Raw genomic sequence first — 144179 nt, forward strand, 5'->3', positions numbered from 1 at the left:
CAAACGTGTTTTCCTCTGAGATGTACAAAATGTCAAGTTTGAGTTTGACCCGGACAAATTTAAATGTTAAATGTTTAAAAAGTTTCACTCGTAACTTTCTTGTGCGTTTTGCATTCGTGTCTCTTCACTGTATTTTGTTGTGCACATTCAAAAGAGGCACCTCTTGTAAGTACATCAGGCACTAATATTAAAACAATTTCAATGAATGGACATTAAAACATTGAGAATGAATTCCCCTTACATCTCGTAGGGCAAGACGGTTTAAACCACCGAGACATCTGGCATTGCGATTCTTTGTTTTATCCAAAAGCGTCAGAGCCATTGCATTGAATCAATCTGACACAATGACATTCCTCAAGTGCAATACATAAGCAATACATGCACATATACTCCTTGGTTATCCGATGGCTGCCCCATCGCAAGGAGGCAATGATATACCGTTTCAAATAAAACACTGTGCAACAAGAGGAGGGTTGATCCTCCGATTGGCACATGCTGATGCATTTCTTATCGTATGGCTGGGGGTGTTATTGGAGCGGAAACAGAGCGAAAGCCTTCCGACAGTGCAGAAGACACCATCCACCACCCACACCGTTTTATCTCCCTCGATTCAGGAAACACACTTAATCCTGTTCAGCATCACAACCGCACGCACACACACATGCACACACACACACGCACACGCACACGCACACACACACGCGCGCGCAGACGTCCAAACATCGTCAAACACACGAACCGTTTCACATATGCATACGTTTGTGCGCACATATGCTAATCTCGCGCCGCTCCTCTTCTGATGTGACCGACGACAAGACAAGCGCAGCCGAGCAAGGCGCTCAGACAATGCTAACGAGAACGCTTCCCGCCCCTGTTAGAAGCTAGCTCTTGATCTGAGGAACGCTGGCGAGCCACCAGTAGCACCACCGCACGAGCCAAACACAACCACACAGTAGACGGGCAGGCACAGCATCCAACCGCTATTATTAACACGCGGGTTGCTAAGCAGACATTTTCCCTCCCTCCGTGTCTTTCGACGGAGAGAGAGCTGTGCGGCGTCCTTGCCGTCGACGCCTCTATAACGACTGCCGGTCTTCACCGCTTCACCGTCGCCTCGAGAAGACCCTCGCTGTGGCTCCAGACCATTACCTACACTGAAAGAACCGTCGACACGGTAACCGCCACTCATTAGTTGTAATAAGCGTAATCAGATGCTGAATACAATCGCCCGACGATATAATAACACTCTGAATGTACTTAGCCACTATAACCGGGCTATATATATTATGCGCCATATACTGATGCTTATATTTATAATAGCCGATGTTGCCCATACGGTGGAGTGGACATGGTGGGGGGGGGGGGGAGAAATCTGTCGGGGCAGGTGTAAATAAATCCCATTCCTTGTATGCCACATATTCAAGTGTGAGCAGCCAGAACTCTGGGAGCACAGGAGTTGAGTCAGGCGAGATATCTGGCAGGTTTATCTGGCTTTGGAGGGGATAGAGATGGAACGGGGAGGAAGGAATAAGAGAGGAGAAGAGAGAGGGAAGGGAGGGGTAACAGTTAGAAGTGCCACAGCTATTTTAAGTGGTGTGAAACTTTGTGAAAAATAGCAGATGCAATGCCTCCTCGCTGCATATTCAAGCACACTTCTCCATACATTCCCCACCCCCCCACCCCACCCCCCCTAGAAAAGTTCTGACATCTACTTGACTGTTTGAATTTGTCTCTCTCTCTCTCTCTCTCTGTCCTTTCTTTTTTAACGGGAAAGGAGAAGCAGTCACTTTGTACACGCCACGAAACTTGGGGGCAATTCTTCTCCCCCCGCTGATGTGTTTATCAGTGATGCAAGTCTCTGAACTTGACAGAGCGTTAGGCCTACTTGAACGTGCACTATCTGGCGCAGGCAGCGCACGGATGGCGCACATCAGACACGCTCAGTTGATGGGCTCACACAACACGAGGCTCTGCACGGCGACATACCAGCAATGGACAAAACGACGCACGGCAGGCACAGGCGCACACGCACGCACGCACACACACACACACACACACACACACACATACATACATACATGCATACATACATTTCCATTTAGGGCATTTAGCAGAGGCTTTTATCCAAAGCGACTTACAATAAGTACATTTGTCATAAGAAGTGAAGCAATATATCGCCATCGGTACAGTAAAGATGTTCAAAGTGCAAGTACTAACAATCTCCAGGCTAACCCACTCCCCGTATACAGCAGTGATACCTAACTACTGCAGATGCTACACAATTAAGTACATGCTACACAACATGCATGCACAACACAATTAAGTACATGCTACACAATTAAGTACAATGAATGAATACAACCGGCATTAAGTGCGTTCATTAAGTGCCAGGACGTACAACAAACAATAGTGCAACAGACAAATAAGGGACTGAATGGCTATGAAGAGTCTAGGTGAACTCATACATACATACATGCATACAGACACACACACACACACACACACTGTACATACATACATACATACACACACACACGCACACATACATGGATACATACATGCATACACACACACACACACACACACACACACACACACACACACACACACACACACACATGCACGTTTGTACGTCTGTGTGTGTGTGTGTGTGTGTGTGTGTGTATGCATTCCGCGATGTATGCCTTTACATCGGCAAAGAGACCCTAGGGCACGTTGGGGACGAATAGGTGCCGGAACGTTGTCATGGAAACAGAGACGACCGATAAGCCGTATCCGGGCGCGTTAAAGCGCTTGCCTAGCCACATTTCTGTTTATGGAAACGCCACAGGATCAGCCAGCAGTCAGTGATCAAGCAGCGAACAGCTCTCCTGCCGAACAGAGCTCATTGTGTGAGAGGAGATGATATCTCAAGCTGTCTCGTGCGTCCACACTTTTAGAAGAGCAGGAATAAAGTCCAATTTAGACCTGCTCTCTCGACACTCTGACACGTGTCTCTCGACAGGATACATCCCAGTTCACTTGCGTATACGTGCTTAGGGTTTTTGCCATTTCTATATTTATGAGGCAAAGTATGACAAGTTATTGTCAATTCTGCAAATTTTCTCGTGGGCAGGTGGAAACAAAAATGGTTAAAAATGTGCAGAGTGCATTTCTGTCAGAATGATTTTTTCGGTCAAATCAGTGCAAATCATGCAACCAGTCCAATAACAACGATGAGACTGGATTACAAAGAGAGGGATGGCAATTAAAGCGGTTTTCTCAAAGATTTCCGCTTCGTTGTCTTTGGCGACACTGGACCTCGCTCACCAGAGATCCAAACAGTGTTGCCCATGAGTCAGTCAGTCAGTCAGTCAGTCAGTCAGTGGGCAGTTGGATGACCGGTGACGCTATAGCAGGTTGGTTCGTAACATACGTAATACAGCAAATGCATCATGGGCCATGGCTCAATCAGCATTGTGTTATTTGGTGATAGTGACTTAACAGGTATCTATTTACATGAAAATCGCATCAATTATTACTTTCTCAAATTGATGAAATTCATTGAGAACAAAGAAAATAAAACACAATCCTACAAAAACGTTACATCTCAGTAATTGCTTTTTTCAATAACCTTTTGATCACAATGAATTACGCAATCACAATATTGGGTCAAGGTATCGCAATTATCATCTTTTCCATAGTCGTGCAACCCTAAAGAGCAGTCTGTTCATTCATGAGCACAAGTTGGGCGGCATTTTCAATCCGCAGTCTGGTTTCATTGGAGTGACGCTGGAATGTGGCTAACACAGAAATAACCGTGATTATGTGAAGAAGAGGCGAGCAAAACATCTACATTTGCTCTTTGGAATGTGTCATTATAGGGGCGAGGTAACAAGAATTTATTGCATCTTATTGTTGTGTGTGTTAAATGTGTTAAAGTGTTAAATTATTCTCTGTCAACGTGTCTACATATTCTGCTTGTCAAAAATTAAGTCATTCAAGTCAAGTTTCTATAATGAAATACACTAGAAAGTTGTTCAATTTGAAAACATTTTTCACATTTTGTGAGAATAAAATGGGAGTCTCAAGTGGCTTTACCCTTTGATAAAAGGCACAGAATGATGAGTAGAATGGAAAAGTGACAAGTACCCATTCAGTCCTGCTCTTGATGATTGTAGAGTCCTTTGGTGTGATTACTAATTATTAAACCTGCACTATGTCACTTTTGGCACACCAGCTAACACTTTTGTTCAAAATGATTTGAAATGACGGTATAATATTAATAAAAATCCCATCCACTGCTCCCCCCTGGTTATTAAAATGGTAGCAGTTGATCACATTACTTTTGGCCATCTTTCCAGAGGCGGATAAATTAAATTGATTTAAATTTATTCTTTAAATGTTCATCATTCAAATACTTTTTATTATCCAGTGATGGCTGCAGTGAAGTGGTTCTAAAAGAGATGACATTGCATTGTTTTCATTGTCAAATCCCACCCCCCCCCCAAAAAAATCAAACTAACCGCTATATCACAGTAGCCTATAAGCAGCAGTCAGGTGTTCAATTTGAATTTATTTATTGTTACAGTACCAAATTAAAGGACATAGAACTACATTGATCATGAACATATCAGTTCCATATCCCCAGATCACATAAACTCCCCTAGTTAAATACTGACAATAGAAATTCTTTCACTAGGCAATTAATATTTTTTAAACATAATTCTTAGCAGAAAGGGCACAAAGAAAATGAACACATCGAAACTGGCTCCTTCTGCTTTGAGTGAAGCTACGTTGTTATTCTATTACATTTATACATTGTGTGTACAATATATGATATGTGTAATTGCACTTTTGACCAGGGGTTTCTACAAGGTTGGGGAAAATGAGGAATTACATTTACACCCATGTAAATGTAAACAAGCTTTGTTTACATTTGTCCACAATGCATTTTTATTTGTTTAGCTCAACCACAAATGCACAAGGAATACAGATGAGTATGTAAGCTGATGAGAGACAAATAGCACTGGAAGATATTAGCAGATAAACGGTGTCTCCCCATATTGTCAACTTGCCAAGTTGAACGCACGCCCTGACGAAACGAGTTGTACAGGAAAAGGTCATGATAAACACAAGATACCACTGTAAACATAAACAGCGTCATTATTTTGTCAGGTATGGTTAGATTGGTTTGCCAAAAACAAGTGATTGTTTCGCTATTTGGCAAACACCTTACGAGGGCGGGAGAATACAAGACAAGTCTTTAGTTGAAGAACTACAGAGTGGTTGTCCAATTTGTCAACCTCTGGATGAAAACAAACAGTTAGGTCTGTCTAACAAAGAGTGGTATGGTACTGTACACAGCGGTGAACAAAGACATTCCTGTCCTGTTTTTTTCCCAGAGCAAACCAACCAACACACGCCAACCTCACGTTGTCCGCTCAAGACTTTACAACACAACGCGAAACCAAGACGGACGTTTATTTGACTTAGAGGGAAACAGAGGGAGGGAATAAATACACTGACAGACATCTGTGGTGATCCACAATGATCGCAGTGTGGCATAACAATGCAACAACAACAATAATAACAATCAGATCAATAAAGCGCACTGCTTCCCTATATTCTTTATGGATGGACTGGTCAGGCCACCGCCTCAACCTCAAGTCGATATGACGATATATCTCAAAAAATAAAAGAACAGAATAAAGAATGCATGCTGTTCTTCCGGGGGGGGGGGGGGGGGGGTCCTCAGAAGAAGGAGGTGTCGGAGGAGAGGGCCCCCGCCAGCCTGAAGTCCTCCCTCATGAGCACGCAGAACAGCCGCTGGGGCAGGGCCTTGGAGTACGGCGCCGGCCGCGGCACGCACGTCCGCAGCAGGATCTCTCGGCCCGCGGGGGGCGGGAAGTCGGGCACGTTGAGGCCGCCGCCCATTGGCTTCCTGTCGTCAGCCCCGCCCCCTGGACGGACCAGGTCGTCGTCCATGGGTGCCAGTAGGGCTGCCTAGTTTCGGGGAGGCGGTGGGGGTGCAGAGACATTTTAAACTTGTTTTATGGGCCATGCACAGACACATAAAACGACGCTGTACACATAAACCAAAGGGTCCACCCGGTCGCCTGTCGAAATGGCTAGAGCAAATCCAGGCAATAAAACATAATCCTTCATTGATTTCTTCGATCGTGTTCATTCCGGTCATAAAGAGGAGAGGGAAATGAAGGTAAAAGACAGATTTGCCAGGTTTAAGACTAATGAGACATGGATTGCAGGGAACGGGTGACAATTCGACGCGGGGAGCCGTGCTCGCACACCAATGTGTACGCCACTAGCCTCACACCAGAGTCACGCCAGACAGCTCGGGTACAGAGCGGTGACATTCGTCCCTAAAACAGAGTGAGGCATGGTTAAAAAAGACTTTTTTGGGGGGTGGATAACATGGCCCCAGTAAAAGGGGAGCTGGCTCAGGTTTGTACCTGCAGTGTTATTTATGAAAAATGAATAACTAAAGACTAACGCATTGAAACAAAGCTTGAATCCATGATGATGCCAGGATTGGTGTTAGGGCAGGTGTTTTGTTACAAAACACAACGCACTGAAAGATGTTGTTCCAACACGCATCCTCTGGATCAATGGAAATACAATTGCATCGAGATAAACTTACATCATCCTAATCACACTCACGGCTGGTGGCATAACGTCACCTCTACCATCGGTGGTTTAAGCAGTTCTTAAAGGTTCAGGAACGAGAACTAGCACTACTACAAAACTAGCGCTGCAACACTATCGCTACAAGACTGGCGGCCGGTCGTAAGGACAACAAACCGCCTAGCATTCGCTATGTTGGACGGAACGTCACGCTACAGCTAGGTAACACGGTGAAGCTCTGCCATACAAACCTCCATGTCCCCCAGAAATCCCTGATCCCCCCCCCGAACCAAGGGTCCGACGAGAGCGAGGAGAGCGACAAAGAGCAGAGGGGTTAGCTTGGGGAGGGATCCAGCGCTCTGGAGCAGAACGAACAGCCTTGCTGGCACAGGGTCGACATACAACAGTCGACACCTGCATTCAAATGTCTGTTCACATTTCACACATGTATATGCTGCATGAGTTTATACATTAGTTATTACTATATTTTTTATTTCATTCTAATTATTCATGACCAGTATTGTAGTTTATTTATTTATTTTTGTTTATTTAGGTCTCAGCACTCTCACTTGTGTTTCTCTTCTACTTTTCTTTTCATATTGCACTGTGGACTCTTTCATTGCCAGCGGGTGCTTTTGTAATCGTTGTGTTTGGGACAATAAAGCATCTCCAGTCTCGTGAATCTCTGCAAAAGGGGGGGTTTGCTTGGGGAGGAACGGTGACGGTGGGTGGGGGTCAGGTCGGTGAATGGATGGTCCAAACTAGGAAGGACTTAGGGAACACACGCTGGTCTCCATTGTGCTCTCAGAGTCCGGCTCGTCTGAAAGGGACCGTTCCTCGCGCCGTAGAATGACACCGAGGGTGGCCCGCGGGGACCGCGGCCGTCTCTAGCAACGTGCTCGCAGGGATTGGGCTTGCGGAGTGGCCCATATGGACACGTCCGTGAACAGATTGGCTGCTGGGTAAACTTCCTGCAAACACACACGCCTGAATCGGTTCGCAACTTCCTATATTTGGTAGGGATTGAGAGCATGGATATGTTAACTTGACGCCGTGCCAAAAAGGCTTCCTAGTATTAATTTCAATGATACCCCGCCTCGGGGAGAAGGCCCTGGCTGCGGCGTGCTGGGCCTTCTCTAATCCTGGGATCAGCGCTCTGTGACTTCTATCGTCATCTCTCATTTGCAACGGCTGTCCCATTAGGAACACGCTGAAGGATCTGAAAGTAACAGATGTTAGACCGATCCATGTCGGTTTCTAGGTTCGACATTATTGGTGGGTATTAGGACAATAGTAGCTGCACCTTCCTTCCCTACACTACAGATGTGCTCCGAGTTAGGTCAACGGGCTGGGCTGCAGAAAGCTGCACTCAGAAGACCAGCACTGCAGGGTTCCTGTTTGATGCAGAGCACTTTGGCTCCTGCCTTACTTATTCTTGTACTGGATAATCGGTAGGGGTGTAGCGATACGCAGATTCGTACTGACATTTTTCGGTACGGGTCTAACGGTTCGATGCCCGGTTCATTTCGGTGCGTATCAATTTTTATTTTTATTTTTTAAAAACGGAGAAAAATGTTTTTATTGGTTTGCACACTGTGTTTTGTGTTGAGGACCACAATGGAAATAAGTCATTTATTGTGTTTTTATCCTCAATTGTATTTGATGTATTTTCATGTGTGAAAGGTTTATTTGATACAATTTAATAAATCAAATCAAATCAAAATAGAATAAAAAAAATGTTGCTTCATAAAAATAAAATAAAATGTATGTTTGGTTTCTTTTAACCCTGCTGTACCGAAAAACATACTGAACCGTGACTTAAAAACCAAGGTACGTACAGAATCGTGACTTTAGTGTATCGTTACACCCCTAATGATCAGCTCAACCGATTTAAACCTTGATATAATAAACGTACCACGCATTAATCTGGTGTTGAACTTTGATCCGCATACTTTTGTACCAGAGCTTGTTTTAGAAAGCTGTGTGTACAAATTGAAACATGATTGTTCTTGTGCATCATAACGTTATCTAAGAGCCACATGTTGGAAGCCAGTCCCCCTCCGAGGTTGAAAATGTGTCTTCTAAACACACGCAATGAGCCAGTGTGGACTTTTGCGCTGTGCCAATTATCTAGACTCGATAATTGTGCCAATTATAGTATCTAGTCTTTGGATGAGACTTCTGACCTGACTACAAACCTCAAGTCACCATCATTATGCAGACATTCTCTCTTGGCTTCATGCCCACAGCCGCTCCAGAGCCTTCCATTTTGCAGCAGACTGCTGCTTGTGTTTGAAGTACACTACAAGCTGCGCACTTGAGTCTGTGTGCCCGCATAATCCATTAGGAGTGGGTTTGGTTCCTGAGAGTGAGTGTATTAGTACAGCAATGGCCAGTGTATTTTCCCGGAGGAGGAGGAGGAGGAGGGGGGGCGGGTGGGGGGGGGGGGGTAGAGGGGGTCTAGTTGCTAATGGTTACCTCATCACTGGTGTAGTCAGTCAGCTTGACATGGGTGATAGGCAAGCAGCGTTAGGAGAGAAAAACGACACAAACACAAAACACATGTAACACAATGGCCAGACCCCCATGAACCAACCGCACACAGACACATCTCTACCACTGTAAGGAAAGGAAAAAAAGGGACGGCAGAAAGAGGAAAGGAATCGAGGATCAGTCACAAAACTGACCGACGCCGTTTCGTTTCCGTGACACACGTTGAACATACTAATGCGCGTGCAACCGAGCCATGCCAAAGACTAGCCAGAGTCCAGAAGAGAGGGAAGGAGCAAAGCCACGGCACAGAGTTATTCGTGTCTACTGTCCAAGCAATTTCACGGCTCAGGTGTGAGGAGGAGCCCTTGCCGTCTGTCTGTCTGATTGCCTGTCTGTCTGTGTGTCTGTCTACTGGGAGGAACTCACCTTTATGCTGTGTGCTCATTTCACCTGATTTCCATATGCTGGGGATAATTGCTAGCTTTCTATTTAGAGTGTGGCAACGCACAGCCTATAATTTAATGCTCAGACGTCTCACGCTGGAGGGAAGAAGCAAAGGGGTAGAAAAGTGATAGTGGAGGTGGAGAGGAAGAGAGATGGAGCGAGAAAGAAAGAGAGAGAGAGCGAGAGCGAGAGGGAGAGTGTAAGAAAATGGGAGGGTTCTCTTCTCACACCATTGTTTTAACTGCGAGGCGCATGCACGCACACACACACACACACACGCACACACACAACGGCACAGCAGAAGGTGTGGAGCCAAACATTCACTCCAAGATTTTTCTTCTTGTATTTCTCGCGCAAACAATAAGCGTGGCGAGGATCTGGAGCTGCAGGCGCCTCAATCACTAGTTGATGAGCTATCGGATACAAGGTTTCACCGGAAAGTACAACTCTCAACTAAAAAATATATAATCACGCAAGCATATGTATATATATATATATATATATATATATATATATGTATATTAACTCATCCCTTCAAATGTGCAGAAGACCAGCTCCTCTGCCGACACACATTATCCAAGTTCTCACCAGTCTGGACGGATGTGCATGAGGTGTTTATTTCCCACAATGCATGGCGGGTACGGTGGAGGTTATTCTCAGACAGCTTGATTTACATAACCAATAACACATGCTGGGCGTCCAGGAGCCAGGTGTGGACGAGGGGGGGGGGGGGTGGCTGTTGTTGTGATGTCTTTGCTGTCATTCCAAATCATGGTATATCAGGCACGTTGAAGCACATGCGCACGCACACACACACACACACACACACACACACACACGCACACACACGCACACACCTGTTCCCCGACCCTTCTGCTGATTGTAACAGAAAGGCGGAGGGGGGTAGAGAAAAAAAAAAATAGCTTCGCTTGTGTATTTTTTCTTGTAGTGTAGCCTCTTGAGCAAAGTCCCGTTCAGGAATAAAAAAAAAAAATGTTTTTGTTAAAGTTACGGTAAGCTCAGCAATGTGAGGCTACGTCACGACGACGATCGACGAGCCGTAACGAAACTGCTGACGACGCGGCAAACCGCCGAGTCCGACGCTAACAAAGTGAAGCCTCCCGAACCGACCGCCGACTGCAGCTTGCTCTTCACCAGCCAAGCCTCTAAATGGCAGAGGTTAAAGGTCTTCAATCAAACGGAGCCCGCCTGGGGCCGCCGCGAGAAGAGGGCCGCTCTGTGTCAACGTTTAGCTCTCAATGTGTTCTGAATCGCTTTATCGCTGTGTGTGTCTGTGTGTGCGTCCGTGTGTGCGTCTGTGTGTGCGTGTCTGTGTGTGCGTGTGTGCAGCATCCATCCCAGCATGCGTGGTAAGGGCGGGAACGGTTGCAATAAGGGATGTGTCCAATTAGTGGACTTGCTGTTGCTGGCGCCAAAAGTCCTCGTACAGTAGTCGTCGGCTGAACGCTGGGGTTTTTGGTGATGTACACAACTTAAATGATTGCCTTGTCAACCCTGATTAAATATTTATAGAACACGTGTTAGGCCTACAAACAGTATAAATGCGACATTATGCGGGACCACATTCGCTACATGTGGCATCTGGACATTTAACAAGGTGTTAACATCAAACGGAATCAGATTTTGTCATAAAGAATAAAAGATTAAGCATTTCAAACTGCTCTTATGATACACGCAATATTTTCGTCGGACCAGGATCAGCCTGTTAGACTGCAATGTGCTCAATTTGATCTGATTTCTAGGTCTATCTTTTCCCTTTGGTTGGAAGGAACTCCATTTCTGATGATCTAACCCTAACCCTGGACGGCAGCGCTCCTGCTGAGTGGGATCCTGCTCTGGGTGCCAGGGGAGGGCTGTGTGTGTGTGTGTGTGTGTGTGTGTGTGTGTGTGTCTTTACCCTCTGCGCGCTGACAAACAGCTTGTGGATGATGCTGCCAGCCGGCCCGCGTCCAGCGCCCAACACTGCCACCTCGGGCTCCTCCAGCAAGGAGCTGACGAACCTGAGCAGGCAGACAGACAGACAGGCAGACAGACAGACAGACAGACAGACAGACAGACAGACAGAGTGAGGGAAGGGAGGGAGAGAGAGAGAGAGAGAGAGATGGGAGATCGTGAGCGAGGAGAGATACAGAGAGCGACATATGAGAGAGAGAAAGAGATACACAGAGATGGGGGGGGGGAGAGAAAGGGAGATATACAGAGACATGAGAGAGAGACAGATAGAGAGGGACAGATAGAGAGGGACAGAGATAGAGAGAGACAGAGAAGGAGGGAGAGAGAGACAGAGTAGGAGAGTGAGAGAGCAGGTAAGAGATATATAGAAAGGGACAGGAGATGGAAAAGGAGAGAGAATAAAACACAGGTATGCGCAAGAATTTGGAGACGAGAGAAAGTGGAATATGACAAAGGAGAGAGACAGAAAGATGGTAGAAAATAATGAAATAAGTACAGAGGTGTTAACACAGAGAGGGGAGAGAGGAGAGGGGGAGTCAAAGGACAGAGAAGTATAGCGCAATTAGAAGGAATCTAGTTGACAGAATCTGTGCCAAAAAACCCCCATAAATGAACAAATTTCCAGTACCACAAATCAACCGACGACATTTGAACGCGCTCGTCTTGCCCACAGTCTGCTCATTTGTGTGAAACAGGAGGACTCCTGACGAACACCCACACCCTGCTCTACCAATAACAACAAATCACTGCAAGAGCAACCGACGCATCCCAACAGCACTTACCTTTACACGTTGAGCCTGCCTCGTCCAAATTCAAGGTGGCTTTTTTTTTTTCCCTCTCCTTCTCTTACTTGGCAAGTATTATCCTATCCCAATCCCATCCATCCATCTCCCTATATTAGAAAGTAGGGGAATCTGCAAGTGTTGCAGATTAAACCCAATATCCGTCACTGTCCAGGAGTGGGTAAGTAACGCTTAACGTCTTAAATTGCGCGGGGGGGGAAATGAGTTGTGGGACGTAGCCGGGACTCAGGGCTCTACTGACACAGCAGCTTATCCAGGACAAGGGCTCTGGAGACGGGGAGAGAGGACGGCGCTTGGGGCCTGCCCTGGGTGTCCTATTAATGAGTCCTAATGCTGTCTCTGTGTGTGTGTGTGTGTGTGTGTGTGTGTGTGTGTGTGTGTGTGTGTGTCTGTGTGTTTATACGTGTGTGTGTGTGTGTATCTGTGTGTGTGTGTTTATACGTGTGTGTGTGTGTGTGTGTGTGTGTGTGTGTGTGTGTGTGTGTGTGTGTGCGTGCGTGCGTGTGAGGGAGTTCCGTCCTGTTCTACGGGACATAAAGGTATTTGTCTGTATGTGTGTGCGTGTGCGTGTGTGTGTGTGTGTGTGTGTGTGTGTGTGTGTGTGTACCGGAGATGCAGACGTTGTTCATGTGCAAGTGTGTGTGGGTTCTGGGACTGATCCGTACGGTGTGTTTGAGTGTGTTTGAGTGTGTGTCATCTGAGTGTCAGTCATGATATCAATCATTATTTTCTCTTTAAATTAATCGAATGGAAATGTATGAAAAAAAGTAGCAGGGTAATAACTAATTCTGGTCCTATCGTAACTGAAAACTTTAAGAGATTACTTTAAGAGAGATTTAAACCTTAGAGTTATGATACGTTTAAAAACACCATTACACATGGCGAGAAGAATAAATTTAATGGTGGTTTAAGACTTTCCCTAAAATCTGAAGAAGGCCGAATATTGTCAGCCTCTGTCTAAATTGGAACACATTGCAAATATTTGGAACATGCCTTGGGTTTTGAATGCATTTGATATGTATGCACGCACACACACACACACACACACACACACACACACACACACACACACACACACACACACACACACACACACACACACACACACACACACACACACACAGAGACTTTGTTATTAAAGAAGGCTGACATGGGCTTCATGGTGACACTGGCCTCATGTTATATGGAGCTTTAATACTTTTAATAAAAACACAATGCTGGTTTTAACCGAGGCTCGAGGTGTTGAAGGGCGGGAGCCATACACTATTACCCTTCAGCCCCCCACCCCCCCCCACCCACATCTCCACCCGTGTCCATTCAAATGACTTTTCAATCTGCGTCTGTGTCGGCCAAAATATATTAGAGCTCCCTCAGGAAAAAGAGAGCGAGAAAGCGAGCGCAAGAGCAAGAAAGCGAGAGAGATAGAGCAAGAGAGCGAGAGACAGAGCAAGCGAGAGAGAGAAAGAGAGAGAGACAGAGCAAAAGAGAGAAAGAGAGCGAGAGCGAGAGTGCGAGAGAGAGAGAGAGAGACAGGATCAGGCGCTGGTGGTGAAATGAAAAAGCAGCTTGTGATATTAGTCAAGAGAGAGAAAGAGGGAGTGAGAGGCAAAAGACATGGAGGAGTTTGGATGGGGTTTGTGCTGTAAGGGGTGGGGTGGGATTTCTGCTGGGTTAAGACCAGTTCAGATGGTTGATCTCAAAGCCAAAAAAACCTGCATGGCCACAGAATGGACTTGGCACCCTACAAAGGGTCAGCTTGTAAAACCAGCAAAGTTTGGGAGTATTTTGATTTGCCGGACAATGAACAACACCGAGTTGTGTGTTGGCTGTGCAACAATAAAGTTGCATACAACGTTTCCACTGGCACGCTAAGGAACCACATTGGCTACAGGCATGTTGACATTAAACACAACCGAGAACAGACCTTCAGCTGCATCTAAAATAGAATTACTCTAATGAAGTATTAGATTAAGCATTTCAAATGGCTCCTTCCATTGAAACGTGTTCATTCTGAACAGACTTCTAGGTATTTCTCTTATTATAGAATGGTCTACAAAACCCGGAGGCTGGGAAGTGCGGTGCACACCAAGAGCTTTGGCTGCAGACTCTTCTGTTTGTTTGCCTCAGCCAGGCTCAGACTGAATAAGCGGCAGCCAGACTTCCATACACCACCATATACCACACAGAGTATGGCTGTAGCTACACCACATGTCCTCTATACCTGGTGGACAATACCGCTGGAGGTTCTCATTGCCACGTGTAGGGCATCCAACACAGACTAGGGATCGACCGATATGGATTTTTTAGGGCCGATACTGATACAGATTTTTTTTTCAAAAGCCTTAGCCCATGACCAATACACCGATACCGATTTTCTTGAGCCGATATTTGGAGCCGATACTGCTTTTACTCCCTCAATTTACATCATAAAAATGCCACAATGATGATAACAAATGTTACAAGTCTCAATTTAAAAAAGGAACATTTATTGAACTTTATTGAAACGCAAATATCGGTCGATCACTAACACAGACTGATGGATGGATGGATGGATGGGGTGTTGGAGGGGTGCGTGCGTGTATGTGTGGGACACTCACTTCTCCAGATCGTCGGAGTCCTCTCCTGCCTCAGCTTTGCCTACGCCAAACTTTGCCTTGAGGGAGCGGGCACGGGCAATAACGGTCTCCACCGCCACCAGCTGACTGATGACTTCCTGTCAGCAGGGGAGAGCCACGAGGAAGGGACACGGTGGTCAAGGTGAACAAAGATCCAACCAATCGGGAATTGGACGTTCATCACCCTCAACATGACTCAAGGAGCACCATCGACCAGGTTACGTTTCCGTTTTCCAGTTGAGGGTTTGCGTTGCCATTGAGGTAACCCAGGTACGGATGTTAGGTCAGTTGGAAACTGGACAGGCGTACTAAACCCAACGATAACGTTTGACGAGATTGATACGCGACGCCTCAACCGTTCTTGACTTATTATTGTGTTGTGTTGACTGGCGTCCTCGTGTTGATTTGCAGCGTTGAAGATACTGATGACTGACTTGATACAAAACAAGACGTCTGAGTATGTTCACATGCACAGCTCACTCGGATACTTTTTGAACTGCCCGTCAATGAGCTTATGCATGAATCGATTTCTCATACAGATGTCTCTGCTCCGAGAGTGAGTTGAACTGCGAGCCATTGTAGGTCCATAATGTGTAAAGACCCAGCATGCATCTTGTTTTTGTGTTTGTGCGTACTTCCGGGTGAGTGCACCACAGATAAATCGGAATATCTTACTTGGATCGGCTAAAACTAGGTGTCGGGAAGCGAGAACTGTTCCGGGGAGTAAAAGGGTCACGAAACAGTGCTGTAGCCTTTTTGACATTAGGGTTGGGGCGATGTGCATTTTCTTACACCGTTGAGACATATTGGGGTTTGCCGTCCAGCCGTCTGGTTGAATCACGCGAGAGCGCCTCTCATGACGTCCCCCGCCACGAGCCGCTACGCTCTCTTCTGCCACAGGGTGACACCAATCGTCTGCTAATCCGTTTTTTTTTTTTCTTGCTTCATACATTATAAACCCATTAACAAATCCAGAATAAGGCTACTAGGCATGTTTGATTAATAGACTAGGGATGAATTATGACCTTCATAAACTTGCCATTCGTAGCGTAGTGTAAGTGGGTTAGGCTAGGCATATAAGCCAAAAGGAATTGTTAAATCAGCGATATATCTGCCGATAGGATGCCTCAAACGGGGGGGGCTTTGAGAAGCAGCTCCACCAGGAGATGGAGCAACGCAGCCAGTCAGCTTGAGAACAGCATTAGCATCGTGTTTCATTATTTTGCTCCATACTCCGCATGAATGCCGATTTAGTTTGAGACCTCGTTCTACCTCACTCATTTGTGCTCGTCGGCTGCTGTTTAAGGTCTAAGAGTAAAAAAAAAATCAGCATACCAGCACTTTAAACCTAGCTTTCATCAAGATTTATAGATCCTAAGCTTTGCTCACATATCGACCCTAAAGCCATAAAGGTCGGCTTATTTTGGGGGAAACGGGGTATTGGATCTGGCGCTCATCATTTTACACAACCGTGATTTACTGCTCTATCGGAAAATCCCCCAACCCTTGTTGACAAGACTGTTAAGAAAGCTGGAGTAAGCAGGTTACAAACGGGTTGGTAGTGTGCGTGTAAAAGCACTGATTGCTTGCATCCAACTACTGACTAAAAAGCACCGACTCTGGATCGAAGCCTACGATACGATTGGTCGATACAAATAGATACATAACAGGGATAGAACAGACAGAAGAGACTGGACTGACTTCTAACTTCTTGTGGTCCGGGTTGGGGTGTCGTAGCTGCTTGCTGGCATGAGCGGTGGCCTGCTGGACAGCTTTCTTCACTGAAGGGATGTCCTCCAAGGACTCTGAAAGAGGGAAGAAATCTAAATGAGATCAAATAACAACAGAGAACAGAGATAGAAACAGAGAGAAACACAGAGAGAGTCTTCATGTTGGCCTTCTAAATATTCCTATGTAGGCAACTGGCCTTCATGGTTTTCCTCTCAACATTAAACTTTCATAGGTTCTCCGTCCATGGTGCTTAAATTGTGCTGCTCACTTACCTCGATGTGAGGTATTAAAATAAAAGGGCCCTTCTAGCATTACCAACCAACGCCTTTAACACACACACACACACACACACATCCAGCCACCAACACTCACCCACCCATCCCCTTTCTCCCCACACACACACACATACACACTAACGCCCCACACCCCACATACACGCACCTTGAAACACACACACCCTTTCTCCCCACAGACTCACTAACCCCCCGCACCAACACACACACACACACACACACACACACACACACACACACACACACACACACACACACACACACACACACACACACACACACACACACACACACACACACACACACACACACACACCCTCCTCCTTGAGCTTGAGTACGGCGGCGTGCAGGATGCATGGCAGGAGATGCCGGGTCAGGTCAGCTGGTTTCTGGACTGACAGGTAGTGCAGGACCTGAGCCAGAGAGAGGGAGGGAGGGAGGGAGGGAGGGGCGAGAGAGAGAGATAGTGTATGTTACACCTAAAGCATCATTTGAATTTTCTCCCTGCTGAAACGCTCCGACCCTTTGGGTCCCACCCCTCTCCCTCCCACCGCCCCTCTCCCTCCCACCCCTCCCCCCCTCTCCCTCCCCCCCTCTCCCTCCCACCGATGATGATTGCAGAAGCTGTCATGGACCCCAGCGAGGTACTTGACATTTCTAAAAGCCGTTGTTCTTTTGAGTAAGTGGCTCGTACGCTCACTTTTGCCTCCCCCGCCCCCACCCCCACCCCTTTTAAGTTCCACACCCCCAGACCCGCCGTAGCGGAGGACGGCGCTGCCTCCGTCCTAATGCACCGCCTTGTACCTCCGGACACCCAGCGCCAGGGTCATTTGTTCGCCCCGGACGTGTAGGAGCAGATGGGCTGGGGGGCGGGGGGGGCGGGGGTGGGGGGACGGAGGGGGGGGGAGTGTGGGCGATGAGGAGGATGCTTTTGGAGGGGAGGGGGGGGGGCGTGGTTCTGCTGTCCCCCTGATCACAGCCAAAGGCGGTTCTATTGGAGAGGAGCCAGGAGGAGCCCATAGGGAGGGAGGGTGGGCCTCCTCTCTCCAGGGGGGGTCTGGACCCAATCAGCGGCCAGAGCCTTTCCACCGCAGACCAGCCCTCACCGCCGGGGAAAGAGAATATTAATATACTGAAATATATATATATATATAAATAAACCAATATATATGAATGTAAATAAATAAATGAATATAAATATATACTTTTATATATTGGACAAGCAGAACCAGCAGAACCACCATATATATATATATATATAATTATAAATAAATATATACTGTATAAATATATATAATTATATCTATAATTATATAGGCCTATATACAGTACATAAGAGCAGTTCTGCCATCTCTTCAGAGGGCAGCTTATTAGAGCAAGGAAAGAAGGGAGGTCAGTCCAACACAGAGGGACAGAGGGGTGGGGGGGGGGGGGGTGGAAATAAAAGAGGAAAATATTCAAACCAGCAAATTAATTCCCAACTAAATCCTGCACCTGGAGTTTCCCCCCAAAGAGCTGCGGTGGCGTCGCCGGTTGGCAGACAGCTGAAGGACAAGCTAGAGCCGAGCCAACCCAGGGAGGCTGCTGACTTTCAAGGCTGGCCAAGGTCCCCCTGAACTCTGGGTAAACTCTCCAAGAGTGGAGGGAGTGGGGGGGGGGGGGGGGGAGGGTGGGGGGGGTATTGTAAGGGGGAGGGCGGGGAGCGGGACCCTTGTCACGGACATCTTGTGTTCTGACCCACTTAGGAGTGGGCTAGGCTTCGCTGGGAGGAGGGGGGGGGAAAAAAAAGGGAAAAGTATCTGGGCCGAGCAGGCAGATTGCGACGGCACCTGGAACGGTGGGACCGTATCAGCACTTTCACGGTCGTACTTTGAACCGAGCGCGCCGCATATGGCTGCTTTGCACGCCGCCGCCGCCGCCGCCGCCACGCCGCGCCCGCTCTGGAAGCCTGCGCCGCCACTCGGCAGAGCTTTGTTCCGCGGCCCTTTTAAAAACCCTGCCTTTTTCCACGCAGGATAAAATACAAGGGACTGAATGAGAAGTAAACCGAAAAAGAGGGGCAGTGCTTAATGGCACTTTGAAATACGGCGCTTTGAAGGCGCGGGAGCCCGTGCTGCCGTCGCTTCAGGGAGCCCGACTGGACACTGTTTAAAAGTTAAAGCGCTTTCCTGGCTTCTCCCCATGTGGAACGCAGCCACACTTTCTCAAACGGGCTGGTGAACAATTTCCGCCGGTATGTGGTCGGTGAGCACAACAGGCACGACAAGACTTATAAAGTGTTGCCCTCCTTAGATGAAATGCATGTGTTGTACAAGCCAACAAATACCCCAGGCTTCCCGCGGTGTCTATCAGACGTTTTCCAACTATTTCTGGAAGGCGCACGGGCCTAAAGGTCACTCCTTCCCCCCAGTAAAACAGTGGGAGCACGGACGGAATACTAAATGGCCACTACCTGAGCCCAAGATGAGGCCACTGCCTACAAGAAAGTGTTTGTAATACCCGCAGCTCGACAGGATCAGAAGGAGCGAAACGCGATGACAGTGCAGTGCAGTCTTTGATACTACGCGGTGATCGGACGCTGGGAAACGGAGCTCCAAGTCTTCCCAACGTCCAGATCCCGTGACGTCACGGACGACTCTTTCAAATGAGGACGTGTTATTTTAAAGCGTATCGGAATTCATGACACGCCACCCGTACAAGCCTTTCTATGACTGAGCTTATTAGCCGACGTTGAGACACTATTTGAAATGTTCCTTACACACTGGTAGGTCGGTGTGTAGTGGATACATCCTCTGTGATGCATTACGGTTATTTCACTTTTTAGACCCTGTTGTCCATCACTTTAAATGAGGACGGATTCTCTCGTAATAAAAGGCTACATTGGCCATTTCAACAGAGGGAGAGCAGGATGAATCACTTTAATGACATTGTAATGTAAAACCATGGAATGGATTATCTGCCGTTGGCTACAAAAGAAACAAACACTTTTGAGTCACAAGAAACACATTGTTGCTTTTGGCTGTTTCATACTCTGTCAATAAGAAAAACAGAGCAGGGCTACAGGGCTTGGCTTTCCTCCTAAAGAAGATGTGCAGGCTGGCACACCTGGTTAATTCAATTGTGGGGAAATACGGGGGGGGAAAACGTTGCATTACAAAAACAAGCTGTCACTGTAAAAGTAGGAAAGAAATGTTGTACATTATCTTTCCCCCCCCCCCCCCCACACCTTCAGCCATGACCGGTGGGGTGGGGTGTGCCAGCCTGCACCGTCCCTCTTAAAGGTGACATATTATACCACCAGGTGTGTGAGTGTGATCAGCCGTTACAAGGCGTTTGGAAAATCAGCCTCTTCTGACATCACAAGCGGGCGTGTACACCTATGACGGATAGATGAGCAACGTCTGCTACAGTCCGCTGGGTAGGCTGGTGGACTGATCGATCCGGCGCACATCTAGGTGGACACGGCCACTTGTGATGTCAGAAGAGGCCGATTTTCAGAACGGCTTGTAACGGCTGATCACACTCACACACCTGGTGGTACAACGTCACCTTTAAGGCCAGAGATCTGGGGGGGGGGGGGGGGGGGGGCGCTGCGGGGCGGAGCCCTACCTTCTCCGCCTCTTTGGTGTCGTCAAACAGCCGCTTCTGGCGGCGGGCGGGCACCGACCGGGCCGTGTCCCAGGCCTCGGCCCACATGTTCCCCGGGATCTTCATCCGGGCACTCAGCTCGCCCCGGAGCACGGCGGCGCCCGCCTCGTCCACCACCTCCTCCTCCACGTAGTCCCGGGGGGAGTACCAGCGCACAAAGTCCTCCAGGGAGCAGCCCGGGTTGGCCGCCTGCGGACAGCAGAGGGGGTGGGGGGGGGGGGGGCAACGTGTGGGCGTGTATTAGGGGGTGTGACGATACACAAAAGTCACACGTTTGTTTCCGGTACAGCAGGCTTAAAAGAAACCCGATCATACATTTTTTTAATTCATTTTTTTATTAAAGATTTCTTGGATTTGATTTTGATTCGATTTATTAAATTGTATCAAACAAATGCCTTACACACATGACAAGACATCAAATACAATTGAGGATAAAAACACATTCCATTGTGGTCCTCAACACAAAACGTCAAGACAAGTCTTTTCTTTAATAAAAAAATAAAAAAATAAATCGATACACACCAAAATGAAACGTGCATCGAACCGTTAAGACACGTAACGAAAAATGTCAGTACGAATACGCGTATCATTGCACACCTAGCTATCTTGACCCTAGACCCTATCTTGCACCCAGCACAATTGACTTTCTACACCGACGCATGCATCGTTGCTAGTTTGCACCCGGCGCAAAGCTGATTTTCCCCCGCAGCAGCCAGGCGCCACTACACTACAACAAGCAAATTATGTCAAAGATGGTTGTTGTTATTTTTTCCATAGGGCTGCATGAATGAACATGAATGAAGTATAGTAGGCTATGCCATGCGTTAAAATAATAATAAGAACAATAATAAACTCAAGCAAAGTATATTCCAGCCTTCTAAAACAAAATCTCGTTTTAGGGTAAATGGTTGGTTAAATGATTTGGGAAAGAACAGCTGATACAGTGGTAAGTTGTACTTTTAAATCAATGCATCTGCAAACACCATACAGCAACTACATATTTTCTTTACACAGACATCGTGTACAAGTCCATAACTTTTAGGATTGATGAGTATTTGATTGTGAGAAAACATAGTTTTACCACGAGTGAGTTTTTAAAAGAATGAATGAATGCGGGTGAGGTTTGGCGCGTGTGCGCGCACCCTTCTGTTTAAACACACGCAAACTAAACATGTAACGCATAATACAGTCCATGGCGATGTAGCCTATATAAACGGGGGAACACATGCATATTATGAACACACTGGTAACAAATGTGTTTGTTAATGTATTGCCGCATATCCTCAAATAGACCAACATTTGCGGCCACAGGACCGCGTCCGCATATCATATATGTGTTAAGTTGCCTTTGCTGCAATTTACATGATGACTCAAAAAAAAAAGAAAAAGCTAGAGTTGAAGGTAAGTTTTTTTCCCTTAAACACAGCGTGTTCTCAGCAGCCATGCCCCCCCCCCTGGACTACTATATTTCCTTTCTTTCACCCCAGGCATGCATACAAGGTTAATTGCAGAACACTAAGTGAGTGTTAGCCTAATGACAGAGGGTGTGTGGGTCTTGTCGTCCATGTGCTGGTAGTCTACCGTGTAATGTTAAGGACAATCCTTGCGCGCGGCGGTGTCACAGTACCATACGGCCCAAGCACACAGACTTTTTGTATTCCCTCTGACCTGTCCACTTAAAGAAACTGTCGACGGGGCTCAAGAACCACCGCACGGTGAAAGGGGTTCAGTGGCTTTGTAATGCTGCGGTCGACACTATGGAGCCCTCCCCCTCCTCCTAACCCCTTTACTCCGTGGCTGGCCGTGCTAACTGTGGCACAGGGTGCAGTCCTACTATGCTCCAGCAATTTCAATGCACAGCGGACACCGCCGGCCATTGTTCGGCCTGGCAGCCCGTTTGGAAAGCACTCGGCCACATTCAATTGTTCACACTGCACTCTTGGGCAGCAGTGCCTGCCTAGCATGCAGGAACAATCTTACAAAAAAACAGCAGAGCATGTAACCATGCTCTGCTGTTTTTTTTGTAAGATTCAATGTGAATGTTGTCTCCAAGTGCCGATTTTGTTCAACTCTGGAACTGTCAGTTTATATCAGTTAGGAGGTGTACAAAACAATATGAATTTCAAAGGCTACGCGTTGATGGGCTCGGGCATGCTGATGGTTCTGCTTGTCCAATATAAATAAATGAAGATGAGTTTGTGGACGTGTGCACGTGTGTGTGTGTGTGTGCGTGCGACGCGTGTGTGCCGTGCATGCAGGGAGCTCAGAGAGGATCATTGATACATTTTTTCAAATTTCGATACAACTGTATTAAACCATATATTTTATTTAAATGTTAATTTGAAAGTGGTCACAGCGCTAGCTCTACCAAAACACCCTCTTTTTTCCACAGCTATATGTCATATAGCAGCATAGAGGCAGAGAGACTGTCCTCCCCTCAGCATAGAGGAGGAGAGACCAGCAGCCCCTCCACTCAGCGTTAGGGCTGTGTACGAGGACCGAGTGGTACCGGGGGCAACATGGTCGCTTCTACCCGGACCGAATGACCACATTTCTTTCGGTGCCTCATTTCGGTGACGCAACGATCCTCTCGGCCTCTTGTGGTCGGAAAAATTGCAGAGCACTTTCCTCTCCTGCTGCAGCCATCATGTCCAAAGTAAAACGCTCTAAAGTATGGCTTTACTTTACTAAAACAAAACATGACAGCAGCACATGTAACAAGTGCAATACAACTATTTTGTGTAAGGGGGGGGGGGGGGGAAATAACTTCAATTTGATGAAACACTTGACGATGCACAACATAAATATAAAATAAATAAATAAATAAATATAAGGGCTGACAGGTGTACCGTCTTCAACTGCCTGAGAAACCCACAGCCGAGCCCTTCCTCCTCAGCCACCAGAGACCACGTCGAGGACAACAGTAGTGTCTCCTCCGCAGGTTAGTAAGTGTTGAGGTAACGCGGGCTTACTTCGCCGACGCAAGCTACAAATTACTGACTGTCTGGCTTTGTGCTGCTGAGAAATAACGTTGCGTAACGTAACGACAGCCTCCGGCCAAACTGAGGTTCTTGCTGCCGGACAAGACGGTGTGACACCGTTCACGTTAGCGGAGAGGGGTGAAATTGAATGGCTAAGCTAACCTAACTTTACATGTTGTCCTTGCTATTTCAGTTTCTTGCTCTGTAATTTAGCTGATGTAAATAGAAAATGTAGCTAGCGTGATGGGAGGGGGATTATGAATGAATGGGGATTTTGCAGCTGTGATGTGAAGACTACTTAAAGAGGAGAGCTATATTCTGCTGAAATAGGAACATTGTAGTGAAATAGAACAATTTAATTATTGTTTATGTACATAGTCAAATAGAATCTCCCAAAGACTAAATTACATTTTAAAATTGTTTTACAGAGAGATGACAAGTGCCTTGATTCCTCGCTGGTAGATGGTGGCAAATACCCTCATCCCTGCCTGGTATTCTGTTGAGAAACAGAACTTACTGAGTTAGCAGCACTAGTAAAAAAGGCTGCAATTACATGTGATGGGTGGACCAGCCTGGCCCAAGATCACTAAATCACAGTAACAGTACACTATGTTAGCCAAGGTACCTCTAAGCAGAAAGTGCTTCAGACCAAAGCAGTGTATGAAACTATAAACAAAGACTATTTTTTTATAACCTACAGTGACAATTTTATTTGTTTAAATAGGTCTATACCTTTTCGCAAAGCCTAAGTTGCTCATGTCTTACCAAATAAGTTACCATTAAAAATGGAAGAATTTCAACAATTGAATCAGTTGTTTGGTCTTTATTTTAAAGAAGGTGTCATATTGGTTCTGGCACTGTTAGGAACTGGTACCTTTTCAAAGAACCAGTGTTGGCATGGCATTTCTATAAAAAAAGAAAAGAAAAAAGTATAGATTTCGGAACCGTTTAGGAACCGGCATCGGTTTACAGGAATCGAAATCGAACCGGAATCGAAATATTTCAAACGATACCCAACCCTACTCAGCATAGAGGAGGAGAGACCAGCAGCCCCTCCCCTCAGCATAGAGGAGGAGAGAGCAGCAGCCCCTCCCCTCAGCATAGAGCCAGAGAGACCAGCAGCCCCTCCTCATAGCATAGAGGAGAAGAGACCAGCAGTCTCTCTCCTCAGCATAGAGGAGAGACCAACAGTCTCTCCCCTCAGCAGAGAGACCAGCAGCCCCTCCCCCTCAGCATAGAGCCAGAGAGACCAGCAGCCCCTCCCCCTCAGCATAGAGCCAGAGAGACCGCCAGTCCCTGAGAGACAGCCACTGTTTCCTAGGCACTGTCCATCTCATAACACAGCAATAAGCAGTTGGCCGATACACATCAAGGCTGACAGGTCCATTAAAAATAAGGCAGCCCACCCCCCGCCCCGCCCCCGTGAGTCTGCCTCTCAAATTATTCCCAGTTCGATCACGGCCACATCCACCCTCCAAATGAAAGAAGAAAACACATACACCCTAGTGCAACAGAGATGTTATTCTACTCACTCCTTTGACAAGTGCGCCAGTCTGTGTGTGCGTGGGTGCGTGCGTGCGTGCGTGCGTGCGTGCGTGCGTGCGTGCGTGCGTGCGTGCGTGTGTCTCAAGTACTATCAGGGCCGTCTCCCAGTCCCAGAGCAAGGGTCCACAAGTCTAGCTTTTGATTGTGTGTGTGTGTGTGTGCGTGTGTGTCTCTGTGTGTGTGCGCCTGTCTGCCTTCATTCAACAATCACAGCTTGACACATTGAGCTCATAACTGCACAGAAAGAAGCAGGTGGTTGCAAGTGTGTATGGATGACAATAAAGATCTTTGCCTGTATGTATGCTTGTATGAGTGCATGTCTGTGTGTGCATTTCTGCTTTGCGTGTGTCTGCGTGTGTCGTCCATTAGGGACTGCCCTAACATGGAGGTGCAGGTGGCTGCGATAACCTAACATGTATGTTGTATGACTGGGAAAGCGGTTGGCCTGGTTGGGAGAACTGGTTCAGTACCACCTGACTAATACACCCAGCCTGGAGTTTTTACTATTGTTTGACCTTTACATCAGGCGACACGATGCAGCGTGCGTCTATGTGTGTTTGCCGCGTGTGTTTGTGATTTCTGAGTTTTCTTGTGTTCCTTCCGCAGGGTGTAATTAAGCAGACGGCTCGTCAGCAGCACAGTGGAGGAGCGGTAAGAAGTGTGTAGGACGGTGTAGGGAGTTGGAGAGAGGTTGGGATTGATGACAGGGTCTAACCCAGTAAAGTGGAGACAAGGGGGGGGGGGGTGGGGGGGTGGCTGGTTGCTGTAGCCCCAGGGGGGGTGAGCTGCTACTGCTCATGTCCCCCTTCAGGGAAGGATACTGCCTGTGTGCAGTGGCGAGGGTGTGTGTGTGTGTGTGTGTGTGTGTGTGTGTGTGTGTGTGTGCGCGTGTGTGTGTGGGTGAGTGTAAACGTGAGCGTGTGTGTATGTGTGTGCGCTCATGCAGTCGTGGCAGCAGGGTACAAAAGAAGGAAACAAAAAAAACAGAAGAGGCCTTGGTGGATCATTCCGGATGCTAAGGCTGTCATATTCTGGAGTTGCACCATTCATCACAGCCATCCCAGTCGGCCTCACGCCCAGAGGGAGCTGGTAATTAAAGCCAAAATGCCAGATTATGCTTGGCTAAGCACAATTACAGGCCTGCACCCTGCTAAATTTAGAGGCCATTCTCCTTGCTTAGGGGGGGGGCCCCCATCTACCGCAGTACCTACCTAACGTGTATCCACAGCGTTCCCGCATCCTCGCTTAGAACCCGGGCCGCGGCTGAACTTGACGCTTCCCAGGTAGGACACGCCAGAGGAAAATGCTTCCAAAGTAGAGCGTTCAGCAGGGGCACTCTAAACAGGGCACCGTAATGCGGCAAAACGCACGCAGGAAGAATAATGGAACGCCGTGGCCCCGTTTGACGTCGCCGGGAAGGGCTATTTGTCAATGCTAGCTCGGGAAAAGTCACCAACAGGCATGTGTACCCCCCCGGGATCGCGGCAGATGCAGCGTGGTCAATGCTCATTTTGCCAAGTAAAGTTGGCTGAAGTTGATTAATCAGAGAGAAGGGGAACAGTCCAACCTGGTTAGCTCGGCGGCAGGTTGCTTAGCAAATCACTCCCGTGATTAATCAACCTGGCTTTGTATGTCACCGCTCTGAAGAAACACCCGTTTTCTCGAAACAGAAGTAGTCTTCAGGTTTAGTTCAACACTCACCAAGCCTATATAAAGACCTAATTGCTAATGCAAGACAAACAAATTCCGGTTCATCAACGCTTGACTTCAGAGTGGTATTTGTGGTAAAGGGGATACATATTTTAATGAGGAGACTTGTGAAAATATTTTTGTATTTGTTATTTGTTCCTGTACTCCTGTTGGGGACTCTTGGACCAGATCAACACTGAAAATAAGAAACTGTTCTTAATTGTTTTTATCTGGAAAAATAAAGGTTACAACAACAAAAGCCAATTTCAAACTGCATTAGCATTACAATTAAGCTTTTCATTCCCAGAGTTAGTATTAGCCTTAGCATGCCTCTATGAACATGATGTTAGATGACAAGAGCATGATTTACTGATAATACAAGTGTTGGTGTAGTACCCTGACACCTGGCGAGGTATAATGCTGACAGCCTTACACAGCTTAGAGTGTTGCAATCACAAAGACAGAAACTACTTTAGTCTGGGTGAGCATGAATCACTTTAACAACTAGGCAGCCGATACATTAAAACACTATGCCTAACAGAGCCGACTGCACGACATATTGTTGAAAACGTGTTTCGGAGCTTCTTTTTGTTATTCTGTTTTTAGAAATGTCTTAATTCTGGAACACGCGGCGGAAGCCCGTGCTGTGAAGCCTGTGCTGTGAAGCACGGGTGATTTGTAGATCTGTTGTCGCTTCACAGTTGACCAGTTAGACACATAGAGGTCATGAGATGCCTTTTGTCAGGTAGACAGGATGCGTTTTGGAATGTAGAACCTAGAGACTAATTAATACTAATTAATTCCTACCAAATGTCCAATTCTTTTTCAAATTGATTTTGTTAGATATGGATCGGTCGGGATCCCGCCAAGCGATGCAATCGAATCGTAAAACACTCAAATCGGGGCCCGATGCGCATCGGTGAATCTTAACATCCCTAATGTTAATGAGGACGCATTAGTAGATAAAAACCAATAAGGCGATTTATCTCTAGGACTCATCCCAATCAATTTGAACACATTTGCCACCTGTATAAACAATTACTCAGTCATCAAATGTCAATACCATATGTTTATTGGTAACATCTCTCTTCTTAAATGCAAAAGAAAAAACACACTGCCTATTTGAACCCGAATGCGTACCTGTCTCGTCTGTACACACAAAGAGTTAGCATTATAAAGATCCACTCTGGCATCAGACTAATGTTACTCCTGGAAAGCGTTGGCTGCTGGAATGCAGAAATTAACACGTGCATTCATCGATACGAATGCTGCAGGAACGACTGAAGATAATTGCCTTCGCCGTTAAACTGGAGGGAGGGAGGGGGGGAGGGGGGGGAGGGAGGGGAGGGAGGGGAGGGAGGGAGGGGGGGAAATGTCGCCTAACGTTCTCAAAGATTCCTTTAAAGCAACGGCCACTTTTTTCCTCTTTAAAAAACTTTTGTATTTATTGAATGCTGAGGTGGTGGCGAAACTTAAACAGGGGCTGAAATGAAAATGTATCGGCTTGAGGAGAAGGGAAGACGCTGAGGGATGATCCGAAACTTTCCTGGTGTGTTTTCCCCAGACCTCACCCGCCCGCCCCCCCCCCCCCTGCAGAGTTGGCGACGTCGTGATTTAGGCGCCGCCGGCCGGGCCGTGGGTGCATTGATGATGTCGTTAGCGGGACGGTGTGCCCTGTGTCCGTGTGAAGGGTGGTGGGCTGAATCTAATCTAAGGTCTACCGCTGTCACACCCTGACTGAGGGCCACAGCACAACATTAATGGGCTTCATGTCACTCGCCCTCGTGTGCAGTCTCTCTCGGTGTCGGGAAGTGTGTGTGTGTGTGTGTGTGTGTGTGTGTGTGTGTGTGTGTGCGTGTGCGTGCGCGCGTGCGAGTGTGTCTGCATTCATTCACCAATCACAGCCTGACACATGAGCTTATACCTGCTCAGGAAGAAGCAGGTGGCTGCAATGACAATAACGACCTGTTTGTGTTGTGGTGTGTTGGTGTGTGTGTGTGTGTGTGTGTGTGTGTGTGTGTGTGTGTGTGTGTGTGTGTGTGTGTCTTGATGCACCTTCGTCTGCCATGACATGCCCTAGCATGAGTCGCAGCAACAATAACGTTGTATCTAACTGGAACAAGGTCCTCATTCATTTGCCCCCACAAAATGTCAACGATACATTTGACATAGTTCCTTCATATCTAAACGTTTGTATTACCTTAATTATTGTGTACATATAAAAAGCATGCTAAATGCAATGGACTAAGAAACCCTGTTCACCATTTCGAGTATTTCGTCTAATTCATGTGTTTGACTGGTGACGTCACAAGAAGGCGCAACAGAAAGACCCTTCACTCGCCAGAATCTCTTTGAAAAAACAATATTTCAGCCTAATTCATCATTTTCATGCGTTTTTATGGCCTTTACTGGATTGAATTCCAGGTTGCACGTCAGGAATGGCACTTTTAGGGGTGTGTGTGTGTGTGAGTGTGTTAGTGTGTGTATGTGCATGTGTCTACGTGTGTGTGTGTGTGTGTGTGTGTGCGTGTGTCTAAGTGTGTGTGTGTGCGTGTCTCTACGTGCACGTGTGTGTGTGCACGTCTGTGTCTACATGTGTGTGTGCACATGTGTGTGTGTGTGTGTGTGTGTGTGTGTGTGTGTGTGCGTGCGTGCGCGTGTGTCTACGTGCGCGTGTGTGTGCACGTGTGTCTACGTGTGCACGCGTGTGTGTGTGCACGTGTGTCTACGTGTGTGTGTGTGTGTGTGTGTGTGTGTGTGTGTGTGTGTCTCACCTTGAAAGACTCCATGTCTGAGAGCAGGCAGGCGCTCTGCATGCGGGCGCGGAGGTGGGCGCCCTCGGCCGTGGTGCCCAGCTTGGCCAGCACCTCCGACTGCTCCTCCAGGAGGTCCTCCGTCATGGGGGCCGGCTCCTGTACGCGCACACGCACACACACACACACACACACACACACACACGCACAGGCGCGCGCACACACACGCACACACACACACACACGCACAGGCGCGCGCACACACACGCACACACACACACACACACACACACACACACACACACACACACACATCCACACGCGCAAGCAGATGCACACATGCATGCACACACACACACACACACACACACACACAGGCACATGTGTAGACACACACACACACACACACACACACACGTGTAGACACATGCACACACACACACACACACACACACAGTTGGTTTTCATTATCCCCTCCGGTCGTTGTTTGTTATAAAGTGATGTCACAGCGGGTAAAATCATTAATGTCTGAATGATCTTTGTTCGTGATTATGTTTCCAAGTGTGTGCGCCTTCTGCACTCAATCTCAAAATGAGGTCACTGTTGTAGCTTGTAGCTTATTGAGCTTACCATCAGCATCATTGGAAAAAATCAATTTCTTTACCAAAATGATTGTACATGCTACAAACACCCCTTGTGAACAGCATCAAGGGCTGTTATCAGGCTGGTAATAAACACCTCCCCGCCTCGTTTGCATCAAAGGTTCAAAAAACGTGATTCCAAAAAGGACAAAAAAAGAAAAAGAGAACTCTGATTTTGATTTGAAAAATAAGAACGAATAAAGGACGGAGACTGTGAGCTGACCCCTGTCACTCACTGGCCCCACATCGCCAGACAGCTCCATCGCTGGCGCTCCGGAGCCCAACCGAACTACGGGGAGCAGCTGTTCCCGTCAGGAGAAACAATCACAGCCTGCTAATCAATCCGCGTGGCCCGCGCTGACATCTGAAGTCCGGCTCCAACTAACTAGCGGGCACTAACAAGACTCGCCTCTGATGGCCCGTTGTGCAGGGTTCAAACCCGGGAGCCCCCCGCGGTAGCAGAACACGCATGGGCGCCACGGCGGGTCTAAGCTCAGGTTTGGGGGTCCAGATCGAGAGCGAAGAGAGGGACATTGTTGTCCGCAGACAGCGGCCATCAATTGGCTCTCTGGCCGCGAGATTGCAAAGTGAAATGAAACGAAGGAGGAATGAGACGAAGAAGAAAAAAATGTGAGTCCAAAGCGAGCGACAATCAAAGACTTTTGGGGATGGGAACGAACCACTGGAAGAAAAGGGATGAATTGGAGGAAGAGCTGAATTGTTTTTTGCACTCGGCCCTCCTGGCCTCTGCTCCTTAATAGCTGTGAGCTACAGCTGGGCCGCCGCTATTACCTCCCATACGTCCCCTGACTTAAATGCTTTCTTTAGCCTCTTGTGCGCCGGCAGCCACTAATGGCCCTCCGCTGACGGCACCAAAAGTGCTTTACTTAAATCGGCGACTTGGTAGCCGGAACGCTTGACACCCGGTCTTTTGAAGCGCGGCCGAGACGCTCACCTAGTCTGAGCTCTAAATCAGCTATATGTACTATAGGGGGGAGAGAGAGAGAGAGAGAGAGAGAGAGAGAGGCAGACAGAGAGAGAGGCAGACACAGACAGAGAGAGAGAGAGAGAGAGAGAGAGAGAGAGAGAGAGAGAGAGAGAGAGACAGAGAGAGAGGCAGACAGAGACAGAGAGAGAGAGAGAGAGAGAGAGAGAGAGAGAGACAGAGAGAGAGGCAGACAGAGACAGAGAGAGAGAGAGAGAGAGAGAGAGAGAGAGAGAGAGAGGCAGACAGAGAGAGGCAGACACAGACAGAGAGAGAGAGAGCGAGAGAGAGCGAGAGAGAGAGAGAGACAGAGAGAGAGGCAGACAGAGACAGAGAGAGAGAGAGAGAGAGGCAGACAGAGAGGTAGACAGAGACAGAGAGAGAGAGAGAGAGATTGAGAGAGAGAGAGAGGCAGACAGAGAGAGAGGCAGAGAGAGAGAGAGAGAGAGAGAGACAGAGAGAGAGAGAGAGAGAGAGAGAGAGAGAGAGAGAGAGAGAGAGAGAGAGAGAGAGAGAGAGAGAGAGAGAGAGAGAGAGAGAGCATGTACTTGTGATGTCGTGGTCGTCTTTGTGTGACGGCGTGTCTTTTCCGGGTCCAGGCGGATCGATAACCAGTGAGGCGCGTGTGGGGAACGGGCGGTACGACTGGACGCGTCGCAATTGTATTTTTGTTATAAAAGGGTCGATTATCGCCCGTAATGGAAAAAAAAAAAAATGTTAATGAAATAATCATCATTAGGCCGGCCCCGAGGCGGCGCGCCGGGGCTTCAGACGGCCGCCGGGGAGCGCGGGTGAGAGCCCGCCGAGTTTCCGCCGAGCGCAGACTAATTAAACCCGGGGTAGGTGAGGCGCCGGCCGAGCCATCCGCCTCATTACAAATGAAGTGGTCACGAAGGCCCGCCACCCCACGCCGCCACACCACGACACCCCTCTGCTGACCGACACACGCACGTACGGATGCACACACGCACGCGTACGCACACGTCTTCCCTTGTCGTACCCCGCTACTGTACCGCGCCGTCACCGGAGAGACAAGCGCTACGGGATGGAGGAAGAGGCGATAGGGAGAGCAGCGCACCGGATCCCTTTGAACCACCGGCCGCTCAGACGTCTGTTTGGAATTAGTCAAAAGAGGCCGGGCTCTTCCTCGGTGCCTTTCCCGTGTCTGATCGCGGAACCCTCCTCCGAAATCCTTAGACGCGACGTTTCATCGTCGCCTTCAAATCGAAACGCCGTTGCAACCCATATTGGAGGTCTGTCACATACGAGATGGAGAGACGGGGAGACGGGGAGACGGAGACGGGGAGAGCCGATGAAACATTGATGAAGAGGGAGGGGGCGGTCTCTCGTAGAAATACAGCAAGGACGGCACCGGGACAGAGAATCAAATAAAAATGAGGGAGATGCAATAATCAAACATGGAGAGAAGATAAAAACCACCAAAGAAGTGTGTGTGGAAGGCATGTGTTAGGTACAATGGGAGGGGAGAACAGAGAAAGAAGGGGGGGAGCCTTTTCTTTTAAGCAAGAAATCGAAAAAAAAAAACATCAAAACCTGCACGGTATGTTCAAATTGTTGGAGGCTCTCAATGTCGAGACGAATGTGCACATGTGCAGTTATTGTTTTTCGCCTTTCCCTCCCGATTGCAGGCAAAACAAACAGACACACAGGAATACACACACACACACACACACACACACACACACACACACACACACGCACACACACACGCACGCGGCCCCAAGAGAAACCGTCTGGCCAGCAGCAGTATTGCTGATGCTTGTATCTTTTTCTCACTCGCACACTTAATAAATCCTATTCTACTTCTCCCAGTCTTTCTTGGTCTCCCCCTCACTTTGTCTCTCTCCCTCTGTATCTCTCACTCTCTGTATCTCTCACTCTGTGTATCTCTCACTCTCTGTACCTCTCTCCCTCTGTATCTCTCACTCTCTGTATCTCTCACTCTGTGTATCTCTCACTCTCTGTACCTCTCTCCCTCTGTATCTCTCACTCTGTATATCTCTCACTCTGTATCTCTCACTCTCTGTATCTCTCACTCTCTGTATCTCTTTCTCTCTGTATCTCTTTCTCTCTGTACCTCTTTCTCTCTCTCTCTCTCTCTCTCTCTCTCTCTCTCTCTCTCTCTCTCACTCTCTGTATCTCTCTCTGTATCTCTCTCTCTCTCTCTCTCTCTCTCTCTGTTCTCTCATTCCCCATGTGTATGTCTCACTGTGCGTCTCCCTCTTCCTCTCTCGGTGTCTCGTCCCTGTCTCTCTCCCAGTTGCCCAGCGCTGTTTCCGCCGTGATCGTCTATGCACCGCAGCACCACACCAACACACGTCGGCCGTGTGAAGAGGGCGATGGGAGACGGCGGGCGCCGGGGGGGTACGGAGGGAGAGGGGGACCCAGGTTACTTATTTGCTTCTCGAGAAACACATGCAGAGTTTGAATTTCAAAACTATTCGATATCATAAATATTGGGCGTAGCTAGCTCAGCCCAAACTTTGGTAGCGAGAGAGAGAGAGAGAGAGAGAGAACGCAGGGGTCTACCTTCCTCATCCCCTCTCGTCTCCCACTGTTAATTATTGAGCAGGGTCAGCTCTTTTCTTGTCTTCTCCTTGTTGTTTCTGCATTCATTAGCCCCAGCCATTCCGCTCCCCTGTATAATAGATGAAGGAGGGAGTGCGGCAGCGGCGGCGGCAGAACCTCTCCTGGCTAGCTCCCAGCTCCCATCGCCCCACCCAACCACCACCCCCCCCCCCCCCTTCCCCCCCCCTCACTCCTCCTCCACCAAGCCCCCCTCGCCAACGGGAAGGTCCGGCGCCAGCTCCCACAGCCTCCAAACTGGGGCGACGGCGCCTCACTCGCCAAACGCTCCCTTTATGATGGATGGATAATAGCCGGAGAGACGACCGTGGCCGAAATATATATATCTATATGTATAGATATATATATTATATATATACATACACACACACACACACGGACAAGTCGATCCGTCTTGGGGAGCAGCGAGGTCCTCTCTCCTCCTCAAGCCAATTAGGTGAATTATGCTGCAGTGATTTATCGTTAGCGGCGTGTGATTCAGATTAACCCCAGAGCAGGAGCGGGGGCGGTGGGGGGGGCGGTGGGGATGGGGGGTGGGTAGGACAGAAGAAACCGACACTGCACGCCGGGGGAGGTTAAGGTGCACCCACCACTCGCGTTAATGACTTTAACCGGCGAAACACACCGTCTAGTGTGGGTTTTGAAGCAGACCACAGTTGAAACAGACGTTTTTTTTTTTGATGGGCAAAGACGGTTTGCATTTTTTCTTTTTTCAGATGAGAATAAGCCATCCCGTTCTTTGACATGAAGACAACCAGATCTAGAAGAACAGGATGATTGAACCCCCAGCTGGTGCTGTGTGTCTGTCAGAGAGAGAGAGCGAGAGAGAGAGCGAGAGAGAGAGAGAGCGTAGGGGCGGCATGTACTTGTAACGCCGTGTGTGCATGTGTGTGTGTGTGCATGTGTGAGTGAGCGAGCGAGCGAGCGAGCGTCTGCGTGCACGTCTGTGCGCGCGGCTCTGACCTGCGTGACGGGGATGTACAGCGGCTCCGTCGACGGGTTGAGCAGGGTCATGTTGCCGTGGGGGTGGAGCCGGCCGTCGGGGGGCTTGCCCCTGCCCGACCCCGTGCCGCCGCCGCCGCCGGCCCCGCCCTTCTCCGCCTCGCCCTCCTTCTCCTTCGCCGCCTCCTCCTGGTCGCTGAGGCACTCGAAGAACTCGTCCTCGCTGTCGCTCCACGAGTCCCACGACTTCCCCGGGGAGGCCTCCCGCGCCGGGCCGGACCCCGCCCCCGTGGCCGCGCCCTCGCCGCGCCGCCCGTTCTCGCCGCCCGGCAGCAGCGCTCGCTCCCGCTCCTTGCCGCCGTCGCTGGCCTTCCGCGACTCGTCCCTGGCGCGCTTCCTCTCGATGCAGCAGTTGAGCATCTTGGTGGCGGACCGGCACGCACGCACACACACACAAGCGCGCACACACAAATACACACAAGGACACACAGGCAGAGACAGAGGGTGCCGTTAGAAACACAGTGCTAAGGTAGTTGTTTGAGTGTGTGTGTGTGTGTGTGTGTGTGTGTGTGTGTGTGTGTGTGTGTGCGTGTGCGTGCGTGTGTGCGGAGCTCAGAATTGTCGGTACGTACATGGAATACCAATATACAATAACAAAGGGACTCTTTATCATTCTTTGCCGTTTTGAAATGTCTGGCCTTTCGGCCCATTCTTCATCTTTAGAGCAAACGACTCCGCTCTCAACAACCTCATCTCTCACAGAAGCGCCTAGGCCTGCCACTTAATAACCACAAGCAGCGGCTGGGCCGTAACAGATGGTGGCCGAGAGGGTTAAAAATAACACAACGAGAAAATAAGAGAGACTGAATAAACGGGGGGTAGGGGGGGGTGGGAGGTAGTTCAGGTAAAGGAAGAACAACGCAGACGGGAGAAACGGATTGCGCGAAGCATATCTCGCGGGGGGACGTCTCGCTTCCAGAGGATTCTAACCTCTCCTATCAGAGCTCCAGATGTCTCTCAGAGACCGTTGCATCGCTCTATTTTTACACAGCTGAACACGCCCAGGGCCAGAGAACAAAACTCCAGCACTGCAGGTAGACGACCTAGACTGTATGTAAAGGGTGGGAGGGGGAGGGGGGTGGGGGGGGGGGGGAGGGGTTGGCCGCATCAGAGCGAAGCAGAGCACAAAGTCGGCTCCTAATTGATCGTAATCAACCATTGGCTAATTGTTACAGATGAGGCCCTTGTTTGAGCTCATAATTCACGTCTTAATGCAATCATACTCCGCACTCCTCCCTGTTTTTTGGGGGGGTTCTGTGTCATTTTTTCCAGCACATTAACCTTCGTATTGTTCCACGGCATGAGCGGTGAACGGGTGGCCGATCACATTAGCCGTTCATTTGGCCGGGCGGCATGATTGAAACACAAATAAAGCCGGTTGAACAGAGAAATTGCAAAAATGAAAAAAAAAAACGTCCCAGTTCCTTAAATAAGAAGAATTGTGTGTTTCGTAAATTGGCCACGACAGGATAACTAATTGAACTAAATATAAGGACAGTTAACACTTTTTTAAATTAATCTCATGTTTGCAAAAGGATCGTTCAAATTATACGCTTTTACATTGACACAAAATAAATTAACATTGGTTAAATTAGCATTGATTTCATTAACTGCATATTAGCTACAGCACGCTATTTCCTTCCTATTAAACTAGAACAAAGCCGTCGTGAAGTTAAGCATAGCCGAGTTGCCTCGGGTTTTAATGCGCAAGATGACGCACGCCATCCAGGTGATACCTGAAACATTTCAGAACGAATTACATCTTCGGCAGGGTTTTTTTTCTCTCTCTCTCTCTCTCTCTCTCTCCCTTCCTGTCAACGGCATAATTGTGCGTGGGAGGTCATCGATTCCTTTTCCTGGCGAGTGAATCCGTTGTGATGCGATGCACACCATTTGATATCAGTCCCCTCCCAGCCCTCATCAGCTTCAATTCAAATCAAACCCTCACAGGCCCTCGCGGGACTCCCGGGTAATTTCCTCCTAATATGTTTTGTATAGAGACGGGCTCTCGGCGAGCAAAAACACATATTTTAAATTGTTGTGTGCTTTGTTGGCTTTTCTTTCTTTCTTGTTTTTTTTTCCAACGTTTTAAACCCCCCCTGTTTTCATCCTTTATCACCATTTGAATCCTCATTCCGAATTATGCTTTGCAAAATGTAAATCAAGTAAACGAGTTGGCTTTGGTAGAGGATTAAATTGGGAACCACCGCCCCCCCACCCCCCCCCCCCCCGCCCCCCATCTTGCGTTAAAAGTCTCACGGGACAAGAGACGCAAGCTGTTAGCTGTGGAGCTAGTGATGCTTCTATCGTACACACGCGTGGGCCAGGACAGCAGCGTCCCCAGAGCTGCAAGCCATCTCCGGCTATTTCTGCACCGGCCAATCACACAGAGAGGCAGATAGCAGGCACTGGTTTTATTTTGGACGTCACCGGCTTTCAATTCAAATAGTTAATATGGTGAAAAAACAACAGATTTCTTTCAGATTAGCCTCATTCGGAAGACTGGACATTGGACAGTATTTCGCAATATTAGATGGCTGATATTGGTATTCAACCAATTTTTTCCCATCACTGTTTGTGACACTTGGGGAACCGTGAGAAACTTTCCAACTATCCCTTGTCTTATGTGTTCTGAAAACAAGACTAATCTGAAATAAAGCAGCTCTCTTTTCAACAAGCTATTGAAATTAGGAAGCAAAAGAATTGGCGATTGCTCAATCTGAGTCAATGAGAAATACAAATAGTTTTTCATCCGTCTGGAAAACCTAATTAATTAATTGTCTCAAACGAAAAAAGACAATTTCCCTGATATTTAAAAATAGGCCGTAATATACAACTGAATATGTTTGTTCTTATGTCTGACAGATGCGCAGAGTTTTCAACTGCTTAATTCCTTAATATTTATTTGAATATGTAATTATAATGGATGTGTTTGCACGTGTGTGTGTCTGTTCGCGCATGTGCATGTCTGTGTGTTCGCGTGCGTGTGTGTGTGCGCACGTGCGTGCGTGTCTGTGTGCGCGTGTGTGTCTGTGTGCAGGTGTGTGTGTGTGTGTCAGTGGTTACCTGGAGCTTCTGATGCAGCAGACAACAGCGGAGATCAGGGGCTCCGCTGGCCAGCCTAGGAGAGGAGAGGAGAGGAGAGGAGGGGAGAGGAAGGGAGAGGAGAGGAGAGGAGAGGAGAGGAGGGGAGGGGAAAGGAGAGGAGAGGAGGGGAGGGGAGGGGAGGGGAGGGGAGAGGAGAGGAGAGGAGAGGGGAGAGGAGAGGAGGGGAGAGGAGAGGAGAGGAGAGGATACAGGGCGGTCAGAGGAGAACATTCAGACCTGCAATACCATTCTCTAATGCGGGCATTCAGGAGGTCACACAGTGAAGAGATACGGTTAATTTGAGCGCGCAGGTAGGGGTTAGGGTTAGGGTTGAACCAGGAAACTATATACTTGGGCTTTGAGCAAAAAGCCACCCTAGCCATCTACACTATCCATGTCAGATGGCATGTACTTCAAATACATTTGCGGTCTAATTTCTCCCAATGAGTATTACGTTTATTAAAGTGACAAAGTGCATTATTGACAAAAAATATTCGTCATGACTTTTAAAACAGTGGTGCGGTATCCAACTCCGGTGGCACTGGCACTGCACAGGAACGCACTGACATTCACTACAATCAAAAGGCTCACACAACAAACGGGATCGCTGGTGGATTCATCATGCACACACTTGGAGACCCAATAGCATTTAATGCAAAATTATGTTATGCTCTCCTTTCAACGTTTGTACCCATTTTGTGCTTGCCTAATATCTATTATTACGCCCCTGTGTTTCCACCCTGTCTTCCTGTGCAGACTGTGTGAGTTCATCTGAACGTCTTTGACAATGCCAACTGAATGAAAGCAGCCCTCGTTAGTGAAAATGTTATACAAGGTTGTCGCCATGGCAACTGCCATGCTGTGTATCCCGTCCGGCTCTTTTTATGGCTCTCGAAATTGAGACCTGCCCTCCTTGTGTAAAGAAAGACCCGGGTTCTATTGAGGTGACTCTGCTTTTAGCGGTTCTGATGATGATTATGATGATGATGATGATAAATAGCAGCATGCAAATAAGGGCACTGGCACCATTAGAGATGTATGCAAGTATTTTGCTGTTGAGTGCAATATGCAACGCTATGTATGGCCCGGTGAGCGATTGTGCTGACTTCCACTTCAGGGTGGAGTAAGTTTAGAATATGAAGGTCGGCATTACCCTTACCTCAGACCCCATGTTATAGCAGAACTCCTGGGGGGAACAGCACAGAGCCCTGACCCGAAACCAACAACTTTAAGGGGCGTGTTGCCTGTTTGGTTACAGAGATATTCTACCGAAGGACATGCATTTGCGCAAGTGGAAGAGTTCAGAAGAGGGTTTTAATGAGTGTATTCCTAGTGGTCAGACAACACGATGTTGATTTGAAATCTAAACAGACACATTACTACAGTGACCAACTGCTAGCTTGGGTTTGGGGAGCGCCAATTACGTTCTTACCAGTGGCGGCTGCTGGTCTTACAATGAGGGGAAGCTCATTTTCGGCCTACATCATAAAAATTGTCTCATTTATTTATACGTAAATTCTGCTCTCCGTTCCTTTTCAAGAAAATGCTCTCTGACCCTGTCATACCAACTAGATCTCTTTTCTAGTCTCTTGACCAGTGTCCTCTCAATGGCCAGCAGAGCTAGGCTGCTTAAACGGCCTTGGCCCATCGTGTTTCGGGTGTAGGACTTGAGCCGCTTTAAACATCTCACAAACATCAAGCTCCTTTCCACCTGCACTTGTTGCCACTAATGCAAACAGTTTGAAAAGCTGAGGCATTGCACTGTCCAACTCCATGTCTTTGAGGAACACCAAGAAATCACACCCCTACCCCTACGACCTAGCCTAGTGAATTAATAAATAAACTACCAAAACGATATTAAACTCGAACTATTATGTTAGTTAAATGTTAAATCGAAACAAGCAATTGTGTGTGTATAATACACTGAATTGTGTGTGTGTGAAATACACTTACACACAATGTAAATTGTCAAGGAATTTCGGCAAGGAAATATCAATAAAAAGGTTGCAGTTTGTCTTTCAACTCGCCTACAAAATCTGCGATGGGACTGAGGACTGAAGAGAGCTCCGGTGACGTTTATAGTTCAAAATGGCTGTCAATCAAACGGCGACTGTCTTTCGACAGACCCTCCAATCAACACGCAGAAGCTCAGTGTCCAGGCCAGCCCACTCCCCATAGACCTCCAGAGAAGCTGAGAGGCCGTGGGAGGGACATAATCGCAGCATTATCCAATGGCCGACGACTTTCGACGCACTAAAAAAAGCTGTTCTATGCAGCCCCATTGAAGTGGACGGACGCTGAGCTTCAACAGGCAAATGCACTGTGACGCTACGGGAATGAATGAGAAGGAAATCGAGTCAGTCGACCTGCGATAAGCAGCTGATTCTGAACAAACTCGTCTTTGAGTCGCATTTTAGTCAATGAAATATTAATAATAACAGTATATATTTGGCCAATTAGAGAAATCGCCACTGGTTCTTACATAGCTTACATATTTGATTGGTCAATCAAATATGAAGGGAACAGAAGTGAAGGGCCTGATCAGCCACCAGCCTTTAGACATGAACCTGATTGGGGAGAAGAGACCTACCCGTAGACCAGGTGGTTGTTCTCCCAGCGGAAGCGCATCTCTAGGACAAACTCCTGCCACAGATGGGCCAGGGCGCGCACGCCACCGTGGTAGAAGTTGACCAGGCACACGCACAGGGCCAGCCGATAGGTCAGACTGTCGCTGGGCGCAGACTTCAGCTGGTTGAACAGGTTCTGGAAGCAGAGGGAGTCAGTGGAGAGGAGACGGGTTGGTTTGCAAGAAGGACATTGCGGGAAAAGTTTGGACTTTGACTTTTATAACAGTGGAATATATAATGGCAGAAAAGGGAATACCAATTATTCACTGGCTGTATGAAATGCCACTTGAAGGACTAATTATCGCAGTCTTTTGTACACAGACGGCATTTTCACAGATACAAAAAAACACAAAGCCGCTTCTTTTTATCTGTCTTTAATGTGTAAATGAGCCCAAAGATTATTATTTTTTCCTGCTCAAATTGTGAATTGTGCTTACTTGTAAATTGTGCACAATCCGATAGTAGTGGCGAGGTGTTTGTTAGCGCTTGTTATCCGATAAAGCCTTTGAAGTGGCTGCAGAATTTCTCCATCCCTTATCTAAAGCAAAAACCTCTTTTTATCCTTGAATTGGCGCATTCAAGCCGCAGCAATACTGCCCCTCCCTCCCTCTCTGTGAACCCTCCGTTTTCTCTTTAACGTGCCATTAAAGAGCAGCAGGAATAATTTGTGTCGGCGGGAGGCGCGTTAGACCCACATAATCGGAGTCTTTATCGTGCTCGCTCTTGCCGCCGGCGCCGGGCGGTGGTGGCGCGGCGCGGCCGTCGCTGGCGTCCGACGTCCCCGTCGGAGACCTCTCCACCGACGCGTCCGGGAATAAATACTGGGAGGGGTGGAGGAGGAGAGAGGAGGGGAAACGAGGAAATGAAGGGACGAAACACAGACGCAGGTTTTAAAACATGGACATCTACCGACACACTTTGCCCGGCAGGATGAGGCTCAACTCAAAAACTCTGCAACACATGTTTCTTAGGAAAGAGGAGATGCGTGGGGGAGGTGTCGGATGAGCCAAAAACATAAATAAATGACCCTAGCAGGGATGAAAGAGACGGGGCTCTGACGGCGGTGGGAGCCGCGGCCCCCCAGGGAGGGCTTGTAGCTCCCTTTCTTTTAATAAGCTGTGATGTTTTATTCACAGCCCTGCTCACCGGCTGGGCCTCTGGGGCGGGTTAAAAGGCCAGAGTATCGGTGTGGTGGAGAGGGGCCTCTGGCCGGCAGACCCCCGCCCCCCCCCCCACCCCCCCGAGCAGACCCCCAAGTGCTGTGTCAGCTCCTCTATAATGTGGCATATAAAGGGTGGAGGGCTGGGGGAACCATCCATTTGCCAACATGACACACAGACAGGGTCCAAAAGGAACTGCCGATGGGCGATAGTTTTGCTAATTTGGATCACAAAAATATATAAAATAACTACGAAAAAATTGCTCGTCTTGGTGGATTTTTCGTCTCCGGCAGGTTAAAAAACAAAAGTGAACTTCGGACCCTGCACATAAATGGGGGAGAACGGACGAGAAGATTAGACAAGACCAGATGGAAGAGGGTGGAAGGGAGATGAGACTGGACGGGAGAGGGAGGAAGGGAGACTAATATGGATGGGTGGGAGAGGGAGGGGGAGGACGGAGAGACAAGACTGGGTAGGTGAGGGAGGAAGATGTACTAAGAGGAAGAGGGAGAAAGGGAGACTAGAGTGGGTGGGAGAGGAAGAGGGAGGATGGGAGAGTGGGTGGGAGAGGAAGAGGGCGGATGGGAGAGTGGGTGGGAGAGGAAGAGGAGGATGGGAGAGTGGGTGGGAGAGGGAGGAAGATAGACTAGACGTGATGGGAGGGGGAGCGGGAGGAAGGGGGGGGGGGGGGGGTGGGGGGGGGGAGTAACCGAGCGTCTCACCAGCAGGATGGAGTTGAGCACGTCGTTGCTGAGCGGCGACTCGTCGACGCGGCGGTGGCGGCGGATGTGCTTGCGGGCGCTGTGCACCATGCTGGAGACGGACAGCTTGGACATGGGCACGGCCGCCGGCTCTGTCAGCTTGGAGAGCGCCGCGCTGAGGTCAGTGTTCTCTGCGCGCCGCCGCAGGACGACAGGAGAACAGGCGGCGTGGTTAACCTCACCGTTCCCCGCGGATCAACGGCATGAAGTGAGCCGACGCAGGGCACTGCAATGGACTCTGCAGTATTCTTTAACAACGATGATCCTTTATAGGGGGTGTGTGTGTGTGTGTGTGTGTGTGTGTGTGTGTGAGAATGTTAAGCCACGGTGTGCTTCAGATACAGACCGATATTGCTGTATCAACATCCATGAATGGGTTAATGTCTAATAACACCAGATTGCTACAAAAACTGCACTATGTTCTGCACTATTTCCAAGCTCGGAGAGAGCTTAAAAACACATTGTCTAGCCCGGCGGGGGGGGTTGGGGTTTGCATTCAGCTACATGCCTTAATGGCTATACAATCTTCACAGTGTACCATCAGTGCACCACACACACACACACACACACACACACACACACACACACACACACACACACACACACTCTCAGCCAGGGAAATTACCAGGCAACCGAGAGACAGGGTGATGCTGAGAGGAGCATATGCTGCTTTGCATGCAGGGCTAAACAAACATGTTTATAGTCCCAGACTACCAATACATAAAGAAACTGCAGTGCGAGTTTGGGTTATTTTTAGAGTTGCGTTCTGGGAAAAAATAAAATAATGAAACTTGCAAATGCTTGGTCATCTACAAAGGGCTATCAAAGAGTCGACGGATCACAAAATGTTGAAAGTCAGGCATTGGGCTGGTTTCACTCCTTTTCGGGGAAACGTAGACATTGTGTCTTTCTTTTGGAAAGCGTTGGCGTTTGTACGCATAGGCGGTCGCACTGCTGTCAAAGACAGCGCTTTCGACAGAGTACAATACACTGTTCGCCTAATGATGCGAATGGCTGATCCCACGTGGAATCACTCATGTGGTATTGTGACACAGAGCACCAGCAGCCAGTCAATTTGGTGGCAAACCTTCCATTTGGTCTGTGCGAGTATGGCAATTCCGAGTCAGATTTAAGGGTATCTTTATATGCTTAAGGGTGGGAAGTGAGTGGGCAGTGGAGCACGGCAACTCGTTTGACAATATATTTTTTGGCAGTCAGCCACAAGCTTAGTTGTTTGAGGACAGTTTTTAGTAATTGACAGACCGGAAGCGCAACAATAAGATAATCAGCAGCACAATTGTTTCTTTTGTAATCATCGACATAATATGATGTGAATGTAAATGTTACACCTGCACAGGCTTATTTTCATTATTGCACACTCCTCTCAAAACACCTTAATACACTTTTTCATATTCCACACTCATTATTTAACGTTTTCACAGATGTCGCTGATGAGGTATGAATATTCACGTGGAGCCTGAATTGCAAGATTATAGTTATTATTCCAACATAACACCTATGATTCATTTAGTGTCTATTGTTTGTGAGCTGTCATTCATCCACCACCGTTATTAATATATTGCAGATTATCTAATGGCACAAGGTCTTAATCTTCCCCGAGATAACGAACCGGAAAATAAATCTATAAATCTGTAGTCGATACGATTGGCTGACCGGACCCACAAAAACAAGCTCTTCCAATGGCGAGGAAGAATGGCTGACCTTTGCCCTCTTCCTCGGTCAATCCTCTGCCCAAAATCTCCTCTGTGGATTCCTTCCTGCAGCAAAGCTTGAAGAACTCGTTCAGGAAGTCTCCTGGGGAAGAGAGGGAGAGGTGGGCGACGGAGAGAGGATCAGTGAGCGCTGGGAGCAGACGGAGAACAGATACCTCAGTGTGCATCTCAATTCTGAGGCTGCAAGGCTATGCCGCGCTGTGCTTATTAGTCATAATGTACAGTGTAATTAAAACATGGCATCTCATTGATGTAGCTGCCATTGCATTTACCGAGCTGTAGACCCGATGAGGAGCCGGTATACATTATGAAACAGTAGACATTGTTGCGGTGAATCCAAACCCAGATTACAAATTCTGAAAGTCATCATGTTTGTCCCCCATGTTTGCAAACACAAAGGAATAAGTTGAGTTATTTTGGTGTGTTGGACGGTTCCACGATAGTAGGCAAACATGTCAGAATGAAGGGAAAGAAATACGCTCATCATTTCTTAAACTAAAATGCAGGACATTACATCAATGTTACGGAGCTACACATTGTGTTTCACCAACATCATAAACACGACTGATGCATGAATCCAGCTTATAGCCGCAAGAATTGAATCTCTTTTCCTTTTCACTGACCGATGTTAACTGCCATACCACTCTGTCAGTTCGCTCTTTTAAACCATACTCTGTCGGCCAGAGACTGTGACTAATAGGCAAGTGAACAGCATGCGACCGCTATGAATCACGCGCAGGAAACAAAACACGCAAAGAACCTTTTGTGTTTGTCCATGATATCAGATTATGAACACTGAAACCATCTTTTAAAGAAGGGCTTCCACACAGACTTACCAGCTAAGGGGTAGCTCATCCCCACCAAGTTAATGGAACTTCCAACCCACGTGAGGTGTGCCACTGAATGAGTCTATACGGACAGAACGGTGGAAGCTCTTTATTAACACCATGCGCCACACACGTGTTTGCCCTTCCATGACACATCCGTGCAAGGGATCCGTGCAGGCTATCAACGCGCAGCGGGCCTCCTATGAGGGATAGCAGGTAGTCGGCAGAGCAGGCACAAGGAGACGGCCTCTTACCTAACAAGCATTGGGGATTTTCCGCTTTCCTGACTCGCACAGACCAGTGGGGGGCTTGGAGAGGGTCCAGGTCGCTGCCGGGTCACACACACAGAGCACATATGGTCAGATGATCACACACAGAGAAAAGCAGCGAGTGTGTGTGTGCGTGTGCGTGCGCGTGCCAACCACATCCATGTCACCTACACCGAGTACTATCAAGGTTGAAAGTATGCGGGGGCTAACTCAATATGTTCTGGTATTTTGTGGAGAGAAATGGATTCCCACAATGTTTCACAATCCAATGAGAAGACCACTCACAATCCAATGGATCTCCCCATGTTCCTCTAAATTGCATGCATAACCTTTAGCAGTATTCTCATAACTGCAAAAACATTTAAACAAGCGCTTTCACATTTGCCCAAGGCTTCAAAATGTGCCACAAATAGCTGGGAATGTGAACCCAATATTTAGTAGTCGGCACATCGTAATATCTCTTAGTGTATTCAGCAGCCCTGCAGCCTCAATTAGAAACAAGTTTTTAAGTCTACAGTGGCATTCGCTTTATTTTACTGAATTCCTTTCCCTGGCATTCGCTTTTCAGATTTACGGCCACCCTCCCTCTCCACTCTCTCGTTTTCGGGTGGAGGTACGCAAGGGAACAGGGTTGACAACGTCTTCTTCTCCTCCCTGAATGACACACATACCCGATGGAGGAGATCTGAGGGAGAGAACTGTGTTTGTCGTGGAATTGTTAAAACAAAAAAACGACTGGTTGGAGGGTTGAGATAAACACTAACATTACAGTCAGCTATAATAACTCGCTGGCAGAGCGTTTCCTCAGCAACGCAGCGGAGCGGAGAATGATTCATTTGGAGTGAATCAGTAGCTCTAACGACGATGGAATGGAGCAAGATCAGACTACGGTATTTAGGCTCTCGTGTAAGTAAACATATAGAAATGTATAAATACACTTCCCAATGTACATGCAGGTACATTAGGAGTGATTCCTTATAATTAATCAACGCCCAGGGAACCACGATGCCACAGAGCGGGTGGAGATTCTCTTTTTCCCCACAGCTCGGCCTTCTCCTGTTGTTCAAAAATCCTAAAAATTAAAACCGTGTTTCACGAGCGCCGGAGCGTCAAGTCTCCCACTCCGCACGGCGAAGGCTGTCGGGAGAGAGTGCATTCCGCTTTAATTAAGTAAAAACAACAAAAACACGCGTCGCCGTTTAATTAAATGCGTTCCGTTTTTTTTTTTTTTTCTCCCCTCCTCGCTTTCCCGACGCATGTGTGTGTCGGCGAGGAGCTGAGAGGGCTAGGGAGAAAAATGATGGATTATGAAGTGGCCGTGATTGACACTTACGAGTAGACGTCGTTATCCACAACAATGCCCTCGGTCAGGTGTGGCCAAGTGGTGGCGAGGTGCAGCTCACTGAGGCCGTCGTTAACAAGGAGGGAACAAATGAGAGAATGTCATTCTGCGTTTGATAATTCAATCAACCGTCTCACCGGCACGTTGGTGATTCGTTCCCGTGCCTGATTTCACAGAAAATATCTAATTTCAAATAAAACATGAAAATGTAAAAAGAAAAGAAAAAAAAATAGAAGAAGAAAATAGAAGAAGAATAACACTGAAATACAAGGGATGGGGGTGGGGGGGGGGGGGATATGAGATCAATAAGGCATGCATTGTAGTCACGGCTTCGGTGACCCTCACCTGATTGGGTCCTCGCAGGCGCCGAACGGAAGCTTGCCGAACTCCACCCCGCCCACCTCACCTCCGAGAAGTGCGTCAAAGTCTGCCGGAACAAATATTGAACACACCCCTCGCTCATTATCGCCGCGTGGGCTTGGATCAGAGTGATCCATCGCCAAAAGGACGGGCACGCAACGCAACACGTAAACAACTCCGACCAGACGCCTGGTTCATAGCTCTGAGGCGGGAAAGGATCGCAGGGAGAAATGAAAGAAGGGATGAAGCAGGGTCAAAGCCACAGCCCACGTCCTTCACAATACAGAAATGAAGAAATAACTTGTAAATGACCTTTCTGCTCTAACTACCACTACTTTCTCACACCGCGGGGGGGGATGGATGGATGCCGTGCCAGGCGGGAGTTATTTTTATTTTGGACTAAAACAACATATTTTGTTGACCTCCTCGCGGTTTCCTCTGCCTCCTCTCCTGAACCCCTTTGAACGGGGAGCGCCTCTTTCGCGCCTCTAAAGGCCGTTGGGTGGACCACGCTGGTGAACACACGGATCACAACGGGGATGGGGATTACATCAGCACCGCCTTCCTGTTGGGCGGCTGATACGCTCGGGTTCACTGATATCCGTCACATTACTCACTTGACCTGCCGTGCATCTCAGACCCACGTCTGACATTTATTATTATTATTATTCCTGTCCACCTTAAAGACGATTTAAATCTAATTCTAAGCATCCGTTTCCAACTCCGTCTCCCATCAAGTAAACCACCATTTCATTTCAGTGTGCTGCGTGATTGGGCACGCTGAGAAAGATTCATCCAACTTTATTTTCCACCCATTCCCTTATCGAGCAACTAGCGTGAGAAAAAAAAAAAAAAAAAAGGGAGAACGATAGGCCCTTAGAAAAAACAAGACAGAAAGAAATGGCCGCCTGTCTCTTTAAGGCGGGGCCGGAGGATTGGCAGGTATAGGACCGCCCCCCCCCCTGCTGTGTGGGGTTGGTACCTGGAGGCTGCTGGGGCCAGGAGTACTGCTGCCAGTCTTGCAGGACGTAAGTGAAGCGGATGGCGATGGTGATGGGGGGCAGGGGGGTCAGGGGACAGCCCTGATGACAGGAAAAAAAAAAGAAAAGAAGACAGAAGAAAAAAATATGACATATTACATATATTAAGATAATGTATACTTACATGGAAAGATACAGGGAGGAAAGGGAGCGAGAGAGAGAGAGGGAGGCAAAGTGAAGGGTATAAAAGAGGAGATGAATTGGGACAAGGGCAAGAGGAAAGGCAGCCGTGGGCCTGCGATGCAGAGGACATTAGGACGTTTCAGGACAGCGGCACCGGGATTTAATTCACGCCCGTGGTCAACTCACACGCCTGTCCGAGTGACCGGTGTCTGCCCCGATCCCCCCCCCATGCTTTAGTTTTACTCATAGACCTCTGAAGAATAAGTCCCGCCTCCGAGGCTCCCGGTTCCCTCGGTCAAATGTCTGTGGGAAATAACACGGGGTCTTTGAATGATCGTACTTAGCAAACTCTGTAGGTCGGCGAAGAAGTAAAAGCTGCGTCACGTTTTGAACTACACGCCGTTAAAGTATCATTAATAATCGCTTTACCACTTTAACGGCACCGACAATCCAAAATCAATCTTCGCCGACCTACAGAGTTCGTTATGTACGATCATTCAAAAAAAAAAACATGTTATTTTCCCATAGACATTTGACCGAGGGAACCGGGCGCCTCGGAGGCGGGACTTATTCTTCAGAGGTTCAAGTTGACGTGCGTCGGGGACCCCCCCCACTCACTATCTTGGCCTTGAAGATGTCGAGCAGGCCAGACAGGTGGTTGTACTGGCTGGGCACCTTGCGGAGGTGGACCATCTCGAAGTCGGTGCGCACGCCGGGGCCCTGGCACTCGCCGGCGTACAGCCGCCTCCACTTCTGCTGGATCTGCACAAACATTGGCACCTGACTGCGGACACCGGGGCAGAGGAGGGACGAGGGACGAGGGGGGAGGGATTTAATCAAAAAAAAAAAGAAAAAAGTATTGTAAGTCCAGTGTCAGGTTGTTCCGTCAGATACCGTTGAGGTGGTGTAGCGGGTTTTGCTGCTCACTCGCCACCACCCGCGTCCCGTCCCCCCCCCCCCCCACCTCCGGGCAAGCGTGAATTCGACAGTGGCTGCACAGTGCCACCAGGTGGACGCTTGCGGAAGTGCAGCCAATAAACGCAAAGCGGTGAGAACCTCGGGATGTTGCGTTCATTTAGTTAACGACGGTCATTTTGACGCGAGGAGAGCGAGCGCTCGCCCACTAATGACACTGCAATGCCACATAGGAGCAGTTTTGTGAACATTACATTCATTGTCTGAGACAGCTAGCGTCCAGTGTCATTTAAACCCAATATAATTAGCATATTCATGACTGATATGTATTGTATGTCCCCCGATGCCTTTCTTCCTACAGCAGCAGAGAGAGAAGAAGAAGAAGGGGGGGGGGGGGGGGGTGGGCAGGTGACCCAAGCTGTTGCCGCCTGCTGCCGGCATTTCAGTTGCTATGGATACTGATTGACCCAATGTGATCCGACGCCACAGCAAGAGTTCTGCACGCCCACCATGTTTCTATTTAAAAGGAAAAGGGATGCTTGATGTATGACAACGTGCGGATGTACAGAATGAAATAAAATCTTGCTCACACGTTGTCAAGTCTTTTTTCAAGTCTATCAAGTCTACGCTCGCTTCCTCTTTGTGGATTAACAATAAATAAATGTATGATTTTGTCTAATTTATTTGAAGAGTTGACTGTGAACCAGATCACGTGAACCAGGCAGCTGAAGAACAACAGCACAGCAGACAATCCCCACCAGGCCACAGCCAGCAACAAACAAACCCACACCTCGCACGCACACACGCACACACGCACACGCACACACACACACACACACACACACACACACACCAACAATCAGTGTCTGCAAATTAATAAATGTAGAAGTAATCCATCCCTGGGATGTTACCATGGATACACGTGGCTGGCGAGACGTGCTGATGTGCATAAGCTGTCCAAAAGATTTCACAGTAACTTGGCAGCGATTACAAAGCAGCACAATGATGCTGTGAAGCCATTCTCTTCTCCATTGTCATTACACCTGTATTGAGATGTCGCATGTCAGTAACGTTTGGCAAATTATTCAGAGGAAGGGAAAGTTGCTATCTGACAAATGACAGTTCATTGAAATTAGCAACACTCCTCATTTATCTGCGTGTGCTCTATTGACTCCAAACTATTTATACCCTTTATTTTATTATTTTATGATAATTTTATTGCATCTACCCACAATTTTAAGAGATGCATTTAACTTAACTTGCACTTAAATATTGGCTTAACATTTAGTCTGAGACAGACAACCATAAAGCAAGGCTTACCATTTCCAAGTAAAATAAAGATGTCAAAATATGTATCATGGTATAGAAATCAATATTGTATAGGTATGGAAGTATTTTAAAAGCTCAATTTGCACGCTAACCATTCGCTAGATGACTGTCTACTAAAACGCCAAAACAACAGGTTCTCTATCCCTTTGGCGCAGTGGCAGTGAAGGGGCGTGGTGGGGCCCCACCAAGGACTGGTGATTCCCAGTGTGGAACCACCAATAAATTACCTGAAGTTTGTCACGGTATATTTAGGTCTCATTTTTCTTTTTATAAAAACACTTGAAATGTAAAAATCAACAACTTTTTGCGTTTTAACTCAGTGATCGGTACATCAATATGAAGCAAGAGTAGGATCATGGTAGGATGTGATCTCATCACTCATGCACACGTTTTGCCACCAGCTCGCCACGATCCCACCAAATCTGTTATTTTGTCTCACAACAGCAGAAGAAGTTCATTCATTTCTCATTGAATTGTCAGTGCATGTAGCGCATGCATTGGATATTCATGAAATACCCCCTCATTCATCTCTGTAATTGGTGGCCAGCTGAGCACAGCCAGCAAAAGTGCAAGAAGAGAGACTGGGAACCAAGAATTTGTTCCTCGACGATGTTGGAAAACAAATGTGATGACAAATGCATTTGCTTGCATTACGGCAATGCAGCCACAAAATAATCAGCACATTTTAAAATACTACAAACTAAAGGCTTAACTGTGTGCTGCTTTACATCTGTCATCAGGGCTCACTCGAGGATCATCTCTGTATTGCTTTGCTTTTGTCGAATGTTGCACAACACATACTATTCCATGGAAATTGCACAATGGAATAGTATATCTCTTCTATGGTACAGTCCAAAAAATATCTCCAGCATTGTGATTTAGTGTATGGTACTTTGCACACCAATTCAGTGGCATGCCTATTCCAACATCGACGTGACTTTTCACAGCCCAACGCTCATTACCTATAAAACGTCTTCCTTCTGGAATGTAACCGCAACTATCTCACAAGGAATCAAATTGAACATCTACCATCTCCATTCTGTGACTCCACATTGTGCTTCACACACGATATGCAGAGAAGAATGATCAATAACGCAACCCTGATTTGAACCCACCTCCAATCACACAACAGACCTAGATCAAACTTACCTGTTAAACCTCAAAACTAAAAATGAAAAGCTCACGTACCTTTCTCAAACCTAATAACTATTATTAGGTTTGAACTATTTCCGATATGATAATCTTATGACAAAAAACTTCTTCAAAAAATATTTAGATCTATTTATGCCCAAGCTCAAAGATCTTCATCTAATACCTTAAAATTACCATTTATAATTACACATAAATTACTTTTAGTGCATCCATGCATTTTAGTTTCAAATATTTTAAATTATGACTTTGTCTTCTTCGGAAGAATATAACCAGAAGGATATAAATCCAGTGTTCTTCTCTCTAAATTAAATAACTGTTAATGGCACTGTAGCATTAAATGCAATCAGTGAGGGAGTGCATGTTTAATACCTAAACATGATGCAGCATCACATTAAAATGCTATCAGACGATGAGCAAACAGAGCGTCCTGTGCCATCGTTTCCATTTTCATCCTCTCCTCCTTATCGCGACTCGCAGGCTCCCCCATCTGGTATGGATTGCCATTAAACGCACTCAGCCCAAGCTACAGCGATGTATAAAGCCATTTGCTCACATTAGGACCACCATTAAGAGCCACAGGTCACACAAAGAGTGAAGTACGTACCGACAGCATACTTTACACAAGAGCAGTACAGCATGATATAATAATTTGCATTTGTTTTGTTGACTTCAACAACTATGCAAAAAAAAAAGAAATAAGAACATTGCAAAATATCGATAAAAGGTCAAATTAAGACATTTAAATGTATACAGAGTATGGATCAGAAATGGGGACAGAGAGTACAGTATAAATTGCTTCTTAGTTTAAAACTCAAATTTATAATTGAAATGGGACTCACCAGCCGCTGTTGGCCAGAGATATGGAGACGGAGCTGAGCAATAAGTTGCACTTGGACTCGCTGGTGATGGCTTCACAGTTGGCCCCCGGTGAGATGACCAAGAACTCTCGCATGCCATACCTGTCAGAGCAGACCAGGGAAATCAATCTCAACGCCCCAGAGCACAGCTTTGTTATTGCCCCTTATCCCATTCTTTCCGTTTTAATTAGTATCTTTTTTTTTAATTCTACTTCCGTCATGGCCCTGCTGCTGTGAGACAGTTAAATATCCCGCCTGGGATTAAAGCTAGGGTATGCAATTTGGAGATACCAGCCAGAGTAAACTAGATTTTGAATGTATCCAACCCAAAAAAACCCACCTCTCTCTTCAGGACTCCCTCCCTGGCTAGCTTAAGTAATAGGTCTGCCTAGCCTTGTGGAAGACGCTGGTCATGTTCAGTGAGTGCACAGGCAGAGTGCGCAAAGGTAGCTGGGTTGGTATGTTGAAAGAGAGGTAGGCGATGCAAAGATTTCAATCAGGGTGAATAAAATTATTGGACGGGGTAATTAAAGGTTTGTGACAACCACAGATACCCGTTTCTTTTCTTTTTTTGTGATAGCATTTGATATATTGATTGCTGTCGGGAAGTTAAGGATTTCTACAAATATGGCAAATGATGCTTTTAAAATAAAACGCCAACCCTAGCTTTAACAAAGTGCCATTTTATCTTGTAGTAGTATCAGTATTAGTAGATTAGTAGTTGTATCTTTTATATACTCTTAGAGAGTTTGTTGGAACGGCCAAGTTGCCCTGGCAAATTCTTGACAAAATGCAGAAGATCATCTTCTGGGCGTGTTGCATCCATCATGTTTATGTCTAACATTTACTATGTTCACATTTTGGTATTCTAAACTGTGTGAAAAGGGGGGCACTCACCATCGCACCAGACAGTGCGCCCTCGGAGGAAAATCATTGTTCATACACAGGAGGTCCTGCATAGCCAAGGGAAATGCATCTAGAGACACAGAGCAGATCAGTTCAGAGGGAATGAAACACATTCAAGGGGGCCAAGGCACTCAAATCAAATAAACAAGGCAAGGTCAAGAAAAACTCACAAAATTATTAGCATCATAGATTTTGAAGTTGAATTTAATAAAATGTAACTGTAAACTAATTTACTCAAATAAATATAATCTATAATTACATAACGGAATAGTTTTCTTGATATAAATGTAATCAACTGTGCCATATTTACACATATTAAGTGCAACAAATACCATAGTATACATATCAATGTGGTTTATTCTGATATTTGCCATATCGCCATGGCAGAAGGAAAACTAAAGGACTACTGTACCTTCCTCGAGTTCCTCTTTCAGGTCACCCTTGTCTGATTCCTGCTTTAAGTAGTGGTGGGTTATAGAGAACTTGAAGTCAGCGAAGTTGATCTCCTGTGATTTTTCCTCCCAGGTGCCACTGGTGTATTCACCCTGATAATAATGAAGAATAAGTGAGTCCTTTAAGTAAGTAACTTTGGCATTTTTAAGCCACTGTGGCTTCGCCTCAGCTGCATCACCAGCAACGTTGTGCATTCATTCCCAATTATGGACACCCTGTCCTGGATTATTCCATCTATACCACAGTTATCTTTTTTTTAATATAATTTTATTTAATTAATTTCTGTGGGTCGTCATAGTTAGGTACCCGGAAGTACATCAAGACAACAAAAAATAAAAAAATAGCAATTTCAGAATTTCATCAATATCAGAGTTTCATAGTATTTCATCAAAATCAAAGTCAGAATCAGAATTTCATCTGTCTTATTATAGTCAATGGTTCCCTCAAAACTATGGTACCCTCCCACCCCGCACTGAATAGAGCTGAAAACACCTAGTGCACAAGACTCCTCTATCTCAATGCTGGTCCACATTCAAGGCCGGACACACACACACACACGCCATAAAAAAAGAAAAAGACAAAAAGAAAAAGGGGTTCTAAGGACATGCTCTAGAGGGCATTATAAATTTCGCTCCATTGGCTATCAAATTGTTTCTTTTTATTTTTGTCCTCTGACATTGATCTTTCAATACACAGGTAGTACTTCATCAAGGCCTTCCAATTTTCTATTGATGGTGCTTCCTTATTCTTCCAGTTTTGCAGTATTCATTTTTTAAGGATAAGAGAGGAAAAAAGTATCTGCCAACTAGTCGGATATCTCATCCCCTCTATATCTTGAAAAATACATTTTCTTGGAGAGAATATAATTTTCCTGTTTGTATATTTACATAACCAACACTCTACGCTTTCCCAAATCTTCTTAATACTTTTGCAGAACCAAAAGGCGTGCATGAGGGAGTCACCATATAGGTTGCACTTTAAACATTTATCTGACAATGTGTTATCAAACTTGCTTATTTTATCTTTAGTAGTATACTCTTGTCATTACCTTAAACTGTATTAGGCGCAGATTTTCATTAGTGGTTAATTGGTATGTTAGTGACAAGCATTCTTTCCATTTTTCTTTAACATCAACGCCTAAGTCTTCAGTCCACTTACTATATATATTCTCTAAGAATGCATCGCTGTTTTCCACGTTTATAAAACCAATCAGCTTCTTCTTTTTGACACTTTTGCTTGAGATATTGGATATTTCAGGACTGGTTTTCTTTCCCAAGTCAAAATTGCGAGTAATCCAGTTTTTCAGTTGCATATACCTAAACAATTCTGTATCTTTTAGGCTATATTTACTTTTTAATTCGCTGAAAGGTACCACAGTGTCGTCATTTGTAACATCTGACAACTTCTGAATTCCTCCTTTTATCCATGTTTCCCAGTGTAGCTGCATGCTCTGTATGTTAATTGATGGATTATTCCACATCACTATGTGCCTGGGAAGCCCTATTTCTTATATATACCACAGTTTAACAATGATTAAATACCTCATCATTAACATTATTGATTTTTTATCTACTTAATGAGCTGATATTTACATGTTCTTGACAATGCTTTGGCATTTTGATTTTGTGTCGTCAAGGTAACATATGGTTGGATGTTGTATTTGACCGTTGTTTTTATTGTTGGATTTGTAGCGCAATGATTGGAAGTCTTTAAAGGCAGAGGTGTCTCGTTATTGAAAAACCATAGACACCCTTGGAAAGTAATTGACAAATCAGGTTCAAGTGTTCAACAATGCTATATAGAGAGGATAAATATATTATAGGTATAAAGAGGAATCAAAATATGTCTTGTCAGTGGTCTTACTTTGTGGAAAAGGTAAGGGCCAGTAAAAACGTGGGTTTACCTTCTCTGGAGAAGCCCTTCCGGCAGAGCTGCCAATGAGCTTCCAGTCATTTAACACTTCCTCAACTCTTGACACAAACCTGCCGAGGGACAAATCAGTTTTAGTTTAGTTGAGTATAAACTGTGGGGTCAGAAACCATCAGCAAAACATGTACCAGGAAAATAAACGCAAAGCAAAAACATCCAGCCTACAGATGTATTCAACAGTAGTGTGTGAGTCAAGATTAATCCTAAACAGGACTTTTGTTTAAATTAAATGAATTTAGAAAGTTTCAAATAATCTTGGACCCTCTATCATGTTCTCTACTGTGCTTTCATATACTTCTATTCTAGCTATACTCTAGCTTCATACATGTCACTTGCAATGAGCACCAGTACTCTCTATGGAGACAGAATCTAAGTAACTCACTGCATGTACATGTAGAATTTTGTACGTGGCAATAGATGTGATGCTATCCATTGCGTTCATATTAGGACATACTAGTACCGAGGTTGAAGAATGTTTTTTTCATGAAAAGTTCAGTCATATAGCGCAGGGCTGAACATAGAAAAATGTAACACCTAATCAGATTATTGTGCAAGCAAGTTATTTTATGGCAAGGAACATATTTGCACTTTCAACCATGTTTTCTGCTTGGCTATCCGCATGGTTCGCATGAAGTGGAACATTAGGTCACACACGACACTCAACAGCTCACTTTATTGTTATTATCAATGATGAGTATTGTTTAAGAACGTAGCTAGACGTATCATTAGAGAAGTGGAGCCACCGCTAGCTAGCTCTCTGCTGACAGCACCTTTCCCATTCGGACGCAGTGGTGAAGTCCGTGATCTCAAACACCTCCGTCTCGGGCTGCGGGGAAAATACATTATTGTCACTTCGGTCGTTTGTTTCGCATGGGATCATATTGCTGAAATAGCAATACTACATAAGGTAAAGAACTCACATCACTGTCCGCTGCCATCGTGAATTCCCGTTGTTTACTTTTTGTGTGTCATATGTTTCGTTGCATTATGGGAGTGCAGTGACGTCAGCGCCGAGCCGAAACAGCTCGTGCCTGACGTGGAGCGTCAGAGCCTGCAGGGGTCAGCATCATAGATGTAAAGCAAGAACAGCAACAGGTCAGCATCATGGACGTAAAGCAAGAACAGCAACAAGAACGGCTGCCCGTTGGGAGGAAAATCATAAAATACAAATAAATTGCATTTTAACGTGATGCTGCATCATGTTTAGGTATTAAACATGCGCTCCCTCACTGATTGCATTGAATGCTACAGTGACATGACCAGATAATGATTTAGAGAGAAGAACACTGGATTTATATTCTTCTGGTTATGTTATTCAGAAGAAGAAAAAGTCATAATTTAAAATATTTGAAACTAAAATGCATGGGTGCATTTTATATGCATCATAGGCCTACCTAAAGTTATTTAGGTATAATTACGGTCATTTTAAGGTATTAGATGAATATATTTGAGCTTGGGTATAAATAGATATAAGATTATGAAGATGATTCATGGCAAAATTAACACTTGTTACATTAATGTTTTGCATGCACTGCAGTGTGAAGTGATATAGTAAACCATCATACTACAGTACATCTCATTCAGGTACAGACAGACCGAGACTGGGTAGAAGAGGATGCCAATGCTCTACCATTTGTGTAGTGATCCTGTTATCCCAAATGGTACGTTTACTTGTGCAGAGGTTGTAGCTATGTCAGGTCTGTTCACTGACCATTGTCGCTAACAAGGAGACAGACAAGGAGACTTAATTTCTAGTTTGAGGAGACAGTAGGAACGGTCTGAAGAAGGACGTCTAATCCACAGGCCAACATAGGCTACATCAAAAAATATTTGTATTGTTTTGTTATATTTATTTACACATGACATATGTCATCCAAAAAGTTTGTGATACATTCACAACGTGCGCAACGTGAATTGATAGCCTGTTATGTGGAAATAGCATGTCTGCAAACAAACCTATTCCCACATAGGTTAGTCTAAAGTGACCACCAGAGGTCCCCACATGTTACCAAATTATTGTTCACCATTTCAAAATAACTTGATCTTCAACATGATCAAGCTAGTGTATCAGACCTAAACCCGTGACATATACATAACTGAAGTTTGAAATGAGCTCTACACGACAAGAGACCAGTGACAAGAGCTGAACGTAAACTACAACCTCATTCCTCCGAACCCCAGTGTTCCAGTCAGCTGAACGAGCTGCACATTTACATATATTTTAATTTAATGAATTAAACGTAAATACATTCATTGCAAAGCAAAAATTGTACTTGACAACATACATCTATAAATATAAATAAATGTCTTTGACCATGTATAAAAAACTTGCTGAAGCAAGTTTCATGCTATTATTTCAATAGGCAATGCCTTGTAAAGAATATTATCAGAGCAATAATTATAACTAACTACTAATAGCTAACTATAATAACTACTAACCATTCACTTCTATGAAATGGGAGATATTTCTAAATAAAATAATAAAAGGAGTGATGTTGCTAACAGAACAAACACTGCTGTCGTGCACCTAGTGTGCTGGTCAATAGGGTCTATTGGTCACGTATCCTGCACAATAACCTGCTCACTCCTGCCGCTCCGCCTGTTGATGCCGTCCCTCTTCATCTACTCATCGGTCTGGCCTCTTGACGCAGTGCTTGCTCTTCCTGTCTCTTTCCCTTTCCCTGTCCGTCCCTCTAGTTTTCTCCCGTGTTGGGTCTTGCCCCCTACTCCCCTGTACTGCTGAATGTATATGTCTGCGGTACCTTTAAGGACGGTGACGTAGGCATTTGCTGGATCGTGATAGGCTTTTTGAGTTCCGCTTGCCAGACTTGAGTGAACAGCATGGCGGAGGAACTGTGGAATAAAGTAAACATTCCTTTTCCAAGTGCTGCTTCTTCTGTAAAAATATATTCAAGAATCTTAGAAGGTATTTAACTTTTTCTGAATAATGTATGAATTCAACATAATTTGAAAATGTAAACAGCAGTGGCACGTGTGCATTTTGTTACCCACGAGGCTATGACCTGTGGAAATAACCTGCAGTAGTGTGTGACCATTTATTTTTGTTTCGTTGTTTAATTTGATAATGCTTTGCATTTGTAGATGCAAATATTACATTTATGCTGAAGAACAACGACACGGTCCTGGGTTTGCTCCGAAGCCACATTCTTCAAACGGAGATCCGAGTTCTCTATGAGCTGCTGTTCACTTGTAACAACAACCATGGGACCAACTTGACGTTTCGGGCTTTGAAGCAGGTAGGAATGTGTTTCGACACTTGAAATTAATGTATACCTCGGATTTGACACATCACAAGATAACTGCATTAGTTTTCTCCCAAAGGTTGAACAGTCTATCAACAGACTGAAGGAGATGAAGCTCGATGCCGCCCTCCTAAATCTTGCAGACTGTTGTGCAGGCAGGTTTAAAAGGTATTTGGCCAGTGTGATGGATATGTGCATAAGTGTCTTCAGATTTGACAACGGTGGAGCCATGTAGTCACCCCTCATCCTGATCAGCTGTAATGTTATTTGTGCAGAACATACTGGAAATACCTTTTGTGTGTTTTTTTGTAGGAAGGTCTACTGGTCAGAGGCTGCGTGTGATAGCTCATGTCCCAGTCAGCCCATGCTGGAGTGGGTCTCTCTCAAGGTCCTGGGAGCTGCCCGGCTTTTGACGTGCGTGATGGATTACTGCAGAAGATCATTCACGTATCCTTATGGGCTGTGGAGCAGCCTTTGTGGTGTATACAATTTGTATCTGAACTATACTGGAATCCCAAAGGTCTTATAAAGGTTTCTGCCTTAACTTCTATCTTCTATCACTGATAGCCGTGCAAGGCAGCAGCTTAAACAGGACGAGTTTATAGTCCTAAGTGTGGTAATCACCAGCATGGTTAGTCGTCTATGGTGAGTGCATCAACATTTTATCTATTTGTATTTATTTGTAATAATAGCATAATTCTACATTATTTAATGGTCCTCTAACTCTGGCCCCACAACAGGGTGTATTTCAGGGCCATTGTCGTTGCCCTGGTTCCACTGTATGGACAGATTCAGATTCTGCTTGCGACGGTGTCCCAGGCACAGCCCATGCCCTTCCTCACTGACCACCACCTGCCCACGGACCTGACAGAGTTCATTGGGCCATCATGGTCCTCACTGCTAACCAAGGGCTTCAATGCGGCTTGGCTCTCCAATACGCTCGCTCCCTCAAACCCCATCAACCCCCCCACCGACAAGAATAGTGATGATATGGGCGTGGCACTCCAACGAGGTGTTTGGATTACATGTTCTGCTCTATTCAGAATAGTCCTAGTATTCCTCCTGTCCATCTTAAAACACTTGGTGCTGTAGGTAAGATTCAAGAGCTGTTATTAAAGTGTAATTTGTTAGAAATGGCCCAATCATTGAGCCGCTATTGAAATGCTGTGAGAATATGTTTCAAGTTGACTGCGGCTGCCTCTATCATTTCTGATAAATGTGCATCCCAGTTGATCCCAGTTGTGTAAAATTATCAAGGGCCGAGATGTGTAGCAGGCAGAGCGCAAAAGAGGGGAAGGTGTTTTGGGTCTAATTTCAAAAACTTGCTCTCTTCTCTTCTGTCTCTCTTGACAATGTTAAAATCTTACCTACAGCGCCTTTTTAATAAATAGCTAGCATATTGAAACTATGTGGAGAAGGGCATAGAAACCAAATAAATGTGTGAATTGGACCCTGAATGTAGGAACGTTTCCATATGCATCCCAATGAATTTTCCATGTTTACTTTTCAGTTCACGATGAAGACGGTGATCAAAATCATTCCATTAAGATCTTCAAGAATGTTAGACAGGTATGTCAGCTAAACTGCTGTCCACGTGTTTGATTTTAGAAATTACTAAAAGGAAAATAAGGATATATTTTTTTATACTGCTGTTTGTATTGGTTGTTCCCATACAGGAGCCCATGCCATCTTCCTTTTCGTGGAAGAGTGAGCAGGGAGAACAGGAAGGGGTTTTCCTCGCACAGGTCCAATCAGCTGCTACTTGTAAAGATTTGGCAACCCACCTGAAGGAGATGATCGCATGGTGTGAGTCTCAGAAACGGAAACGGGAGAAACAACATTTCTCTTTCCTGCATCTTAAGTGCAGAAGGTTGGAGCGCCTCGAATTGGCAGGAAACAGGTGAGAAGGAGACGACTAGAGTCCTCGACTTAAATGATCGTACCAGTCTATCTTTGAGTTTACCAGTAAACATCTTCAGATGTCTACTTTTTGTTCCTGATTTGACATTTTACACGGAAAAACACATCTATGAACACAAACATTGTCCATCTAAAGTAAGGTCAAGGTTCAAAATCACACTGGTATGATCCTTTTGTCTACCAATGATGTGTCAATATTTTTGAGATATTTTGTCATTATCTCTAATGTCTAGTGGATATTGTGTGACAACCTATTTCTTTTTATTTTTTTAGTTTGCAGGGGAAGTTGAGACGTCTCAAAGGTGAGGTCTGCTGGGTTCTATCCCCCTCGGACCCGCTCCCTGTATCCTGCCACTCGCTCAGCACCCTATGGAGAAGGACCCATCCCAAGACCCGCTTCCAGCCGCTCAGGTCTCGATTACGGACCACAGGAGCTCGAGTCAAGGTTGGTGCCCAGAGGGAACTGCAGCTGGTGAGACGACGACCAAAGCAGGGAAGAAGGACTTGCAACACATCCAGCGTGTCTGCCTCCAGTGGCCAAGATGAAATAGATGACATATTTTCGTCATTGGATTTTTGATGTATTTTTGGGTTTACAAACTATATATATATATTTTTTGTGTGGTAAAAGGAGACCTCATCTATATATTTCAAAACCAAATGGACTCCAACAGCTTGCTTGCAACCACACTTTAAGAAATCTTTTAAGGATAATAGGCAAGCTTGCTATGTACCTGCTGCACGGATGATTCCAGGCTGGAATTAACGGTAAATGTGGCTGAAGACCATTGGGATTAGATATGCTTATTTTGTGCTCTTTCTGGATAAAGTGTCTCCAACAAGGCATCTCCAAAACAGATGACCTTTATGATTTTTAGTAACAATGGTAAAGATAATTGCATGAAAAATAAATGAAAGGTTTCCAGCCAATAGTTTATTACAGCCTGGATCTCAAGTTGGCTGTCCCTGATCAGTCCACATTAATATATTATTTTATGGTAATGAAGCAAAAAATGGTTTGTTCAGCACTGTAGTTATCCTCTGAGTAGACAGAGAACAATATGGCCTCCGTGTTTGAAAGGTAATGGTCATGAGGAGAATATCATGGAAAGTATTATACCAAATCAATGACAGACAGGCACACCAGTATTTTGATGAGAGGTGTCTGCTTTTATTTATATGCACCTTGGGAGTCTGGTTTCAAGGAGTTGGATGTATTTGAAGATTCCTTTATTATTAAATGCTTTGACTGCTATGATGTCAAAATGTAACTTTTAAATTGCATGTAAGGACAAGGTTATCCTTCCTGAATTATCTTTAAAGATATACGTCTGTACAATAATGTGATCTAAAAATATATGTGTTGTCTACCCAAAAGTTATAATTGATATAATGTACTCAGGATCCAGTTAGATATATATACAAAATTGCTATATTAAAATAGGTTGACAACCTTTGGTACACAATGTATCATCATGGCATTGTGTCTGACTGCACACCCATTGTTATGTTTTAGGCCGGGTCTTGGGGATCAGTCTCAAGACCCTTTCTCAACCAGATCATTCATGGTCATTTGTATTAAAAGTACAATGGTATATTAAACGGTGACCTGTATTGTGGTAGACTCATTGAAAGCTTTTGCCAATGTATTGTTTTGGTCGATTCAGGCATACATTATTATTATTTATATATATAAAATGTCTATTGCTATAATGTAAAACAATACATAATCAATATAAATTGTTCCAGGTTAAAAGTCAAGAAAACTAGTAAGAAATCTAATTTAAAGTAATATATATTTGTTTGCCATTGGCCTATCTGAATAGCGTATGTTCTGACATCACATCCGGTCCGATGTCTTCCTGGTGGCAGCACGTCCGGAAGGTGGGGTCTTCGTTGTAGCGGTTTGTTACCGTTTGGAAGTCGGCATAAATTGAACTCGTTGTCTTCTACCAAATGCAGTCTCCTGGATAGTATCAAGCAAAAGCAACAATTAAATTCATCTTCCGGTAAGATATAAAAACATTTAATTTGAGTGAAATACATGTGTTCATAAATACAAATGTGTAATTGGCAAGGGTCCCTTAATAAAGGAACCGCGACCCACTATGGAGAATGACACCAATATAGGAGGAGAGTATTATTGTGTTGCCTCATTCCCTATGCCCTTTCTTAGCATGCTTGTGGGTGTAGGGATAAAATGGTCTGAGCTTTTAATGAATATGCCAAGCTCACATCGTCCTCCTGATGATCGCCCTGATGCCGTGAAGCGGGCGGCAGCATGAGACCACTGATCCGTGAGCCTACGGTACACAGACTGTCTGTGTTGTACGGTAGTCCACGTTGACCAGGGCACCTTCGTGGTTCCCCCGATTGCAACTTACTTTGTTCAATGGTTTGGCCGTTTAAGTTGTTTGTTGATGAACCATGTTGAAACAGCGGGGCAGATGGACAATAGCGCCGTCTGAGTTGTGTTGACGGGTAGTCCATGGTGCTGTAGCGAGGTTTCCATTAGACATGCAACTATCATTAATTCAGGTGTTTACTTTAGACCTGGGGACCGTTTTCCCCTGAGGGTATGACACGCCCAAGGTTATTCGCCTATAGCTGAATCTTAGCCAGTCAGCACAAAGTACATGTTTTCACAACAGTTGGGTTGTTGTTGGCGCGCCTCTACAATACTGTCAACACAAGGGTATCAATGGTGATGAGTTCTTCAAACCTGTAGCGTAAGGTCATCAATCAATATTCTTTGTAAGTTTTCAATCTAACATTACCACACACACACACACACACACACACACACACACACACACACACACACACACACACACACACACACACACACACACACACACACACACACACACTATTATTGGGTCCGTTTAACTAAGGCATCCATTTCTTCACCTGGATATAAACCATGCGACGGAATTCATTAACCTTCTCACTTACATTATGCAAATAGCTCTAAAGAATAGCTTTTAGATTGTGCCTCAAAAACGGCATACAAATACGTTTATTTGGAATGATGTTCACCCTGTCCATAAGGAAGACTCATTATATAAGACATGTGCCATGGAGAGAGCAAATTCAGCACATCTCAGCATTAGAGGATGAAGCTCATTATTAACGTGGATACGATTAACCTGATTAGTGTAAACGATAATTCTGGCATTATGTCCCTTATAACAGTAAATCAATTGACACAAGCTGTGATATTAGCAAAGCCTGTATACATAACAGTTACATTTCTCGCATGAAATTTAGGCCATACACTGATTACTGAAATTGCACTATGCTGTATTGTTTACATGTTTACATGACCGCTTAAATAATCCCACTGTTGCCTTAAATCGTGTATAATCTGGTTATTATTGTCCAGGTCAAGATGCTTGCTGAAATGAGTAGGAGTTGGTTTTGTGTTTTCTATAGGACTTTTATGCCCATATGGGTTTTGGGATTTGTTAACGATAAAATGTTGTTTGACTGTTTATGTGTAATAATGTTGTTGGTATCTAATCTCTGTGTTGACCTTAATTATCACAATGGAGAGGCAAACCTTCCCTAACAAGGCTTCGCTGAGCAGTGTCATACAGTCTATGGTTAACATGGGTCTCTGGCAGGAAAAGCGATGATAATTATAGCCACATACATTTTAAATAGCTACTTGTTACCAACATTTCGTAACTCAGATTATCTAGGAATTATGGGTCATTGGTGTTTTTTAGTCTTGTTTATAATTAAAGCTTACTCATTGCACCACAACAGTTATTAACAATACCTGATAGGGTATTTGACGAGGATCCGTCAACATGTACTTTCCATGCCATCTACATGTTGAAATTGTGCACTATTGACCATTGTATTCATGTGTGTGAGTGTGGCTGACCCGTGGAACCCTGGCATGGGCTGACCTTGCATTGATCCTTCCAGTTAAGGAAGTCAAAAATGCATTTGCTGATTCCAGCACAAAAATGGCTTGTTTAACCACAGATTAGCAGATTGTTTAGCCGGAGATTCCTTTCATGGTTGCATCTAGCATCCTCTTTAGTGAAAAAATTTGATATCCACAAGAAGATGTTCTTGTGGATATTTTTTCTGGATTCGAAATAAGAGGTTGGATGTTGGTTTAAGGTAACAGAATTGATTCAAGTCATCACATTTTGTGAGATTTTTTTTTTATAAACACTGTATTCAATGTTTTTGTGTGATTTTGCATCACAGTTCCAGGGTATTTTACAGATAGTCAAATCATGTATAAACCCATATTTTCATGGGTTGTGTGCTCAAAATATTTCCTCTTCAATAACATTACACCAAACGACATAGGGACTAGTTTCTAAGCTTCTTCGGCCTGCAGCTTCTTCTCTTCTGAGAGGTGGACAGAGGTCATGTGAATGGAGCTAAACCAGCCGTACATTTCATTTCCCCCCAGCTGGGAGGACCATCTGATGTTTATGCAAGTGCTTCTAACAACTCAATTTTCCATCAACCTGTCAGAGATATTACAAATGTTTTGGTGGGGTTTTTCTGAGAGGGAAAATTCCCCAAAGAATTATGGAAATAACAGCTATGTTGTTTTTTTGAAGCTCCTTTTTAGTTTCTTTATTCATCATTTTGTATTGCAACTTTAAAACCGGCGATTCCAGGAATTGATATGGGGATATGCACCTTGTATTATACTTCTTATGTTTCATATCACAGCACATTATTACAATGCTTTTCACTTTTAAATCCAGTTTGAAGTTGGAGTAATCAAAATATTGTCTATAATCAAACTTTGGGGTTGTCTGCCAGGTTATCATGTGATATCATGTGTCACTTGCCACATGATATCAACCAATCAGGCAGTGCATTGCCTTTAATGTTTTGGAGCAGTTTGATCTACTTGGCTTCATCTATCAGAGATCTATCTGTTGATGGCAATGCTGTTACAAGTCTAGGCAGGATGACAATACTGACCAAGTTAAATGGACTTTCCACGCCACATGTGAGATTCTGGGGAAGGGTTATTGTTTGATCTATTCACAGTGTATAGCCCTTGGAAAACACTGCGTTATCTCCTTTTCCACCAGAGCAGGATGTTGGTCCAAACTCAAGCTGCGGAGTCGTTTACCGTAGCACATATCTGGCATCCTATCTCTTTTCTTCCGCTCTGATACCCCTTGAGCAACATCTCGTCTCGACGGCCAGACGTTTTGTTTAACAGTAACAGAAGGAGGATGCTAGAGCAATAAGCTTTTAATGTTGGCCTCAGTTGAACTGGAGTGACTTTGGTCCTGAAGGAGAGTCTTCTCGTTCCCCCAAATGGTTTGAATTATTGTCATATTCGTGAAGTAAAGGGACACAATCGTTTTCAATGTTAATGGTTTTATGTTTAAGTGGTTGAAGTGTTTTTTTTTTTTTCTTTTATAAACAAGAGACCATGACCAAAAGCCAAGGTAATAAACGTCATAATGAAACATGATTCTTGATGCAAGTTTTACTAACCAAATCAAAATGTCACAGAATGTCAAATCCCAGAATGACGCTCTATTTCAATATGAGCTAGCGGGCCTTGTTGTTGTGGTTGTTCTGCCAAATCCTACATATAGACGTATGCAAATGATGTGTTAGGGGATGAGTAATGTCCTGCTGTAATAAAGTCCTCCAGTGCTGGCATATATTATAATCTTTACAGACATCATGTGCTATATACTACCTATTTCCGACAATACGATTGCCTATGCTAAATCTAGTACTCTTAAATTAGTTTTTGTGGTACATTTACAGAACACTTACTGAGTGAATTTAAGTGGCTGCTTTGAAAGGCTAGGATCCAAGCCATTTAATTTGGTAAAGCTAAAATATCATTAAAACCAGATCAGGGGTATTAATGAACTTATTTTCAAGCTTCTTCTTAGTGCTGATATTGAGTCAACAAAAAATGTATCATTCATTTTTGTATATGATAATATAGCAGTACATTGTCATTCTTGAAATATGGCTCTTAATTGCCTTCATCGTTGAATGACTAGACATCTAATGAGAGGACGAGTTTCTGCTGCTGTCTCCGAGGATGAGTAAATTGCCCCATCTGCTGCCCGTTATATGACTGCAGGAGTGTGTACGCACTATGTAGAGGTGCATCGGTTCTCTGTTGGAGCTCATGTTTACTAATGTTACGGATTTGCCCATTAACTTAAAGAGTTTATCATGGACTCTTGGAAAAATGATCGTTAGAAAATGTTCACAAGCAAGAAGTACAATATTTTGTTTGGTAATTCAATATAATATACGTCCACCATACAGTGGTCATCATTTATTTGTATCGAATGAAGGCCCGGACACCATAACAACTAGATATTTCCTATTTGAATGGATGACTTCTGGCTGCTTCCTCTGTTGCTGCTTAGCATCAACAGCTCTCATGTGACCACTGAGATGGAGGTGCAGCTGTTTTGTTTAACTCTGTTGGACTACTTCCTCTTACCACTTTTAACCATGAATGCCAGCATCATTTTTTATTAAGAAGAGCAGATCTTCATCAGGATTGGAGCCTATTGGCCAACCCACCCATGGCACACCATCAACCAGCCCTTGTTAGTTTTCTGCCAGCAACCTGACGGTTTGCACACCACTGCTTTGAATAAAGACATGAGCTGACATGATAAAGGGTTAGACGATGGACATTTGTTGACTGTATTATGTGTGAGTTATTCAGTCAGAGCATAAGTCAACTCTGAAAAGGGAGTAGCCTGGCTTTTGACTTTCTGCGTCAACTTTTTGGAATGCTCCAGTAACAGAAGGGCGGTTAAAACGTCAACGGAGGGTTAGCTTCAACAGTGATTCATTTACCCTCCCTTATTCTGTCTTAATCATATCCATATGCATTGCTCTGAGAACCAGGATCTGTGTCCTGTCCTGTGGCAGTTTCTCTATTTCCAGTGGGTGTTGCAGAGCAAATCCCTTTTAGCACTTGACTTTTTTTACCTCGCCGCCCTGAGTGAATTCTGGTGATTTGTGTTCTTAATCCAATGCAAATCTGCCCAGTTTACCATTTATAAGTTAAAGTTCCATTGCAAATTTCACTTCGGGGGTCTTGGGTCAATTCCAATGAATATGGTCTCCATGTCTCTCCCCAGTGTACAATTAAATTTATTTTCAAGCAACATTTTCTGCTTATGTAATTACCAATATCCCTCCAGAGGTTTTTCATGTGTTCATGGAACTTTGGGCAGGATACAGCTTTAATAGTTTTTACACATCCAATAAACATTTGATTTTCACACCATCAAATTAACAGGATATCTGATATGCAACTCTGGTCTTTCAAAGCACATAATTTTAGCCATATTTTAAAATTGAATCACAAAAGGGGCAACAGAGTGCCTCCAAAGACGTCTTAAATACAAGCCATACTTTGGAACTACTGTCACTCTAGGCATAGTCCAAAGAAAGTGTTTCACTAAGTGTTCGTCTGTCCTGTCGTTTTCCTGACATGGTAAACTAGCACACCGTTTTCATGCCCTTGTCACTGCAGTGAAAACGGATCAATGAGCAGAATCGCAACCGTTTTTATTTTAAAGGAACTCATAACGAAGTGGATGGGAAGTGTGACAGCACAGTGTGTTTAAAGAAGAAGAAGCCTACTTAGTAGCTACTGCCAGCGTAGAAGGGTTTTGTACCAAGCGGAGAGGATTTAACACCCCCCCCCCCCCATTCCCCTCACATCTTTTACTCAAAGCTTCCTCTGTGCAACTTGCCGGAGCTGAAGTTAGTTAGTATGCACCGCATCGGATCTGTTGTTGAACTTCATCGATGCCTGTTTTCGCGAGCAACCTCATATATTTAGTTTTTCAACCCAGCCATCCCATAGACACGCTGTGCCCTATCTTATCTCCCTGGCCTTTTTGCTTTTGGAGACAAGAAAGCGATGCTGACAAAATGGCATTGTTTCCCTTGTCTCGTCTGTTTTGCTCTTCAATTATTCATCGTAACTTGTTCATGCCATAGCATCAGCAAGCCAGAACAAGTGGGCTTTCTTTGCTTGAATCCTAGCAAAACGACGAGAGAAAACAGGTGTGGTAGACGATGCTTTAAAGTTTACGGCAAGAGTTGTCTTGAAGGCGGGGTTATATTATTGTTAAGCGTTGCATGTTATTTGGCAAATAAAGTGTTATCTTTTATGAATTAATAAATAACGGGGAGAGCTAAAATACAATTCATCGACACAAGCGGCTGCAAGAGGCTGTATGAATCATCAGTGTGACACCTGTAATTCATTTGACACCATGCTACAGCCGATCGAATGACCTTCAGCCTGGTTTGGATAAATGAAAGGCTTGAACGAAGCAAGGTTACAACCGGCCACACTCATGCCTGATAAAGGTTTTAGTGTCTTTATCTTTACTGACCTGGCGTACCGAGCCAATAGACTGCTTCCACTGTACGCTACAGACTGAAGGAGGTCACGAGGTCAGCAGTCACATCAGACATTGTTCTTTCGCTGTTATTCTGTCACTCTTATCGCACATGTTGAGACTATTTGATGTTATCCCCATGAGGGAGCCCTGCTAACCTCCGCTAATGGCCGCTAACGCTTCCCAGATCCTACAAAGAGGAAGTGGAGGGAGAGCAGAGGCAGGAACTTGAGACAGGTAACCACCCCCCGCCCCCCCCCACCCCCAGTCTCGGCCGATATAATGCAGAGAGGACATTTCCCTCCTGGTGTTTTCCTCTGGGCTGGAGAGAGGAGGGGGAGGATGTATGGTAGACTCCTCAGTGTGTACACACACACACACACACACACACACACACACACACACACACACACACACACACACACACACACACACACACCAGGTTGTGCGTGCTATGCCGGGCCATTGTTTGTGCCTCGCTCCATACCGCTCCTCATCAACTCCTGCTATTGTATTTTTTTTAAAATAAAATCAGCCCCACCTCACCCCACAACCAAAAAGTAGAAATTGCCCCCCCCACGTCTCCCCTGTCCTGTTCTCTATATCTCGGCTGTCTGGCTGCACTATCCACAGGGGGAGAGGGTGGGGGAGGTCACTCTCATCAGACTTTTCCATCCCCTCACGGCCATTTTCTCCATTGTTGTTGTTATTTTTGCTTTATTTCCACTGAGAGCGACAGGGGCAGTAGGGCGTAGAGAGGGGCCGTCATCAGCAGACTGTCCTGGAACCAACCGTCGCCTCACAAAGGTGTAGGACAGGACCACCCCCCCCCCCCCCCCCCAAGAGTACTGAATATTTTGTGTTCCCATGTGATGCTTAAAACGCATAATTAAATAAAGCAATTTGAGAGTATTATAACCTTCTATGTATTCCTCCTCCACAGACGTTTGTAATACCTCCTAGTTTATTATACCCCCTCTTTTAATATTTTGAATCTGTTACGGGCCAATGAATGGCGCAAAGATGTGGTCGGTTTATTGCCACAGTTACTAAACTATGCAAAATAAAATAGAAATGTGAGTTGTGATTGAGTGGATGTGTGTTAGTGTGTGTGTGAATAAACAGACATCATTGGGCCTGTGCATTGGGGTCCATCTGACAGCCATCAAATGAATCTCCAACCCGCCCCTCTGGCCTCCCTGGCGGGCATGCTCTATGTCATCTATATTTCAGCAGCGGGGCCCCAAGTTATTAAAAGAGAGAGAGAACCCTTTATAATGACGCTCCCATCTCACTTTCTCTCCCCAGCCACTGCTGTCCCGTATCTAGGTCAAGACGTCAGCGGTTTCTCTTGAGCCACATCCACTCTCAATCTCTTTCAGTTATGGGAATTTCTTTGGGGGGGGGGGGCGGTGCATACTGGAAGAGGCATTGCTTTTGTCTTCTTTCAATATGTCATATTGGAACGTGCGGTGGGCCCATTATTTAGTGACATTGTTATTTTCATGCCTGGCGGTGGGTGCATGGTCGGTGTGATCATTTTGACACACAAAGCTGCTAAACAGGATCGACGTTTCAGTAGTTTGAACGACAGCAGGAGAAGGGGAGAGTGTGGATATCCTTCTTGGTGTATCGCCCTCTAATTCCCATGACAACAGGGAACAAAGCCAGGAAAACTCTAGGGCAGAACCCAGATTTCCTGGTTATAGAGTGTGAGGTCAGACCTGGCATCCACCCCTGACCCCCCCCCTCAACCCCCGAGGCCCCAAATCAGGAGTGTCATCACATTATAGCCCAGTGCTAAACCCGTGACTATGGGCACAGTGTTAAGTATATAGTTGCTCTTTGTCCAAAAGAGTGATTCCATTAACTCATGCCATTCCTAAATAATCCATTTTAAATTGTGCCAGATTCCATCCGCACGCATGTCATATTTGGTAGACACAGTGTCATGTGAGATCTGGTTTCATAACACTATTTTACAACTTAAACACTATATCTGCTATATTCAAAAGTGATATGACCACCCAGCCAAATAATCTTCAGCTCAAACAAACAAGAACAGACCACATTTTTCTTTATACATAGCCAATAATGTATCTATGTAAAAGTGCATTGCATATTGTGTAAATATAATAATATGACATGGGATGTTTGGCTGCATGTGGACTTGTATCTTCTTTGGAAGGGCAGAAGTTTGAAGGAGAAGTTCTTATGAGGGTTTCTTTGCCGTGTTAGCAGTGTCTTTGAGGTGGAGTGGTTCTATTGATATCAAGGGGAGGCCTATGATTTGATGATTTCGTTTTCCATGTGTCTAACAAATTAATGAAACTAGAACTTGACTTGAAATAATCGGAAAGTTGTAGGAAATGGTGTTTGAAGAAGGGGAAGCTATTTTTCTACACTTTTTTTATGTTCAACCAAGCATGGAAAACAAAGACAAATCAACAGTCAAAGTTGGTACATATGCTGGTATCTGTAGGGTTTGCCCAACTGGTGAATGCCTTGTACAGTGAACTGGTCTAGGGCGCTTTTTCTGTTAAGGAGGCCAACAACATGTTTTGGGGCATTTAGGATTTAAAATATATTTAAGTGGATTAGCTGCCCATTTTACTCTGGGTCCACAGGTTGTGACAACATGTTTTTTGTTCACAACCTGTGTAATTAAAATTGGCTGTTGACTAAAAGATGTAATTTGATTCACTGAAGACGCAACATTCCAACCAACTGAAATGATTGTAACATTTATTTCTAAACCCTAGTACATCTCGTGGAATGCCAATAACGTCATTAACGGTCGTGTTGGGCTGTCCAGCAGTCTAACCTCTGGATGAGGGACGGACTGCAGGAAATGAGGAGTGGAACAAGGCCAAACGCCGCGGCTCTCGCTGAGGCTTTTGTCGGCTCTGGCTGCCATGACACATTACAGCGGCAACCGTAGCTAGACAGAAGGCCTCTGGCCGGCTGGCATGAGGATGGGCCAGGAGACACTGTGAAACTACTCAAATGAGGACACATTGAGTTTATATGTTTATTTATTATAAGAATTATAAGAATGAAAAAATATATAATTTCACTATTACTGAGCAGAATTATAATAATTCTAAATAAATAATAATAACCTTGCGGAGCGAGGAAATCTCTCCACAAATGAAGCAGAAAAACCTTGACATCGTCACGTGGCCAGGATCGAGTTTGAATCCGTATTGTTGATATAAAAAAAAAAAACACGCGTGTCCCTGAAGTTAAAGTACTATTCGTATTCTGTGCCAAGACAATGGCTGCTGAGGTTCACCGTCACCTGACTCTTAACAAACATTGATGGAGCCTGGGCGCTCACCGGTGCAAAGGCCACTCCATTTAAAGAGACTGCAGGCCGCCCTTTTTAACAACATCCACCAGTACACCTCATCCTTCGCTTGTTAATTTGGATGCCTTGAAAGCCGGTCTGACAGAGATGGAGCACGCAGCAGTCAGCCAGTAGCATCCCCGCTCTGGATTCTCCTGCCCCCCTGGGGTTAAGGGCTATCACCGAGTACAGGCCCATGGCCTGCCGTGTCTCACAGCATTTAAACCAGGTTCGCCCCCTTGTGCCCTACTTTAATACCCTCCTAAACTCCTTCCTGAAATGGAGGACTGCGAGTCCTCCGGTGGAGGACCCCGGGCGAGTGGGGGTCTAGTTGGGCCAAATCCCGGGGTCTTGGCAGAGTAAGTTATTGCCATCTTGGAACTCCATTAATGCAATGATTACCGTCTGCTCGTGTTTGCTACCGCACTCCGGACAGTCTCCATATATCTCTGTGCAAGGTCGGACCCCAGGGTTCCCGCTGTGCGATTGGAGGAAAAGGCAAGGCCTCCATAATGTTTGTCGACGACTAATGATTTCACTTTTTGTTTTCCTCACATGCAGGTGGTGCCAGGTGTGTTTCCGGGGCAGTAACAAGGAAGAGCGTGTGCGTGGGTGTGTGTGTGTGTGTGCGCACGCGTGTGGTTGTGTGTGTGTCTGTGCGTGTGTGTGTGTGTATGTGTGTGCGCGCACGTGAGAGGGAAACCGAGGGATTCAGCAATGGCTAACAGCAAGGGCAAGAACCAGAGCTCTCTGGCCTTGCACAAGGTCATCATGGTGGGCAGCGGCGGCGTGGGCAAATCGGCCCTCACCCTACAGTTCATGTACGACGAGGTAGGCTGCCTGCTCGCCAGCGGTTGCTTCGGATAGCCGATCGACAGCCCTAAGTCGGACACCTGCACACCCACTTCACCGTAGAGATGTAATTACACGACTGGCAACGCAGCCTTCCTCCCAAACGATATACATGCCTTCACAGATGGGCTGCAGCTATTATTATTACCTTTATTTTATTTTGATATCTTATTACGGTTATTGATGGTATTTGTTGTAATTGATTAATTTAGTTTGAACCTTTCCAATAAGAACAAAATATTATGTATTGATATTTAAGGATTGAAGTTGAAAATTGGATATCATATATACTTATGTAAAGTATTTTGACCAAAACTAAATCTGTGCAAACGTGCCTACAATGAAACATGAATGAAACTCATTTTCATGGTGATTGGGGCGTTCGATTTGAGATGCACACCATCAGGTATCCGTAACAGGACTACTCCGCCCACCTGCACACACATCCATTAGCCTTGTAGAGGCACATTCTTAAGTAAGGGATAATGTATAGAACGCCGGTCATTATCGGGAAATAAGCCCCGACAGGGCGAACCGGATACCGACACAAAGCGGAGGTGTCTTCCTTCGTAGTGTTGATCAGCAGAGAAATAGTCCGCCAAAGACGTTGACGTCGCTTAGCAACCGAATCCGCTGGGGTGGATAAGTTACCGGACTACTTGCGGAGTGATACGAAAGACGTGAAAAAATCCACTTTCCTTGACAGAGGTCAGCTTAGCAACGGTCATTATTGAAAAATAATTCACCACCGCAAGTCGGGAAGGCCCATGCAAGTGAACGGCGCGCTCCACAGCATTGAGAAGAGTCGTGTAATAAACATCCTTAAACAACCGCCACAAGCAGGCAGCATGTTGAGGTGCCCTTGAGCAAGTTGTTAAACCTTCAGTGGTCCCATTAGAAGTGAGTCTGTTGCCCAGAAGATGACTTGTGTATGAGGTGTTGTGCTGAGCCAATGTCCACGGGGGCCGCCGTAACGACAACCCACATGCTCAGACAACTTTGCCTGGAAGGGCAAAGAAAACACGGATTTATCAAACTAATGGCTTTCCCTCAACTCAAAATGTAAACACAATGAATCAGACACACTTTGTGGCGTTTTGCACATCCTCTTTCCAAATGTTCGACACTTAGTTATATCATCTCTGTTGCATATTAAGTGTGTGTGTGTGTGTGTGTGTGTGTGTGTGCGTGTGTGTGTGTGTGTGTGTTTGTGTTTGTGTTTGTTGTTGTTGTTGTTCTAAAATCTAGAAATATAAACCTAATTATACTGTCCATAATAGCTCATTCTAGGCCTGGGCGATATGGCTGAAAGAGATATCACGATATAACTTAACTATTGATAATTTTAATGACCTAAAAAGACTAGGTATTACCATGCTGGATTTAAACACAGCTGTTAACACTTAATATGACCTTCCACTGTTCTTCATTGATAAATACATCTAATGTCGATACAACAATGAAAAACACTCAAATATTGTAAATAAGTATGGAACCGTGTTTGTGTAACAAACCCAGCTGCTAGATTAGGTGGTCCAGTCTTTTATCTATATATATTGAACATGTTTTATATTAATATTGATCAAAAGTCTATCACAATACGATAATTTATTGTTTTATTGCCCAGGCCTAGCTCATTCTACTAAACCTTTTATTATAGCCAACAAGAGTCCTACCAGTCCAGTCAGTATTTGAGAACCAACAATGTCTGCACAGTAATAATCTATTATATACTGAAAGGGTATTCATGGTCACATTTTTAGCAACAATTGCTTAGTTGTTTCTTTGTAAATAATAAATTCAAATAAACTCTACTCTAGCCCTTGCACCACCACCACCTCCTCCTCCTCCTCCTCCTCCTCCTCCCTCCCTCCCTCCCCCCCCCCCCCTCCTCCTCCTCCTCCTCTGTGAAAAACAACAACCTCACAAAGATGGTGGTAAACTTAGCTTAGCTTTGGAGTTTTACTCCAAAAAGTTTTACTGATTGCACTACGAAGGTGAAAGCCCAACAAAGAGATGTTGATTCAAAAGACTGAATGTGCTTCGCCTTGTAGGTTCTGCCATTCACCCAAGAAGTGGATAGCAATTATGCCGTCTTTGGACATGAACACATCTTTCCACTTCATCAGAAAGTGGTGTCCTTGTTCCTATCAAAATATGTAGTTTCAGCTTCTCCTGTTTCCCTTTCCTCCTGTTTTGATGAATCTAATGGAAAATTACATGGTTCTTCCTGGCTTCCAGAATGAAGTGGTCGCATGTAATGCAAGGGTCTATTTCACGTGGAACATATGCGTAGGGTGGGGTTAGATTTCACTACTGTGAAAGTACACCAGTTGTTTTCAAATCTGCAATTGTAGCCACACAGTCACCCAGAGAAGCATGCTGACAATGAACAACATAGCAAAACCCCACAGATAATGTATGTAACAATGTATGTATCGCCCCGTACCCCAACCCCAATCTATGTCTGTCATCAAATGTATAAGTGTCTTTTATGTATGTTCTTTATGTGCCTATGACGAGAAATGACAAAAGGGAAAAATAATTTTCCTAAAGGGACAACTATTAAACTAACTAACTAACTAACATAGCCTTTTGAATACCGATCGCATCACAACACTAAAACGTGAACGTCTGTATTTCGGGTTCCGTGGCATCCGTGCATTTAAAAATGACGATACAACAATTGAAACATTGTGTAAGTGGAACACTGAAGTGTTCCTCCACTTCCGGTCCCACTGTACCAGCGTGCCCACACTCACAACACCCCTCCCCGCCTTCCCATTGTACCCAGTTTGTGGAGGACTATGAGCCGACCAAGGCGGACAGCTACAGGAAGAAGGTGGTGCTGGACGGCGAGGAGGTCCAGATCGACATCCTGGACACGGCGGGCCAGGAGGACTACGCCGCCATCAGGGACAACTACTTCCGCAGCGGCGAGGGCTTCCTGCTGGTCTTCTCCATCACGGAGCACGAGTCCTTCAGTGCCACCGTGGAGTTCAGGTACCCGCCCGAGTCTTCCCTTACTGCCACCGGCCGCTAGTTTGTGTGTTATCTTAACGCTGTATTTTAAAACCAGGAAACTGGGTTGGATACTAGTGCAACGGTCGGTCATGGTTGAGATCCAAACGTTTTATTGATTGTATTTATGTCAAAATGCTTCTGTACAAAAAAATGCTTCACAGACAACATGCCAATCTTTGGTATCTGTGTTTCTTCCTCGATCTATCTAATCTAATCCAAACAGAATTTCATAGTTGAAATAAGAAAAATCATATTCCATGCAATTTTAAATATAAGGACTTCAACCTGGGGTGAAACGGTGCGCTCCTTTTGTTTGGGTGCTTCTTCTTTGTAAGCTACACCAACACAAACCATCTCATATCTCCGACCCCCACCCCCACCCATGATTTTGGCCCCCTCTCTGTAATTGGGGGTTTACAACCCCCTGGTTCCAGTACTATAGGAACACTACCGCAATTGGGATATTTTATCAGAGCTACAACCACAGAAAATGCTGCGACAGTGAGAAATCCAACATAAAAACACAGTTTATACAGTTAACTCGAATAGGAAATGTGGTTCGAAAATCCCATGGGGGGGGCTTTTGGCTGACGTACGCATTTCACACACGCCGCCGCGGTGTCGGAGCCTAACTCTGTTGTCCCGTTTCCCAGGGAGCAGATCCTGCGGGTGAAGGCGGAGGAGGACAAGATCCCCCTGCTGCTGGTGGGGAACAAGTCGGACCTGGAGGACCGGCGGCAGGTGTCCGTGGACGAGGCCCGCGGCAAGGCCGAGGAGTGGGGCGTCCAGTACGTGGAGACCTCCGCCAAGACGAGAGCCAACGTCGACAAGGTAGGACCTCTGTTATTACTATATATATATTTTTTTTTTTTACTTCGATTTATTTATTGTGAAACTTTGCTACTCTCATGTGACCTAGCGATGTTGCGTTCGTGGGGCGTCTGTACATTTAGTTTTCCTTTGTCGCCCCGCCTCCACAGGTGTTCTTTGACCTCATGCGGGAGGTGCGAGGCAAGAAGATGTCGGAAAACAAGGACAAAAATGGCAAAGGAAAGAATAAGAAGAACAAGAAGAGCTTCAAGGAAAGATGCTGTTTACTGTGAACTCACTTTCTGTGCAAACCTTACACACACACACACACACACACACACACACACACACACACACACACACACACACACACACGTGTATGTCTGGTGAAAGGGTTCAAACGTTGAAGGCAGCCCGTCACCCTGACCTCTACTGTGTTGCTCACGTTGAATCAGATGTGTCTGTCTGTTTGTTGAGTTTTTTAACAGCTGCTCGTGATTATGTCTATAGAACAATCTTAAACCACTTTTTTAAACCATGCAAAAGGAAGGTAACCACTAATTTGAGACTGTGACTTGTGATGGCTCGGAAGAGGCCAAATGACCAATAGTCCGCTGATACTCTCCAGATTGACTTTAGACCTCTCTTACGCCGACTCGATTATACTGCCAACGGTCTCTAGTTTCATTTATTACAGTGCACTTTTCCTTCCCACTTTTTTAACATCCAGTAAGCTTAGATTCACAATCAACCACTTTCCTGGGATCTCTTAAGCCTAATTTCTGTACCCGTTTTTTTTAAGTACCTGCTGTTTCAATGACATGTCATACATTTTACTGTCCACATATAATGGTACACTTTTTAATATTCAGACGTTCTATTGACTCATTCAACTTTTCTAGGTTGTGCTTGTTAATCCGAAACACAATTTCGACCCAGGTAAACATCTTCTGCTTTTGGTCTTGAATTTGTTGTTGAGAAAAAGACCCAGACCCAAGGTCTAACAGCAGAGTGGTGAAATTGAATGGAACTCTCTTCCCTCCCACATTGCAGTTTGCAATAACAGTGAGGGGAAATAGTCATTGTGTGCACTAAACCTTGCATGGCGAAGGAAATGCAATCCAGAGGGCGATCTCACCCCTGTTTCAAAGGGCGGACATAATTAGCCACGATGGTTCTATTGTTTATCCTCCACATATAACCTTAAATCTCTGTCTAAACTGCACTACATAGGCCTTCATTGCCAATGCCGAAATAATAAATAGCTCAATGAATTCATGCTTGAGATGTAACTTGAATGTGCCATCGGAATCTTACGTCTACATGTCCAAATCCTTGTTTCGTCGTGGATCTTGTGTTTTTAACTCAATGTATGTCATTTACTGTTTGTGCGTGAGTGAATGTGAGATGGAAACTTGGATATTAATCTAGTGCTACAGTGAAGTGTTTTTACACCTGCCTAAATCAAGTGTCCTCCATTTCCCATCATGTTATTGTTTTGCTCTTTCTACCGAAACGGCAAGAGTATGATAATCCATTTGAAAAGACAACCTTTAAATATGTTGCCAAATAAAAAAGAATCCCTTTGTAAATATGACTGGAAGTTTTTTTGTTTGTTGATAAAAGTTAATTCCAATGTTATTCGACAAAGTTGATCTAAACTAGTGAAGATAACATACATTTAACTATTTCCAAAGAGCTGTCATAGCAGGTGTTTCATTTATGTGGGTCATATAACCAGCGTGGTCAATGTGAGTTACTACTACGACTCCCTACATAATAGGACTAGACCGTTAATTAGTGTTATGGGCAACACCTGTGTTTGTCATACTCCGATAAGACGACGCATCTGGGGAAAGCATCAGGGTGTATTAACCCTCACTGGATTGCCCTCTACTGGTTAAACTGGGAAAGATAATTGATGTTGAATTGGAACGCTCACACTTCAGCCTAGTTATTATTTGAGCCACAATTTGTTTAGAAAATATATTTATGTAACAAAATAATATCACTAAATAATGTTTTTTACACTGGATTTTTGGCTTCAATCCAATTTGATTGACGACCTCGCGCGGTGTTTGACGACCCAACGTCATGTCCGGAACGATCAGATACAGATCTTCCAAGAAGAGAGTCCAAATCAGCACCAGCAAAAAATATGAAAAAACATAAAATTAAAAAAGTACATTTGAAATGATGGGCTGGAAAATCTTGACGATAAGAGCATCCCAAAGGTGAACACGCCATAGTACAACGTGTCAAGTTCCAGTTACACACACGAGACCAGCAGCAGCAAGTTCGTGGCAGACAGTACAGCATGCCCACTAGGTCAGTCCTTTACTATACATTTTACTTTTCCTCTTTGGGGCACAGTGCCAGTCTCTGTGTTCTCTCACTTACATGATTTATGAATTGGCTTTTTAGCTCAGGGCGCAGTGTCAATGCATGCTGTGTTTGTTTATTCGTTTTTTAATTAGTGTGCGCCTCAGTGGCCGACATGCAGTCATCTCGCATCTTCATGACTGATTCAGCTGTGCTCCATGATACATTGATGTTGGAGATCTCTTTAGAACCGACAGTATTTCGATTTTGTGTCACACAGGCTACTGCTGCAGTGCAAGGTCTATACACTGTCAGTTGTGGCGAGAGAGCGCTAGATGTGAACTTCTTGTTGCTACATATTTTTGCTCGGGGCTGTACTGCAGGACTTAATGGGTCATATGTTAATTGTTATATATCTTTTTCTGATTAATTCCCATGATTGCAAGTGAGTCCTAATTAGGTTTGCATGGCCGAGTAGGTTACTAACTTAAACTTCTTTCACGCACACGCAACCATGAACATGCACGCGCGCAGATCATCAGATTAGTGTTACAGTGTTTCAAGTTTTGCAGGCAATGGTGAGGAGATTAAGTGTTCACATGATGTCATTCAGTGGATTATTCAGCCATTTTAATGCCAAGCAATCAGTCATGTCAGGGCATCTCAGTACGCTTATGAACCCCATACTATCTTGATATACAACCTGAAAGGTAGGTCTACAGTGTCACTGGATGCAAGTAAAGTTTTAGGCTTGTTCTCACAAGTGTGTGTGTGTGTCTGTGTGTGTGTGTGTGTGTGTGTGTGTGTCTAGCCCAATACTTGGCTTGGTTACGACCCAGCCAGCATTCGCTCGCTGTGTGTGTGTGTGTGTGTGTGTGTGTGTGTGTGTGTGTGTGTGTGTGTGTGTGTGTGTGTGTGTGTGTGTGTGTGTGTGTGTGTGTGTGTGTGTGTGTGTGTGTGTTCAGCATTGCCCTGTTAGAACACTGGGCACGTCCTCGGGTGGGAACCTTCGAGACGACATTATTGGGGTCAATTGATTCAGTCGTGGTCTTTTGTTGCCGTCTTGTTTATTCACACAGATTGATTTTTGAATGTTAAAAAAAAACAAATGAGCGCTTCAAATTCAGAAGGGATATGCCTCGAGGTGATAAAGGAGGGGCCTGCACAAAGTCACAACAAAGTGGCCAAGACGCAAGATGTACAGGTCAACATCTAAAGTTAGAAGCTGTGTACCACATATAATACAGCCCGGTGTCTTGAGTAATCACACAATCGGCCAGCCTACCTGAGCCACCAGAGAGCCCTGGGTCGCCTCGCTCTGATAAGCCAAGTCCCTCCCCTTTTATCTCGCCTGTCACCCGCCTCTGGGTTTTGTCACTTGCTCTTAAGTAGGCAGATTAGGCGCATGGGCCAAATCCGCGGCGAGACACTTATTTAGAGATATATATGAAAGGGCAAAGTGAGCCAGCCTAATGAGCGATGCGTCGTGTCAGCGGTGCACTCGCAGGTATTCTATCACACGGTGGAGACGGGGCCACCGTCCTCTGAGTAACCCTCATTATATCTGAGCTAATGTTGTGGCGATGAGGATGTTCAAGTGATGAAGCACCATCACCGCTCTTCATTATGGAGAAAGAGGGAAACATACTCTGTGGATTTGCTCTCGACCTGTAAGATAAATGCAATGGATGGAGAATAACTTCTATTTTAGTGAGTGGGCCATATGCAGTACTGGCTGCGTGGCCTGTCTCAGTGGACTTCTATCTATTTTTTAAATGTGCGTTGCGGCCATGGGATGGCAGTCACGTCCTTCTGAAAGTCCTGACTATGTCCAGTTGTTGCGGCTGTATTTATGTAGCCTCATAAATTCTGAGCGTAGAAAAAGGATTTAATATATTAATATAATAATATATTAAATATATATAAATAATTAGTCAACAATTGATTCCTTTAGTTTGAATTACAACCAGAATAACGGCAATAAAATAACCACAAATAAAGTGGTTTTTTTTATAGCTGTTTCTCTTGACAGATGAAAATACAAAGAGTAATTAATTTTTGGCCTTTGTCACCCCTACGGGAGAAGACATGAAATCAATATTTGTGGATACAAGTTTTCTTTCTGTCAACGGCATGAACGGAAGAGCAAATAGCAGTGCTGTGACGTCCACAAAAGGTTACACGCAGAGAGCTCCTAGCAAAACAAACATTTGAATACTATGCTCCGTTCAGAGAGGCTGGTGAAATGATTTTTGTTCTGTCTGTCAGTGATGAAACAGAAAAAAGTAATACAATGGTTGTGTATGTAGGCATGTTTGAATTTTCTTGTCTTATCAAGACATATTTCCATCGCCCACTCCATTTGATCTAATTGATTTTATATAGTCCTATCAATTATTAAATAACTCAAGCCCAAAGTCAAAGATTTGTTCACTAAACTAAACTAAACTAAACTAAACTAAACTAAATAGTTTTACTAACGAGCAACCCAAAACGTATGTAGGCCTATGTAAGTATTTACTATGTCATCTCAAAGAGAAAATCAACCAAATATTAACATTTTCTAAGCCATAAACACAACGGCTTCGGTATTTTCACATGATAAATGGAAACAATTATGACAATGGTCTTTTTTGATAATTGGTATTCTCGAAATTCAAATCCATTCAGTCTTTGATCAATGAAAGAAAATCACCCATGACTACACATTGTGTTCAAACGTGAGCTCAATGCGTATGTAGTGATGCAGCTTGGGTGTCAAATGAAAGAGAGAGGGCCGGGGTTAGGCATTTAATCAGCCGAGGATTCCCGTCCGTACATTCTGCCAACAAGCTGGGCAGTCGAGATCAATGGTCGAGTAGCCGGCGTGAGGCTTTCCGCAAGCCTCTCTCATTCAATCTCACTTGTTGTGCAATGCACATGATACAGTGGGCCTACGTGTTGGGTATATGCCGTGCATGTACTTGCCCTACCACAACACCAACGGCAAACCGTTCTCCTACAACGACAATTTTAGGGGCTTAACATGCCCGCCTCCTGATACAGCGCCATTAACATTCATGAGGGTGTTTGCAGATTTTCAATGGAAAGTGGCTGTGAGTCAGCTGAGGCAAAGACACTTGGGTTTATAAAAAGCAAAATCAAATGTGGGCTGGCATTAGGATTTACGTCATATCTTAGGTTTTACATAAGGCAGCTTTTTCACTTCTGCCTGACCTGACAAAAAGGTTCTTTGCCTCGCAGAGGGCTAGTGATAGTGCAACACCTTGCCTCATTTTGGAAGCAATGGTTTCCAGCCATTTGAATATTTAGCAGTTTTCATGTCTTTATTTCCTGTTTCATGTTCATTGTATTTGTTTTTTACATGTGATGCAAGAGAGGATTAAAGTGGGTGTCGTGTGCGTGTTTATGGGGATGGTTATGGGCAGATCATTGAAAATAATTGTCACATATAGCGAGTGGCAGTTGTTAAATGAGTAAATGAGTAAAATGATAAAATGAGATTGCTTCGATTTGTGTATTCTAGGGACAATTTGTGAAAACAATAATAAAAGAATGGCATAAATAACATATAACGTATAAGGTATTTTTGCTCAGGGGACTGTTCTCACAATCAACACAATCTGTTGTTAATGTAGCCCATGAATGGAAGGGACTGCCATGGCCTCACACAGGGACTCTCTCACACACACACACACACACACACACACACACACACACACACACACACACACACACACACACACGTACAGCCTATCGGGCCCCATCCAGCCATAGCAGCTCTGGCGAGCCTATATGGCCCCTATCCAGCCATTGTAGTTCTAGTCAGCCTATCCGGGCCCCATCCAGCTAGGCTCTGACCAGCCTATCTGGCCACTATCCAGAATTGGCATGGCTATGACTCCCAACAAGTCTCCCAACAACCTGTTAGAGCAGGGGTACTCAAAGTTTTGACAGCTGAGGGCCAATTTAGGAACCCAAAATTTGATTGAGGGCCGCCAAATGAAAAAAAAATGATGTATTGGTCTGCATCCAGTATAAACACATTTTAAATAACAAATTAGGCAAAACCTGGCACAGCTTTAGAAAACCTTGAGAAACATTTTAACTAACACACAATCCCTGGGGTTCTCTGCCCTATACAGTCGAATTTGGGATATAACAGTCCTTTGTGCATTTCAGAATATATGTAAAAACAGAAAAAGTCAGTCTCATTGTGCCTTGCTTGAAAACAGAAAAAAATCCCGATCTTTAATCATCTTAATGACCAGGTTGCATCCTACAGTGACATGTATTGGTCTGCATCCAGTATATATAATAAACACATTTTAAATAACAAATTAGGCAAAACCTGGCAAAACTAGAGAAAACCTTGAGAAACATTTTAACTAACACATAATCCCTGGGGTTCTCTGCCCTATACAGTCGAATTTGGGATATAACAGTCCTGTGTGCATTTCAGAATAAAAACTTATTTAGAACAGAAAAAAAATAATAATAATAAACTTACATGTATGTCATTGCGGGCCGCCAGGCATGTTTCTGCGGGCCGCCATTGGCCCGCGGGCCGCACTTTGAGAACCAATGTGTTAGAGGCTACCAATTTGTAATACGTTGGATTCAAGTATTCAGACTTACAATGCCTAATAATGTGTAAAAGTGTGCATGCAATAACATCAGTTTGGAAACTGACTAGCATTTCCAAAGCTGAGAGCTATCACAAATGTGGATTCATTTACAAATTAATCTCACAATCATATAACAAATGTAAGTAAATGGCAAGGGCTTTTATAGGTCCCAACATGACTAAAATTATAAATAAGGAGCTGCCAATTGATCATAGTAAAGACAGACATTTTAAAACACACAATCTCTAATGTTACTGCAAATATACTTTATATTGGTCACAATAACTTCAATTCAGTTTCTCCTTGTCAGTTGTTGATTCTTGTTAATTCTAAATATTTTGCATTATAGATTCTATCAGTTCGATCAGTTGCACAATGAGAAACCTAACCAACTCACCTTTTATGCCAGGGCCATTTTGAGTCCCCATAGTTGCACTCAATATCAGTTCCTGGTTCTATGTTTCTCACAGCAAATAGGCACAAATGTACTGTGACACAGTTTGGTTATTTATGGTTGTCATTCACTAATCTTCCAAGTGACCCATCTTCGCTGGATGCATCAATGCTAAAAGGAGGGAATACTACACATTATACTACTATTATACTAAATACTACACATTAAACCTGATCAAAAGTCTATCACAATACGATAATGTATTGTTTTATTGCCCAGGCCTAGTCCTAGTATAATTTTATTCTACACTGTAGGTATTTAAAGTACTGAGAAATGTATTGGGTGTAATATGTTGTCACTCAAAAGTACCCAACATACCTTTGTAATCATCAATGACATTGTCAGTAAGCCCCTGCTTGTCTCTCGAAAGAGTGTGTGATGTTGTGATCATCCACAGGCCGTATTCTGGTCTTCCTTTTTCACATTTTGGCTCTGTGAAAACCATTTCTAAAATGAATCGTTGCACATATGGGCAATCACATTGCAGACATACTACTCAGTACGTTTACATGCACAGCTTAATTCGATTAAAGCCATAGCTCGATTATGCTCCTCAATTGGACAACTGCAATTGTCCGCGTATACATGGCGGTGAGTAAATCGATTCATTGGCCGAAGCATGTCATTCTCCGGTACGATAGGTGGCGCTGTGCCCATTTCAACTAGTGGTAATAGAGCCACCGGTTCGACCTCTTTATGTCACCAGCAACAACAAACTCATTCGAGAAAGCGATGTTTCAGCAGACAGCTGTCAGTTCACTTCGGGTCCATATCATTTCTCCGACGCTCCATTGTTCCGACCTCTCGGTCGTATGCCGACTCCTCCGGCTGCTCTGCCGGCGGAGCAGTCCGCATACGACCGATAGGAACAATGGAGCGTCGGAGAAATGATATGGACCCGAAGTGAACTGACAGCTGTCTGCTGAAACATCGCTTTCTCCTCCATTTCGCGTTTCAATCTGGACTTCAGAGAGTCAAAGCCAAAGTTAATTTCCCCCAATTCCTTTTCCCCATGGGCGAGATAAACCCGACTTGGAGTCTTTACTTGTTGTGGAAGTCCCAGAGAGTCGGAGAACCCGACCCAGTCTGTAAGATTCATAATATCAGAGAATACCCCCGTCAGTTCGGCCGTGGCGCAATGAATGAATAAAGATCGTAGTTATTTTACAACATCGTTGATGAGCAACATTTAGAAAAACATGGACTTTTAATTCAGCCTTGGGTTAAATCGAAGCGTAATGTGTACTGAATGCATGTTGATGATGATGTACTCCTTATAGGGGGTAACTACATTGGCACGACACCGGCTTCCTCCATCTTCTGCGCCAGCTTTTTAAATAAATCGCCGACCCAAAGTGAGTTGACAGCTGTCTACTGAAAACATCTCTCTCCCACCGGAGCAGCCCCTCCGCCGCCCGTCCGTATACGGCATTCCCCGCCGCGGTGCAATGAATGAATAAAGATCGTAAACACATCGGGAGAAAAAAACATTTATTTTGACAGATGTGCCCGAAGTTACTACTTTATAACCTCGTTGATGACCCACATTTAGAAAAACATGTACTTTTAATTCAGCCTTGGGTGAAATGGAAGCGTAGTGTCCGTGTGCTTCCACCTTTAATGAATGCATGCCATGCGCGCTCCCGTGGCCGGGACACAATTCTTATAGGGGTAACTACATTCACTGGCTTCCTCCATCTTCTGCGCCACCTTTTTAAATAAATCGCCGTTTCTCGTTATCCCTTATCCGACGGCGGCGACAACAACAACAAGACTATCGTTTCCTTCAACTTCCGGCTCACGGCCCCGGGAAAGATCTCGAGCATGCGCAGAACGCAAATCAACGCATAATCCAATTCGATTGGCTACATGCACACTTAGCTTGACTATGAATCGCATTATCTAGGGGTCTTAACTCGACTATGAGTAAGCCAATTCGATTCGAGTATAGCTTGACTAAGGTGTATACATGCATTTTAGTAATCCAATCACAGTTGGACTAAGCCAATAAGTCGACTTTCTTGAGTGTCATGTAAACACACTGAGTCTTTGGTAGGATAAACAACTATGAGCTGATAAACAATGTAGCAGCCCTTTACATTATTAGTCTAGGTGATGTGATGATGTGTTGTGAAGTATTTTTCTTCTTTACTTACATTATAACCAGCATGACGTGAGTGTCTCTGTTTAGTCAATTTTCAATACATGCAGGGGTTAAAACTGAGTCCTCATAACTGTTACTAACCTGAATCCTTGGTTAATGCCTGGACAATTCCAGAGAGAAACTGAACTTCATCATCATTCTGGAGGATGTAGTTTCAGGGCATATTGAACTAAGTTTGTGCTCTAACTTTATTAAGCAGGCTGTAAAATATATAGTAAAATGTAGTAACTGCAAAAAATACCTTTTTGCACCTCAATGCAATTCAGCAACAACACAGATAAATCAGTCTACAGTTATATGCCAGTAGTATAATAAAGCATAAAGAATTGCCTAAAACACAGCTCACCCTATCAGCAGCATTAGCAACACAGGCTAATTAACCTACTTGTCAATATTACTAGCACAGGATGTAGCTAAACTAGATGTAGGCCATGAAATAGCCTACTGCCAATTAGCCCACAATAGGGAATTGCCCCACTGGAAAGAAACATTGGTTCCAAGGAACAATGTCAAATGTATTCAAAAATATACTTCATGAAAGTAATTTCTATAACTTAACAGTATGACTTGGAACACAATTCATTCTAAAGCTAGCAGCTAACAACAGCATGCAGCTAACATGTGGCTACATAGCCTAGGCTATGTTAGAAACACAGTTTCTAATTAAGTATCTAGTTATGGGCATAACATAGTACTCTAGAAAACAGAATTACTGATTTATATATAAAAAATAAAAAAAATAATATTTATAACATAATTGTCAAGATAGACCTACCTTCTGACATTCTTCAAGTGAAAATCTTGCCTTTCTCACAACATGTGCTCCTTCTGCATGTGCTCAATTGAGGTCTGATTAGCATGCCTAGTCATTTCCCATAACACAAACCACGTGATCAATTTGGCCACATATGATTGGCTGAACCAATATACACTTCAGGAAGTGTGTATGGGGTGCAGTACCACCTGGGAGGTGGTACTGCACCCCATACTCACGAGCATGACAATTATACATACAGTACTCAACTTTGCTACCTTGTGGGCCAAGTAAACAAAGAGTGGGGGGCATGTCAGGGCAGCCTCCTGAGCTCATTAAAAATGAAAAACGGTGCGGGGTCCAGGATTTTGGGCCCCACCCACATCTGTGAGGACACACTCACGCACACACTCACATACACTATTAGTGGTGTTATTCATCTTTGTGGGGCCTGTGCATCTACTGAAGTAGTTGCAGCTACTCCAAAGGCTTACTATGTGCTAGCACGTTAAGGAAATCGGCAATAGAGGTTATATTAAATTAACATAATTCCAGGGCTACTGGCTGATACGGCCGTTGGAAACTTAATGGGTGTAAGCCGTTGACAGCGTGATTGGGCAAGTGTGGGTTGAGACAGGTGCAGCTGCTGTCTGCCTCCCATAGTTTGTGGCAACACATACCCTTGACTGACTCCTACAGTATAGCTGGACTATGCATAATTGATGTGCTCATGTTTACAGAATGCGTGGAAATTGCGCTGCTCCGATTCCCTCCACGCCGATGTCCGCCTTGTTTGTTTTGGTGAGGCAGGGACGGAGCCACATTGCCTCTGGGACTACCGAAGCCTTGGCCCTAATTCAGAGGTTCTCTCCATCTCCATGCTAATCAGAGGCTTTCTCCGTCTACCACTCGCCTTTCTTCTGGGTCAGCCTTCTGCGTGACCCTCTGTAACAATCTCCCCCAGGTATATCAGAGGACTGTCGGAAAACGGGCACATTTGCATATGGTTTTCATTCGGACGGGAAAATTAGGGGGCAATTATGTAACAGTGGGCCGTGCATGGCTAAGAATTATACTAGTTTTCCTGCTAGGGCGATTGCCTTCTGTTATATGATTTCTACCCGGCTCTCTCCGGGATTCGAATCAAAAGGCTGAATGAAGCCTCTTTCCATCACGGTGTCCCATGTGATTTGTTTTACTTTCCACTGTAAAGTGCATGGTCCGTGGCGTGCTGTATCTGCACGAAAGGTTCAAGGATCCAGGTGAACCTTGCAGAGATTTAGCACCGATACAACAGACTGGTAGGCATGATGCACAAGCCTCACTGGCATTTTAGTCACTTCCAATCAAATCCAGCTATGGGCAATGGTGTCCTTCAGAGTGGGAAGGTGGAGACAGCAGCTGAAAAGCCTGGCCTCCAACCTGTCAGTCTGCACAGGCCTTAATTATGCAAACATCTCTTTTTATAAGGGGTACCATTAACTATACATTCACACACACATACAAAATCACACAGGCATGCATGTAAAAGCAAAAAGGCATGCACACATATAGAGCTGGTAAAAGCGTGGCGATGAGCACACAGACCCACACTTTGTTTGGCCCCAGTGTTTATTTCTTTGATGTGTGACATGTTTTTATAACCGTTTCTTTATGCCTCATTTAATCTAGGAAAACAGTCATTAGGAACTGTGGGCACATTTTCTTTTGCCCTCACATTGGCAAGCTGGAAGAAAAGGGGCAAGGTAAGGGTTGCTTGACAAATTGTCTCATTTGAAAACCTCAGTGGAAAAATTATACCCCTGTTGCAACAGATGACTGATGCACACCAATTAGATGCCTGTGGCTCTTCGCCTAACTGTCGCAAGCTCTCATTTCAGGCAGCTTCACAAATAAACTTTATAAGCACCACTTCTTCATTCATTGTTCAGAAAGGCTCACATTCCTTTCCACTGAGAGGTCAGTGATTTGAATGTGATTGTGGCTAAATCAAGCTGGGTCTCAGCAGTCAAGTGCATATGCTCTGTGAATTGCTATTGTTATTCAAGCTCCAATTATTTTTCCTCAATACCTCCGAGTGAGTGCTGTTGCATGCTTCTGTGCTACCTTGCAGCAGCCTTTTCGGATAGATCTCTCAGATAAAACAGTTAATATTCTAGAGAGTTTTTAAGGCATCACTCACAGCCATGGACGTGATTCTAAGTAGGTGTGGTATAGACTTTCTGGACCTTTGACCATATTTGTCACTTGGGTATAAGCTAATGGTCATTCCGGGATTATCATCAAGCAGGTTATGGTTCATTTTAAAATAATGAATTTGATTAATTAATTCATTAATTAATTGATTTGATTTGTTTAATTGGAATTGAAAAAATCTAAGAGGAATGTGTGTTATTGGTGACTTCAATATCTCTTAATAATAATAATCTCTTTAGTCTATATTGAAGTATAATGTTACTCAAGTATTTTGTCCACTGTTCCAAGTTCAAGGTGAGGCCACATTCTGGGGCACAAGATGCCCGAACAGGACACTTGAGCCAACATGAGGAGGAAAATAAGCTTGCCTTGCGAGATGCTTTAAGGAGCATTAAAAGATTACCACAACAGAGGAGTAAATTTGTGTGGCAAAGGACCCTGTGTGGAATATTGATTATACAGTGGAATTAAGTCAGATTTATGGTAGGATTTAGCACTGTATCAATCCCTTGTACTTGCTCACTCAGAGCCCTTAATGGCCGGGAAGTGTCTTCGGTTCTTGGCAAACAACACAGGGAGGAATCGATTCAGAACCAACAGACATCATCAGGGGGGTATGTCTGTCAAAAAACAAACCGCGAATCCCCAAATCATTACTTTCTTAAACCACCCAAATATGAATAGTCTTTACTCAACCGAAAGCGCGAACGTGCTTGCCGGCTTTGCCAGGACAACGCTACTATTTCAGATAAAATCAAGAGCAGGGCCAGAATGGAGACATGCTATAATTTAGCGTTCACAGTCTATCAAGGATGGGCAGCAAGGTAACAGGGCGGTGCAATAGTAGGGGTAGGACGTGGAGCCTCTGTCTAGAAGCAGCCACAGGAATGTCTTAACGTCATTTTTTCTCGGGCTGTCGTTATTGTCGTTTTGCTTGACAGGCAGCTATTTCACTGGCCATACTTTACCAGGTAAGGCTCAAATGGGCCTCTGGAGCCACCTAGACATTTTAAGGGCTTGTTTTCCAGCTCGGTGGACGTGTGTGGATGGAGCTTATTCAGGAAGTCATGATGAGCCCTGAAGTATAAATTGGGGGGCCCTGAAATATTAGTGGCGGAAGGGGGATTTATACGAAAATGGAAAAATCTCCACAAAATAACCCAGAAACCCGACCATAATTCAATGTTGGGCTGATGATGGTCAGTTTCCCAGCCGCTCCCCACTGGAAAGCTCATTAGCCTCCAGCTGTTTGGATGTCTGTTACATCCACCCACACGGTCAGCACACCTGCCGCTATTCACAACCTTGCATCAACCCACCCGTTTCTCACCACGGCCTAAAAAGCTGTCTCAAAGTACATATTCTTAAAAAATATATATGATAGTGGCGTAAACATTTGTAAGGTTGCAGATTTAGGAATGGCTAATGATGTGTACTCTCGCTTTACATGCCATCAGCACAATCAAACAAGGCACGGGAACAAGCTAGTGCCAACCCTGCGGTGCTCGTAGTTAACAGCGGCAGCTTGTGCCCCCATCGCCTTAACGTACCTCCTATGCACATGTGTTCCTCTGTGCGCCAGCCAATGCTAAACCGAAAATCTGTTGCCCTTGAGAAACTAAATTAAAGGGAACCGGCTCAGAAGTTTTTTTTTGTTTGTTTGTTTTTTAAGCAGAGTTGAAAGAGCTCACTGTTTTGGAGCAAGAATATAGCAGAGCAGTCTTCTGAGGGCTGGATTTAAGAGAACGAGGGATCACCTGATGTCTCTGTCTCGCCACTTTACAGCACTGCTGAGCCTCTGCTGAAGCACAAAGCAGATGGCTGCATGGGGAACGGGACAGAAACGCATTAATCTGGTTTTAGGCAAAGGAAGACTGTTATTATTGTTATTTGTTAGACATGATGGATAGGTGGTCCGACCTGACGGGTGTCTTTGAGAGTGTTATGCTGTGCGACCGAGGGAAGGGTCACCCATCGATTCACAGCCATTTCCACTAATAAGACACTTGGCATTATCCCCGGTGCTGTATCACACCATATGTGAGTCTCCTCTACTCTGTCCGGTTATATAGGGTAGAAGGATACGTGTGTGTTGTTGTGAATTTTGTCTCTCTCTTGCTCTCTCTCTCTTGCTCTCTTGCTCTCTCTCCACACTTTATATAATAAAAGAGTGTCTCTGCATATAGCCTACTTGCAAGGGAATCTGTCAAGCCTCAGGAGATTGAACCTGTGCGCCCTTGTGTGTAGTCAGTAAAGCGAGAAGAAGTGGGAAAGCTAAACAAAATGCAATATGATTCCATTGCGAAAGTCACCTTGAATGCGGTTCAGCACTAGATGATGAGGGTGGACTCCTCTGCAGTGCCGTGGCAGACTGCTCAGGCAGTGGTTTTGATGTTGTACGAGAAGAGGGGTTAGATGTGATGCTGGTGAGATCAACAAGAGAGACAGATTGTGCATTCATTCAGCGTGAATCAAATATCCATGTATATTAAGTTGGTGTATTCAGCATTAATCGCTCGGTTGTTTAATAGCACGTTGATGGTTCAGGATAGTTTCCCCTCATGCAACCTAATGTGTTACTATGCTCGGTGTACATATATACGCATTCCCGAAGTTCTTCCGAGTCTTTATACGACACACCAATTTGTTCGCTTCCCCGAGTGTTTAAACATAATTACCCACGGCGGGAAAAAAAATCCCAACAAATAAATGTGGAATGCGGTGCAAAATGGTGAGCACTTTGTATTTATTTAGGAATGTAAATCAAATTACTCGCTCTGTTACATGTTGGACGGGCTCCAGATGAAAATGTCTCTGTTAATGAGTCTAAAAAAAGCCCAGTCAACAGAACGGGGGAGCAGTGTGAGCTGGCGTGTCCAAGGTCCGCAGCCTCTGCATGGCAACAAATACGTCTCAGGGAGAAAATGATGATGAACAAAGGCCTTTAAATGTTCCCATTTTCTCCACATGTCAGTTGGAATTGATGTCTCGCTATGCCCGTGCCACAAATTACCCCTGGAGAAGAAAGAAAATGGAGGGAAAAAAAGAGTTTGCCGCTGACAGTTAAGCGCGGGGAATCTGTTTCAGACCGCCTGCACTGTGTGAAATCCACCGTACGCGGCTGCACTCCAGCACAGCTACGGTTTTCATACTGCTTCCTTCTGCTTTCTTTCTTTCACTCATTGGAAGGAACCCATGGGAATATCCTCCCTCCGTCGTCCAATCGCTTTCCACCCACTTTGTTCAGAACTCTTATGATAAGGCCAATAACAAACCAATTTCGCCGCAAAGCACTTAACTATTCATGGCTCTTGTACCAATCCCATACCAATGTGATATTGTTACATGTTACAATGTTACCTGTTGGCCAACCTATTTATATATATTTTATTTAGATAAGTAGTTTTCCAATTTGGTTTGCAGAGAGCCTGATATCCTATCAGCTCCCCAAACGGGCACTGGACGCCTCAGAGTCTTGGCTAGCCCGCTGAGTGCATTGCTGCCCACTGTGCTTAAAATCCCACTCCACTCCACTCCCCATGCGTGTCCCCCAGATTGGTTCAGTGCTGCTTCACATGCGCCGAGACCCAACTCTGGGGAGAAATCATTAACTGATAGCCGCAAAGACGGAGACATCATGAAGACATGCGTGTGGAGAGAGATAGATTGACAGATAAAGTGGATGGAGAGAGGGGGAGGGAGAGGGGCCCGTCTTCCACCTGGAGATACCATGATGTTACTGAGCATATCACAGTTATCTTGATATAAACAACTGTTGGTGGGCAGATCTCCTCTTCCCTACCGCATAGAAACGTTAAACAATGGGTGGTCATAGTCGACTTGCAATGGTTTGACGTAACTTTGTCCACCGGTAATGTCGAACCCTTACAAACCTCAATAATGTTGGTCAGAAATGTTTGTTTTTTTACATAGTTGACCCCCCTCCATATACTTACTGTGCATTATTGAGAAGCTATCTCTGGTTCAGTCTTTCTGAAGACTGTAGATGAAGGCTGAGTATTAGCTGTTTTTACATCCTATCTTTCAAAGCACTCTTTTTTTTTCTCAAGGAAGCTGAAGTTCCTGCAGATTTCCTGCAGATAAATGTAATTATCATTTAAATGTAAATTCAAAATCCAGTGATGTTGACACTGTTGACTGCTGTTAGTTTCACACAATTTAAATAAGAAAATCCCACCACGAACAATATTAATTTTTTTGTCTTCATTCCAAGTCGATTTAAATTATTCTGTGCCCTCAGGCCTTTGCATTATTTATAAGAAGTGCATTCATAGTGCATGTGAACTTTTTGTTGGCCTTATGGTCATTACAAAGGATTAAGGTACCACCTTTATCGGCCATAAACTGCATTGTTTTCCAGTCATGTTAAATCAAGCCTTTACTTGTGTGTTTATGGAGTGTTTATGGTTTGGAGATGTATGCCATCGATGATGCATGCTCTTTATTGATGGCTCATGGCTAAATGTACCAGCACTACAGACAAGGAGGACGCAACGTGAGGCACAGGGAGCGAGAGAACCCTAAAGAGGGGCTAAGTTAAGCCCCCGATGCCACGGGTGCTGTTTAGAAGGGGAGAGTTCAATTTAATTAGAGGAGCTTAATGCAGCCTTTTATGAGCCCTTGAGGGGATACTCCTTCTCCTCCTCCTCTCTTTCTACATATTCATGGTTCTCCCAGCACTCTCGGATAATGAAAAGGCACCGAGGGTAGACTTGGGAACATTCTTTGTGCCGACAAAAGGCCCAGAGGTCCAATGCATGCTTAAGATGCAATGGTTAACAGGGGCAGGTCTGAGAGAATGGAATGGCTCTGTTCGCCTTGATCACTCAGTAAGCATGTGGACATTTACAGTCGTGTTTTGCATACATGGACAGAGAACCCTACAAGCGAATGGTGAAAATAATTTGTCTCGGATACAGCACTCGCGTGCCAACCACCAGTAGGCTTAACTGACAGCAGATCCAGGGCTGTAAAATGCAAAATGATCATCACAACTGTAATGACGACCGTTAAACTGGCAGCAAGCGAACGAGGGGTCACTGCTAGTGGCAGCTGAGTGATGTTACTCCGAGTCGAGGCTTGATAATAAATAACGATAATGAGAACCATTTCCTCCAGCCGTTACCCGGTGCTAATTAGTATTGCTTAGGCTTCCCATTAACAACAAGCGTACCAGGTGTAAGGGCAACGGGACAGCAGCATGGCTGAAATTCCTGATCACCGCCTTGCCTGAACAGAACAATGTGTTGATTAATGTTCCCGGAATTAGATCAGTTTTTAGGAATAACAAGTTAAACATGTGGGTGGAGCTTGGCTCAAGGGCATCCATTTTGTCCACACATGTTTGGAAAACAAGAAAATAATAACACAACATTTTATTAATTGATCTCTAATGCAGGCCAAAACTATATTTACACTGACTGGGAATGTCAGGAATGTCGATTTTCTCCGGCGAATAAGGTTTCTCCTCAAAGGACATTTGATAAAGCACAATAGAGCAGTGGCAGCTGGTGATAAAAATTGTTGGTGGGGCGCAATAAAAGAAAAAAATGAATTTGGTAGATTTCATTTCCTGTATTCTGGTGCATTTTGGGGATGGCCACTACCTATTACCTACTATTCATTCAGATTCATAGCCTACATCCTGACTTGCAGGGCCTGGGCAAGCTTACAAGCTTACCCATTGTTGTTATTATGATATTGAGGCAAATCATGATCACTGTCCTATAGTGTCCATTTTTGTGTCTCAATGGCTATTTCAAATAGGGCTGTCAAAATTGCTCAAAAATGACGTTTGAATATTCGCTCTAAAAAAACACATATATTCAAACTATTTGAATATCTATATTTGTGCATTATGTCAATGACGCGCATTACGTCAATAACAGGACAAACTAATACAACGAGACATAACTACTTGTATAGGTAGTTTATTTAAGTTTAAACATATTTGACGACATATTACCTACACAAAAATAAGTAAATGAACTAATGGCCAAGACCGCAGACCTCGCTCTCACTCGCTCACTCGCTCTCTTTTTTTCTCTCTCTCTCGCTCCCCCTCACTCTCTCTGCGCATACTGGTTTAAATAAACAACAACAATAAACAAATGCTGAGTGCTGATGAAGAGTTTTGTGCAAGCAATTTAAGGTCCGACTCTTGCCCCAAATATGGCAGGCTTCATTAAGTGATTCAGTGATTCAGTGATTCACCCGTGGCTGCCGCGGGTGAATCACTGAATCACTGTGTTTTTCCACATTCAAATATTTATTTTCACCTTTGAATGTCTGTTTTTAAAAACTATTGGAATATATATATTCGAATTTAGAATATTCGTTGACAGCCCTAATTTCAAATGCAGTTAGAAATATGGGACAGTTGCTTTATATTGTTTATATGCTACAGGCCGAAAGACTAAATGAATATGTAACTTACTTGCTCCTTTTAAGTATAACATTGCTTGGGGAGTCCAAATCCTCCACTGAAATGGGTGGAAAGTGCTTTTACAACTCTCTGCTAGTTAGCAATCCATCTCTTCTGTTGCTGTAGTTGTGTTGCGCGAGTGTTGCTGAGGGGGGTAGCCTATTTGATTGATTCGCTGAATTGTCCAATTGTGTGGTGATAAAAAAAAAACAGAAAAGCCATACCATTGGCCTGGGGCACTGGTGTGACCCGATGGCGATGTTGGAGGAATAAAATGTTTGCGATGTTTGCGAGCTTACGCTGACTTCAACTTGGCCAGCACCCCTGACCTGAAGGAGGGCTTTATTTCGAATGACCAATAACTAGCCTAGCCCAAATCATTGACGTTCAGACGCATTTAAATGGTTGCTGGCAGTTGCAAGTATGGTCTATCACACAATTAAACGAGGATAAACGCGATGTATTTTTGTTGATTTATTTCGTATGTATAATAGTTTATTCAAAGTGTGAATATTTCACGGAGGGGCGGCGCCCTAGCGCCCTCTGTTGACCCACCGCCACTGCAATAGAGGACAGTGAATCAGATTCCCAATGCCGAATGTTTGACAGATAGGGAAGAAATGGATATATATATATATATATACATATATATATATATATATATGTATATATATATATAGTGACAATAATGCAGCCCTTCCTCTCCAGGTTGTCACCAGTGTATTTAATGGCTATTGTATTGAATGGCTGATTTAACAGGAGGCAGAGGCAGGGGCAAGGTAACACCGGCAGAACGGGTGACAATTTCATTCCCTTGTCTGTGTGAAAGCGTATGGTCAATGACACGTATTACCGCCACATCATTATGAACACTGTCCACACTTTTGAAAGTACATTTATGAATGAATACTTCTCCTTTGGCTGTTTCCTATATTATATAAGTTATGGATGATAAAGGTGCTGTAGATAAGATTTAAGAGCATTTACTTAGCCATCATTGAGCTGTAAGTCAGTGAAATGTGGTGTCAGAATATCTGTTTCGAGTTGAGTGCGTCTGACTCTTCATGAAAACATTCACATTAGGCAACTAACTCATTCTGACCAATCACGGCATATCTCAATTAGGGCATTTCTTCCCTTACTGTCAATCACATCTGCGCACACTGTAGTTTCCCCACAGGTGCACGAATGCAACCCTTCTCAATGGAGGAGAAACAGACAGGGAGCAGAGAGGGAGGGGACGTTTTCCGGGTTGCTTAGTTTCAAAATGTTGCTCTTTTCTGCGCTCCCTGTTTGCCGCTTTCTCATCTCCCCGACAACACCTTTTAACACGGTGAGCTCTGGAATGGTTTATATGGGTGGCAGAGGGACATTCACTGAGTCATGAACTTTTTAGGGTTTTCTATTTCTCCCACATTTCCTCTGCTCACTCCACAGCCTCCGAGTCTCCCCTCATGTTGGTTCACCATCACAGGGCCGAGGGGCCGGAGATGTAACGGGCGCTGGGAGACCGGCGGCAATCAGAGCGCCGGGGCTAATGACCTCCTCATCCAGACGAAGCGGCTCGCACTTCACTTGCCTTTGAACTCCTCCTCATTGAGGAGGAGGAGGAGGAGGACGAGGAGGAGGAGGTGGAAGTCCTCTGCCAACAGCCGAAGCGTGGCAAACAGCTCGTAGGATGTCGTCCCAGAGGAGGTCATTACAACCACGATGAGTGCTTTTCTCCAATACGGACCATCTATTGTCAGCGTAGCTGGAGAAAAGAGTGTGTGGGTGTGTGTGTGTGTGGGTGCATGTGTGTGTGCGTGGAGACTAAAGTTGTGTGCATCAGCAGCAAAAGAGACAAGAGATAGAGGGAGAATCAATTTAATCGTGTCAGTCAGGCCAACATAAGTGAAAGAAAAACAAAGTCCCAACAACAACGTCGGCTGATGGGCCAATCAAATCGGGTTTCTGGAACAAGAGGAAAATAAACACTATACACTCGGGATGGATGTTCTCTGGCCATTACCTGGGCCTTTTTGCTTTAGCTGCCGTGTATCCATAGCAGCAAGCCGGTTTCTGCCCTGCTAAAACCCCATCACGGGAACAGCCGCTGCTCGTCTCCCTGAAACGGTTGTTGTTCATGATGACCACATTTCAGCTTGTTTGCTTTACGGCTGCAGCACTTTTTTGTGTTTGCCTTTCTTTGAGCCACTCCTTTGAGAAGGGCCAGGATATGGAAGATACAGTCGCATCATGTAGGCCATCACGTCCGGCTCTTTGGTCCTCCGTCGCTCCGTGCTCCTAGTGATCTGCAGTGATTCCGTCGCATGGATCCCGGCCTGAATTCCCAATGAGATGCTGCTAGTCTCACTCATTGGCTCCACTAAGCTTTATTGGTTTAGTTTGCCATTGTTCCTGCCTAATGAATAGTTAATGTGATATGTGCTATGAGCCATAGACCATTTCCTGTGTTTATTGACGGCTTTAAGCCTCCATATCACTTAATCTTTTCTTTCCCTCCTTTCTGCTTTCTGAGAACTATCCCGGTGATAATCTTCCTCTTGTGCTGGTATTTATAATTTGCATTTGTTAATTGGCATGCAACAGTGAATATGAAATTGCCGGCGAGTAAGGACTGTTCAGGAACCATCCCCCCCCCCCCCCCCGCACATCCAACTCCACCCAACAGACTAATAAATGAACAATGGAGTCATCAAATGTGACTGAAGGTGTGCTTTTCCTCCCCAGTCGGAGCATAATGCGCGACTGTCTGGAGATGCTGCCCCCAATCCTATCTTGTGTGCGTCAGACCCTGGATCCCTGTCGAGGTCTTAATTGCATCTCTCGGTAATCCTGTTGCTTGTCAGGAATGCCGTCGCCAGTGGCACAGAATAGATAAACACAAGACCGTAGGGGCATAAATGGCACACATACATACACACACGCACACGCACGCACTCACATACACACACACATGCCATCTTTCCTTCAAGAACACACAGATGTGCACAAGGATTTTGATGTCATATATACATATGTATTCCAACCTTTCATCCCACATCTTCAAAGTGAAACAGCAGAGCAATTAAAGGATAGGATAAGGATCACTTGCATCTTTAAGAAATTGTTTGGTTCCTTTTTACGCACAGTCTATTTGCATAGCAAGATATCACATGATGGAATGAACAGAAAATCACTCAGACGTGTGTCAAAGGGTGTCTGAAGAAGGAATACATACTCCTTTGTAGAGCCACTGCTGACGATCCCAAATCACTGGGCCTATTTGCTTTTGGAAAACCAAAACATGGTGGGATCGATTGGTCCAAGTAGGAGTTCAAGCGTGATTGTTCTGCCTTGTGATGCTTGGTTTTTCTATTATCTGGTGATGTGGGGCGCAAAGTTGTACAGACTGGTTTAAATTAGTGTGAGCAGAATACAAAAGTTTCAGATTAGGACATTCATATTCATCTTAGCTGTGTTTTTTTTCACAACAATCCATTTAGTTTCCCTGTGTTTTTTTCTATCAGAAGTTTTGAAAACCCTTCCATGCAGCTAATGGCGGCATGTGCTATCCTTGTGGGGAGGAAGCCGGGCAAAACACAAAATGGAGGCAAAGATGCACTTAGCGTAGGTCCACTAATCACCTACAGCTGAGGTGCTGCCAACGGGGAGGATTCGCCTGGCGTGGCCAAAGCCAAAGATGGCAGTTGTGATTTTGATTTACGCCCAAGTCAACAGGCCAAAACACCCCCTCACCATTACCGCACACACACTCCGTTTCCAGGGTGACTTTGATTCCTGTGCGGGGCTCAAAGGAAGGGAGAGGGTAGGTTCTCTGTCGTCATTAACTTGAGTACCTTTTGCCCAGCTGAAAATGTACAAGTGCTGACCTCAAGTGTCCACCAGCACCTTGACAGAGTGTGGCCCCGGCTCTGGAGACATTAGTGGCCGGGCGCTGTGGGGCCCGGCTGCTGATGCATGTAGCCTCAGTGGACTTGGAGCCAGTTACTTATGGAGGTGACAAATTGCCTTAACTGGGGTCCTGGTCCCAACGTGGCTCCCAATATGTGTGGGCAGGTCGATACTGGATGCAGGGAGGTGAGTTGTGCTGCGAGCCCTGTTTTTTCTGCTTAATAGACGAGCCAAAGGGCACCAGTCAAAGGTCACGCCCCAGAGAGATGAACGAGGGATTCCGAAGAATCCTTGCGGTCAAAAGGGCAACCATGTGTTTTGTTTCTGTCCTCGCAAACTTTGACGAGTCAAAACAAACATTTATTTTGGTTTATGTTCATCATTTCTTGCCTTAACATTTGTATTTGTTTGCGGTACTTATAGTCAAACGTTTTGCAGTCTGAATACCATTAAATACAATGTAATATTTAGACTAATAGTGTTATATTAGTGTTATATAAATGTGTTATAACTAGGGCTGTTAAAATTAGCACGGTATTAACGCTTTACCCAATCGCATTTTAATTAGATTTTAAAATATATATGCATTAGCACATGTTTTTTTTTACTGATTTTGAAAGGTTTCGCCCACAGAATGTCAACATTCATATCAGAATTCATTTTGGTTTTTAGTTCCACTTACTTTACATTCAATTACACTTGCAGTAAGTGACTGCCTGATTACAATTCCCAAATCTGTGGTGCTAATTATTTGAATTTAACTACACTTGTAGTATCTATTGGTTTACAATTGTACTAAGTAACTGCCTGTTTACAATTCACAAATATGTGGTGTTCCGTAAGTTTCATATTCAACCCACACTGAGTGAGTCAATAAAACTCCCTCAAGATCACTTGGTCTAGTTTTTGCTTATTAAGTACATTTGGTATGAATGATAATGTGTCATTCCATTTAACTTCAATTGGAGTGGATTTTAAATAGAATTTTTAAAATGTGATTAATCGCAATTACATTTTTTTTTATCGTTTGACAGCCGTAGTAATAACATTACAGGGATGCAGTGCTACCTCATTCAGTTAGTTTTTTTTATGCCTGAGTACATTGGTATGGTGTCAGGTCAAGATTATGTCTGCAGATTCTGTATCAGCCTCAAACATACAGTATTTCAAGGTTTGTAGTAGGGATGCATTATTATGAATATTCTTGGTGAATACCATCCTAAGCTATTGTAGATCTGAACAGATAGAGATGATCTACTGCTTTCTGTTATGGTGTCATTGATAGTCACAGCAACATGGGACACATTTATTTTCAATGAAATGGCACAAGAGTGGTTAGTATCAGCCATATTCACACCATACTGAAAAAGATGTACATCAATGTATTAAAAAAATATATATATTCACTTTTTCCCCCGGTCATTCAAATCTGCAGCTAAATGCAGTGACAGTGGATGGCGAATGCTGTCGGGCTGTAAAAGTCTCTGTGTTGCAGAGAGCCCTCATGCTACTGAATTGAAATGCAGTGAGCACTGTGGCTCGGTGGCTAACACCGTCTCCCCCTGAGAGCCGTGTTTTGTTTGTGCTTCCCGTCTTGTAGCGTTTGCATGTTTTCCTCCAATTTGTGTGGGTTTCTATGTGACTCCCTGCTCTTTTTCCTTGGCAGATTTCCCTGGCATCATAAATCATGAAGTAACGTTGAAACAGAAAAACCTTTTGGAGGACAGGCTGTGTGCAAACGTGTTGTTTACTGAACTGTGTGCAGGGTAATTACATGTAATGGGACCAAGCTATCAAAGTTGAATGAATCCTTACATTGCACAAATGGTCAGAGACGACATAAAGGAAAGCAGACCAGTCAAGATGAACTACCTACCCATACACTATACAGTTATGACAAATCCTAGGACTAATAGTAGGCTTTCTTTAGAGGCAGGATATTGCAGCAACATCATATTTAATAACTGCGCACAAGACGTCATTTTAGTGGTGGCATGCTTCGTGACTAGCAATACCTTCTGGATGTTTAGCATGCTGTGTCACAGCTTCCAGTGGACGGTTCAATTCAACATTTACACCCACATCGCCACCGATGGTGAGAGCACGCGAGAGAGAGAGAGAGTGGACCACTCATTAGCGCCACTATCCGTAGCACTGACTATCCCCATGGCCTTCCTCTAGGTGCGGCTGGATCCTCTCACCTCCAAAGACGTGCCGGCCTCGGCTAATTAGAGGATAAATTGGACCCTAAATTCCCCTCCTCTAATTGTCTCCCCCGTCTGCTGCCTATTGACAGTCAGCCGGTGAGATAGCCCCCCTCTCCCAGCCCTGATCAGGTATAAGTGGAGAAAGAAAATGGAGTGAAGACATGAGATTTTGAATGTCCAAAAGAGTGAGGTAGTGCTGTCACCTTGGGCGGATTGCGTCAACCAATAACTTTTAATGGGAAACTTTCCAGCCCTGCATGAGGCTTATGCAATATCCAGATCTGGTGTCTAATATGCTAAAAAGGCCACATAATATTTTTGCTGTGTTTTTTTGTAGACTAATGATAAGTCAGTGATAAATCAAGAACAATGATTATGAATCAATAGTCATCATGTATTCCTTCGATTTTGAGTGTCTGTTGATTACAGTCCTGACATGAACGCGTCTCGCCGGTTGTGTATCAACACAACCGGGGACTCTGGACGGTTGACCGAACAGTGTGACTTGGGTGGCTGGGAAAGGTTATTACAGGGCTGTCACTTACAATCACCGTCAGAATAATCAACAATAATCAAAATGATCATCGCAGCTCTAAGTGGTACACAACCGATATGAAGGGACGGGGGATAGAAAGGGGGCCAGATGCACGTCCTGCAAACCCACTCTCCGCTGTCACCTGGTTGAAATTTGTCCATGCAATCATCGAGGAGGACAGGTTTATTCTGAGGCCCCCGCGAGGCCGCCCCTCTTTATTAGAGGAGCGTCGTCGCAGGCGCAGCCTCCCCCCCCCCCCCCCCCCCCCAAAAAAAAAACGCTTGTCAATCTTTATAAAAAACGCTTCCTCCTCGGCGCGGAGCTTCCCGAGGAGCACCTCCCAACGTGCTTGAGTGACACGATAAAATGAATAGTAAATGCTTCCTTAGATTGACTGTCAATTATTATGTTAATGCGGCTCTCATCCCGGTGTGTACAGCGAACGCGGGGAGCGAGGCGCGCAGTCGCAGCGACTCCACCACAGATGGCAATGCTTCTGACACGAGGCGTCGCGAAGACGCACGGGGGTAAAAAATAATAAATAAAAAAAAACATTCCCGAAGCCAAAACAAGGAGTCATACCTCTCCCGCCGCCTCGCTACGTCGAGACAAAGTGAGTTTTGCCTTCCGAAACGGATTCATCCTGCCGCGCGGCGTCCCGCACGGAAGACGGCAAAAAAAATATGCCGGCAAATCGGTGCCACGTCTATAATGGGTGTATAGTGCTGGAGCGCGCAAGCCAAACCAATAAGTTGTCGTTCTTTTGCGGGGCCGTTTTTTGTCAGCCACGTGTTTCATAACATGCTTCCATGGCAGCCGAGGGGGCCCCCGGCTCCTGTCTGCCATTACGGGATAACAGAATTACCCGTGTGTTTCACAGGCCCGCGCTGGAAAGTAACGGCCAGGGAATACCGAAGTGGCCTCTTGTCTGTCCCCACTTTCACATCCACTGCGCGAGGTCACGGGGTCGAATCCCTCGACACTCCAAAGCGAACGTTCCCGTCTGGCGGACGGGGCTGGAGCGTATGCAGAACAACAGGGCGGTGTCGTCGGCGGGGCGCGTCTTTAAATATTCCCTCTCTCCGCCTCCAATTAGGCTTTGATCTGGCTAACAATCAGGGAGGGGACAGGACTTCCGCGGCGCACCTGACCGTTTCTCAGTGTTGTGGAGAAGAGGTGAACTCTCCCGGGGAGGAAGAAAGAGGGATGGTAGGTATGAAGAAAATATATGTGTTGTTTTTTTTTGCTTTGCTATTTTGCTTCTCTGTTTTTTTTGTATTCCCCATTTCCTGCATGACTGGACCCAAGGGCAGCCGTTGGTTGGGTCTGCTTCTGTCTCCTGCGTGCTCCCCCGTGCCTCCCTCATCTGTTTCTTGCCTCACGCTTGACATTTCTTCTCCATATAGGTCAGTCAGTACAGGAGTGGTTGAGTGTGTGTGTGTGTGTGTGTGTGTGGGCTGTATAAAGTCCACCGGGGCTGCAAGGAGAAACAACTATTTAGGCAAGTGGTGATGTAGTGTCGAAATGGAAGAGGTGCTAATTACCTCGACTCTGAAGACGATTCGTGTCCCAGACCCCCGTCCCGCCCCCCACTGATTTTCCTTTTTACTCAAAGAGCCATTTGTCGGCTGATGAGAGAAGTTAAGATCAGGTTTTTATCTACAGAAGAAAGATAACACCGAGCAGCAGGATGTGCTCTTCATTACCGACAAAGACTGAAACAGGTGTCGGTCTTTTAAAGAACACAGGCCGAGGCGTGAAAAGTGGATCAAATGTGATTTGATCCTGTGAAGTCCACATGCGAGAGAGCCAGGACTTAAAGTCATTTGTGAGATTAATAAACAATACACTGCAGCTGTCCTGCCCTTTTACCGGATCTATCGCTCTCGCTCTGTCTCGCCCGCTCATCTGTCGGTGGGCCTGGTGCCGGCCTCTACAAACATATCAGGGAGAGATGATGTGTCCCTGGGGGCCTCTAAGACGCCTGGGGAGAGAGGCCACACTTCATCACCAAGGACCCACTTCTCTGGCGCTTCCTCCTATTGTCAGCAGGCGAGGACACTCATGTGCGCACTCTCGCACAAAAGCCCATAGATTTGCAATTCGCATACTTTGCAAATACGCACGCAAATGCTCCCATCCATTTTGGTCTACTTTCGACGGCCATGTTTGGACAGATCTTGTTACTTATCTTGCCGTGCTCTATAGTGGCTATAATTAGCCTGAGTACCGCTGTTGCGGCTCTTTGTTAAGGCATACGTGGCTCATTAGGAACGGCCATTGAAACAGACTCTCGCTTCCATCTGGCTCTGGCATGTTTTCGTCTGGGCGAGAGACACCAAGAATGTGTGGCCAATCCCTCCCTCACCGGCCACCCCTCTCCTAACCTGGGCATCTGTGCACTGGGAAGAGGCCCAGCTCCGGGGCCACTAGAGTGGTCTGTGGCCAGTCGGTCGAGATGCTCCACTCCACTCTGAGCGGAGGAGAAGGATGGCTCGTGACCCCGGGCTGATGGCACCGGCGACTACTTTCATGGAGAGGGATGAGCTGTGATCAATAGGACCATGAGTTTGAATATCTCTTGGTACTGGAGCTGAAATGGGAGATGTGTCAGTGCTGTCATGTCGTCCTTTGTGCCGGTATCTTGCTGCAGACGTGACGGGTGTTTTTGACCTCGTGTTTCTAGTCTTTTTGTTTGTTGTTGTCCCTGCGGAAAAGTTGATTAAGTTGTTGTTGACATTCTTTCCTGCAGACAGCTTTAGTAAAGATTAGCTCGAGCTAAGCTATGATAGACACACCCTATTTCAATCTGTTGACCTGAGGTGTTATGTGTTTTTGACAAAAGGCTTCTAGCATAAAGTATACCTTGAAAAATGGTGGATTATTTCTTTCTGTTTGGTGTTCAACCAACAATGTCCCGCTACATATGAGCTTAATACAACTGATACATTTTTGACAATATGGTTGGGAATACATTGGAATTGGAATACAGATTTTGTCTTTTTGAATCGTTTCCAAATGTTTAAGAGCGCCATAGGTTCATTGTTCGGCTTTTACGAGTGCCGCATAGGCACTCATTATTTTCAAGTAGTTGTTCACTTAAACTGGTTTGTATGATTATTGTTGGCGATAAGTTCTTCTTATGTAATACAGATTTTGTCTTTTTTAATTGTTTCCCGTGTTTAAGTACACATTGTTTGTCTTTTACAACCACCGCATAGGCATCATCAACAACATGCAGTATTTTGAATTTTCTACCAACAGGAATTTTTCAAATAGCCTATAGAAAAATAATGATTAAATCGATAATTGATAATTTTATCGATGATCGATCAAGGACATTTCTTAAAATGCCCATCCCTAATTATTATTATTATTATTATTATTATTGTTATATACTTGTATACTGTTACAATGCAATTTTAATACAACATCTTCATGATGCAAAGTGCATGACCCAAGGATGTGGCCTGGACGTTATAGTACCAGTTAATTGTTGGAAAATGTAGTACCAGTTGTTCGACTTGTTTCTCATAGTTTTGGCCCATAGGGGGCAGTAAGGTACCAGAGTCAGGCGTATTATAATTTGACCAGTCAATAAGTAAGCACACTTAATGGGAGAAAAAACGCAGAATGGTGACTGATGAAAAAAAAAATCTGCATTTCGTTGTCAATTGTTGGACTTAATTATAACCCCTTGATAAAAAAAAAACCTCCAATGCTAACCTGCAAAGCAAACAAACAGTCGAACTGCAAATAATATTAAACTCCTGTGAAGGCTTTTTTTCTTCTTTTCTTTAGGCTGGTATAGGAGACTTAAGAAATAAAAAATTGCCTTTCATTCTCTCTCTCTCTCTCTCTCTCTCTCTCTCTCTCTCTCTCTCTCTCTCTCTCTCTCTCTCTCTAATAACCTATTTAGATTGTAGCGGACAGTCTTTCTGCTACTAGTGAGAATGAAGCTGTGAGTCAAGAGCTAGGTAGGCGTGGCACATAGTATTATATGCCCTCTGAGCCATTCTGAAGCGGTATTAAATTCTTTTCGAACGCATCAAAATAATAAAATCAATAAATCACGCAGTGTCCTGTGAAAGGAAGAAAATCAAGCAAGAAATCAGGTGAAATCTTGCTAGCTTTCTCCACAGAAACCTTATTGTTATCAAGCTTTCAGGGGGGCGATTACGGGGTGATTTTCAGCCAATTGTGGGACAGCAGGCGGACGCGGGTTCATTGTTGATATCGGTTGGCTGATTCATCTCAATCAGCAGTGGTCATAGAGTGGACATTTTGTTTCCAAGAAGAGAGGGCTGTTTATCAGCAGTGATTGATATCCACCGACACAGAACTACCAGGGGTCTCAGTCATCCATCTAGTGCCAATCACGGAGCTGCCCCAGTCGAGCTCACACTGCCTTCAGTGGGCAGCTGGATCCCGGACTTCAGTGGCATGGAGTGGACAGCCTTCTGGCACTTCATACAATTACAGAATGACAATTGTATTAAAAGAAAAACATTCCAACATTGTATTACAATGATACAAATGTGTTTTGTGTTGTTGTTGTTTTTTTAAGAAGAAAGTCTCCAGTTCCTCCAGCTGTTAGCTGAGCACAGAGAGTTTAAAGTCTGTTTTGGGGTTTCTCAATTTACCTTTCCTACCACCTTGAGCCAGCGTAAATGAGCAATTTCTTATGTTACATTTTTGATTTAATTGACGTGTCAGAAAACAAATGAAATGCAGACCTCTGGGTGAATTTAACATCAGCAGCATAGCCACACACCTAAAAGGTGTGAGAGCTGCTACAGAACACCACCTACCTAAAACCTAACCCACTTAGGTTCCCAGACCTTGATATATGCCACCAGAATGTATCCATCCTATGCAACTCCTAGGCCTTGGTAAATGTAGGAGACTTTTGAAATCAAGGGCATTACAATTACAATTGTGATTGTGCTCTACGTTCTGTTTGAAAGTTGGTTCCATGTTGGTTCCTCTGCTGTAAGCTCTTCATTCAGTGACACAAGACAAAATGTCTTGTTTTTCATTTAAAAATGCATTTGGTTTGTCCCAGGACTGCGTATCTTGTTAATAAAATAAAATGTGTCACCCGTTTGTTTAATTGATTAGTAGTTTGTTAGCACTGCACGTGAAAACACTTATTTCAAAGGCATCTGGCATGTGCACCAATAACGATTGTGGCATTTTGAAATAATTAAGAGTAAATTGATTAGTTAATGTACTGGTGGGTAGCATGCAGTCATGGATTCTAATATATGGATATCAAATAATCATTACATAGATATCAACATGTTGCATCAAAGGAGTGCAGCTCAGTCTCCAAGCGTATACATTTGTTTAATTAAAGTTGAAAATAAAGAACTATTGAAGAAGGCAGCACTAAATGTAAACCAAATTGTGTTCCTTTATGGATTCCAGTCCTGCTGTGTCCACTACACCTGTGTTCTTGGGCCGAGAGACCACAGCTGGCCCTGACCAAGTTAATATCGCTAATTGTTACATATTTACCATCCTTTCTTTGTTGACATCCACATGAAGTGTGTTCTGCTGTGTCACCAAGGCAGACGTGGGCAGACACGAGAACATTAATCCGTAATACGACAAATGGATGAGTGTTGGGGTCGCCCATCTATTACAGTTATAATCAACGTTAATGAAATGTATTAAAGTATATGCAAAGCAGCAGCCAATTGTGTAGGAGCGCAGTCACGCCTTCTGTTCTATCTGTTAGTTCTCCTAACAGACACATTTAACATCCTGCGTTGAACAGATGTAATCAGTCAGATCAACTGTCCTTAATAGTATTCTGGAGGATTTAATTTGTACACATTCTATAAATGGAGTAAGGAGGATTAGAAATAACATTGGGCGACATAGTTAGTGGAGCTTGTAGCGTCTGCACTTCTTGCATATTGGGCATCTATATATATATATATATATATATATGTATTATGATTGCACACGTTTCTGAGATAAGATGAGCATTTTGTAGGTAAAGAACAAACATGAACCGGTAATTCTCTTTGCGCTGCCTGTATCCAAACATAACAACCAACACGCCGGTAGAAATTCCTGGCATGGAATCCACCCGGAGACTTTCCATAGCAATTATCGCCAGGGCTTGTCATGCCTCGTCAGAAATAGACACTTTCATTTTCAAACGCGTTGTTTGCTCGTCGTATCGCTTGGATGCAGCTTGTGTGGTGCACTTCGCTTTAAGTTATTTATTTATTTAGGTGAGCGATGTGGGGATGTGGAATGGGGGACAATCAAAGCTGCACTTTAGCTCAACTCCTCTGTGAAATGTTGACATATGCCAGGAGTCTTTGTATTCTTCAGACGCATGTCTCTGCGGATGGTTGCAAACGAAGAGGCCTCTGCACCACAGCGATGAGTTTCAGTGCCTCGCCGTCATCAAACTGACTTGTTTTGGAGAATGAATCCAATTAATTATTTTAATTCTAGTTGCTAAGAGATTTGGAGTGACTTTTTCCATGTGGAGGCAGTGGGTGTGCTGCTAGATAAGATTATCATTATTGAAGTCATTTTGTTGTATCTGCATGCACTCAAAACAACACTGCATGCCAGAACTTTTCCCAACGGAAAATTTATGTTTCTCTCTATTGTGAACATTTTACTAAAATGTGGTTGACTATGGTGAGACCATATATTCATCACTAAAAATACCTAAATGCCTCTACTGTATCCTATTGTAAAAAAACACTCTCTGAATTGTAATTGATTTATTTTTAATATGTGCCTTTATTTGGGGAAATTCCCTGACACAGTAGCCTATTAAATAGGCTACTGCGTCAGAGAATCTCCCCATTAGTGAGACACTGTGACCGATGTTTGTCAAATTTTGACCAACATCGGTCACAGTGTCTCAGTAATTGCAATGGTACAGATGAGCTTCTGCAATTGCTGGCTTCATGTGTTTGCTGTCCCATTTCTGAAAAGGTCCAGATGGCCCATGATGTATTCATGGGGGCTGCAGTGGCTATTAGCTCCTAAGTACCTTTATACTGTTAAATGAAATGGCTCTTCTTGTGTAGTTTGTCAGGTAGTTGAGGAAATGACTAACGAAGGTCTTCTTTTAGCGTGTGCCAATGCAACCGTCGCTGCCACATAGAAAACACATTTAGGTGTAATGTTCACATCGATTTTTCCTTCAATTAGGGGGAAAAAACGGAATGAAGCGCACTTTGTGACACCTTGGTCTTGTCACAGTAATTGTTGGGGATCATTCAGAGAGAATGAATCTAGCAAACAACATCTGTTCCGCCTGCATCTGCCCCCTTCAGGATGGGCTCGGCTTTCCCACTGCATTTCCTCCAATGACTGCTTCAAAGTCAATCGGATCCAGACTTTTCACATAGACATTTCGAGTAGCCCCTTCCGACCAGCCTCCCGAGTACGTGTCGGCAAGTGCAAAAGGGATTTTGAAACAGTGGTATATATCTCAATTCCTATGAGTTTGAAGCTGGAGATTGAAATTGTAGCTGTTGGTTTTTTACACATGAAAACACTAGCCAATTTCACAATGAATTTTTTTGTCACATCACTCGAATTCTAATAACAACAATAGTTTTACGATGACCCACAAATACACTTAATCTTAGTCGCACACTGCCACACACTCTCACTTACACACTTAAACACAGCTTTGAGTCACTTTGATACGACACAAACGCACACTTCAGTTTACCTCGGGTTGGCCTTTGTCATCCTCAAAATGTCCAAACTTTACTCAACGTTCCCTCAAGGCCGAGGTTGTGAGTGTGTGTGTGCGTGTGTGTGTCTGTGTGTGTGCGCATGTGTGTGTGTGTGTGTGCGCGTGTGTGTGTGTGTGTGTGTGTGCATGTGTGTGCGTGTGTGAGTGTGTGAGTGAGTTATGTGTGAGTCAAAATGTCGAAACTTTACTCCTCAACGTTTCCTTGAGGCGGAGGTTGTGTGTGTGTGTGTGTGTGTGTGTGTGTGTGTGTGTGTGCGCGTGCGTGTGCGCGTCTGTGTGAGTGTTTGTCTGTCTGAGTGTGTGTGTGTGTGTGTGTGTGTGTGTGTGTGTGTGTGTGTGTGTGTGAATATGTGTGTGTGTCTGTGTGAGTGTCTGTCTGTCTGAATGTGTTTGTGTGTGTGTCTGTGTGTGATTGTTTGTCTGTCTGAATGTGTGTGTGTGTGTGTGTGTGTGTGTGTGTGTCTGTGTCTGAGTGAATGTGTGTGTGGTCGTGGGGGGGCTAGCCCTCCTGGTGGGGCAGCTGTAACAGATGTGCCTGAGCAGGGAGGCCTGCTGATAAACATGGACAGACCAGCAAATGTGGCGCATCTGCCACCGGAGGCAACTCATCCATGTTGCCGCCCCCCCTGTCTGGTCACCACACGCGGCGCTGATGGGACACCAGTGGGTATCCTTCACGCTGGGCCAACGTGGAAAGAAGCCGAAAAAACACATCTTTTTGTTTGTTTAGCGGCCCATTAGATGGAACATAGACAATGTCAATGTATTTGAAGCTGTAAACGGGTATCGAACAAAAAGCATGTAAGTCAATTTCTGAAGCGATGCAGACGAAAAAAAAGTTTTGTTTTGACATGATGAATGACTCAAATGAATCAAAATGATGATTCATTTGCTCATTGATCTAATCGGCTCATACATGATATAGTTTAATTGTACTCTTCTCTACAATAGACCAAATCCTCTCCAGAAGCATTTAGGATTTTGACCTTTAAAACCTGATACATTTTTATCTGGAGTACCCCACTGAGGGTTGGCCATATGCACATATTCTCCAAGCTATGCATAGTTTGGATGTGGATACCAAAATCCTTGCAATAAACATAGCCTACACAACATGTATTCCCAACACTTTTACAGCTTCTGTGAAAAGCGTTAAGAAGGCATCACACTGTAGTGTAGAAGTACCACAGATGAATTGATCAAAATAGGCAGGAGAGGGGGAGTTTCAGCTTAAATGTTTTTCATTTTCACAGGAAGAAAGATGTGGATTTCTACAGCACAGGATCTCACTTCCTGTGCTTGGTGAGACACCTTGATTTCACATAAGACACTTTAAATGTTTTAATAGACAATTTAAAATTATATATTAAACTTACATTTTCCAGACACCAATACTGAACTAAAGAAGTTTGAGTTTAACTTTAACCGAACAAAGACTGCATGGAGCTCTTCCTGGGTTGATTGTAATGACATATCGCTCCCTGATATTGCAGAGTGGAATAATTTCTTCTAGGTTCTATAAGTAGAACACCTTCCCAGGCAGATCTCTTTTGCAGCGTCTGTGTAAATTAAGCTTCATTGGTGGCTTTGATGTGCTGATGTTCTCGCGCACTGTTATTGTTCATGCCGAGAGATGCACCTTGAATGAACTCTCACATCTGATACTAAATGTTACTCTTTTGTTGTTGGATGGGAATTTATATTCATGGTACGCCCTATCAGAACCAGACGTCCCGGTAATTACTCTCTGGTGTTGTCTTGTTTTTGTTGTGTGTCCACCTTTTAAACTTTTCCAAAGATTGCGCAACACAAAAAAATAGGCCATTGTTTTAATTTCATATTACAGCCACTGTGTGAGGTGCTGTTTAGACATTGTTATAACAAAATAAAAAAAAAAACATGATTACCAGCCTCCCTGTATTGACCCGATTCTGAACCCAGATCTTGCCAAATAACATTTTATGGATCTTCTGATGGACCGAGGAAAAATTATGGATTATCTGATGACAGCCACCCAGCATATAAGTAACCGCGTATGAATTCAAACCTATGCAGTGTGGAGGGCTATTGAATGGGTAAAGTCTCTGCGTGTTTGCAGTACCTTTTTCCATTTCATTATCGGCCCATTATGCAGGCCAGACCATCATAACATTATTGAACATAGCTGTTCTAATTATACTGAGTGACATGGACAAATAAACTGATAAAGATGCTTGGCAAGGGTGATTACAACTCCAAGTCCGAATTCGAGTCGAGTCCTTTGGAAAATCCGATGATCTGAAGGAAGTTGCAGGGTTCTAAGGACATTCAACTTAAGGAATTGCTGCAAATCCGGTTCTTTCAGTGATTGTAAGCTGCAGCAGACCTGATTTGTACCATTAACAACTTTGCACAGTATTCTTCATACCACTCACAGAGAGAGAGAGAGAGAGAGAGAGAGAGAGAGAGAGAGAGAGAGTGAAGAATGAAAGGCAATTTCTTAAGCAAGAGAGAGAGAGCCCGCAAAGAGCTCTTTGGGCGGCTGACTGTTGCCATGACCCTGTATTAGTAAGTATCATTCTTTACTATGTGACTATTGTCAGGGAAACACACTAAGGAACAAAGTCCAAGAAGTAGTACTTCTCTGGCTGCATTGTCCTCCCCCTGTGCCACAATGCTGCAGCACGTGAGCTTGATAATGACTTAGTGATGAGGAAAGTCAATAGGTCCCATTGTCCCGTACTGCAGGAATCACCTTGAAATGTCTCTGTGCTCTGCACATGCTTCGAATTGGAAAAACGCCATATTGAGATTTGTTGCAATTGGAAGTGAATGACAGACTACTGATACCCTGGAAATCCAAAGTTTTTTGCGAGTGCACAATTTGAATTTGCTCAGCGAGTCACTCTGGGAACTATACTCACTCCCCGATTCCCCTGGATTCGAACATTAACCTATCACATCGGTGTATCTGATACAGGCGGGGCCAAAAGTGTTGCTGTTTTACCGACCAGATACGGCAAGAGTCATCTATTGGTTAGCTCCGCTGCTCTGGATATGTCACCCCTTGTATTCTTCTGATTGGTCGTAGTGTTATCCAATTGCGTGCAGTGATTTGATTTTCAAATGCATGCTTTGTGCCGCCCCTCGAGTTGGGCCATTTTCATTACTCGTTGCCAGACCCTACAGCTTTCTAGATGTGGGTCTGGATTTCCAGGCTAGATGACTGTATATCATGTGAAATGTGCTTGAGTTTTTTAAGCCACCTATTAAGCCTCAGCAGATGTAGTTATTTATGTACTGGACAACTCACTTCTTGACGAAACAGTATCACCGCTAATGTAACATTATATACAATTTGATGTCAACTCCGTTTCTCTTACTCTTATAATCAGTGGTGATCAATACTATGATAAATAGTAAAAAATTAACTGATAAAAATAAAAGTCTTTCTTTTGCTTAGCATTTTCTGAACAGTTATTATGCTCATAAAATATTCCATTTCAGGGTGGAGGGCTTGTATTAATTTTGTAAACTGTAATTGTTCTCAACGGTTGATCGTGGCTGGTGTTATTACTTCCCCGGCCCCAACTGTCCCATTATCCTATCCTATCCCACATCCTTCCCTCATCCTTAAACTATTGGCATCCTTTCATTAAGCTCAGCTGTACCTGGTATTACGTTTCACTGCTGCAGCAGTCATACTGCAAGACCAGGTGATGAGTCGATCATTTTAAACGCTGTCTAAAAATATAACATTTCTATTCCCAAGGACAACCGGAACCTTTTTATTTTGGCTTACACCAGTGTTTCTACCGTTTTCAATTATCTGAAGAATTCCCATATCAATCCTTGTTTGAAAGAAGGCCTTCCCCTCAGGGGGTAGCAGCTAGGGGCAGCCGCCATAATGGAGCTTCTTCATCCCCTCAATGGAGTGGGAAGGAGCGCTGCGTTAGTTGGGCAGGAGGTTGGACATATAGAGACACTGATTGAAAGCAGAGGCGGCCCGTGAGAGCTTATAAAGGGGGGTGAGATGGCTGTCGAACAGCCACTCTAGGGAATGAGCTTCCTCCGCTGGGATTTCTCCCGGGGGAGCCCGGCTGTATTTGGAAACACATTTTATGATTTCTTGGAACGTGGAAGGGATACAAAATGCAATGCCTGTGCCCCGGTCTGTAACCGCTCTTAAACAGCATCTGGCAACAGCCAGACAATATCATCTTGGCTGGTGGAGGATAATAAGAAAGAACTCAATTTAGAATTTGTCCTAGGTTGGAGCACATTGCTGAGTAATAGAATTTACAATAGACCAAAAGACAGAGATGGACTGTTCATCATGCCATCATGACAACAATAACGAGGGATACACCGATTGTGAAATGATTGGCGGATACCGCTTCCAAAGATTAAAACCACAATTTGGCTGATAGCTGATTCCAATCTTTATTTTTCCAACTCATTTTTTCGTTATTTATTCCCCCTTTTGTGCCAGGGAAAGTTTTTTATCTTTTCATCACGCTATCTTTGAAGAATCCAAAATGTAATCGTACACTTTTTTAAACAACCTTTAATCAAATTTTTTAATGACGATTTTTTGGTGAAAAATAACAATGTCAAAATCAATGCAACGCAACAGATGAACATCAGACCCAGCCATCCACGAATGTCACCTTCTTTTGCAGATGGCCGCCAACAAGGCCAATATCGGCTGATACTGATGTATGGGCGATAAATCCGTAGGTGCATCCGTAACAATAACAAATGCTAAATGAACAGACAAAAAATATAACATGCATAGGTCTTCAAGAGGAAGTAGAATTGTATGAAACCATTTAATGAACAAGGTATATTGTAAAAGTTATATTCAAGGCATCGCTTTGACCTTCGCTTCAGTCATTGGGGACCTGATAGTTTGTTCAGTATGCCACAAGTGACGCCAACATTCCTTGTCCACCAAATAAGGTCTGCACCTATTTAAGGATAATAACGAATTACAACACAAACTAAGGTAACACTCACTTAACTCCAGACATTGGACGTTGGAACAAAACACACCTTTTAAAAGTTTCCAATGTCAGTACTGGTTCGACTAAGAGCCAAACTTGAACTTAGCTGCAATGCCAAAAAAAAGTTTTGTTCTGTGCTTCGATTGCAAGTCCTGGATTTCTCTTGCACATAATTCATTTCTGGCATTGTACTCTGAAAAGCTTTTAGCACACTCTTGAAGAATTGAAATGCGTTTGTGCAATTAATATCCATTTTGAAAATTATCCTGACCATCAGCTGATTGCAGCCATTAGCTGTTCAATGAGCATTGTGTTCTCCAAGTTCACCTTTTAAATGCAAACCCAGGATAAGGGGGGGGGGGGGGGGCTTTGATATTTTCCATCCAGCTGACAGACCCTATTTCATTTTGAGACGTACCACAGCAGCAACTCCAGTGCCTTAAACTCTTAATCACTCTAATTAAGTGTACAGTAATTAGACAACTGTGTTTCTGAAATATTCATGGGCCACTTAACTTTGCCTCCCTCCTCAAATATGCCATCAATCAGGGGGGGCTGACTTTTCTTTGGAACCGCACAGGGTTTGCCAGTGATCTTTCCCTAACATTACATCCCATTAAGGCGTTAAGGCGGCAGCTTTTGAACCTGACAATCCTGAGTGACTTCCGAGCCCAGTGGGGGTGGGGGGAGTTCTGCCAGGTGGGGCTGGCGGCGGGATTGGGGGGGGTGTGTGGACTCACTACCTCACACTCCACCTCTTCCTCCAGACGCTAATGAAAAGACAAGTTAAGACAAGTTATCCCGGGGATGCCTGTCGCTTGGCGGGGGCACACGAGCGCCTGCGTACGTCTCTTCCCTTTCCAAAGCCTCGATTCCGTTTTCTCTGGGCTGGCAGGGCGGCCATCTGACGCTGTTGGCTCGGAGAGTCCTCCGTGATGGCCACTCCCTGGTTCCACTCCCTCTCTACAGAGCTGCTCAGTGGCTGGGTTCTGTTAATAGTGCTGTCCTCATATCGCTGTACCATCTGTCTCGTCACAGGCCGTCAGGGGGATCGGAATCATTTCCACTGTGCAGATTGAATATTCACGCTCCAGTATGTATGGATATATGTATGCATGCAGTGTGAATGCATGTATGCAGTATGATTGTATGTATATATATATGCAGTATGTATGTATGTATGTATGTATGTATGTATGCAGTATGTATGCAGTGTGTATGTATGTATGTATTAGGGGTGTTAAAATTGCTAAAAAATGACGTTTGAATATTCCCTCTAAAAAAAACACATATATTCGAACTATTCGAATATCTATATTTGCGCATTATGTCAATGACGCGCATTACGTCAATAACAGGACAAACTAATACAACGAGACATAACTACTTGTATAGGTAGTTTATTTAAGTTGAAACATATTTGACGACATATTACCTACACAAAAATAAGTAAATGAACTAATGGCCAAGACCGCAGACCTCGCTCTCTTTTTCTCTCTCTCTCTCACTCCCCCTCACTCTCTCTGCGCATACTGGTTTAAATAAACAACAACAATAAACAAATGCTGAGTGCTGATAAAGAGTTTTGTGCAAGCAATTTAAGGTCCCGACTCTTGTCGCTTGACTTGTCGCTTGACTCTTGTCTGTTGTCTTGTAGTGTTTTGGTCGCCCACTCGCAAAGCAGACAGCCACACCGCAGCTGCCGCGGGTGTGTGTTTTTCCACATTTGAATATTACTTTTCACCTTCGAATGTCTGTTTTTAAAAACTATTCGAATACATATTCGAATTTAGAATATTCGTTGACAGCCCTAGAATGTATCAATATTTGTATATGTATGAATATACACAAAATATATACAGTACATACACCCAATCTTACTGTTCACTGCAGAGAAAGGGGAAATAAGATGTGCAAAAAGAGGTTGATGGACTTGGAATTCAGCTCGCTCTGGCATCCATGTCTTAGTCCTCTCCTGATTGGTACAGCGGCACACAGGCAAGACCGGAACATGGGGGCATTTCATAACCCCACAATCCCCCATTACCATTCAATCCCTGAAGTGAGAAGCTAGGCTACCTTATACCCTGAGGCATAGCCCCCCTCGGCCCTCCTGGCAGCACAGTAGGCTGTGTATTATGAATGAGCTCATAATAATAGAGTGCTTGACTGTCAATGATTCAGTAGATTCCAATTCAGGAGTCTGGAGTCGCAGCGTCATTCTTTGTGCGGACATTGGAGGCATCAAGATGATGGGTCGGTTTGTGTGTGTGCTCGTTTGTATGCTTGACTGGGCATTTCTGTGTTTGTTTAGCGATACCAGTGACTAAATGGTTATTATTGTGCCCATTGTGACGAGAGGAACATTCTTCTATGGGGATGTATTGAAAAGAAAAAAACTCTACATAATAGATTATCTCCCTACTCAGCGAGAAACGTAATCCATCACCAAGAAGGCAAAGGGAAATTAGGTTTGTGTATTGGGTGAGATAAGCAGGGGAAACACACGCGCGGTAATCAAACCATGCCTTAAGGCCAGTACACAGAGCAGCCCTACCATTCACAAAGCGGACACTGTGGCCATATTTATGACACAAAACATGCAATAGTGGGCCTTGTTGCACGGGCAAAGACTGTGTGAGATGTGTTTCTTCAGTGCAGCTTGGCCCAGCTAGACTAGGAAATGCAAAAGAGTGCGGCACTGTCAGCCTTTAGAGCTATATTATATATATTATAACACATTTATAGACTACAATACAAGTATTGACATAGTACTTAACGAGATGAACAGCATAATGGAGCTTCTAACTATGTAAGATTTCGAAAGGTGTGCATTAATCCTCAGAAAAGGATGTTCCATCAAATACTTTGCAATCTCATGTAATTTCAGTCTATCGATTTCCTTTTTTTTCTCAAGTTTATGCATTGGGTGGAAGGCTATATCCCCGTCAGGAAGCACAAACTTCACAACAGATGAGGAGGAGGAGGGAGGACCACACCCCTACAATGTTTGACTGGTTATGGTTATTTTAAGCTCCAAGTTCCTGTGCTCCATCACTTTCAATTCTGACTCAGTGCTTGAGGACACCCAGACTAGCGCTTCTTAGCCGAGACTACTGAAGGGTGGAAAGTTCAGACGTTATTTTCTTATTTTTTGTCAAAGATTGCTAACAGAAAACTTACTGATGACTGTTTGGGAGCAGATTGCTTTTCTTCTTCCCCGCTGAAGCTGGGATGGATGAACATGTGATGGCCTTGAGTGCAGCCTCTCTTGATCAATGGTAAGCTGTCCGAGCGCTTTGCGCATTTAAGCTCTCGCCGCACGCAGGTCCTTTCACGAGGACCATTTAGAAACATTGGACAGACTTTTAACTTGTCCTGTCCATCCAATTTTTTTGAGGGGGTTTAACATGGCTAGTAAGCTTTCATCTCATTTTCTTTGTTTTGTTTTAGTTTCACTATTGCCTTTTGATCCGAACGTTTCATGTTTCCTAAAGGCCGTATAAACCCACAAGGCTACTCCGGTTCATCTCCAGCCTTCCAATTACATGATTTGATTCTGTATGGAGCTCTCACAATAATTGTGTCTGACAGGCCCTGTGTGTGTGTGTGTGTGTGTGTGTGTGTGTACTGTGTGTGTGTGTGTGTGTGTGTGTGTGTACTGTGATTCCAGTGTCTCTGCTTGATTGTGAGTATTAATCATGCAGTCTCATGGATTCCCTCCTAGACATAAGCAGGAATCTAGCGAGCAAGAGCAATGGAGTGTGTCATTTTAATGCCCAATTTCAGCTCGAGTTCCTGACCTCCTACCAGCAAAATCGATTGCTTATTCACTGCTGCGACTATTTTGGCGAGTCACGCCTGCCACAGCAAGTGACTCTCTCTCTCCCCCGTTCGCCCTCCCTCCTCCCTCTCTCTCTCTCTCCCTCCCTTCCTCTCTCTCCATCCGGGTTATGTCTATCATTTAGGGTTATGTGAAGCTTTGTTTTAGCTACGGTTAACTATTTTTACCGAAAATACCAATGGGGCTTAGATTTCTGTCTTCAGACTTTGGTAGTTACTGAGGAAAATGGACAAACAACCACCTATCTTTACTGCTTTTTAAGATAGACACCATATGTGAGGCGGCTTATTAAACACATTTTACTCGTAGAAGCGCTAAAAAAATCAGCTGGTAGGTAAATCCATGTCAATAGAGATGGTTAAGAAACAGGTTTTGTGATGAAGCTTTACTCGATAAACCAAGTCTGCTTTGTTCATATTGATGTGATTTGGTCAAATAAGATGTTATGTTCGGACACTTGGGCATAAAATATAATGCTGGTTAATACTGTTTATACTGTAGCTTCAACTGTTCAGTCTTGGTTTTGAATGCTGCAAGGTTAACCATTCTTACTATGTTTTCCAGATGACATTTTAATGGTGAAATTCTTCTTCAAATTGAAAAGAATTGAATGTTTACATACAACAGCAACAAGGGTGGTGGGGGGGTTAATAAAAATAAATTCAGCCATATTAGACTCCAGACAAGCCACCCCTCCCCGCCCCCTTTCTGATGAATCCAATCAGATCCTCCAACAGCTCGGTTCATAGTGGAACACACTGAAACTGGAGCTCTCCCAGTCGCTGTCTCCTAATTAAAACAATGCTCAATGGTTTTGTTCTCCAGCACAGCCCACATTGTGTATGCATACATGGACTGTTTCCTTTTCGTGTGTGTGCGTGTGTGTGTGTGTGTGTGTGTATGCATATGTGTGTGAGCAATTGTTTGTGCATGTGGGCATTTTGAGTTGAGTGCAGAGTCTGCATCCACTCTCAGGATGCTGCGATGGCTGAAGGTGGCACAGAGCAGTAAAAGGGAGAGAGCTTCACTGCACGGCGGCCAGTTGGGTTGTAACAGTGAGTGCAGATAATAACAGTGAAGACTTCGCTGGGGGAGAATACATGAATATAACCACAGAAAGTGTAACCTGGCCTCTGTGTGCACTTGGCACTTGGGGCCAAATAAACAACTGCAACCCAATTGTCAACGACATTTTCACAAGGGACTGCTCGCCGGGGAATGAGCTGGGTGGGGGGGGGGGGGGGGGGGGGGTTCCGCTGAAAGGCTTTAATTGGTTTAAAAGGAGTCCAAAGCTGAATGCCAGGCATCACTCACACTCGTCCGTATTATCAACATTGCTCAGGCTCTTTACAGTAGGGGTCGACCAATATGGACTTTTTTAGGGCCAATACCGATTTTTTATCTGCCTTAGTTGATGATGATGACCGATACGGGCTGCCGATTTTCTTGAGCCGATATTTGGAGCTGATACTGCTTTTGCTCCCTCAATTTACATCATAAAAAAATGACACAATGACGATAACAAATGTTACAAGTCTCAATTTAAAAAAGGAACATTTATTGAACTGTCTGTCTGTAAATCATGCGGGGGAAAAAAATTATAATTAAAAAAAACTGCAAATGTGTATTGGCTGATATATCGGTTGATCACTACTTTACAGTAGCTGGCTACGAATGGGAGGGAGCTGAGATTGGACCTTACTTATCAAAATAAATAACCTTGGGCCACCGGTCAGGCTGGACTGGCAGAGCGAGGTGGAATAGAAAAATAAATAAATCTTCATCAAAGTCACGTTATCCCCTCAGGGGAAAGCTGAGACCCGTTCTCATTGTTTGAAAAATGGGATTCTTCAAGAGGGCGCAAGTTACAGCTGGCCTAAGAACACCTTTTCTGTTTGTGCAGGGTTAGTGAATCCAGAAACTTAATGCAAACAGCACTTGTATGTTTAAATCTTATAATAGCCATTCCATGAGCTAGCTATCATATTCATGACCATTGACTGCTCATTCCTCCCTGTATTTTCACACATTGACATCCAGCCTGTTAGTGTTTATCAAGCCATCGATGAGTCATTGACCACAAAAAGAGAACAAACACAGTTTAAATATGCAGAAGCACAAGTTGCTCACAGCATTAAAGCGTGTCTGTGTGTTCATGTTATTTTTGGGTTGCCAATAAAAAGCAAGTGCTAGCAACTGAATAACTGATTTACTCAAGGTCAAGGACTCATCTAGCTTGGTTTGTCTGCCTGGGTGTTCCTACGCCACGCAGAGACCATTAGCTTCACATATTAAGTATAATCAAATGTTGTTATATGTGGGTATAATATATATATTTGGGTGTGCTATGGTGGATGACCTTCCTTTTACTGTATTATGTAAAACTTATATTTTGTAGGGGATGGTGAGCACAACATAAATGCCACCAGCAAGGGTTTGTTAGCTCAGGGAAAGGTTGTAAGACTCCCCATAAGGACCCTCCATGTGAGTTAAATACAATGTCCACGCTGACTAGCTGACTGAAATCAGTATAAAGCCAGATGTTTGGTATTTATTTTAAGATTTATTTTTGCATTTTTTCCACTTGATTATAGAGAGAGATAGAGAGGAATGTGTGGGAGACAGAGGGGAGGACATGCAGTAAATGACCCAGGCCAGATTCGATCATGGGTCACTGCGATTAGGGCACATACTCTTGACTCTCAATTCCTTTTTAGGAACAATCTAAAATATAGTCAGTTGTTTTAAGTTGTTATATAATCAGTTGTTTTATAGGTCATGGCGTTCTCCACCTGCTACTATAACCGAGGCACCATCGCTGCCATGGAATAGCAGGGAGGGTACAGGAATGTTGTGAAATGTGACTCCCAAGTCCATCCTAAAGAGAGACGCCAGTGATTAATGATTATGATGACAAATTGACACATGGAATTGTAGTGACGATGATATTTTTAGAATTCATATTCATTCAATTTATTCATTTCATCTGATGGAAGACAGGATATGTTTGTTATACTTAACCATGTAGGTCTGTTACAATGTACAGACAGTTTGTTAATCATTATTGGGGGAAGATTGTGATTGTTACATGTGATGCGAGTGTTGAGTTGTGTATTGGACTTTAGTCAATTAGCCAATAATGTGTTATTTTCTGTTCATCCACATTCATTTCAAACCAATTGGGGACAGCAATGAACCTCTACAACCAGAATTCATAACCTATAGCAATATTTACTGTCTCTTCCATGACGTCCCTGCCGATTCCCGTCCCTATTTGTTATGCTCACCTCATTACCTCCCTAGCACACATCCTATTTCAATCTAACTCGTTGACTTAGTCCAATTCAAACCAATGGCACAACGTAAAGGTATGTCGAGATACGTTATTAAAAGAAGGACTGATGGCGACGTGCTTCCCATAATTTCACCTAATTCAAACGAGGCCGGAGTGATGGAGTTCAGTTGGACGCTTCCGGAGACGAGAGGGCCGTGTGCTCAGTGCTTACCTAGCCATGTCTAGCGCCAACACATTGCTGGCTCCACACCCTCTCAATTAGTGACCGCTCACCACTTACTGCCTCTCTGTTTTTACAGCCAGTCAGCGTGACCACTGATCCCTGTGGCCTTTCTGTTCCCAGCAAATAACAGGGAAACGCATTACCGTCAAGCAGGCCTCCACGTGGGGTTTTCTCAGGGCCGACGGCGGGGGGGCGATCAGCGCGAGCGTGATTGCGAGGAGGCGGGAGAAGACAAAATAAACCCGCAGCGTCTTTGCCTGACGTCCCGGCAGCGCGTTGTATGGGGGCCCCCTCTGTTCACCGTACATGGATTATCATCAGCTGCATGATGATTCTTGCACAAGTCCTTGCACATGGCCGGACGCGCGCGCGCGCGCGCGCACGCACGCACGCACGCACGCACGCACGCACGCACGCACGCACGCACGCACGCACGCACACACACACACACACACACACACACACACACACACACACACACACACACACACACACACACACACACACACACACACACACACACACACACACGTTAGACGCACACACATATACGTCACACGCACGCACGCATGCACGCACGCATGCACGCAAGCACACACACACACACACACACACACACACGTCACACACACACACACACACATGTCACATGCACACACACAAGCACACACACACACACACACACGTTCAAACAAACTCACAAGCACACACACACACACACACACACACACACAAAAGTGTTGAAAGCACACACACTCACTCACTCACTCACTCACTCACACACACACTTGCCGTCACACGCACACAACCATGCCAAGAAGCTCTTGTCTTGTCCACGAGCCTGGCTTAGTAACACAGGACTACTGAGACTGCTCAGAGCGTCCCTTTATGGGAGCCAGGCCGTCCGCGGTGCTACTGTTTTAGACGTCCGGAGAGCTTCGCTGGGTATGGGGCTGTCAGATATTTTGGAACGATAGCAGAGCAAAGAGAAAGAAAGCACAAGACGGCCTGTCAATCTGTGGGAGCGAGGGGTACCATGTGAACCACAGCGGACAGCACGTCAAGGTGCTGACAGATACTTCTCTTTCTGCCGGTAACTGGCTCCATGTTGACTCCCTGCGTGTGCTGTTTTCCTGCTCATTGGGGCTAGATGTAGGGAGCACAGCGGGGTAGGTGGTGGGGGGGGGGAGCCAGAGACTTTACTCTAAGGCTCAGAGTCGGTCGGGTGTATGTGTTTTCACTTGAGTAGATGTGTATTACTGAGAAAATGGGATTTGCCTCGTCGTCAAATGGATTTGCTGTGGGAAATGTTCTAAGAAGAAGATAAATTGGTACTCCTATCTATGTTGTTGGGTTTAATTAAAACACAACTCATCATCTTCAACCTCCAATTCACATCAGCCCAACCATGCATGGTTCGACCGGGGAAGGTAGGACTGCCCAGTAAGTGACGCATAGTAACGTGTTAGAGCCGCTCATACTACAAGCCAGTGGTTTATTAGGTTGAGTTGGGGCCAAATCACTGCTGAATTGCTGTGCACTTCAGCGTCAAGCCATCTGAGAGAGGCTGCTCTGCACTGCTTTATTGAGATATGAAAAAAAAGACTATGCTATGCACTATGTTAAACCTTTCCTGTTACATGAACAATTTAGAGGTTTTGTTGCCGTGATTAGTTTCAATAGTTCATCAATACTATTTTTATAATCAATAGTTGTTATATATATATATATATATGAATGAAAATGAAAAAAATAATTGTAGCAAATGAATATTGATAAGATTCATCAAATCGATAACAGTAAAGATAGTTACTAGATAAATCAATGGGCAAGTGAAAAGTGGGTGTGGTAATCTGAGAGACTTTACATCAGCGCGTTATTGATTTTTATATCATTGGTGCTGCAGAGCAACTTAAGAAAATACATCACGTTCACGTGTAAAGTTAGTTTATATTCACTACGTAGGGCCTACGGTAATTGAAAATAATCCAAATAGCACACAGCAGGCATGAAAAGAGAGAGGCCAGGGGCCCGTGCCAGTGTGGCTCAGGCCCCTTGATAGCTCTGGTTTTTTTACGGTCCCTTTGTCATGCCCGGTCCCTGGGGCTCTTGCCCCTGCTGCCCCCCCCCCCCCCCTCGTCGTCTACATTATGCAGTGAGCGAGGCTATAAAGGCCTAATGAACACTTGGTTTGAGCCATGCAGCTGCAGCACCCGTGTGCTGTGTTATATTCAGTTCGAGCCGTGCTGGCTGAGCAGGGGAGCCGTAGAGATTCTGCAAAACGGTCACTGAACCGCCTCCATTTACGATCCTCTAGTGTGTCCGTCCGGTCTGCTCCCAGCCGGCCTGTGGTGGTGCCGTTAGCTGTCTCCCCCCCCCCCCCCCACCCCCCTGACTTCAATAGATATTCTCCCTCCTGGTTCTGCTCTGAGGACTCCTGATATAAGAAGCTGCTGCACCCGGTGGTCGTCTATCTTTCTCTCCCTACAGCCAAGGGGAGTCGGCCTACTGTCAGGGGCAACCTTGATTTGGGAAGTGGAACGGACTCATCAAATATAAACGGGCGTTTGTTTTCGTGGTAAAGACCTTATTTAATGGGCCCCGTCACGCTTGGCTATCTTCTAATATAAGGGGAGTACTGCTTCCTACGCGTGTTGTGCAAAGAATCGCAATCTGCAACATCAGCTTGAGAAAGGCATTTTTTTTTGGTCTGTATAGCAGGCCGGGCTGAGCAGCGGCACTAACGATGATCAGTCTCACCTGTGTCAAGGTTTTATAAGGCCACCCCCCCCCCCCCCAGTCTGGATGGCTCTGGCCTGCCCTGTGTCACAGCCTTTTGCTTTGATGTTCTATTTCTTCTCGGGGAGAACTGGTAGTCTATTTTTTTGTGGCTTTGTTTTGTAGTTGAGTCTTTATGTGGTGTTGGCCGTTTGAGGGTTTCTGCGGGATCCTAGGGCCCACAGGGGGGTTGGCCTAGCAGTGGCTTCTCCTTTGTTGTTTGGCCAGAACTTTAAGTGTTACCCATTAATTAATTCATTTGTTTTGGTGCAACATGCGCATGGATCTGTTTGCTCATATATTAGCAAATAGCAGAGCGTGACGGTAGCCCCTTTAATCTTTATTTATAAGCAGTATAAATACTTTAAGGGATTGTGTATAACGGATAGGGCTTATACATTCAAATGCATGTACATGTTCTTTGTGGGCGATACTGCTTGTGGGCGATGCCATCCTAACTAAAGGTCAATATACTGTATCCTAGGATAATCAAAACTTTGTTTAGCCGCATGAAAAAGGTGTTGCCGTTTCAAACACAACAATGTCACCCCATAATGACAAATAATTGCACGATATATTACTGAACAATAACCAAAACACTATTACCACCATTACTATTCTTATGCTCCCATACTTCCAAAATGGAGGCGGTCATTGCGATGTGACGTCACGGTGCACAAGCCCTATAGCTGCTGTTGCTCAGTCACAGTGACACACACTTGGGGTCTCTTCTTTTTTTAGAAATCAATATGAAATACCTGAAATATTTGTTGTTTGACCAAAATGTTTGACATCCAATATTAGACATTTTCATTTGCCAAAGCTGACGTGGCATTTGAGACCACATTTCATTGTTTACATTAGCATATTCATGAGATGTTATTTAGGAAAATAAACATAGCCAAAATTAAATGGCGTGCGAGAAAGTGGGGAGCCGATATTTTTTCTCAGACAGCTCGGCGGTAAAGCATACAAGCATGCATGCAATGGAACCTCTGCTTGTTGTGTGTCAACTGTGGAAAATTCCTTTGTTTGAGGTCGGGCAAATTCAGTGGAAGCTTATTCCATGCCTTTTGTGCAAGATTTCACAGTCGACGGATCCTCTCTGCAGATCACACAGGGTTGTTGTTGTTGAACTCCCTCTCTTTACCCCTGTCCTGTTCAGAGACAGAAGCTAACGCCGCAGTGGAGGGTGAAACAACATAGCGAAAAGTGAGCCTAGCAATCAACAATGCCCCCCCCCCCCCAAACTCCCTCTATCCAATGCCTCACCACGACCACGCCCTTTTAAGCCCCGTTCCTCGTTGCGTCCCCTGATAGTGGGGGTGCAGGCCTAGCACTGAGCTCACACGGGGGACCTCATCACTTACCGTCTCTCTGCTGTGGAGAGGACATCTGTACACCCTTTGTAGTCTCAGCGTATCCCTTCATTTATATTTCGCAAGCCAAACTTGAACCTTTCATTTTTTTTTTTTTGGACTTTCTTCCTCTAACATGAGATAAGAAATGATGAGCACAAAAGTGGCGGCGACGTGGAAAGCCTATTTGCGGCCCAGCATTTATAAATCAACGGATAGGCGCTCTGCCAGATGAATGGATGGCTGTCGACCACATACCGGTGTGCCTGGTGACAGATAACTTTCCCTGCGCTGATGAAAGAGATTGAAAGATATGCATCTATCTCAATATAGGGGCGATGTTTTTTTTTTATTCCTGACAAGAGTGAGGAGGTAATTAACATATTTCTCTGCCGGAGCTGGGAGATGACATCACCGCCGAGAGAGTGGCAGTGTGTCCTGCTCCACCCCTGTAGAGCGGTAAAAATCTTTAGTCAGAGGTGATTATATTTGTCAAGGCCGTTGATTGATCCTCAGTTTTATAGGGCCGGTTCAATATGGGTTGATCTCATGGTAATACTTGCAGAAGTGTGGAAGTGCTGGGGAGTGCTCGGGCTGACATGCGTGTCCTGCTTCTGGGGATGAATCGCCGTTTATGCCCTAACGTTACAGTACCTAATGGTTTTATTGACGGGAAGCACAGGCACCGAGAGTTTCTGTGTTCGTCGGAATGGGTTGTATAACCAAATCAACTTATCTGCCTATCTAAGTGCAGCTTTTAGCAAAGAGATGTTATGAAAATAGCTTTCATTGTCCGTGGAGAATGCGAAGTGAACGTCCTCAACACATGTCACATAAGCTGAGCTCTGCTCTATGTGCAACTGGACGGGTGAGATGGCTTAAAAGCTAATTATACCCAGGAGTTGATATTTGTGTCCTCTCTTCAATAGCACGTTAAACCAATTTTATGAGAAGGTTTTAGCTGTTTTTGTTTTGAGTGGGATTGTGCTAAGCACTATATTTTTCCCTTCATGTTGATGGGACTTCAAAATGAAGGGCTCTCAGATTATGATTGTTGATGTCATTTTAACTTGATGCCGATATTAAGTGTTTACCTAGCAGTGCATCAGAAATTGTTAGTATTCTGGCAACACTGTTGTATTGAGACGTTTTGGTGGGATAATGGTTGCTACATTTTCTTGAAGTTAGAACTATTAATTAGGCCTTATCTTCTGGAATCCACCAGCCAAACAAATCCTATGCATTTGTTTTCTTAAGTGGTCATAATAAGTGATGCAAAAACTATCATTTTATATTTTATTTTTGTCTAAATCCTAAGTGGAGCTAAATAAGGGTTCTGCCTGTGCAGATTTCAAAGCGTGGTACATTTATGAAGCCTTATCTTCTCATATGAGCGATCAACGATAGAAAACGCAGCGGTTATGAGCAGACTGAAGATAGAAATGTATTTTATCGTATCATACTAACCATATTCGATTTTCTTTTTTTTAAATGGTCCCCCTTTGAAAGACAATCACAATCATGCACATTTTTCCATAATACAACTTTTCAATAAACTAAGGATGTACTGGCAAGGAATTGTACATTCATCAACACAAATTAACGATGTTCAGGTGAAGCACAAATTGGCATTGACATCGATATATATAGACAGGAGGTTGATTGTCAGCCAATATTCCCTGATTTATTTCAATTCCAACCTTGCTAATGAGATAATATTTTTTAACCGGTTTGTCCCCTTTTAAACAGCCTGCATGAAACAACGGGGTAAGAATGCAAAGTAACTAAGACGCATGTTCGGTAGTCGGTCTTTGGAACATTGTAGTTTCACAGTGGCAGATACATGTCCATAACAGCGGCTGTTTATAGCGATGTTATCCAAAATTGCATCACATAATTGCTTACCCTAGTGTGAGTGCGTTTGGATTCTCTAAGCACCATGGTTGCTACATGCTGGAGCATAATCGTGCGTATTGAATGAATGTATTGAATAAAGATTGGATTAATGTAAACAGGTTTATTCGATCGTCTCAGGACCGGATTTGCGAAGTCGATAGGATAGCTGGGCTTGAGCCGGTCATAGGCGGCTATCTACCTGCATGTGTACTTGATCGTATCGTATTGCCGGGAGTTTGCGTCCTGTGCATGCTCGAGAATTTTGGCCGGGATTTCACCCGGAAGTTCTATCGCTGTTGCCGCAGCAAAAAGCTCCATTTGTCACCCTCATATGCATTTGTATTAGGGGTGCACGATAATTATCGGGCCGATAACAGAATTCCGATAGTCATTCCGATAAGTCAGATATAATGATGAATAGCCCCGATCAGAGCCGTATAAAGATAGAGTTGAGACAATGGGGGTTCAAAATTCCATTGGTCACGTGGTTTTGTGTAAGCCTCAAATAGTTCCCGGAAGCGAGTGACAAAGTGACAGTTGCTGTGCCTACGTTAGCTTTTTAACTGCCTAGTAGCCTTCAAGATATAGAGAATATACAGGATGTAAACATTTGTCATACCGCGAAATCCGCCCTGCGTGTTGCGAGCCGTCTCCGAGAGTTCGATCCCAACTTCCGGGAACTATTTATAGGCTGCATGAGACGCCATTGTTGAAAAAAAAATGGAACATTGGAGTGAATGGAGTTGTCGCAACTCTTTCTTTATACGGCTCTGGCCCCGATAACATAGCCTATATAATTTCCGTGCCCCGCTCCCACTAACTCTAAATTAAAGGTCTTATCGTAACCCTAAATGTACACATCATACAATCAATTACAATACATGAGTTCATAACTGCACGCGGATATAGAAAATGTTTTTTATTATTATTATGTTACACCTTTCCTGCTGTCGGCTCCCAGACCGTAGTCGAGGAGCACAGTGTCAATGTTCTCTCGGGGGGACCCACCTTCACTTTGACCGGCAGTGGGTCTGCTTATAGGTCGGAATATGGTCGGAATGAAGCGGCCGCCGATGATTGGCAGACTGGGTATTTTATTCTTAGTTTCACTAACGTTACAATACACAGACACAACCGGACTCGTTCATTACTTCACTAAACTGACACACGCTACCGCTCGCTCTCCTCGCTCGTCCACTCACTCACACACACATACGCTACTCTCGTAACACTTACTATTGACAACAGTTAGCTGAACATTATAGGGTCCCGGCCTTCCACTCCCTGTTTTCTCAGTTAAACACAGATATCAACTACATTTGTCCCAGTGTTTGTTAGATGTGAAATGAAGCAAAAGAACACACTCTCTTCTCTCTCTGGTAATGCAGTCATTCGTGACGCCTTTCTTATTCGTCATTTCTTCTATTTGTCTGTAACTCATGCTCCAATCTTTCATCGATTGATGCGGATGTTGTGGATGCAATGGAATATATGATGTATCGCTGCAGCAACATTTAAGATGATCTTCTGCCCATTCTGCCTCGGTTGCTGTCTGCGGTCAGACCAAAACACACCTGAGTGACAGGGGCCGCCAGATAGTTTGTCGTTGCTTTTACGTTGCTCTAGTACAGGGTTTCTCAACGGGGGCAGCAGCGCCCCCTGGGGGGCGTTCGTAGAACCTAGGGGGGCGCTGGGAACGAACACGGGGGCATCACAAACTTTGCTTGTGTAGTAGTAATTATTTTTTAACTTTCATGGTTTTCAAATATTTTCGGTGCAAAAATAGGATAACTGAAATAAAAAGTCTTATCTTCATATGGGTTTCTAACCCCTCTATCGTCTCATCTACTTTTTACTTTATGCTCAGTGCCGTCATGATCGCGATAAACAAATCCACCTCATCGCAGCAGCGTGGTGCTGCAAACCAACTTCCACTGGTTGGTTTGCGGGACATGCAAAGCAAGCGGTGGATGGGGCATTACGCTAAGCAACATAAATCAACATAAGACGTGAATAAAGCTAACTCCGCTTAGCATGCTAATTGTAAACAATAGTTAGTTTGTTAGGCCTTTAAGTCCCCTAGGAACGTAGGCCATCGATGAAACAACTCCATCCTCTTCGGGGATTGTATTGTAAACAATAGAACAATAGAACGTGCGCATTACGTGTAGACCACTGCACCATCTCTCATTACGTCTGCGAACCGATAAACACTTACTTTCATAAGGTACGTACGCACACCAACCGGCGCATTTAACACTCATGTTACAGGCGCTTAACTTGTGTAGTAACAAACTACTTTAATTACTATTTGGCCGCAAACTTAAACGTGCTACTCGCCAACTCAGAACGAAGCGGATAAAGGCTGCACATGCTCTGCACATGCGCAGCGTTGCTAGGCAACGTCACCTAAACAAAGGGAGTCTTTCGTGCACATATTGAACCCAAGTTTGCGGGTTAACAGTTCAATAACCAATCAAAATGTACACAAGCACTGTATTAAACTTCAATAGCTCAATAATAAAAACATTTTAATAAAACTCTGAATACACATTTTCCTGTCCAGAAGAAACCAAAACGGCACAGACGGCTTTTATTTTTTTATTTTTATTCAAGCAATGTAGCACGAGTTGGAGTGGAGTTGGTAATGGATATAGCCTATCCACGGGTGTCGCAATTTATTTTAAACAAAATTAACAATAATGGGGGGCGCCAGAGGATCAGGGTAAGGTAAGGGGGGGCGTTTGCTCAAAAAAGGTTGAGAAACACTGCTCTAGTACCTCTTGTTGAAAGGGCTACAGCGCCACCTAGCGTAGCGGAGTCAGCCAGGTCTCTGACCATTATTCCAATCTGATCCGATGCATGTATACTCAGACAAGTGACAGCCCCCCCGTCGAGTGGCAACATCGTTATATGGCTTAATCCATGATAAGTCGATCTGGTCCGACCGTGTAACCGCAGTCAGTGTGATCCTTACCCATGTTTTCCTATAACACAGAGGTAAATCATGTCATATCAACAATACCACTTTTAAAAGAGCTCACAGCCATTTAAGACGCGATAGAGAAAGGTACCCGTCTTCGAGGTCCGTCCAGTGCATTGCACACATTGCTGCCGTTCATTGCTACTACAAACTATCAACTACAAACCACCATCCTAGGGTCGAGGAATTGTGGCTTCTTCACACAATTACATTGTATGTTGCAGTGCAACATGACACCCTGACTTTGCATATTGTTACCTACATTACAAGAAATACAATTGAATTGAGGGTTGTTGTATCATCATTGTTAACTATCTTTATTTTGTGTTGTATCCAAGGTTTGTGTCTGCGTGGGTGGAGAGGGGGGAGGAGGGCCTTATCAGCATGCCGCGCGTCAAAAGTCGTCGCGGATGGATGTACGGATGTAAGGATCTACGGGCTGTACGTACGTATGTATGAGTCCAAAGCCTCTAGATGGATGGCTCACCTCCACAGGCTGCTGCACTGGCCTCATTGTGGCACACTGGCTTTGACACTGAATGGTGGGCATCACCTGTCATTCATAATTGGCTCTAAATCAGGCAAGTGTGACAAAAGAAATGATTTATAGATTGCACCCAGGGTTCATTTCTCACGGCATATCTCGCTATCACCTTGCTGACGTGTAAAGAAAGAAATGTCCCTTTTTGATGAATGGCAGCCGCGATATGTGGAAACCGCCTGGGTGGTTGGTTGATCTCGGTGAATCTTTTGCTATGTAGGACAGTCTCCAAAATCCCCACATGTGATCCACATTTGTACATTATGAAAAACAAAACGCTGGTTGCGATTTTAATATGATCCATGATGAATGTGCTCAGCCTCTACAGGCAAATAGTATTGATGAGGATCGATGAATTGGTTACTTTGAGACTTAATGAATAACTGTTAACTTGCTCTCACGTTATTACACAGTTCCTGTGCATTTTCAGTATAGAGAATTCAACATTCGTGCTTGCTGTAAAAAATATTTAATGTGTTGCTTTAAGATATTTACACATCTCATTTCATGTATTTGCATTTAAAGTGTCAAAGAAATTATCCTGAATAGTCTATTCAGCTTTTTTGGATGATTTCTTTTTCCTCACCTTGTCCAAGCTTTGTGACGGTTAGCAGCTATCATTATTCATGTGTATTTCTGCCGAGTTCTTAAATTGGGGTGTTAATGGTTTTGTCCAGCATATTCTGCTAGAGAGGGCTCAGCAGTGGCCACTCACAACACCGGAGCACATCTAGATGGATGGGGAGAAAACACCTTTTCTGACCCTATAAACTGAACAGCTCCGACCACAGATGGGGCAAACGACACAACAACAGGCTCCCTGCACTGCGGGAGAAAAGCAACGCGATAATGCGTCCGCTTATTGGATTAAAAAATAATGAAAAACAAAAGGTAAAGGTCTAATTAAATAATGAATGTGTGGGAGATATTTTTCATGTGATGCTGCTTGGCAATCTGTTGCTGAACGCTCACATTTATTTACACAGCTCTGTAGGCACTCAAACAGATTGGATATATGATCGCCCTGACTTATTATAAAACTTATTAAAAATAAGACACTGCCAGCAGGGAATGTTCTCTCTGCAAGCGTCCCTGCTAGGGGATAGCCGTGTCTTTTCACATCATCAAGCTCCTATCATCATATTCATTGAACATTTCATTGGACTTCATGTGAACTGTGAAAGAAGGTCTGTAAAAGCATCATGTTCGTCATTCATGACTCATGTTTCTTCCGCTCCCGTCTGTGTTATCCACTGGTGCACATTGTGCCTCTTGAACAAATGCATTCTCAATGTTTGTTTGTCCAACTCATTCCCGCCTGGTTGCGAAATGCAACAACATAAATAAAAAGGAAGGCTCTCATCTCCAGCTTCACCTCGAGGGTGGACCTGATCACCTGACTGCTGCCCCCTGTTTATAACAAAGCATTCTGGTAACCAGGATACAGGGTCCTACGTACCTGGACTGCATTGTCCACGCTCCTCTCCCCTCCTTGCATTGAAAGACTAAAGCACACCAGGTGTATATTTATTCAGCTGTGAATGAATACAGATTCTAGGGAGATGACGCTAACAATGCACCCCAGGAACACCATAATCGACCTGTGAGACAACTGGCATTTTCAGAGAAATACTAAAAACCTCCATGTCGTCCTTGTAATTATGAATAGCCATGACCTAAATAGCTTTAAACCTATTGCCATTTTGAAATACTTGTTATTAAAATAGGATAACTTTAGATAAGCATGTGTCCTCGGTATACTAGTGGTTTCAAGGTATTTGTTAGATACTTTGGCCTATAAAATATGGATTTGTCTGCCCAAAAAATAATCCTTGCACCACTTGATGTTAGTCACTAATTGTGTGGGTTTTGCTGTTTTATGTTCTCAACATATGTCATCTATTACACAGACGGTAGAAGTTGAGTGTCAATGTTGGCAGACATCCACACATCACTCAAAAGTCACAGGAGCCAAGTCGTCAGTCATTCAAAATGTGTCATCTTCCCCAACTCAATTTTTTTCTGCTGCTGATCAAACACACAACAGTCACACTGGAACACCTTTTAACATTTGCATACTGATGCAGATTTCCGGCCACCGCCTTTGAAGTTCCTGTCTAATTGCCACTGGCGTTTGAAGTCCCATGGCTTATAGGGATGATAAATGAATCGCACGACTTTGATTCTGGTTTAATCTTTGGACCAATTGGCCAAGGTTGGCCATCTCCCCACCTTAACTCCCTGCCGCCACACACACACACACACACACACACACACACACACACACTGCGAACACACACACACACACACACACACACACACACACACACACACATGTGCACACAGACACAGACACACACACACACACCCACACACTCACGCACACACTTGGAAGGACATTGGCTAAGCTTTAATGTCATCCTTCTCAGATTGTGTCATCACACTTTATGCAAATAGACTAATTCAGCAATATAGCCAAATCCAATTTCAGTTTCAGTCCTCCCAGGTGTTAATGACCCGTAGCAAGGTGCATGGAGGTGCATATGTGTGTTTCCATATAATTAAGAGTGATTAAGCTGGTGCTACCACACTTATTTCTGATTGTCCTACATTTCACACAGACAACACAGTGATTCACGTGCTTTGTGCTGCAACAGCAGATGGATAAGTAGCGCTTTAGCCATTACAGTCTAAATGTCATACAAGAGAGACAGGCATTCTCCCAAGCATTACTCCCACTCCGTTTGCCTCTTCTGAGGGGGAGACTATGTCAAGGACAAATTACCACCCCGGGTTGTGCACCGCATTAAACCTGACCTACAGCACACGGGATACACACACTAGCTTCTGTTCACCAATTAAACAAGCCGGATATATGTAGGCCCACCATTTTAGTTCCTATAAAAATCATGCTTTTTTGTTATTATGCCTTTCACCATGCTGTTCATTTGCCAAGCACGCAAGCCAGGTGCAGTTCCAACAAGCAAAAACATAACATTCAGTGAGTAAATCCATTTTTTCCTTGCTTTTTGAGTGCTCCAGAGTTAGAATTTTTAAACCACATGATATTTCATGCCGATATCGTTGTTCTTTTTTTTTTGCTTTCGATAACCTCAGAACACCTCTGGTCGCTTAAAATGCAAAGCATCTGCCTCCACAAACCTGGTCTCCACCTCCTCCAGACTCTCGCCCATATTATGGTAAAACCCCTTCTGGGCTTTTTAACGATGTGTCGGAGGCTACCACTGATATTGATATATACCAAATACATTATACATATATTTAATCATATTTTATTTGTTCTGTAAATGTCCAAGGCTTAAAGAGATGTACATACAGCAGGATGAAGAGGGGACGGGGGTGGGGGGGGGGGGCAGGAGGGGGAAAGGAGTGTCGTCCCAAATGAGCATTTTAAGGAGCGAAGGTTGCTTGATTATTCCAGTTACAAGCAGCTAAAAGACTTGCTTTCTGCGCTCGTGTCCCCAGTGTGGCGCCGTTTAGGGGCTCTGAAGGCAGAGGAAGAGACCATTATATGCATGAGGATGCAAGGACGGGCTGCATGTCCTTAGCTCTAATGAATGGTCTTCTCCCTGAATGGGCTAGCACCTTACATTGGCACAGGGTTGTTGCGGGCGGAGACCATTACAGTGTCTAGGCGAGAGATGGTGCAAGTGTCATGTTTGTTTTGTTTGTCGTTGTCTCTTGTGTCTCTCGTTGTCTGTTCCCACACTACTCTTCAACCTGGCTACTGTATCATTCAGAGTTGGCCGCGCATTAACTAGTTGACTAACAGATGTGGCACAATTGGGGAATATATAATAGGACAAGGAAGTGAGTTAACAAGGGGGAAAATCACACTGTCTTTAATGCAGAGCGAGGCAATTACAATCAGCCGGAGACACTGAGGCCCCTTATATATATATTACCTGACAGTCGTTTATATGTAGGCTAGTGGATCAGGCACTGCATTGAGCTAACTAATGAAATGGCAAAGTAAGTACAATTCACCTTGCCAGTTGATTAGCCATCTACATATACCTGATAACTTAGAACTGTAAGAATATTTATATATTATTATATATATATATATTCTGCTAACCATTAGGCTGGAGAAAATAAATGCTGTCACTCTGGATGGATATGAGACAGCCATCACTGTCGCTGTGTAATATTGTCTTTGTCAAGATGAACTCGTACGATTTCTTTATATGCTCCATGATGACAGGAAATGTATATTTGAATGGGAAAGGAATGTTTTTTCATGGACACATTGAGCTCTTACTGAACTCATGTTTCAGTGACAATAGTGAATCACTTCCAATCTCGTTTCAACGTAAAGGTGTCTTTTATGTATGTATGTTTATGGGTTCTAGGAACATGCAAAATAAAAATATATTTGAACTGCACATAACACATTGTCACCATCGTATCACCATGACATTTCCATAATAGTTGGCGAGGGGTAAGGCTTATTTAAGGAAACACATTCTTGATATCATTGATAACTACCCTTGACAGATAAGGTGGAATTGGCCTTCTCTTTATCCACCGCAACAAAGTAGAACAACATGAATCACGTATTGCTTGATGGATTGTGGTTTGCAAGTAGATATGTATGAGGCTGGGTTCAGAATGTGAATGAATAACTAATTAAGGCTGTGGAAATAACTACCATTTTGTATTTATTACCAATTTTCTAATGAAGAACTGCAACAAAGTCCCTTTTCTCCCTGAAATGCCAGCCGTTCAGTCTAATTAGGGATTGTTCTGTCATGAATAGCATAATTTTCAATTACTGACCGTGACAAAAACATTTTCATAAGACATTACTTAAGAGAACATGTTGTAGCAAATAAATTAATTGGCTGGCAGCCTCTGTCTCCGAGTACCAATCTGTGTGTGTGTGTGTGTGCGCGTGCGTGCGTGCGTGCGTGTGTGTGTGTGTGTGTGTGTGTGTGTGTGTGTGTGTGTGTACACACACCGGTTCTGTAGTTCTCGTACACACTCGTGCCAGGGTGACACAAAAGGACCAGGCCCATGGGTCAAAGCTAAGGAGATGAGACAGCATCTAAGGGACAGTGACTTGCCATTTAATCGCTTTGGTCGATTCAAAGTGTATGACCAAAGGAAAGTAGATCCTGCACATCATTCTAAACTGTGCTGGATTTAGTGTGATTTATTATTCAATGCTTTTGCCTGAAAGTCCAGTGCAGTAACACAGAGGTCTGGCTACAAAACGTCACTTTAATCAGTGTTGGAACCAAGTAGGCTTCATTCAAAACGAGGTTCCTTTAAACCTTATTTAATGAATAACAATTCAAGAACAACACTTGTTTTTGTTTCTTGTATCAATTCTATCGACTCTATCGACCAAAATGATGCGCTATAAATATATATATTTTTTTTTCTGTACATGTCAAGCGAGGTCATCTTTAGATCTGATACAATCCCTTCAACACTCGCAGATTAATTTCATCCCCTTCCTGTTGGGTTCATTCGTGGAGGAAGGCCTGGATGAGAGTGGTAGGAGGGGTGAGGGTGCAACTGCTCCTGCGATACAGGTATGATTTATTCCAGCTCTAAATCCCCACTACCTCAAGGTAAAGGGCATCATTTGCACAATTTTAATCAAGTCAGACTCCACACCCACCTCCTCCTCCTCCTCCTCAAAAAAAAAGATCTGGTATCCCAGCCGAGCACTGGCGAGTTGTGATGCTTGAACAGGAGGTGAGAATCCAGCTTCATCGATTTAGAAAGGTTGCAATCAAGTGTAATTGGTAATGGTTGATTGATAACCACGTTGTGGTTGATGAAGGGGAGGTTTTGTTTGGGATATTATATTAAATATCATGCAAAGATCATTTTGTACAAATGTTGAAAGCCTCTGTATTGCATCATTCACAATGTTGATTGTGAATGATGAAATTTCACATATGTTCACCTTTGTGAGATTTCATCAGAATATAACTTGTACAGGGCTTAACGTTTTATGGGTACTAACAATATTTCCAGCTATTAGCTATTGAAGGACCTATTCACCGATGGTCTAGTGTTATTCTATGCGTGCTTCAGCATTGAGGCCGTTGGCTTTTTCCTGTAACGAACGAGCTGGTCTAGATTGGAAGTCAAGCAGGTATGTTTTCAATGGTTTGAAATCGATCAATCTATTTTTTCAAAATGGGATGGTCAGGAGGTACATTTCTCTGTGTTTTCTTCTTAAAAAAGAATTGCCGCAAACTGAGCAAATATTTATTTACACAGAAAGAAAATGCAATTCATAAAGGACTATAAACCACAAAACTATTGAATAAAATGTTTTGCTATATTTCATGCTCGATCAGACTTAGTGTGAAATCTGTCATCGTTCTCGCCAGCTGTATTGTAGAGCTCACCTCTACAAGGTTTTCCACTTGTTTTCGGAATAAAACCATAGTGTGTAGTAGTCCACTCCAGACGAATAATTTGATTTGATTTAACTTTTAAGTAAATGTCCTTCATCAAAAAGAGCCTGTTGATAGTTATTTACTAGCAAGGTATGAAGTGTCACGTAAAAGCTTTGGTTAGAAAAATTGTCTTTGCTTTTAGCCCTGAATAATAATAATAATAATTATTATTTTTCACATAAGATGCGTATGCACACAACATATTTACACACACATAATGTTCGTGTGACCAGTCAGTTAAGTTAACATGAGACTTGACTAACATATGGCACAGCAATTCCCAGTTGTTATCCTGACATGGAGGCAGGAACTAAGATCTCTCTCTGGGCCCTATCTTGCGCCCGGCACAATTGACTTTCTACACCGACGCATGTGTCGTTGCTAGTTTGCACCCGGCGCAAAGCTGATTTTCCAGGTGCAACCAGGTGCCACTACACTTGCACCTGGAGAGACCTGGAGAGGCGCAAATGATACTTGGTGCTATTTTAGTGATCTAAAAAATGCGCCAAGATGCAATTGCGCCACGGATAGCGCAGTTGTTGTTGCTATTTTGACGTGCCATGGCAGGTCGGAACTACAACATAGCCTATGCTTACACACACGTAGGCTATACACGGCACAAACATGCAAACTATTAACCTGATTAAAATATTATGATGTCAAAGATTATTCATACGTGTGAAACTGCATAGAAATAGCGTGTGGATTGTGGAAAAAAAAATTCAATAGGGCTGCATGAATGAACATGAATAGTATAGTATAGTATAGTAGGCTATGGCATGCGTTAAAATAATAATAATAATAATAATAACAATAATACATTCGAGCAAAGTATATTCCAGGCTTCCAAAACAAAATCTAATTTTAGGGTAAATGGTTGGTTAAATGATTTGGGAAAGAACAGCTGATACAGCGGTAAGTTGTACTTTTAAATCAATGCATCTGCAAACACCGTACAGCAAACACATATGTTCTTCACACAGACATCATGTAGGCCTACAAGTCCAATACATGATGAGTATTTGATCGTGAGAAAACAGTTTTACCGCGAGTGAGTGTTTAAAAGAATGAATGAATGCGGGTGCGCCGTAGAACTGCCCACAAAGTACCTTGACTTTGCGCCTTGACGTCTGCGTTTTAGACCGTCTAACTAGGGCCCTGTGTCTCTCTGTCTCTGTCTCTCTGTCTCTCTCTCTACCTCTCTCTCTACCTCTCTCTCTCTCTCTCTCTCTTCCCGTCTCTCTCTCTCTGCCTCTCTGTCTCTGTCTCTGCCTCTAATTGGAGCGACTCAGCCACAGCAGAGGAACAGAAGGGCTTCTTCAGAGTGAACTGAAAATTCAGAAAGAGAACCGCATGATGTGTACACATAAGGCAGCGAGATAGGAAACCATGATATATATCTATTTATGTAATGAACAATGACAATGAATCTTACCTCAAAATAACACCCTGCTCATCTATGCTCCACCACTTACCAGGGGATGTACCTTTACAATGCATTTTCCTTATCTCCACATCTGGTCGCCTTTCTCACATCATACTTTGCTTGTTTATGTAATCAATATTAACCCACGCCGTCTCGTATAACAACCAAGTACATAACAGTGATAACAGTGCTATAATGTCGATATGGTGACGCACAACAAGAGAAACACAACGACAATAACAACAATTCCGTACACACAACATTGCCATATGGTGTGATTTATTCTTTGTATTTGCTTCTCATGCCACCATCACCTGGGTCATTACCCCGAGATGCCCTCATCTACACACAGTGGTGTAGTTGTTCCAGTGCCGCCAGAGGAACCTTGGTGGTCATTATGCCCACTAGACCAGGCTGCGTGGATCCAGCACAGCCTATTCTGGGAGCGGGCTTTCTTGCTGACAAGGACTATTGGAGGCCCTCAGCCCAGCATCAGGGTTCAGAGAGGGCGCTGTGGCTCTGGCGGTTTTGTCTTGCATGGAATAAATGGGCTTCTCTCCTTTGACTAGCCCTTCTTTATCAAGGAATTGTGCTGTCCGTGCACTTACTCAAAAGGGCATGCTTCTTCTTTTCTTCCCTTTATACACCCCCATGACATAAAAAAAAAACATTCCAAATAAAAGCGGCACGGAAGGCCAATGCAAAACATTTTTTTGCGAGTGAGTGTGCACCCATCTCAACACAGCGATATCAGATGGGTGGTAAAAGCATTTCATATTTTCATTCTTTTGGTTTGGCCTGGGTGCACTTTGTTGTTCTTGACATTTGTTCTGTGTGTGTATAGAGCATATGCTGTTGATGCACTATACAAGCTCTTCAAGCACAAGTGGAGTCCCTACCACCTCACCACCTTTCCATTGCACGCACACACAAATGTTTCCCTGTTGTAGAATCAGCATACCCCGAAGGCCCCCCCATACACAGATCTCAACGATATAGTCACCAGCCATTGATTCATTCTAAATCTGCTCTCTGGTTCATCTTCGGGTCATTCTCTTTGAAGTGCAGTGTCAAAGTTCTGATGGATCCATGCCAAAGAGTCAAGTCATGTACATCAGCGGACAAAGAACTACAAAACCGCTTGCACAAATGAGTATGTGGCCTCAAAGCTGCCCCCCTGTAGGGTAAATATTGCATTGTCTGTGTTGATAAAATGCCCATAGAACAAGTACAGCACAGATCCAGCATTGATTGACTGGCTGAATCTGCTCTGTTGTGAAAGAAGAAGTGTGAGAGGTCATCTTTGTTGCCTGTGGGCTAAAGATTGACCATGGTTCCAGCCTGTATCTATATATTCTTTGTATATTATCTTTGAGTAGTTTTGACCTGTAGGCATCGGTGTTATATTGCAGTCTGTTGTATTCGGGCCACTGGACTTTCCTGCAGAGGTTGTAATCAAGGCCGGTACACAAAAGCAGCAGTGTGGATCATTCCAGTTGGCTTATTTGTTATTGCTTGGTCCAAGCCATGGGCTCCCATTGACTTTTGTACATGATGAGAGTAAACATTACGACAGTGCTTTATTATAACAAGTGAGGAAATCTGTCCCTCTTTATGACCGCAGCATTGTAGCTGTAGTTGATACAGACACAAGATCGACTTTATGACACTTTCCTTTATTGCAACATCGTTTTGAGTGTTGCACAGTGGAACTCTGATATCGCAGCAAATGCACTAAGAGGGATGCATTGCCGGAATGGGTGCCAACAAGCGAACTGATATCTGAACTAGTATGGTATGTGGTACAGAGTTGCCTGGACCAAATTGATAAATAACGATTTTAAAAAGCTGACTCGAAAAGGTATGTATTTTTATACTGTTTTAATGACTGTTCTATGAGTTAAGTCAGTTTGAGGGCACTGCTGACGTTGAACAATTATCTGAAGCGGAAAAGGTCAAACAAGGTCAATTAAGAATGTAAGATCTGAAAGCAATGAACTGAAATCCTACTGCCCGTCTCAATTCTCTGGTTAACACACTTTGAAAGTGAGTTTTCTCGATCAAAGGATACTTTTGCCTCACCAGATACTTATTTTATGTTAATTTTCATCCTTCATCATCACATCAAGTTAAATTACAAAATGGAAGAAGGGAATGAAGCAAATACATTTGTGTTGTGAGATTCATCCTCCCTGTTGATATTTTACTGAGAATCATTTGGCCATGTCCATCCCGCTGTGTGCACTCCTTTGCTCAAGGGAAAAGGATAATACGATTTCCTGTTAATAAATTGTACTTGCTGATTTGTTTGTATGGATGACAAGTTAGTAGAGGAAGAAGACTAATGGAGTTGCACAACAATCATGACCCTATAAACCACAATGCATGCGCCACTTGACCACGCAATGCAGCATCAAATTGCATATTTGATTTACTGGAAATTGTCTTCTTTTAAAGTAATCACAATGGGGGTTTTATCTAAATTGATTGCACTATTAGGATAATTGTAACTGAAAAACCTGGCAGACCACTGTGAACATTTCATTGTTTATGTCGTTCCCTGTAGATAACATAACCAGTTTACCGGAAATGCTATTTTGAAATTTCACCAGTCCAAATCAAATTTGTCGGGTGACTGATTATTTGTTTTACAATAAAGGTGGGCAACACTTTTCTACATTTTCTTCAGTCAGCCATTAACATATATGTGATCCTGCTTTTGACCAATGTAAGATCTCAAATACCCCTGACCTTTAGTCTTAAAGGTTGGAATTCCTTTACAAACATATACCAACTAGAAAATGCAGACCCCTGCTGCATTGGGCCCATGAATCTACCACCAACCATAAACAGACCACCTTATTAACTTACTTACTTACTGCCCTTTATGCCTACTGGCATGTAGGGCAGCAACAAAGGATCTCCACTCCTGTCTGTTTTTGGCGAGCTTTTGGATAGAACTCCAGGTCTGCTTCATGGCTTTCAGTTCTTTCTCAACTGCTCGACGCCAGGTTTCTTTGGGTCGTCCTCTCTTTAGTTTGCCTTCAGGTGTCCAGTGTAGGGCGGTTCTAGTACTGTTATCCTGTTCTTTTCGCATGATGTGTCCAATCCATCTCCAGTGCCTTCTTGTAATGATGGTCTCTATACTTTCTTGGTTGGTCCGAGCAAGTAATTGCTGGTTGGAGATGGTGTGAGGCCAGAAGATAGGTATAATTTTTCGGAGGTTTCTTGTGTGGAATGCCGAGAGCTTAACCACAACGCCATATTACAGATCATTTAATTGATGTCCGATTTAGCTGTGAGCATATCACTGTATCAACATGTTATTGGAATCGGCAGAAAGGATTTGAGAACAAACCAAGATGACATTCTGAAAGGTGAAGCGTGCGTACTGCCACACTGCTGACATACTGATACTGTAGGGCATTAACCTTAAGAGAGACCTCAACAAAAAAAAGAAGAAAGTCACCCGACCCATTGGGGAAGAGATAACAACGGCACATTGGAGGCAATATTAAGACTGATGCCACATGTTGTTTATACCTGCAAGGCCACAATGGCTTAATCCTCATTTTTGACACTGCATGCTTGCCGTCTCAGCACATTGAGATGCCGGGGAGCCAGCATCTGGCTATGTTTCATATCGGCCCATCTAGGGCTGCAGCGGGGCGTCTGCAAAGCTTGCCCTGAGAGAATGATAAATTGAAGTGATGCATGTGTGGTCTCACCCACAGCAC

At 44.4% G+C, this 144179-nt stretch overlaps 3 protein-coding genes across 3 annotated transcripts; 2 read left to right on the plus strand and 1 right to left on the minus strand.

The window, feature by feature from the left end:
- Positions 1-4542: 4542 nt before the first annotated feature.
- rab3gap1 (RAB3 GTPase activating protein subunit 1) lies at positions 4543-58390 on the minus strand. Its single transcript, XM_084479006.1, has 25 exons — positions 58276-58390; positions 56619-56749; positions 56469-56524; positions 55673-55751; positions 53729-53861; positions 53308-53386; positions 52393-52512; positions 48776-48941; positions 47977-48076; positions 46980-47061; positions 46626-46694; positions 45278-45351; positions 44186-44278; positions 42425-42594; positions 41238-41363; positions 40506-40678; positions 37895-37949; positions 34790-35188; positions 29615-29752; positions 20587-20814; positions 17294-17390; positions 16655-16758; positions 14936-15051; positions 11480-11582; positions 4543-5985 (listed from the first exon to the last, which is right to left on the minus strand). Exons 2-25 carry the CDS (start codon positions 56634-56636, stop codon positions 5734-5736), a joined length of 3030 nt encoding a protein of 1009 aa, XP_084335132.1. The 5' UTR covers positions 56637-56749; positions 58276-58390; the 3' UTR covers positions 4543-5733.
- Positions 58391-58501: 111 nt separating this feature from the next.
- On the plus strand, positions 58502-62495 carry rmp64 (ribonuclease MRP subunit p64). Its single transcript, XM_084478058.1, has 9 exons — positions 58502-58624; positions 58801-58955; positions 59041-59129; positions 59274-59408; positions 59529-59606; positions 59702-59973; positions 60472-60530; positions 60638-60861; positions 61155-62495. The coding sequence occupies exons 1-9, from the start codon at positions 58540-58542 to the stop codon at positions 61459-61461; spliced, it is 1404 nt and encodes a 467-aa protein (XP_084334184.1). The 5' UTR covers positions 58502-58539; the 3' UTR covers positions 61462-62495.
- A 258-nt stretch (positions 62496-62753) lies between these two features.
- On the plus strand, positions 62754-78907 carry LOC311358309 (ras-related protein Ral-B). The gene is made up of 5 exons (XM_084478303.1): positions 62754-62890; positions 73197-73466; positions 76282-76490; positions 77165-77342; positions 77492-78907. The coding sequence occupies exons 2-5, from the start codon at positions 73353-73355 to the stop codon at positions 77612-77614; spliced, it is 624 nt and encodes a 207-aa protein (XP_084334429.1). The 5' UTR covers positions 62754-62890; positions 73197-73352; the 3' UTR covers positions 77615-78907.
- The last annotated feature ends 65272 nt before the right edge of the window (positions 78908-144179 follow it).

This window comes from Micromesistius poutassou, assembly GCF_964030765.1.
Source record: "Micromesistius poutassou genome assembly, chromosome: 14".
In the NCBI taxonomy this organism is placed as follows: Eukaryota; Metazoa; Chordata; class Actinopteri; order Gadiformes; family Gadidae; genus Micromesistius; species Micromesistius poutassou.

Excerpts from the sequence above, each read along its gene's own strand:
- rmp64 (XM_084478058.1), top strand. The coding sequence starts at position 58,540 with ATGGCGGAGGAACTGTGGAATAAAGTAAACATTCCTTTTCCAAGTGCT. Across the intron at positions 58,625-58,800 it reads ATATTCAAGAATCTTAGAAG|ATGCAAATATTACATTTATG; the intron begins GTATTTAACTTT and ends TTGCATTTGTAG. Across the intron at positions 59,130-59,273 it reads TGTGCAGGCAGGTTTAAAAG|GAAGGTCTACTGGTCAGAGG; the intron begins GTATTTGGCCAG and ends GTTTTTTTGTAG.
- rab3gap1 (XM_084479006.1), bottom strand. Across the intron at positions 53,862-55,672 it reads GAAGGGCTTCTCCAGAGAAG|GGTGAATACACCAGTGGCAC; the intron begins GTAAACCCACGT and ends CATTATTATCAG. Across the intron at positions 17,391-20,586 it reads ACACCAAAGAGGCGGAGAAG|GTCCTGCACTACCTGTCAGT; the intron begins GTAGGGCTCCGC and ends TCTCTGGCTCAG.
- LOC311358309 (XM_084478303.1), top strand. The coding sequence starts at position 73,353 with ATGGCTAACAGCAAGGGCAAGAACCAGAGCTCTCTGGCCTTGCACAAG. Across the intron at positions 73,467-76,281 it reads TACAGTTCATGTACGACGAG|TTTGTGGAGGACTATGAGCC; the intron begins GTAGGCTGCCTG and ends CATTGTACCCAG. Across the intron at positions 76,491-77,164 it reads AGTGCCACCGTGGAGTTCAG|GGAGCAGATCCTGCGGGTGA; the intron begins GTACCCGCCCGA and ends CCCGTTTCCCAG.